Source organism: Apteryx mantelli, chromosome 18 (assembly GCF_036417845.1).
Source record: "Apteryx mantelli isolate bAptMan1 chromosome 18, bAptMan1.hap1, whole genome shotgun sequence".
Classification (NCBI taxonomy): domain Eukaryota; kingdom Metazoa; phylum Chordata; class Aves; order Apterygiformes; family Apterygidae; genus Apteryx; species Apteryx mantelli.
The window spans coordinates 1,284,208-1,425,749 of NC_089995.1; the positions used below are offsets into that span (position 1 = coordinate 1,284,208).

The 141,542-nt window shown below is 49.5% G+C and overlaps 2 protein-coding genes and 1 long non-coding RNA gene across 4 annotated transcripts; 2 read left to right on the plus strand and 1 right to left on the minus strand.

The window, feature by feature from the left end:
• The first annotated feature begins 38,697 nt into the window (after positions 1–38,697).
• Positions 38,698–114,194, plus strand: DLGAP4 (DLG associated protein 4). The gene is made up of 12 exons (XM_013961540.2): positions 38,698–39,648; positions 41,217–41,387; positions 47,994–48,211; positions 52,236–52,350; positions 55,587–55,637; positions 56,827–57,070; positions 105,689–106,050; positions 107,740–107,831; positions 108,302–108,708; positions 110,702–110,793; positions 112,413–112,565; positions 113,397–114,194. The coding sequence occupies exons 1-12, from the start codon at positions 38,698–38,700 to the stop codon at positions 113,610–113,612; spliced, it is 3,072 nt and encodes a 1,023-aa protein (XP_013816994.1). The 3' UTR covers positions 113,613–114,194.
• A 49-nt stretch (positions 114,195–114,243) lies between these two features.
• LOC106499900 (uncharacterized) lies at positions 114,244–115,896 on the plus strand. The gene is made up of 2 exons (XR_001295295.2): positions 114,244–114,454; positions 115,682–115,896. It is a non-coding gene; the product is annotated as an uncharacterized lncRNA (long non-coding RNA).
• A 5,405-nt stretch (positions 115,897–121,301) lies between these two features.
• Positions 121,302–130,085, minus strand: TGIF2 (TGFB induced factor homeobox 2). Of its 2 annotated transcripts, none has more exons than XM_067307549.1 (3): positions 130,026–130,085; positions 127,983–128,221; positions 121,302–122,903 (listed from the first exon to the last, which is right to left on the minus strand). In XM_067307549.1, exons 2-3 carry the CDS (start codon positions 128,184–128,186, stop codon positions 122,313–122,315), a joined length of 795 nt encoding a protein of 264 aa, XP_067163650.1. In that variant the 5' UTR covers positions 128,187–128,221; positions 130,026–130,085; the 3' UTR covers positions 121,302–122,312. The 2 variants fall into 2 exon arrangements, with proteins under 2 accessions (XP_067163650.1, XP_067163649.1); XM_067307548.1 differs by lacking the exon at positions 130,026–130,085 and adding an exon at positions 129,492–129,627.
• Between the last annotated feature and the right edge of the window lie 11,457 nt (positions 130,086–141,542).

The following is a 141,542-nucleotide window of genomic DNA, read 5'->3' on the forward strand; positions in this document are numbered from 1 at the left end:
GGTCCTGCGCTGTGCCAGACCATGGCACAGATCTAACCCCATAGGAAAAGTGCAGCACTTTCTGCTGAGTCCCCAAACCAGGTCCCAAGGGGATTAAACGGGTGCCTGTACAAGCCCTAGAGCTACACTGTTTGCCTGCACCCAGCAGATTCCTGCTCTTTACGTGGCAGAGCAGACCTTGAATTTTCCCAGAGAGCATTTTTTCTGAAGATTTTGTCAGCCATTAAGTTGCAGGACTCCAAGCACAGCCAAGCAGGGGGTAAAACACCCACAAAAAAAAATCTCTTCTCTCTCCTTGGGCTTCTCCTGTTAGTCATTTTAGAGTTTTTCCAAGGGCCTTCTAACAAGGATGAAACAACAGGAAAGCCTCATGCCTAGAAATTTTCAAACTGAGTGCAACTCAGTTCAACCAGTGCAACTCAGAAGTGACATCTAGTTAGAGCAAGTGGAGTGTGCTTTCACAGAAAGGAGTTTCATGGCAGCTTCAGCATCACCAAATTAAGACACAGGGGTTTGGTAGGCCAGTGGAACCCGAGTTTGCAAAATGGAGCCTTGCAAAGCTGCTCTAAGACTTTTTCTTTTTTGGCAAGGACAGTGTCACATAACTGTGTGTTTAACCATCACTGAGGTAGCCTGAGTGTTTTCCTGACTTTTCAGTGACCATGTGGAGGAAGGATGGCAGAATAGGGCCCTTGAATAGCTAGTTCCTGAGCTTCACAGTGGTCCTGCAAAGGGATGCTCCCATTTCTCATCACCTGTTGGGTGTTGCCAGTATGTGTTTGCATGCTCCTCACTGGGAGATGCTTGCTGCTGGCAGCTCCTGACAGACAGGCCAGAACTGCCATACGCATCTGATTCCTGGAAGCTGGATATCATTAGACTGAGATGCAGTGGGGGCCTCCCCACCCTGGAGACTAGGGCTTGGGTGCAGCATGGGGGTATCAGCAGACCCCATCCACTTTTCTGTTTGCTCAGGGTCCTCTGTCTGCCCGTGTTGGATCCAGCTTCTCATCACCTGGCAACAGTCCTTTCCTAGCAACAGAGGAGTGAAGCAAGGGGGAGAGACAGAGAGGGCTGCCGCTGAGGAAGAGAAAGAGTAGGAGGCTTTAACTGTACAGGCATCAGTGTGGACCCCAAGTTATGTGTGACTGCGATCAAGCGGCATATGTGGTCAATCGTCTGAAAGGGAAGCACTCTGCTCTTTCACTTACATTTCCTGCAGGAGCATACCTGGGATCCCGATGTGCTGACCCTCTTTGTGCAGCGGACCAGACCACCCAGTGCTCTCCCCATGAGGCACTGCAGGTCACTTCCCAATAATGCAGAGGGCCAACTACAATCATGCCCAAACTTTGCATGGACTGGTCCTTTGAGCATCCTCTGTCCAGCCAGAGGGTCATCAGGGCAAACTAGGCGCAAAGTGCAGTAGCTGGGCAGGCTGATCAGCCCTTGGAGCTGGGTCCACAGGTGTGGGAATGCGGGGCATCTGGAAAGGCAGAGTGGCATGCCAGGGGGGGCTGCTGATTCTCTGCCCTAATGGTGGGCAGTGGAAGAGTCTGCTGCCAAAACTGGCCAGACAGGGTGGCCTGGGTGGCCTCTGGCTCTCAGTCGCTCACACGGTTGTGGCCAAATGGTAGGGGCAGGCATGGCCCCCATGCGAGGCCCAGGCTGCACAGCACTCCAGTTGCTCTGATGGCAGCAGCAATGATGTAGCTCCCCTCCATCAGATGATACCAGCCTCCCCGCACAGCTTGAGGTGGGTGCGAGTAGACATTTGTCAGAGTAAGACATTGACTTTCCCAAGACATGCCCAGAGCCCAGCTGGGCCAGCTCAGGCAGAGTGGAGGCTAGGCTGAGGGAGGCTTCCTCTAAGGAGATCCCTCCAATAGCCTACCATTAGGCTTGCCAAAGCCAAATCACCCCTTGTAGTGACCAGTGGTGTCAGTTCCCAGCCCCAGTGGGGTCTTCTCTGGGCCACCCCTTGTCAAGGAAAGCTGATGTCCACATACCAGCTCTCACATCAGCTGACCAAGCCCAAGCCCCAGTACCCAGTGCACAAGAGCTCCCCTCCTGGTTCTTGCCATGGCTTGTCCCTTCAGGGCTGTTTCTCTTGTGCCCTTGACCCATTTTTTTTCTGTCAAGCGTGAATCACAGATTGAACATCTCCTTGACTTGTCTCTGCCCTTGTTATTCTTTTTCTACTGCTGGCCTATTTTAAGCTGCTTTGCTCTGCACTCCTGGTTGCATTGTCTTTGTCTTAGCAGTGGGTGAACCTGTTGAATGCAGACTGGTACACCATGCAGCTGCAGTTTAAGCTCAGCCTTTCAGCATTCCCCCATTCTCTCCAAAACCCTCCCAGAGCACATCCCATCCACCCCATGCCCACTCTGCACCCCATGGATGCATCTCTTGAGTTGAGGCCTTTCTGCTCATTAGAAGAAGGAGGTTGAGCCCCAATGTCTAGTTAAGATCCAGGGTCTGGATTGTAGCATGGGGACGTTGTGGGCATGATGAGGGCCAGGAAAACCCCTCAGTGGTTTTGGGGGGAACTTTGTGCAGCTCTGGAGAGCACAAGGCTCACACTCAGGACAGAGAGCCCTGATGCTTGCACTGGGACATTACCCCATAGCATTGCCCCAAAGGTTTGCTATAAAAGGTGTCTTCTCAATAGCTCTGGGGTTCCCAGCCTTTCTGCCACTTCCACTCCTCTTTCTCCATTTCTGACACCACTCCCATGCCTGCCAGGGGATGGGGGCATTTCCCATGGGGCTGCAGACTGCAGACATTGCCCCATCTCACACTACAGTCAGCTAAACATGTACAGAGAGTTGGATGAAGAGCTGCAGCTCTTGCTGACATGGGTGGCTGATGTGCCTCAGAGGCAGGCAGTATGTCACTCTTGGAGGAATCCTGTGGTAGACATGAAGGCCAGAAATGCTGCTTTCCCCCCCCCCCTTTAATAAAAACAGGGTTCACATCAATATAGGGTCTATACCAGGTGCTTAGAGTATTATGGCTAGAGAGTGCAGGTTCCAATGGAAAGGGGGAGAAAATATACCTGGGGATGATATATCTTCAGGTGGGCAGATTGTTCAGGGGGAAGGAGTTAAAATGAAGCAGGCTCCTGCAAGCAAGAAGCACCTCTGGTCATGGATCTGGTGGGGGATCGGGACTAAGTCTGCTCATTCCCCATTCTCTTACCCCTTTACCTGTACCTTCTTACACTGAGAGCTCCTTGGAGCAAAGGTAGACTGACTGATTGAGGGATGAAGGGCAGCCAGTGCAAACGAGGCGTAAGCAATGTCTAGCAATCACTAGATATTACTCTAGGTCCATTGCATATCTGGCCAGCATTCCCCTGCTTGAGCAGGGGGGTTGGACTAGATGATCTACAGAGGTCCCTTCCAACCTCAGCGATTCTGTGATTCTGTGATTTCTACTGGGAGGGCCCCTGCACTGACTGTTGGTGCTTCACATTGTTTGAAGTTGATACACCTTGCCTTTCCCTGGGACCTGCAGATTCCTGGCCGTGCTCATGTGTGGAATATTCATCAGACACAGCATACCCCCAGAGACACAAAATCTGAGCCCACACACATGGGGAGCTTCTTGTCAGAGGTTCTGGTGTCAACCCCAGTTGATATGTTTGGTCCAACTCTTTACTCGAGCCTCATCTGGAGATTTCCAGCCCTAAAAGGATCTTCCAGGACCCCTGAAATTCCTTCAAGCTCCCTGCCCATCCCAGGTGAACAGAGTCCTTGTCACCCATCACTTTGGTCTTCAGACCTTGGGTTGACTCTGCCTGAAGCAAGGAGAGCAGTCAGCTTAGCTTTTTAAGAGCAATCTCCTCCCTCCGTTTGGGACTACTCATCCTCTTCTCATCCTCTGACACTGAGTGACAGAGAGTTGATCTCTGCCACTGACTTAGTGGAGGCAAAGGTGAGGCAGGGCATTGAGGTCCTATGCCCATGGGTATCCTCTCCATAGTTGAGCATTTGCACAGTGCCCTGATGGGGCAGAGCTCTACAGACAGGTGTCTGGTGGCGTTCACAGAGCTGGTATCCATCCAGGAGAGAGGCTGTTGTGAGAAAGACAGCAGGAGAAATACAGGGGTAACTCTGGGCTTGTGACAGCTGACCTGATGCCTTGAATTAGCACATGATTGATGAGGGTCACCTTGGAGGAAGTGAAACAAATTATATGGGAAACTGTCTCCATACGCACCGGGATGAGAAAAAAACATGTTCATCTACCACGTGCACATGTGTCTGTAAAAGATGAGGGAACTGGAATACCCCAGAAGCACAGCCTGCTCTGTAGCAGGATTTCTTCTGCCTTGTACAGGTGAACCTCCCAGAACTAGACCTAGACATCTCCATAAAAATTCAGTGAAGAAACTGTAAGATCTTGTCCAAAGGGACTGTGTCACTCCAGACCTGTGGGCAGACCAGTAGGAAGAGGATCTCCTCTGTTTTTGACCTTTATATATTGCTGTGTTTAAAATTTTAGCAGCTGTATTTTCAGGCACAGCAGGCAAGCCTCTCCAAGATGAAATTGCACTGGTCCAGTTGAATCAAGCCCCCATGAAATCAGCAAGACCTTGACTTGACTTTGGAGATCCCAGACTTTTGCCTTGTAGTAGTTAACTTGGAGAACCGTAGGAGGGGAGACACAGAACATGGAGCAAAACCAGCTGTCAACAGATGGTCCAGTCCCCCATCAGACCCAGTGGAAATACCAGGCAGTTACATAGATGGATCTGGATCACTTGGCAAGGAGGGTTCATTGGACCAATATCTTTTCTAACAGATGGCTGCAAGGAGTGCTGAATGCAGGTCACGCTTTACATGACCAGAGAGTGGGATCCTGGCATGCAGTGATCTTGAAAACGATTTAGGGGTCAAGGAAGAGGAAGCATTGAATACAAGTTCCCAGTGAGGCCACTCCTAAGAGAGCAACGTCAACCTGCAGATCGCAAATTACTAGGTAAACACTAGAGTAGAGAAGAGAGTGTTCAGCTAAAGGACACAAGAGATAGTATAAGATTTGGAGACATCTAAGCTGAAAATTCAGACAAAATCACAAATCAGCAGTGCAGGGAAGTGCCTTGTAGAGGGAGCAGAGCTGTTATACCCAGGGGCTCCTGTACCTCTCTTCCCCAGTGATGTTTAACAGGAATGGAGAGATGGCTCTCTGCCCATGCCAGGCCTCTCAAAATCATTGCTAAAGAGGCTGCTTTTCTGTCTGGGTTCCATGTTTCAGAAATTGGGGACTATTCAGTAAAGAATGATTTGTGACAGAAGTTACCTTCCAGAGAGAGAGTTAAAGTATCTGATTTATTTATTATGTCCTAGGCAGTATAAAGGGTGTCATGATGACAGATTACAAGTACCTACCCACAGTCAAGATATGTGGTCCAGATTAGTTGGGAGCATTGCCAAGGACTGGCAGTGGATGGGGGTTAGGAGGTGAAGCTAGACATGGTCATAGCTAGGGGTGTAATGGGTTCTCCAGGTGTTATCTGATCCAGCCCAGGCTGTGGGCTTGCTGCAGGTGCAGGTGGGTGTTATCATCAAGCTCAGGTCTGGTGAGACCAGGTGCGGAAGTGGAAATAGTCCCACTGCTCCCTTCAGGTCTTCAGACCCTCTGAGGCTGAGAAGAAACTGTGGAGCTCATTGCCACTGCTTATATTGGGCAATCATTGTGCCTTTTTTATAGAGGAGCAAACAGGTATACAACAAATAGCCACAGCTGCACTTACATTCATTCAGATAAATCCCAAGGACTATTAATCCTTTGGCCTAAGGATGCAAGATGAACACTGACTGCCCTGCAGAGAAATTTCTCCTCTTGCCAAGCATGGGGTCAGGCAGCAAGATAACAGTGAATGTGTGAAAGCGCCTTGGGATGTGCATGGGTCAACCCCAAGGACAGAGAGCATGGGATGAGCTGGCTCACTGCCCTCAGGAGGGGCTGCAGAGATTCGGGCACACGAAACATCCTATTGAACACTGAGGCCACAGTGCGTTATTGCTTCATGAATCTTACACTGCCAGGCTGATTGTGTTCCAGCAATAATAAATTGCAGCAATAAAGAGGGGTAATTACAGTTACCACTATTGTGCTATAATTAGGATGTTTGTTAGAAAATGGTAGAAGAGGCAGTGCTGACAGCATGGGTAGATTCACTCTTGAAGCCACATGTGACAGAAGGGAGTAGAAGGACCAGGAGATTCTTCTCAGCATTCATCAGGCATGGAAAGGTCTTGAGGATTCAGCCAGTTCCCCAAAACATGCCCAACACCAACAGGTCACAGATACTGGAGAGGTCCAGCCTGTGCTTCCCTGTCCTGTCACTCACTGGTGACTCTGTTTCCCCTTTCCAACCCTTGCTGCCTGCCTCAGGAATGGATGCTGCATCTCTTTGTCTCAGACCAAAGACCCAATGCCAGCCCATGGGCTTGCAAGGGCTGTGGAGCTACATGTGACCCAGGATTTGCCAGCCAAGGTTCCTGCTGATCCAGCCATCAGCTTCAGAAAAAGGCAGCAGCTTCTGCAACATTTGCTCACCAGCTCTGCCAAGCTTCATTGGCAAGAGATGGCTGCCTGTTCCCCTGCCAGCAATACACCTAAGGACCAGAGCATGGGAATGGGGTCCCCCTTCCTTGGCCGTGGCATACCTGGATGCCAGCTGTGGGCAGATTGCTGCCAGCTGCTTAGCTTCTCTCTGATGGGACTTGTGTCATCTCTGCAGAACATGACCCAGGGTGGCTGTGGCTCAGTGCAGAAGGAGTGGGACTGGTTTCTGCTCTCCTCTCTCTAATGATGCCCCAGTACTACATGGCCACCTCAGGAGGCCTTGCCACCTGGTCAAAGTGGGACTCAACCATATCTGCTGAGCAGGGTTCCCCACATCCCCAGCTCCCCCCCAGTATAGGAGCTTTCCAGGCCCCTGCGGAACATGCACAGTGTTTTCTCCTTCAGCTTGTCTTTGGGTAAGAATCACTAGCTCATGGCACACTGAGGCACTGGTTCCTTTGCTCTTTGTTGGCATGGGCAGCTGTTGGGGTGCTTCAGTGTGCCCCACACCTGCCCTGCAGGCATTGCTAGCCTGAGGTCTCTCACCTGTGTAGGTTGTGGTGGTGGGATGTCTGCTCTACAGAAAGCGTTTGCTGTGACCATATGATTCAGACAGGGACTGAAGGACGCGTCCATTTTGCACCAGGCAGAAGAGCTGTCAGAAGGAAGCTGAACAAAGTGGAATTTTTCAGCTAAAATCTTTTTAAAGATGAAAAAACTCACATTTTGATTTTTTTTATGATATCAGAGCATTTGAGAAACTCACCTGGAGCTGCCAAATTGAACAGGTTAAAATTCACCTTTTTTTTGAGTCAAAAACACTTTATCTCAATATGTTGCTCCAGGATGCCTCAGCAGTGCTGTCAGAATTTCCTTCCATTTTAATCTAATTTTATGATATTTATAAAATTCCCTCAAAGCTGGAAATGAAAACTCTTGCTTGATCTGCCCCCCCCCCCCCAAATTGCTTTCTGACTTTCAGGTTGCTGGGGAAAATGTTACTTTTAGTGCTGCTCAGCTCAAAATTGTGTTTTCATGGTTTCTGGATGTGCCCCCATGACTGCCCCACTTTAGGAAGAGCTGCTGGAGGTGCCAGACATCCCTGGGGCCTGCTCCCAGGGTGAGGGCATCTTCCCAGCAAACAGCTCAGAGAGACCCTGCCTTCACTGTCATGCGGTGCTGGCCCAATGCTTTTCAGCAGACATCAGCATCTATCTGTTTTGGTAGCGTATTTTCTCAGGAGAGGGCAAAAGTCACTAGAGATGGATAACTCTGCAAGCCAGACAGTAGAGACTAAGGAGGAAGGATCTTTCGGTGACAAAGCATCAACTTGTAGGGTCTGTCACAGCCCACTGGCTCACCACTGTACCCTTTCTCCCCAGGGCAGGTCTCGGGCATGACCTGTTGTAGTTAGCAGAAACCTGCAGGTCCCTTCTCACCTGTCTCCTCTCCCTTCTCCTAGGGAGGCTGTTGAGCTCCCCATCTTCCAGAATTTGCCTATAAGGTGGTCTGTCTGTTTGTCCAGACGATAGGGCCGGTCCTTCTTCTTCCCCTTCTGCTCTATATTTGCTCTTTGGCGTGTCATGCACTCTTCTGTTCTGCTCTCCACTCCAGCTCCTCTGCTCCCTGTCCACTCTCCAAAGCATGTGCTCATCAGCTAATTGCCTGAGACACATCCACTGAATCACAAACCCTGCAGTATTAAGCAGGAAGAACGGAGTAACTGGCATGACCTGACTGCTTCACCTGTCTGGTATCTCTTGGCCCATCTATCCTTCATGTTTATAAGGCATCTAAAATAAAAGTCATGTTAATATGTCTCTTCCTCCTAGGAGTGTTGGAAAGATGATTAATTAGTTAATATTTGTACAGTGCTTTGAAGATAAGTGCCAAGCAGGATGATGATAAGAGTAGAAATGGATTCTTTCATCTTGTCTCCTTTCTTTTTTCGCTTGGGTTAACGCTAACAACCAATGTGCTCTTCAACTGTTAGGTTGCATGGCAGGGATAGTGTTGCCTCATGTTGCAAACCAGGGTGAAGGTATAGTGTGTGAGCAGAAATCAGCAATGGAGAGTGAACAGAAAAAGCAGAGAGGAGATGGCCGGCTGGAGAGGGCACCAGAGTTCAGCTCCCCTTCATTCCTGCTGTACTCATCACCAGACACAGACCCTGAGCAGTGCCCAGAGGGTTTGAATGAGTGCTTAGGGCAGTGTGAGGTGCTTGAAGCAGGGTAATGTGGCACTGGATTCAGTCTTCTCTCACTTCACCAGGCCGCATGCCCTTCATGTCCATGATGAGAACCTGCACCTTGAAGGGGTATTTTCAAAGATCACTGGGACCCTGTTTATCACTCCAAGCCCCAAATGCCAGGCAAAGGAGAGACAGTGATACAAGGGGAGGTATACCCTGAGCATGCTGTTTCCAAGGCTGTCAGCCTCTGTGAACACCTCACTGATTGCAGCTTCATCTCTTTCTGCCCCAGTTTACTGGCTGGACTTGCACTGCAAAGGGCTACAGGTGGGTCCTGGTGGGATCTGGGCAGCAAGCTGTCTGCCATAGTCCTGGGTGCTAGCACTGATTTGAACTAGCTCATGGGCTGTGAATTGTGCCCAGGACCTCTCTGTCTCAGGCTGGCAGGGAGACTGCAGCACTTCCAGCTGATACAGAGCTCAGCTCATTGACTGCTGGCAAATTTGCTACCAGCCAGCTCAGTGGAGATATCTACCCTTTGGACACAGGAGAAGTGAACCCTCCCTCGATGATTCAGGCCAGAAAGGCATTTGACATGTCTCAGGCAGGCGAGGGGGGTGATGTCTTTCTGTAGATAGGCTAGTACGAGGCCTCATGTGGCTCTGGCCCTCCCAAAACAAATGGAACCTGCCACTATCATCCCTGTAAAGGAGCAGGCCATTCTTGTCCCATGGTAAGTGTCCCATCCAAGGTGGCTCTGTGTCATTGCTGGTCTCACTAGCCAGGCTGGGGTTTCCACATCCCAGCCTCCCTGCTCTACAGGTCAGTCTGGTCTCCTGACTTGGCTCCCCACCTCAAGAAGATTTGTTTTCTTTTAAATGTACCCTTTTCATAAAACCCATGTAGCTGTTCTGTATAGAGGAGAGAACAAGAAGCTGAGGGGCAGGCATAACTGAAGGACGGAGCAGGACTTTTCTCCCTGAAAAGGCAGGAATTGGGCAGGTTTTGGAATCAGCTGCTCAGAGCTAAATAGCCCTGATGAGAGAACACTTCTGGCTGCCAAAAATTTCTCCCTGGCTGGTGTCCCACACTTTTTGACCAGCACATAAGGAGAGTTGATCCCAGGTATTTCTGCCAAGCAGGCTACATCCCAGGAGCTAGAAATAATGCCCAAAACTCTAGGGAAACACTGATCTCTGGGCTCTCACTCCTAATGGGGTGGTTTGGGTCTGATACAGTGGCAAGGAGGGCTGCAATAAGAGTGGAGCTAGATCCATGGAGCTCTGGCATTGTACTGGAGAAGGTTTTTTTTCCCTGGTCCATTTACAGGAATGCCGTTTTGTTTCCCCACAGGAAAACTTTCCACTCAGTGGAGGTTCAGCTGTCACTGGGCAAGCTATAATACAGGAGAGCACAGAGATCATACTCACCTTGTGATTTGACCTTCCCCAGAGACTGCAGGGTAGTACTGCAGCTGAACCCCCACTGCATCTGGGTGGCTAGGGCATGCTCCCAGTTTCATTTCTCCTTCCTCCACTTCAGCTTCACCCAAAGCCTAAAATATCCCAAAGAGAGGACCCATGGCAGAACAGCGCTTGGTTTTCTGAACAGCATGTAGGTCCACATGCAGAGGAGAGGGAGTATCCTGATACTCTGTGCCCATGCGGCTGCCCAGCTGTGAGCCCAGTCCTGGTGCTGGTCAGACCAGGTTTGCACTGGGCAGTTGGCATCCACCACAAACCTGAGTTGCTGTAACAGCTCATCTTCCACATGAGGTAAAGGGAGGCCCCAGGTACCTGCAGGCTGCAGCACCAGGACCCCAGTGCCCACATGCTGCAACCCTGCCTTGCTTGATGATATTCATGAGGCACTGAGGCTTTGGTAGTTGAGATTTGGTGGTTGGGACTTGTAAAAACTGCGCGCTTTTGAAAGAAATGGTAATTTTCCGTGACAATTTCAGGATGTCGTTTTTACCAAAACCTCTCTCTGGAATGACCAACACTCTTCACTTACTTACCAAACCCCACACTTTTCTGGAAAACTGAGCATGATTTTTGCATGGAAACATTGACATTTTTTTGTGCTGAGTAGTAGTGCAGGAAAGAGTTTCACCCATACAGCCCTGTTTTCTTTTTTTATTCCATACCATGCAACAAGGAAACAAACTCCATTTTTTTCCACCAAATTTCATTCCATCATCCCTATCCTTCCTCAAAATACAGCCAGCTCTGGGGTGGAACATACCAGCTATCCCCATTTCAAGGGAAGCTGAGGCAGAACTTTCCTGCCTGAGCTGGAGAAAGTCCAGCATGTTGGGGAGCAGGACTGAAATTCCAGGTTAGAGAATTTGCAGGAGTCATACCCCAGCCCCAACTCTGTCTAGTTGTACATCAATAGTGGATGAGCTTTAGCTTTGTCTGAGCTGGAGGATACATGTTGTAGATAGTGACGTTAATTAAGTGGTAACCAGACTGATGGAGATTTATTTTCAGTCTGCTTGCTAGAAACTGGTTATATACTGCTGGGAAATTGAAAATTGACCTCCTGCTCATTTCCTCTCTTCTCCAAAGCAACAGTTAATTATTGCAGTAGCTTGCAGAAGCTGCAGGATAGGCTTCTCCACGCACTCAGGACTCAGTACTCACTCAGGACCACCCAGCCATGCCTGGCAGTAAGCCTCTCCTCAGCATGGCTCTGGAGGCTGTTTCTTGCTTCCCTCCAGCCCAGATCCTGATCTGGGAGTGATCAGCCATACAGCCGGCTAGGAGTAGCCTGGAGTGGTCTCCCAATGTCCCTTCCTTGCCTTCTTCTGGCTCCTGAGCCTGCTCAACCCCAGGCAGAGGGAGGCTGCTCACTGGCATAAAGATCTCACAACCTGGAAAAGGGAGGACATAGTCAGCACAAGGGGAAGACAGGGCAGCTCTGGGCTCAGCTCTGCAGTTGGGCCATGCAACACTACATCACTTGCAGCTGCTTATGCAGTGGAGACCAGAGGAGCAGGCACTGGGCAGAGTTCAGAAGCCCTGGAGTCTCTCCCTCTCTCTACAACTGATCTTCCCTGTCCCATGCCCCAATTTCCCTTGAAGTTGAGTGTGATGTTTTTTGTGCTACAGGGTTCAACCTTTTGTTACAAAAGAGGTCAGCAGGACTCACGCCAGAGCCAGTGACTCCAGCTGGTACAGAACGCTCTGTTGTTCCAAACCTGTTCAATATGAACTGCTTCTTGACATGTTTTCCTCCATCTGGCTTTTCACACAGTCTTTCTTTCTAGCCATGCTTTGTCCAGCAGGCTGGAGCATGGTGTTACTGGAGTCTTGAGACCTGTTTGTCCGTGTGGAGCTAAATGAGCTCTGGACCATCCTGGGAATCTCCCCTCTCTCCTGTGGGGGATGGGCTGAGAGTCTCCAGGGTGGGGGTCAGCCCCATGCCCTGCACCCTGCACACCTTTCTGCAAGAAGACAGACTGTGCCAAAGGGGTCTAGGCATGGGAGAAGCAGCAGCTGCCTGGAACAGGACCAAAGGGCTTTACAGCATGTCTGGATTATTGCTGGGGGCTATATGCTCCATCTGCTCCCCGTCTTAGCTAGCAACCTTGGCCAGCAGCAGAGGAGAGGCCTGCTGGCAGGGGAGGGAAGGGGGAGGGGCATGGGAACAAGTGTCATTTTGGCTTTTAGGTACTCTTAACCTTTGAGGTTCAGGTGACCTGCAAACAAAACCTGCAGCGCACACAGACTCTCCTGGCTAGTGCCAAAAACTGGCACAGCAGTTGTCCATAATGCTTTTATAATCTGCTTTCTTTAGTACGACTGTTCCCACAAGAAAGGGAGGGGGAGGCATGATTAATTTTCATTAGCCTTGTAAATAATAAGCTTGTTTCCGTTGGTCTTGCCCTGTAATTAAGGCTGTGATTCCAGGGCCGTGCAGAAGGAAGTGGAGATTTGCTGGTGACTCACCAGAAGCTGGGACAGCCTGGTCATAACTGGGAAGCTATGTCTAGCCCTGTCCCCAGCTGGGAAGCTGGGACAGCCACTGGAAAGTGGCTCTGTCTGTCTCTGGAGGGGAGGGGAAGGGAGCAAAGATAAAAGTCCTCTGAGGGGAAAGGAAAAAGCCTGTCAAAAGGAAGAGTAGACTGAGGTTTGTGCATCATTATTATTCAGATCAAGAATGAAAGCAAGACTTTTGGTTCAGGGCTGGCAGCATCTGCCCCAAAGAGCTGTAGCTGGATGTTGAATATGGATGTAGTATGATCAAGAGGGGAGTTCAATGTGATGGAGATGAGATGGGGAAGGTGAACCTGGGTGTTTACATTGAATCTGGGGCTGAATAACCTACAGGTGTCAGCACCAAGCACACCACTTGTGTCCAAGAGTACAGTGGAGATCCCACTCTTGAACTACAGAATAAACAAACCTCTAAAGCTGAAGACACCACTGTGTCTCCTTGAGAGGAACCACACAATAGAGATGTGTGAGTGAGTATGTGGTTTGGAGGGGCTCAAAACCTGATAAACAAGAGGGGAATTTTTGGAGCTTTTTTTCTGTTTTGATGTCTGCTAAGCAGAAATATCTCAATTTTTAATCTGAGAATGCTGGTCTATATATTTTAAAGAAAGAGAAATATATGAAACAAAAAGACTGAACCCTTAAAGAAAAAAATGAACCAAAAAAAATATTTGGTTATAGATCAGACAAAATGTTGCCATTCATCCACAAACCCTTTTCTTATGCCAATTTCCCAAAAAACAAACAAAAATGTAATTTCAGGATAACCTGAAAGAAGGACTGTTTTTTTCAAAGTTCAGCCAGAAACCAAAAAATTTCTATTTATGCAGCTCCCCCTGCCCCGGTCTCTGAGACCTGTACCACCTGTGGATTGACCTTCCCTGTTCAGAGTGGCTTAGGGTCTGGCTGGCTACCCCATCCCCAGCTTTATCATAGTGTTGCTGTGCCATGATCACAGGGCATGATCGTGACCAAGCACATAAGACCCCAGCTTCCAGACTTCTTGTCTGCTAGAGACACTTCTGTCCTTCAAGGATGTCCCCTCAGGGTTAGGTCATTAAGTCGTTGGTTTGCTATGTCTGCTCCTTGCACAGTGGTGACACGTGTCCATGCAGATTCCCACTGCCAAGACTGTTTCCTAGCTGGGTCCCCCATTTTCTTCCCCACTGCTAGTGCAGAGAGGCCACTTTGGCTCCAAAGGGCCATGCCAGCATCCCCATCTCAGTACCTGTGCCCATTTTGTAGTTCACAGGGTGAGATCTGCCAAAGACAGATGCTAACATGGGTAGATGAGTCACCTGCTAGAAGAGGCAGTTCCTCAGTGTGGTTGTACAGTAGCCGGCCCAGGACACTGCAGAGGGGAGTGTCTGCAGTGAGCAAAGTTGCTTGTCTTTCTCCAGATCCTTCACCTCCGCCTCCTGTTCCTCCCTGTGGGACCTAATCTTGTGGACAAGGTAGCACTCACCAGAGAAAGGGAGCACCAGTCCCACAGAATCACGGAATGTTTGAGGTTGGAAGGGACCTCTGGAGATCATCTAGTCTAAAATCCCTGCTCAAGCACAGTCACCTAGAGCAGGCTGTCCAGGACCCTGTCCAGGTGGCTTTTGAATATCTCCATAAGGATGGAGGCTGCACAACCTCTCTGGGCAACTTGTTCCAGTGCTCAGTCACCCTCGCAGTAAAAAAGCTTTTCCTTATGTTCAGATGGAACTTCCTGTGTTTCAGTTTGTGCCCGTTGCCTCTCATCCTGTGGCTGAGTGAAAAGAGTCTGGACCCATCCTCTTTACACTCTCCCTTCAGATATTTATAAGCATATCCTCCCCACCCCCCCTACCCCCAAGTCTTCTCTTCTCCAGGCTGAAGAGTCCCAGCTCTTTCAGCCTTTCCTCATAGGAGAGATGCTCCAGTCCCCTAATCATCTTAGTAGCCCTCCTCTGGGCTCTCTCCAGTAGTTCCATGTCTGTCTTGTACTGTGCAGCCCAGATCTGGACACAGTACTCCTGGAGTGGCCTCACCAGTGCCGAGCAGAGGGGAAGGATCACCTCCCTTGACCTGCTGGCAACGCTCTTCCTAATGAGGTCCCTAAACCTTTGTGTGCCCCCAAATGCCTACCCACCAGGAAGAGTTTGGACACAGGATTTTGGCTTTTACTGAGATGGACATGGTGAGTGAATGATTCTGCCACAGTACATATCTGTGAATGATTCATTCCCTTCAGCCAATTTACTGTTATTGCTGGGAACCAGACCTCATATCTGAGCATTGTGCTTCCCAGTTCAATAGCTCTTCCAGGGGTAGAAGTTGCAGGATATTAGGCCAGAGCAGAGGTGACACAACCACTCTAATAGGTGTGTGCAGGAAAGTGCAGTCTGCACTCTGAGAATTTAGTGGCTTTTAGGAAAGAGGCCCCATTTTTATTGCAAACAGCTGATGGACAATCACTTCCTGTCATGCAGCAGTACTCAGGTAGGATGTAAGGCGCAGACAGAACATCAGTGCTAGAGGCCAGCAATGCTTTTAGCTGGCCGCGGGGCTATCCTCCCCTGCAGTATGGGATGGTACTCTGACCAGTCAGCTCAGCAGGGCTGCACAGTGACAGGAGGTTAACAGCTGAGCCGCAGAAATTGGTCCTGGCCCAAAAAATCACAGAATCACAGAATGGTTGAGGTTAGAAGGGACCTCTGGAGAGCATCTAGTCCAAAACCCCTACTCAAGCATGGTCTCCTAGAGCAGGCTGTCCAGGACCCCGTCCAGGTGGCTTTTGAATATCTCCATAAGGATGAAAACTGCACAGCCTCTCTGGACAATCTGTTCCAGTGCTCAGTCACCCTCACAGTAAAAAAGCTTTTCCTTATGTTCAGATGGAACTGTCTGTGTTTCAGTTTGTGCCCGTTGCCTCTCGTCCTGTCACTGAGCACCACTGAAAAGAGTCTGGACCCATCCTCTTGACAGATACTCCCTTCAGATACTTAGACACATTGATAAGATTCCCCCTGAGTCTTCTCTTCTCCAGGCTGAAGAATCCCAGCTCTTGCAGCCTTTCCTCATAGGAGAGAGGCTCCAGTCCCCTAATCGTCTTCATAGCCCTCCACTGGACTTGCTCCAGTAGTTCCATGTCTCTCTTGTACTGGGGAGCCCAGAACTGGATGCAGTCCTCCAGATGTGGCTTCACCAGGGCTGAGTAGAGGGGGAGAATCACCTCCCTCGACCTGCTGGCAACACTCTTCCTGATGCAGCCCAGATTACCATTGGCCTTCTTGGCTACAAGGGCACATTGCTGCCTCATGGTCAACCTGGCGTCCACCAGCACTCCCAAGTCCTTCTCTGCAGAGCTGCTGTCCAGCAGGTCAACCCCCAGCCTGTACTGGTGCATGGGGTTATTCCTCCCCAGGTGCAGGACCCTGCACCTTCCCTTTATTGAACTTCATGAGGTTCCCCTCTGCCCATCTCTCTAGCCTGTCCAGGTCTCTCTGAATGGCAGCACAGCCTTCTGGGGTATCAGCCACTCCTCCCAGTTTGGTATCATCAGCAAACTTGATGAGGAGGCACTCTGTCCCTTCATCCAGGTCACTGATGAAGAAGTTGAAGAAGACTGGACCCAGTCCTGACCCCTGGGGGACACCGCTAGCTACAGGCCTCCAACTAGACTCTGCGCCACTGATCGCAACCCTCTGAGCTCTGCCGTTCAGCCAGTTCTCAATCCACCTCCCTGTCCACTCATCTAAACCACACTTCCTGAGCTTGCCTATGAGGATGCTATGGGAGACAGTGTCGAAAGCCTTGCTGAAGTCAAGGCAGACAACATCCACTGCTCTCCCCTCATCTACCCAGCCAGTCATTCCATCGTAGAAGGCTCTCAGGTTGGTTAAGCATGATTTCGCCTTGGTGAAGCCATACTGACTGCTGCTGATCACCTTCTTGTCCTTCACATGCTTGGAAATGGCAACCAGGGTGAGCTGCTCCATCACCTTTCCAGGGATGGAGGTGAGGCTGACTGCCCTGTAGTTCTCTGGGTCCTCCTTCTTGTTTTTTTGAAGACTGGAGTGACATATGCCTTCTTCCAGTCCTCAGGCACCTCTCCTGATCTCCATGTCCTTTCAAAGATGATGGAGAGTGGCCTAGCAATAACATCTGTCAGCTCACTCAGCATTCATGGGTGCATCCCATCAGGGCCCCTGGCCTTGGAAATTCACATGGAAAGAGAGTAGGAAAAAAAGTACAGCTGTTTGACTCCGTGAAGAAATAGAGACTCATGGGCTGAGATCTGGGAACCAGACCATGCCCCAGAGCAGGGAACTCTGCTGCTTTGGTTACTCTTTGCACTAATGCAAAACCAACGCATCACTTAAAGTGATCAAGGTGGGATCCTTTTTTCACAAGCAAAATTCACTTGTGGAACTTGTTGCCACAAAATATCACAATCCCAATGTTGAGGAAGTTTCAAAAGGATAAAAAAGGCTGAAAGAGATGTGGATAAAGAGATTGTCTCTGCCTACATTAGGGGAAAGCCTGTCTTTGGGACCTCTGGAAAATGCAATTCCCAGGACACCACTGGCACAGGGGCACCTCCAGGACTGCCCCCACCCCAGAAACATGTGCTTTGAACATCAGCTATCGGGAAGGGTCACATAATCCTTCCTTGGACCTGCAAGACTCCCTCCCACTCTGTATGCAGCTCAGGATAGTCTGAAAGCCTTACTGTCCAGCTAGGACAGCCCGGGAGTGGAACTGTCTCTGGAGCACTGCAAGGCAAGACAAGAGCCACCTCAGAAGGGCAGATTTTCTCCAATTTCCACGCTCAAGGAAATGCCTTCAGCAGGAAACAGCCTGTCTGTGACTAAACACTGCTGAAGTCAGGGAAATAGTTATGCTGGGTTGAGGTGACTTTTATATTTTACAGGCACCTCAAAAGACTGAGAATATCAAATGGATTCTCTGTCTAGTGTGGGCCAAAGTCCTCCTCAGCAAGACTTAGGCCATGCTTCATATCTGAGCCCAGTCTTAGCACCACCACAGGAGGAACCTCCTGCTAAAGGACAGCCCTTCTGGGAACAGTCTTTTCCCAAACTAGCAAATGTAGAAAAAAAACTCCTTGAAAGAGTTGTTCACTAAGGAAAAACAATTGACACACTAATTAAAAACGAGTGATTAGTGGACTGAAAGGGAATTACTCATCTTGTTAAAAGCAGGCACCTGCAGAGCTCTTCTTGCTATTGGAGAGGCAGTATCCTCTATAGCCCAGCAAGGATACTGCTGCTCAGCAGTGGCAGGCACACGGAGCAGTCTCAATCAGCATAGCATATGTCCTGTCATCCAGCACAAACCCACATCCACTATCCCCATGCATCCCAAGGATCCACAGCAAATTGGTCTGATGCAAAGCAGTGCCAGTTGGTGGCTGTCAGTATGACAGCAGGCAGCACAACACAGCACAGCTCTATGCAGTGCACTGCAAAGCAGCGAGAGTGTTGGGCCAAGCTGGCCAAACACAGTGCAATCAATTCCCAGCTATGTGACCCAAGTAGAACCACATGCAGAGCTGTCACCAAGATGCCAGGAGGGTATGGAGGGGGTTTATGTGCAAACACACAGGCTCTCTGTCTTTCTGGGCTTGCTGTTCTCTTCTAGCACCAGTGCAATCTGCTCTCACTTGATTTTGTCATAGATGGCTTCCCCATGTGCCTCATCTCCTCCATACCTTGTAAAGAGGCAGCTGGTGGCCATGTCTGAGCAGGACTCAGATGCAGAGCACAAAGCAGAGAGTTGCCCCTGAGCAGGCCCAAGTGTTTCCTTACTTCTTTGGCAGGTGGAGGTGACGCAGATTATCACAGCTGTCACGCCAGGAGCTCTGCCAGCACTCCTAGGCCTGCTGTGGAACTCTCAATAGCACAGTGGAGTCCCAGGGCCAGGAAAGGGAGAGGGCTAAGGGCTTCTCAGTGGAAATGGCTGCTGTGAGCTAAGCAAGCATGGGGCTTTCTAACACAAGTGGTGATGTGGCAGGCTGGGTTCAAAGTCTGTCTGCTGGGAGGTGACCTGGGATTTTGAGTAGCCACATCAGGTTGTCACTTACAGTCCAGCTCCAGAGAGAGAGGCTGCCCTTTGCCTCTCCTTAGCCTGACCAGACAAGCAATAGCACAGAGAGAGAGCAAGGAGCAATAGCAAGGACAGGAGAGCACTCAGGTCTTCTCTGCAGTAGGAGAGTAGGTCCTCCTCCTATGGGGATCAGGGGAGTGGGAACAGGACATGGACACTTTGCAGCAGGAAACCCCTTCAGACCCCAACCAGGACCAGGCAGCTTCATTCCCTGGGTGAGGAGAGCAGAGACAACAGACACTGCAGAGCTGCAGGCTGGGAGCAAGCTGGGCAGAAGAGGAGATGACTTCAGTCCAGCTCCTCCGGTCTTCTCTTTACTCTGTAGCCACATTTCAGCCCTGTCTGGCTAACCCACTTGTGCATTCAAATCCTGTCTCCTCTTGCTTTCCCTTATCAGCTGAAGGTTAAAATAGGAGTCAGCAGACACAGTGCAGTGGTGAGCCTGTGCCTATCCACAACTGAATGTCAGTGCAGCCATAGGCACATAAGAATCTGCTCTAATTTAGCTTTGGGTCAATGCCATGTTTTGTGAATCACTGTTCCTGCATCTCCATCCTTCTCTGCAATCATGCACAATCTTTTTTGGAAAACTTCTTCCAGGTGTACAGCCACCATTGCAACCCATACCCTGCCTAGGCTAGAGCTATAGTCAGCAAGCCTGTGGTGTCCTATGGCTGCTCTGCAGCCCCTGAGGGGGTTTCACCTCATCCTCTCACCCCTGGCTCAAGCCTGCTCCTGCTGCACTGGTGTAGATTCCTTTCTCAGCCTTGTCCATCAGTGAGAGACTGCAGGTAGCTGTTTATTTTCCCTGCATGCCTGATGTTACAGCCAGCAGCATTCACACCTTCCTTCTAGGTCAGTCAGGCAGTGGCTGGGAAGGAATATGGAGATTCTTGGAAGAGGTGATGTCTGGGTGCTAGAGCATCACCAGTAATGTTCTCATATAGGGCCATACACTCTCTCCCTTGGCTTCTCCTCAGGATTTAGGGGAGCAAAAGAACCTGCAGAAAGGGCAGAAACTATCATGAGAAAGCATTCACCACATGAATGAATCACTGGCCTGTCTCTGTCTTCTAGGGGAGAGCCTACAGACTGAGCAAGTGCAGCCTGGTCCTTCTTCTCTCACTCCTTGAGTCAGGCTGTACCTGCATCCTTGTGGCCCTTCATGGATTCTCTCCCATGCTCCTAGCTGCATCTCAGGGCAGGGAGGCCACCCCTGGCTGTAGACTTGTGTTACAGAAATTCACAGCTTTTGCAGCAGCTGGAAGGCAGGATGTTCCCAAAGCCTAAAGCACCACTGGGATGGGCTGACCTCCCCTGTAGACCCCAGGAATGACTGGAAGAGCCTGGGACCAACGAGCAGGGGATGCCAACCCTCTCCACAACACCTTGCTGGAGCAAGAACATTCCCCATTGCACTTCTTGAGAGGGTCTAGCATTTGGCCCTTCTTCTCCATAGGACTGAGCAGCACAACTATGACTTGTCCATTTGATGCTGTTCCTCATCTGTGGTACTCACAGTGCTATTTCAAGGAAAAGAAAAAAAACCATACTTTTACAATGCCATAAATCTGTGCTGTCTCATGGAAGATGTACCCATGAAAACAGGGGCCCGAAGCCTGTGTAAGTGTCCCATTTACCACAATGTAGCAGAAGTACTGCCACTTTTGGAAATGTAGTAGCAGGTGGGGAAGAGATCCCTGAATTAATCTATCCTTCAGGTCCCAGAACTGTGAACTAAACCTCTCAGGAAAAATCTCCCAGGTGACTTGAGCTTTTGTCCATGATGGAGAACGCACTGCCGTGCCTCCTGGAGCAGAGGTTCTTTTTATTGCTAATTCTTCTTGTCTGTTAAAAATAAAACCATTGTTTTCCTGTGGTCTGGACTGGTCCATCTTCAGCTTCCTGCCCTAGATACTGTTGCGGTTCTGGTTACAGCACTGAAGAGCCCTCTGTTGTCCACCTTTTAAGGACTTGTGGTCTGTAGTTGTCACTTGTGTTCCTGGTGTCCCTCAGAGTGAACTACATTGTTCAGCCATCCTCATGGATCTTCTCTAAACTATCTCCAGTTTATCAATGTCCTTCCAGATATTGAGCTGCCAGAAATGGACCTGCTATTCCACTAAGATATCATCAGTGCCACAAACAGACCCTGCTTCTATTGCGATGTCTGTCACTGATCAAGGCAGATTATCATTTGGACCATCATTTTGCGCAGAGATTTTGTGTCCAGCTGTTTAGCCACCATGTCCCTCAAGTCCATCCTGGGCCTTGGAACTATATACCGGTATATAGCTCTCAGTGCAAATCACTCCAGGCAAGTTCCTCATAATAAGGCAGACACTTTTTCATGCACATCACACAGATGCTTACAGAGTAGGCTGGCAGACTCACCAAGATGAGCTGGTGGGTTGTTGAAGGCCCCATACATTCTCTGTCATATACTTTCTCTGCTAGGACACGGATCTGCAAGCATTCATGATCATGTGCTTTAGAGGTGGATGTGACTCAGAAACCAGGCCTCACCCTTTACCAATGCCATGACATTCAATGTCCCTGTTTGTGTCCTCATTCATCCCTAAAGGTGTTGATTTTAACAGTTACTGATTTTAACACTCCAATTATGTGACTCTCCTAGCCAAATTTCAGGAGCACAACTAGGTTGAATTCATGTCCATATGTGAGCAGAGTTTATTATCCAGGCTCCCTGGTGTCAGTGTGAAGGCAATTAAAGAATTTCTTCTCTTCAAGTCCCTTGCTGTCTAGAACAATCTTATTCTCAACATCTTGATGTCACATTAAATGAAAGCTACTCAATTCTCCCTACTTGCCCTTCTCTTTCATTGTTTCACATCCTTTTGGGTACTGTGTCTGTCCTGCACCCTCCTTGCTCCCCACCCCCTCAGAGTGAGGCCTTTCCCCATGAACAGCATCTCCTTCTAGACTGCTGCATCATGTCAGGTTCTGCCAGCTCACACCCTCATGCTGCCTGCCAGGCACCACTGCAGGAGCTTTCTTCCTGCAGAGGAATGAAGAATTCTCAGCATGGCTGGTAGGGTGGCCTGCCCCATCAATGCCCTTCTGCATTTCCTGTCGTGTCCCAGGAGCTGTTTCGTGTGAGGTGCACTGTTAGTGTGGATGTGCCCATCACTGAGGGAATCCTTCCCTGCCAATTGCAGGTTACCCAGTATTGTGGACACATAGTGTATCTGTGCTCCAGAGAGGAAATGTACCATCTCACTGTTTAGTAGAAACCCTAAGTAAGAGCATCCCTCTTCCTTGATGGGTGTTTTTGTGGGCTTGATTGTGGACATGCACTGAACAGGCCTCCTTAATTCTGTTTGTCTCCAAAACCTCCACTGGGAACCTCAGAGCTCCTGTTTCCATGCTAAGAATCTGGTAACTTCCAGGTTCTGTACAGCAGGTTCTTCCCCCTCCTCTTCTCTCTGGTGCTGCTGGCCTTCCCATGCTTAACTCTAGTCAGGCAGAGCAGACCCTAGTTGTCTGCCTTGGGTGCTTATTTAGTAAATTAATGAAACTAAATTAAATGAAGGACCATACCGGAGGGGAGGATGATATTCTTTCAATGAAACAGATTTCAATCACTCAAATGCATTCTCTCCTAGGTTTTCTCACTCATGTAATCACAAGCTCCAAGACATGTGTCCAAGTGGCGTGGCCAGGATGAGTTGTGTATCAAAAAAAAAAAGAAAAGAAACACTCTTTTCGAGACCTTCCTACGTTTCTGGAGTTTCTTCTGACTGACCATGATGTACTTGTTTTTGCATAGGTCTTCTATACCCTTTAGGAGTCAACCATTACTGTGGGAGGATCTTTTGCCTCAGCATCTTGCTTACTTCAACTTCCATAAATCTTAGGCAAGGTTAGTGAGCATTGTCTTTTTGTTCTTGTTCAGGGTATTTTCCTGTTGGGAGAGCAGAAAGAGGAATAACAGATGCAATGTTCTGTAACCTTATTTCCTTGTTCGGTCATGACCTGAATACAACTCTTCTGCTGACAAGTCATTTGTGCTGGGGCCTTAGCAGAGCACAGGTCTGGGCTCAATGCAAGGAACACATCCCTCACTGATTACCAGACTGATTGCTGTCCATCACATCCTTGGTTAACAGTGCTCACCATTCTTTCAGCCCTTGCTCTATTGTTTCCTCTGGTGTTTCTACAAACAGACATTTCCATTCATACTTCTTTCATCCTAATCTTAATATTGGCTACAAATCTCTCCACTTATGAACAGCTGTGTCCTCCACAGTCTCATTTTTTTCCTTTCTTGAATCTGAGGCAGTGATAGCTCTCAAATCAGGCCCCAAGCACCCTTCATACAAAATTTAATTCTTGCTCAGAGACATGAAGCAGCTCAATCTATTTGTTTTATCCAGAGAAATGGTTATGGGATTAGAGGTACAAGAACACACATATATTTATTTTCATTATTTCTGTTGCTGGAATTATACAGTGAGATGCTATGGCCTGGTTTATGAAGGAGAGCAGCCCAGAGGTTTATAATGATTATACCTGAACTTACAGTCTATAAATCTAAGTATTAGAGAGAATTTGAGTTATGGATGATAGCAGGAAGAAGGGAACACTGCATTTTCAATAGCTCTTGCCATCAATGGAAGCTTGGCTGTGTTCATTCATTTCTGACAGCACGTATGTTGGAGCTGTTATTCTCCTCTCTTCCTACAGTATTGAGCTCCCAGGACCTTCCTTCACGGGGTCACAGCCTCTTCTCATATACCAGAGGGTCCGGATAAGTTCATTCAGATGCTTCCTTCCATTTCTTTGCAGTACAACTGTATCCAGCATGCGGCTGACTGGGAAATACAGATGCACAGGCAGGTCACTTTGCTGGTTCCCTGAAACTAGGACTTCATTTCTTCTCAGGTTTAACAAGAAGCAGGGATGGGAAGTTTGCTGAGGGTCTTTTGAAATTTGGAAGAGAAGCAGAATATCCTTGCAGCAGGAGGTGAGGGAACAGTCATGGAGGGACCTCCCTTTTTCACACAGACACAGGCTGAAAAGCTGCTTTTTGAGCCTTTAGCTTTTCATGGTATTTTCACTAGCTTAGTAAATCCCAGCACTCTTTGCACCTTCCCAGGAACTACTATGAGTGCTCTCCATGACTTGCTCTGCTCATGCTGTGGCCACAATAGTGTGACCCCAGAATGGCTGCCTGGAAGTGAAAGCCCATCCATCCCTTTGCATTGTGCTGCCATGTGAGAAAGCTCTGCTTTCCACTCCTCAGACATGGTTGAAACATTCATCCCCAGGACTTCATCTAGCAATTCAAACAGACAATGGGATCCCTTGTGTAAACAGAAATGTCACCTTCTGTCACTTAGCTGCAGTCATCTCTGAGGTGGAAATACCAGGGATCATGAAGGCCAGCCATGAGGCCAGATCAATTCCTCTTGAAGGATCTCTCCAGGTTATGTTTCAAGGCCGTCAGAACTACATGGGCTTCAGAACAGCAGGTTGTGTCCACCCTCTCCTTCCAGAGCAAGGCTCAGAGGAGCAGCAATCATGAGTTGATTTTTTATACTCCCTTTGTAAAACCTTGCAACCATGGTCATCCCATCAGCTGGTCACTCACAGCAATTGAAAAGATGAGGAAGGCTCTCTGAGGATGGTGCTGCTGTCCCAGGCCTGTGTCCTGTGGTGTGAAAAAGAAAATTTCCCAGCCCTGACCCAGCTGGCCAAAGGGAAAGTTGCCTTGTATCTGGGCAAGTGCCAACCTCAGGCTGCAGAGGAACGAGAGGTAGGAGGCTGCAGAGCAACCAGTCTTGACAGCCTTGGAGGACAGAGCTTCATAACTGGATCCCTTAGAACAGTGCTCCCCAAATGTCACGCTGCAGGTGACGTGCAGCCCTGAGTCCAAGCAGACTAGTTCCTCTAGTTCTGCCTCATTCTGGGTAACTTGGTACCCTAGAACTGTACATCCAGACTCAGGAGGAGGGCTGAGAGCTGGTCTCAGGGCTCTAGACAGCAGTACTACACTTATTAGCCCTGTCTTGGTGCCAGCATTGTTGAGGAGGGGATGAAGAAGTGGCAGCAGCCCTGGGATTGCAGGAGGACCAGGGCCCAGCAAAGCCCAGAAGATGACCAGGTTTCTAGAGTGAGATTTGACTGCAGAACATTTGAGGCTTTGAGTCTCCGAGGGTGTCTTGAACCATTTGGGGAAGTGAGGTCTGTTCATCACCCAGGACAGACTTGAGCAAACGACAGCACGGGAACTTGCAGAGACAGACCACCCTGGGAGGTCCCCTGGCAGCCTCCTGCAGCACCGAGCATCTTCATTGCCTGGAAGCTCAGGGACCCCCAACCTGCCCCAGCCTGGCCTAGTATCTACTTGGCTGAGGTTACACTGCCTCTTGTAGCAGTGTGTGTCCTTCCATACATCCCCTTCAATCCCAACCCCTCCATGCAGCAGCCATGACGTGGCCAAGCTGCTCTCGAGAATGGGAGAAAGAGGGGGATGATGGAGGTGGATCTCTGGTAGTTAACGTAATGTAATTGTGCTGGTGGCACAATTGATCATTTGCATTTCATTGGGGCGTTGATGCTGATACTAATTAAAGGTAATTATAGCACTGCTTTCCTGGTGCAACTATAGCATACAAAGACAGAAGCAGTATTACAGACAAAAAGGTTCCTTCCTCCAGAGTCTCAATGGCATCTTTTATTTTGAGAAAGCTGCAAGGTGAGTAGAAGCCTGAAGCCCAGGCACTGCTCTTCCTGCCTTCAGAGCCACACTGTGCCAAGGATTCCCAGGTTGGGTACCATTCCTAGAGGGGTCCCTAGGATATTCTGAGAGTGCTGGTGACAGATACTGAGGTTATGGGTGATGGAAGTACTGGGAACAGATCCTTCCAGCACTAGCAGCTACTGGAGGTGATGAAGGATGCTGGACACTGACAGTGGATGCTTGTGCATCTGTGAGGGATGCTGAGAACATTGCTAGCAAATGCTGATGACTTTTGTGATGGACTTTAGTGGCTCTAGTGGCATATACTGCTCCCCTTTCATCACAGTGCTGGTGGCAGCAGTGCAAGGGGGCAATAGTTTTGCTGCTGGATTCTAGTCACACTGATGCTGATGCTGGATGACTGCAGGAAGTACTAGCCAGGGATACTGGCTGGGCTAATTAATCCTGAAGGCTGTGCATGTCTAGGTTACTGTCTCAATCCTAAATCAAGTCACTAGCAATTGGAAATCACTTGTCATATGGGGCCAGCTGTGAAAAATTCAGGTGGCGTCAGAGCAATTATTGCTGGATGACTGACTGCAACATCCAGATCCATCATACCTAGTCTTTCCACATGGGCATGTGCCTTTCCCAGGGCATGCATCTTTCCTTTAGCCTTTTCTTCAGCATTGTTGGGGTTCAAACAGTAAAGAACTAGTGGGAAGGGGAAGAGTTTCTGTACTGGATTTAGGAGAGCAGTCTTCTATTCTACCCAGGCTTTCCATTCTTCTATCTGTTGGAATATCCATAAGAGTCTCTGAATACCTCTTGAACACCAAGTCCTCTTATTCTGCATGCACAGTATCTGTCTGTCTGCCTAGCTAGTTTTTCCCTCCTTGGTACAGGCTGTAAGGAGGAATGTTGAGCATGTTTGGAAGGAAATGTGGTCCCTCTAGGATAACCCAAGCACACATTACACCTGGGATGTCTGTAAAGCCCCCAAGAATGAGTTATCCTGGGGAGAAAACACCTCCTCCTGGGGGGTGACAGGGTGCATCTATGAGACAGTAGGATTTCATGTGCACTGAGGTACCCAGCTCTTCTTTCTGGGGACAGAGTTTCTGTCTTCTTACTGCCACTATGGCACTGGTTTGGTCTTCTTCTCCTTGATCAAAGATGGAATAAAACACACCACTCAGATCCAGCTTTCCTAGAAAAATTGTTGAGGTTTGTATGCTTGTTCCATCCTTCCATCAGGCATCTTCATCTGCGTAAACTACACTACTGTGTAAACCCCTTTCAGCTATGCGAAGGCCTCCTTAAGACCTGGATAGCCTGTCATATATTCAGCTAGGAAACAAGAGAAATACCATCACAGAAAGGGCCAAGTTCTCCATGTTATCATGCTATTGTTACCACTTGCTTCTCAACGGCGGATGGCTGAATGCCCCAGATTGTCCTAGCCCTGCACCCACATCTTCTTGGTACAGAAGAGAAAACATGTGCACACACAAGCCTACCTTGGAAATTAATTAACATAAACCCCAAATAATATTTAATCTCACTGATAAGAAAACTCAGGCTGCTTTCTCCGCTGTGATGCGTAGGTGTTAGAGGACACTAAGAAACATTGGTATTTTTCACATATTTATTTACTTTGCTTTCATACAGGGAGTGTTTTTTTTCAGTTGGTTACAGTGTTGCTGATGGTGAATGACAATGAGGAAAGCACCACAACATTTTCGCTGCAATACAGTAGCACCTAGCGACCAGCCAGAAGAGATTTACAGTGTGGGTCATTAAAGCAAAAATTTAATAAGGAGCATTGGTAGGTGAAAGTAAAATGCAGATTTTGCCAGCTGCATAGCTGGAACACACTGCTCCTGAGAAGTGCTTTATCCCCAAGTTTGTCCTTCCTGCCTTTCAAAAGTCTGTTCTCACAGGGTGCAGATTAAAGTGGTCAACTCAGAAGAAAAGCTACAGAGAGCTACACAATCATTCCTGCTCAGGACAATAAGCTGCTGGCACAGCTAAGAAACAAAGATACAACCACCAGCAGCAAGGGAGGTTCCTTCTGGGATTACTTCATGACACAGAAGCGAGGGAAGGAAAGCCAAAGAACATTTTCCCACAAAGGGGCTCACCCCAGTCCGGTGCCCCTGAGTAAGGAGTCCTGACATTTTGTGTATTCTCCTCACCTAGCTAATTTCCAGTTCATTCCTTTAATCCACATGCAAGACAAAGGGACATGGGACTCACCTCTCCCACAAGCATTGCCTCTGCCTCCTTACATAGGATGCTTTCTAGCATTTCCCCTGTGTATTTGCTAGAACTTAATGTAGACAACCTGGGTGTAAATTAGACTTCAGCGACTTTATACCATCAGAGTTTGGGCCTGGGATGCTTGGCAGGAAGACACTACAGTGGTCTTCGTGACCTGAGGCTATTTTCTCCTTTCTCTTTGCCTGGCAGGTCTTCATGAGGGACAGCTCTGGAGCCCAGCGAGACCCAAGGTGCATGGGATGTTGAATCTGGCTTAGTCCTAAAACCCAGCAAGCTGTCAGAGGTACAGTATGGCCCCAGGTTGAATTTGGGGCTTCAGAAACAGCTAAAGGGAGAAGGAGAGGGGGAAATGAGCCAGCCATGTGCATGTGGTACAAGGGATGGTAGAGAGGGAGGGAGAGGGAGAGGGAGGCTGGGGGAAGGGGAGCTGAAGAGGGTGTTTCAGTGACAACCCTCCCTCCATCTAGTAGTGAATCCTGCAACACACCCATCGCTAAAATAAAGTTATGAAATCTAATACCGATTGCTATAGTAACATCACGCCTCTGCGCTGACCTACTTTGAGACAAAGGAAGTGCTCCCGCAGCTTTGAGCATGCAGGAGGCTGCAGCTGAGTTTCACTCTCTTCTCTGGGAAGAATGGTGGAGGGACCTGCCGATTTTTCCCCACCTGCTTCCACTTGCCCCAGGACCCTCAGGCAACCTGAGCTGCTTTGTCTCAGGCACTGAGCAAATCCACTGCAAGAGAGTGTCTCAATACTGCATCCCAAACACAAACAGGTTAACACTTAGCTTCAGCTGGATGTTTAGGCAACGGGAGCATCTACCTTGGCACTATGCCATATCTTTGCAAAGCTGGAGAGATCTGGTGGCACAACAGCGATGGCCACCACCATTCAGAGCATCCTGTTGCTGCTGTGTCACAAACATTTAGGGCAAGAAGCATGTCATTGTCCTCCCAGCTATCCCCACCTCCCCCTCATCTGCTCTAGTCCCCACTACCACTGGTCCTGGGGCTGCTTCTGACTTTGGTAGCAGTGAGAGAGGAGGATCTGGCCAGCATTTTGAGGTAGGGTGGTAGTATAGGAGGCCACATAAGGCATCCTGTGTTCTTTTGTATTACAAATTTCTCAGTGTACGTATGAAAAAAACTCAATCCCTGAGAACTGCAGTATTCTCTGTAGGGTAGAGGATAGGCTCATGTTAAGTGCTTTTCATCTTCTGCCTGCTCCATGGAGGGCTTTGCTAACGCACTCAGCCCTCCAGGCTTCTTGAACAGCACTTACCAAAACAAATCACTCTTGCTCCCAAATGGTCTCATTAGCTGCTCTTCCAGACAATCTGGAACATGCACCATGTTGTCGCCAACATGTGGCTGGAGTGCCTTGCAAGAGAGCAGAGACTGTAGCTATGGTTCAGAATCCAGTGACTTTCATACACTTCCCTGGTCCTGCCACTCCAGCTCATCAGGTATCCTGCTTTCTTCCTGAAAACTCTTCCATTCTTATCTTTTCCTTTGTATTTTGTTTCTCATTTGACCTACTTAATGCCTTGCATTTCCTTCTTCAGAGTAGATCCATCTTCTGGAGAACTTTGAGAAACTTCTATTTAGAGACAATCAAATAGGCTGTATAGTTTCTGGGAGTTTGTTCCCTTGGAGTTGGTTATATTACCAGGGACATTTGCATGAAGACAAGTTCTCTCTCGAGAGAGAGTTCATCTGCTCCTCCAGTTTATTCAATAACTGAAGTCAAAAGTCTTTGTCATATTACAGCCACTAATTTTCACAGAAAATGGTTGTGTTGATACCAAAAAAAAAAAAAAAAAAAGAAGTATCTAGATCATATAAGGAAGAATGTGATTCTTTTCCTCCTGGTTGGCCCCAGACCAGACCAGCCCCTCCCCGTCAGCACAGGCATCAGGTGACAGTCCTAGCAGAGATGTCCATTTGACTGAAGGACAGGCAGGGACTCTCCATAGGCCTGCATTGAGGTTCACCGGGCCACTGTCACACTTTCCAGCTACCACAAGAGCTCTAAGAGTGGTGTGCAGATTCCTTATTTACACAGCTTAAATCACGTATTCAAATCTGAAGTGAGATGTGAGTAGGTCCCTCTAGCAATGATATGGGACCTGGTAGCTTTCAGAAATCAGTGCTGTGTGCTTTCTTGAGCTCATGCACCAATGTAGCTGTTCTGGGACCTGTTTCATCTAGCGTTAGCTGTCTGAAAGTTGGATATGTAGGCAGGCTGGCCTAGCCCTTTGGGAGACCTTCAGGCAGTGGAGATGGACTGGCCTTCATAAAGCAATTTGCCCATCTCCTAAGGAGGTATCTCAGGTAGACGGAGCAAATCACTCACTGACAGGTCCTCTCTCTATCATCCCTTGCTGTATGGGGAGTGAGGGGGAAACTGTTGGTGCACCTTGGTCCTCCTGACAATGCTGTCACATGTCTCATGGGAAAGCACAGGTGACATTAACCCCAAGGGGGATTCCCTTGGGAGAACTTGGCCTAAGTTCTTCTCAGTGCTGCCTGCTGCTTGGACCTACAACTCACTCTGCACCTGGGAGAAAGCTCCCCAGGAGCAGTGGAAAAACTCCCAGGGAGAAAATGAGCAGCAGAGTGAGACTGGAGGAAGGCCTGTTTTATACTGTTCTAAGTAGAAGTCTGCTATTTTTATCCCCTGTGATTAGATTCTGAACTCTTTGAATCATCATTAATGTAACACTCTGGAAGCCAGCTGCCCCCCCACAGCTGAATGCTACATGAAGTGTTCCTGCTAATTCAGGGAACATTTGAAATCATGCGTGTAGGCAGATCGACGTCACATACACCACAGTATACAATTTTTTAAGCTTCTGGCAGCAGGCTGTGGGGAGTCATTTTTCTAATGCTGGTTGCAAATCATTTATTCCTTATCTAGGTAGTTATTAGCACACTGCTTGATTTCTATATATAAAAGCCACCCATGTGTTTGCAGCCAGCTTGGATGGCTGGGCTGAGGTTATGTGGGAGGTTATGGTATGTGAATCCCTGGGAGAGCTGATCAGCAGAGAGCACAACTAGTCAACTCCAAAGGGTGCCTGCAGCCCAGTCAGGATGGGGGTTATTCCATGTGGAGGACTTGTGCCTAGAGCAGTCCCACGCTACAGGCTGCCTCTTCTCCTGATGTTTCTATCTGCCTCTTCCCGTGACCAACACCTGAATGGCCCCCTGGCCCTTCATGGTCAGCCCTGTCTCAGTGATACACATCCCTCCCCAACCAGTCCTGTACAGGTGCACTCCACTTTGGAGGTTATATAAATGTCAGCAGAGAAGCCTGGGACATGACAGAGGTTAGGGTGAGAGAGCCAGGCTCTCCTAGGCGCCACGGTGGTGGGTTCCTCCTTCCATTTAACTAGAACTAAGCCCACCAGGCTAGCATGCCAGATGGGGAACAGCTTTGACCATCCACAGGGAGTGAACTCAGAAACTGTCAGAAAGCTCTGCTGCCATTTTTCACCATGACAATAAACTAACCTGAGAGAGCAATGGGAACAGCAGAAAAACTACAGCTAAACTGTGAAGGGGAGGCAGAAAGGCAGAGAAGAGACAGAAGCAAGGGAGGTGAGGAATAATGCTTTTAGCTGTGATTCTGGGGAGGAAGAAAAGCTCTGCATGTGCCAGTTTCTGGATCAAGTCATCTCTCGGTCAGGGCAGCCACGGCTGTGTTTGCAGTGGAAATTGTCCAAGGAAAGGGCATGGACCTTTTGGACAGATGTGTGCCAAGCATATAGTAAAAGGGAAGGAGACTGGTTGGGCCAGCACAGAGCTAGCACCCATTGCTGGCAGAAAGGAGGTGAAGGACTTTGGGTTGAAACAGCCACCAGAACATACCTTGCAGCTCACCAGTTTCTGCAGAAGCTGAAGCACCCCAGTGCAGAGCACCCACACCTGGGTCTCCACCATGCACACCACCAGCAACAGCACACAAACACATACGCACAACCCACAGCCGCACAGACAGAGTGTTTGTCTCATCCTACAGTCCCTACAAGCATATAACTTCTTATCACAGTGCATCCAAACAGATACTACAAAATCTCATGCTCCAAACAGCAAAAGTAACACACACCCTGTTTTCCTCTTCCTCATGCACACACGCATATACATACACAAGTACACGCCTTGACAGCCCAACTACACACCTCTCAACTCTGGCTGTCCCCGTCATCCCACATTCACAGCCATACACCTCCTTTCCACACTAGTGCTTACCACCTCAGATGCACATCTGAAGCACAGCAGCAGATGAGGGAAAGGCTTTTGCTCTCGGTGCCCTACCAGGCCTGACTGAAAAGGACTGGACCCGGCTGGGTGACCCCCAGCACCAGATCACCCTGACAGACATTTTAAAAGTAAGCACTGGGTAATTGCAGAGTGAAATTGGATGCTGGAAATGGACTGAAGCAGAAAGCAGCTCTGAGAGGCAAGGCTGGCTTTGTTCCTTGGGGCTTGAGCCTGTTCTTAATGGGCAAGTAGTAGTCTCTGTGGAACGGTGGTCCTCTGGCAGGACAAGCACCTTCTGCTGCCCTCACTACATTAGGGCAACAGAGGAATTATTGTGGGGTGATGGAGATGGCCCCATGGCCAAAATAGCCTGGGCAGCTGTCCTCTCGAGGACACAGGGCACAGCCTAGTGGGGGCACCTCCAAAACATGGAGTTAGTCTCCAGGAGTGGACAGGAGGAAGGATATGTTCTGTTCTCCATGTGCGGGATAAACAGGGCAGGACATTACAGACTGGAACTGCCACCAGAGAGATCCAGGCTGGATAGCAGGAACTTTAGAGATTTTTCAGGATTGCAAAGACAGACAAATATCTCCAGGACAGCTCACTGGAGTTCTGCCCTGGGTGACTCTTTGGCAGAGTCCTCCTTTGCTCCTTCTGCCAGGAGTTACAAACCATTATTTTACGGACCCACCTAGCCACAGTAACTCACCATAAAATGCATGGCTGCCTGGCTGGGCAACTGCTCAGATTGACAGCCAGAAGCTGAGTGGGAATGTGAGAGTCAGGACAGAATAGCTAGGAAAATACTGCTTGCAAGTATCTATACTGTATTGCAGCTGGCTTTTCTTCTCCTCCAGTGCCTTTCATTTATCTCCTGCACTGTCCAGAGTGCAGGACAGCCTCATCCCTTTGCTGTTAAAAAGAGACCGAAGAACAAATATTTGCACTCAGTGAAGTATCTCTTACAACAACGGGTGCTTTTCAGCTCACAATGAAGATGTGATTCAGTCTTCCTGAGGTGGAGTGAACCATCTCCCTCTAGCTTCAGCAGCCCCCAGACCGGCCCCATCTCCCACTCACAGTAGATGAGTACAGCAGCTGTGGACCCTAAAAGAGGGAGTTGTTGGCAGCCCTCAGCCAGGGGAGGAGAGGATCCCCTGCTGAGCAGGAAGCTTCTTCAGGCAAGGGCTATCATCTCCTGCATTATTTGAGATTTCATATATACCGTTCAGTCCTTGGAGCTGCAGATGTATTTTGCAGGATGTGCTGCCTGTAAGTCAGTTCAGCACTGCCTGTCTAAATCTGAAAACAGGCAGCTCCAGTACCTCTGCAGCTGCCCAGTGCTTTCTAAACTGTGTCAGAGAAGAAGCTGACTCCAGCTGTGGCTCACAATGTATTGGGAGACACAAAACTGCCAGAAATCAGGGCCAGTCATCTGCTGTACCTCAGAAGCCTCTGACCATTAGCAAAGCCACTGGGAAGAGAAAGGGGGACCCAGAAGAACCACAGGCTGAGGGGAAGGAAGGTCATAGAGTCATGCAGCAAAACCAGACCCTTCCTCTGGACTCAGGGATGCAGCCTCTCCTTAATGGTCTGGAAAGGCCCTATTATTGCCTGAACTCCTCTCGATGCCCTTCCCTGTGGGAGGTGGTGATCGGGGGCAGAGGGCTGTGTACCTCCTCGCTGTGCCAATGTGACTGGGGGGGTGGGGGTGGGGGGACAGAGCAAGCAAGGGCACTCAGCGGCTATCCTGGGAGACAGCCTTTGCTCAGTTTGTGAGCTGCAGGGGTCATGGACTTGGGAAATCTAATTTCAAGCTTTTTCATCCTTCCAAATTAAAATAATGGTGGAGAAGAGGCTTTGGGGATTTTTTTCCTCCTCCTCTCCAACCCCACCTCTTGAGGAAGTGACAAGCATTGCAGAAAGGAATTGAAATGTAATGAAAAGTTTAATCCGTCTTAAAGAGAAAACAGCTCACAGAGGATGCAGCAAGCTCAGTGGGGTAGGGGATTGAGATCTGGGGGAGCCCAAAAGGGGCTTTGACCTGCACTGAGCCCCACCTGCACCCCAGGACCCTGTCTCCTGCTGCACCAGCCCTGACCCCACACATTCCCAGCAGCAAGACCAGCGGCAGCATGCTCCACAGTGGAGCTGGTCATCAAACAAAGGAATGCCCACGGCAAGCAGGACATACAGGAGGATCAGGGCCTGTTGGCAGCCTTGCAAGAGCCTGAAGGAGGAAAAGAGAGGAATAAACTCTCTGCCACATAGAAGCAAGCATCCACTGTTGGCAAGAGCACACCAGCCTGGGAGAGAGTGAGCTCCCTGTACTCCCCAGCTCCCTAGCTTCCCACCCCTTTTGCTCTCAGCCCTCCAGCCCATGGCACAAGCTTCACTTTTCCTTCTTTCATTCTTGTCCTCACAGCCATTTCTCCTGCCCCTCCGCTTCCTGAGTCTTCTCCAAGCCAGTGCAGCCCCTGGCCCCACTCCTCCCTTGCAGGCAGGCTTTCATTTCATTTCATTTCATTTCATTTCATTTCATTTACATTTCATTTCATTTCATTTCATTTCATTTTTATTTCCCTATTTATTTTTAATCCTAAGGCAGTTTTACTTCATTCCGGAGCCCAGTGCCCAGGGAAGACAAAAGTAGTGATGCTGATGTGCTTTATGGCAAAGCAGTCACTGGGCTTCCCCTCCAAGTCAGGCAAGGTTGAGCTTGTCCATTCATGGCAATCTGGAATTTAAAGGACAAGGTAGATGGCTCAGTTTGAACAACCTGTTCTCCTCTTCTGCCCAGAGGCCAAATCCCTTCCTGCTCAGAAGCAACAACTGTTTCCTCTGAGAACATTGCCCGGGGCTTTTTGTCACAGCTCTTTAGCCACCGGATTGATGCTAGGGTGCACAGAGCAGGAGCAGGGCTGCCTGGCACAAGTGTGAGTCTCTCTTCTGGGGGCACCTCTCCAGCTGGCATGCACAGCTGCCCCCTTGGTCCAGGTGAGTGCTGTCCCTGTGGAAGAGAGACTCCAGAGGCGCTGATGCCCATATCTGCAGAATAGGAGAGGAAAAAGGAGAGCATCCACAAGAACCGTGAGCAGCAAGACACCAGCCGAGTCTGACATTGCCTTGGATGTTTTGGCAAGAAGGGCTGCTTTGGTATCAAGGTTCCTCCAGCTCAGCCTGGAATAACATCCATGTTATGACCAAATCATATGGAAACTATCCATGGAAATCCTTCCAGGTGGTGGAGAGGCCTGAAGGCCAAGTCATCTCTCCCACACCACCCAAAGCCCAGGTGAGGTGGCTGGGCACAGGACTATGATTAAAGGCTGCTGGGCCAGCTGCAGGGCCACTCACTTGGCCAGAGGTGCAGGGTGAAAACCTATTCCACAGCAGCTCTTAGGTCAGCAGCAGTTCAAAAGGATTCACTTCACGGGGCTGTACAGCTTCTCCACATGAGTTTCAGGAGAGGCAGGAAAGGAGAAACCCAGCCTTCCATACAGCCATGGGATCCCTTCGGGACAAGAGCAGTGCAGCACCACAGGTTTGCATTAGCCAGAACTGCTGGGGAGCACCTGGCATTACCTAGAAGTGCAGTCAGCTGATTTGGGGCAATGGGCAGGACTCCCCACAGAGCATAATTAGTCAGAAAGAGTGAGTGGGAATCTCTGTGGTGGAGCAGAGAGAAGAGCCCAAGCTGGGCTCACCTGCTGTCTGTGAACCTCTGCTTTAAAAAGACCCATCCTTTGCTAACCCGCTGGGAGTGACAGGGTTAGATGGAGACTTTTTAATTATGTTTTCAACCCAACCAAGCTATGGGATAAATTGCACTTCTGATTTTTTTCCATTTCCAAATAATTATAAAAAATTTCATCTGCTTTCCAGCATGAATATATTTTTCTCTGTTTGAGCAAGGAAAACAAGCCAGTCAATTCCTATCTTCCTTCAGTGTTTGCTGACTCTGCTCCCCTAGTCAGCTCAGTCCTAGCTGCTTTTGCTTACCTGATTGCATGCAGGACGACAGGTTCTTCAGAAAGATTGGAGTCAAATCTGTGGCAGAACACGGAGAAGAACTCAGGAGTCCTGCTTACTGGTCAGATTATCCTAGTACTGGCAGATGGCTTTTCTGCACATACCCCTGCACTCCCAGCTCCCAGAGTAGCCCCTTCAGCTTATCCAAGGAACAGCCATTCAGCCACATGTACACGTTTTGGGGCCCTGGATATTCCAAAAGTAGTCTAGGACCCCAATTCTCAGTTTTTTTTATATCCATAGAATGCTTCAGTGTTTGCTAGTTGCCTTCAAGATACACTTAAATTAAAACAAAAAGAAAAAAAGGAAATGTGAGGTGGATTGAGAACTGGCTGAATGGCAAGCTCAGAGGGTTGTGACAAGTGGCACAGTCTAGTTGGAGGCCTGTAGCTAGCGGTGTCCCCCAGGGGTCAGGACTGGGTCCAGTCTTCTTCAACTTCTTCATCAATGACCTGGATGAAGGAACAGAGTGCCTCCTCATCAAGTTTGCTGATGATATCAAACTGGGAGGAGTGGCTGATACCCCAGAAGGCTGTGCTGCCATTCAGAGAGACCTGGACAGGCTAGAGAGATGGGCAGAGGGGAACCTCATGAAGTTCAATAAAGGGAAGGTGCAGGGTCCTGCACCTGCGGAGGAATAATCCCATGCACCAGGATAGGCTGGGGGCTGACCTGCTGGAAAGCAGCTCTGCAGAGAAGGACCTGGGAGTGCTGGTGGACACCAAGTTGACCATGAGGCAGCAATGTGTCCTTGTGGCCAAGAAGGCCAATGGTAATCTGGGGTGCATCAGGAAGAGTGTTGCCAGCAGGTCGAGGGAGGTGATCCTCCTCCTCCTCTACTCAGCCCTGGTGAGGCCCCATCTGGAGTCCTGTGTCCAGTTCTGGGCTCCCCAGTACAAGAGGGATGTGGCACTACTGGAGCAAGTCCAGCATAGGGCTACGAAGATGATTAGGGGACTGGAGCCTCTCTTCTATGAGGAAAGGCTGAGAGAGCTGGGATTCTTCAGCCTGGAGAAGAGAAGACTCAGGGGGGATCTTATCAATGTGTCTAAGTATCTGAAGGGAGAGTTTAAAGATGATGGGTCCAGACTCTTTTCAGTGGTGAAGCTGAAACACAAGAAATTCCATCTGAACGTAAGGAAAAGCTTTTTTACTGTGAGGGTGACTGAGCACTGGAACAGGTTGCCCAGAGAGGTTGTGGACTCTCCATCCTTATGGAGATATTCAAAAGCCACCTGGACGGGGTCCTGTGCCATGTGCTCTAGGAGACCCTGCTTGAGCAGGGGGTTGGACTAGATGATATCCGGAAGTCCCTTCCAACCTCAACCACTCTGTGACTGTGTGAAAATCAACCTATATAGTATTGAAAGCAGCTCCAAAAGTTTGTCTTTTTTCCCTGTATAAGCCAGTGCAGATGAGGATCCCTCCAAGCCAGGTGGGATGGGGTCAGTGCACTCATGAAACCCTCGGTGTGGAGGTCACTTCCCTTGAAGGGATTAGTCACAGCCAAACCACCAGTGTTTGGCTGACCTCCTCCACCGTCCCACAGGGATGCCTGTACCCACTGAATGACCTGTTGATGACCAGCCTCTCACTGTGGCAGAGGGAGATCGTAGCAGGGGATGGAGGGCCAGGCTTGGAGGGTATCACAACCCACTCAGGAGTGACGCAGCAAGGCAGGAAAGATCAGTCGAGCAGTGAACAGCTTCTCAGGTCGGGCTCTGACTGCTCAGAAACACTTCTCCCTCTCATCATAGGTACTGGAACATTTTCCTCTGAAGTAAAGCATGTCATAAAGTAAGATGTTTTTTGGAGGGGAGACATTTGCCATCATGTTGCATTATCACAACTCCATGCAACACACAGAGTAGGGCTGCCAGTCACCTTCTGAGATCCAGTAACCACAGAAACACAAAACATGATGTAGAACACTGGATGCCCAGCTCCTCATTTCCCTTGGCTCAGGCAAAGCCTGCATGCAGTATTTGACAGCAGGTTTTTCTCCAGCCCCCTGAGCAAATGGGACAGGAGCTGTAATTTGCTGGCAGTATCCCTGCTAGCCCTCGTTATGCTGGCTGGGGAAGGGACTCTATAAAATAAACATGTGCAGGGGCCAGAAAAATAGACACAGCATCCTTATTTAAGCAGCTTGTGGTAGAGCACTGGGGCGCACAAGCACTTAAGCTGTAGCTAGAGAGAATGAATCCTTCCCCAGCTCCTCTCCCTCTGTATCCTCTGCTCACTGTTCTTCTCCAGTCGTTGGTTCTCATGCCCCTTCTTCTCCCTTCCTGCTGTGTGATCCCTCTCCAATCTCTTAACCTTGGGGATATTTGCTTTTAGGACTGGGACAGCCCTTGCAGGAGATCCTCTCCCAGTGAGGAGTGGGCTCTCAGAGAGCATCAGTGACAGCTTTTTGGCATGCTCTGAGCATCTCTCCTCTTCCTCCAGGTGCAGAGCAGTCGCTGGGGCAGCAGGGTCAGCACTTGTGCAAAGGCTCTGCCGCACAATCCCTGAGCAATGCTCTAGAAAACACGGGGACCATGAAGGGCTTAGGAGATAACAGAAGCCGCCACCTCTCCGATAACCTGGACTCCCCTCAGGACTCTCTTTATGCCCCTCAGGACAGGAACCCTTATCTCCTCAGCCCCACTGACTCCTACACCATGGACCCCCGGTTCCCAGCCCAGAATACCCTCCATGGTGACTGCCTCCTTCCACTCAACAACCAGATCTCCAACAGCAGCACTTTTCCCCGCATCCATTACAACTCCCACTTCGAGGTCCCAGATGAGAACCCTTTTCCGAGCCATGCCCAGGCCACTAAGATCAACCGCCTGCCTGCAAACCTCCTTGACCAGTTTGAGAAGCAGCTGCCCATCCACAGAGATGGCTTCAGCACCCTCCAGTTTCAGAGGAGCGATGCAAAGCACCGGAGTGAGAGCCCAGGGCGGATCCGACACCTTGTCCACTCTGTCCAAAAGCTATTTGCCAAATCCCAGTCTCTGGAGGGTCCCACCAAAGGCAATGTGAATGGCAAGAAAGGGGCTGATGACCCCAAACAGAACCGGAGGAGCAAGAGCAAAGATCGGGCAAAGACCTCTGAGCCCAAGCGTAGAACAAGATCCAACATATCAGGCTGGTGGAGTTCAGATGACAACTTAGACAGTGATACCTGCAGTTACCGCAACCCAATGGGCCTCATGACACTGGGCCGGCAGCCAGACCACAGCCAGCCGAAGTACTTCATGCATGCTTACAACACCATCAGCGAGCACATGCTGAAATCCTCCAAAAGCAATAACGACCTCAAGGTCACCCCTTGCACCAATATCCCCATCAACAATGAGTCCAACTACATTAAGAGGGGTTCCTGGTCTACACTGACACTCAGCCATGCCCGGGAAATGTGCCAGAAGGCCTCAGCCACGATCGACAAAGCCTTGCTGAAATCCAAGTCCTGCCATCAAGACTTGGCCTACCACTACCTGCAGGTGGGTGTAGTGGGGGGGGGGTCATGGCTTTCTCCATGTGGGGAGAAGGTAGGCTTGGGAGGAGGTGGGGGATACTCTCCTTGTGGGCAGGTGATAGGCCTTATCAAACAGCTCATCTGCTCCAGATGTTTCAGTTGTCACCTCAAGTTATCCCAATCCCCACTCAGCACAGCCCAAGCCGCCCCGCAGCCCCCACTGGCACATTTCCAGGAAAGGGCTGGGGAAAATGGAGAGAGGTTAAATCCTGCCAAGACCCCAGCTATGCAGAAGGACAGAGTGTCACACCTCCTGTGGGGACACTGGCACTGATGCTGACAGGGTCTGGCTCCCTCAGCTGCAATGCTGCCCCAGGGTCCCCTCTCAGCCTCTATGCTTGGCCATGGAAGCAGGAGGAGGAGCCGCTGTGCCCATGGTCCCACATTCCCCACGGCACCCTGGCCCTGGCATCCTCTTCTGTGACACCCATTCACTGGGGGATCACTGTGCCCTGAGCACACACTTACTGCCCACCCAGATCCTGCAGATGCCGAGGTCAAGGTGAACCCAGCTCATAGGCAGCTTTACTCCTGCCTGTGCATAGCCATTTCTGCTCTCTGCTTGGGCAGTTACATATACCAAGGGGCTGTGGCTCTTGTCCCACTCCAACAGGAAGGCTCCCTGGCCTTTGGCCAGGCGCTGCAGCAATCCCACCATCCAAAGGAGGCCAATAATAACTGATGCTTAACCCCTTATATCCACGCATCGCAAGGATGTGTCAGCGTGCCTAGTAAGCCCTGCTCTGCACAGCTTCCCAGGAGTGCTGGTAGGAACAGCAGCTCAGCAGGGCATGGCTTCATTTGCTGGCTCACACCACATGCAGGGAAGCGGCTGTGGGGTGAGGAGAGTAACACCAGCCTCCCAATTTGCATGGCAGAGGCCTGCATGACTAATGCTGGGGGCCACAGATTTGAATCCCCTGTCCTGATAGCATCAGGTCACTTTGGAGCCTGGTGGTTTCAGAAAGTATCACTTGAAGAACATAAACCTGGTTGTGCCCTAGAGAGAGGAATGAAGATAAATAAGCCAGGCCTGGATTGGGGGGAGGCAGAGGAGTGAATAGTCAGAAGGACTATGTATGTAAATCTCAAGCATCTTTTTTTAATGCAAAGGTGTCACTGGCTCCCCTGGCTGTGGCCAGTGGGCTTGAAGGCTTTAAAGAGCAATGAATTATTGAAGCACACTCTGCTTCCGGTATCTTGCTGGCCCCTTCTGCAAACCAAATTGTGGAGGGACTTATTGCATCAGGAAAGTCATCATAAAAAGGTTCTTGGCCTGGTTTCTTTTTCTTTGCCCTCCTTTCAGTTAAGTGTTATGAGATTAAAAAGCTGGAGACAAAATCTCCACCAGTACCATTGCTCCTCTGTGTGTGGTGGCAGATAGCCCAGCACAGGTGGCCCCAAGCACAGTGATCGCCTGCAGCCCCTCACTCAGTGCTCACATACCTCCTGGGATTTGGCCAGACTCAGGGGTATGAGACTGCCCTGCTCATTTATTCCCAACCCATGTAATGAGCCTCCGTTTCTTGACAGCCTGACCATGGGCTGTGGGCACAGCTGGGTAGCGTGAGCCCGGCCAGCAGCTGGGCAGCCCCACCGTTCGGCTGGGAGGAAACGGGTGCCGCCCTGCTGCAGCCGAGTGAGCTCCCGCCGAGGTGGGAACAGCCTCTCAGCCCTGGGCCAACCGACGCAGGCAGCAGCCAGGTAGGGATCTTATTTTGAGAGGAAGTTTTTGCCCAGTTACCTCCCCTCCCTGACCCTCTTGGGACCATTAAGCGGGATCAGCATCCCTGTGCCACAAAACTCAAGAGTAGAAACAGTCCAGGTAGGGATCAGCCCATAGCCTGCTACCTGCATGGCTTGAGGGGAACCTGGGGGATGCCAGAGGGTGTGATTGGTGTCTCAAGGATCTGGGCCAGCTCCCATGTCCAGCAGTGCCTCACCAGCAAAGCCAGACGAGACTCAGGACTCTAAGTCCAGAAGATGTGATGTATGCTCCCCACGAAAGCTGATAGATCATGGCTGCTCAGGCTGACCTTGTCCCCAAATGCCTAGTGTGAACCCCTGAGGACAGGCCACAGGACTAGGAGCACCTAGGGCCCTCAGGGCAGAATGAGGCAGTTGCATCCAGATCCATCCTCAGCCTGGGAAAGGGCCTAAGCCAGTGATGGAAAAGTTGCACACAGAGCCTGGAGGGCTGTGTGTGGGAAAAGTCCATTTGCAAGGCCATGTGTCCCTTGCCACCTGCTCCTCTGTCACCCCTTCTCTAGAGCAGGACAGGCCCCCTCCCAGTTTGTGCTGTGGCAAGGAACCACATGCCTCTGCATGGAAGAAAAGCTGGGTGCTTGGGAGCACAGGGTGCTCTGCCCTGATGCTGCTGGGGGCTGCTCCAAGGGAGAAATGCCCAGCTGGGCCCAGAGGTGGAAGAATGCCCACCGGACTTGAGGATGGGTAGGAGAAGTGGGTTAGAAACAGATTTCCCCAAGCCTCCAGGCTGGGGCAAGCCTATTCACTTCCCTGATCTATTTGCAGGCTCTGGCTAGGCTTGGAGCCCATCAGGGACTGCTGGAAGTCTTTGCAATGTTTCCAGGCCCATTCTCAGACCCAAACATTGGAGCTGAGAGTGGGTGATCTCCCAGCTCTGCTCCAGGTAGAGTTCCATCCCCTTTGTGTGTGGGGTTTCTCTGGAAAGCAGCCCTCAAGGCTATGCCACTGTCTTTAGAGAGAGGGCTGGAGAACAGCACTCAAGGGATGGAGGCCTTATTCCTTCTTCCCTCTCCTCTCCTCTGCTTCAGGGGGACCCTATGTGTGGCTGGCGGTGAAAAGAAAGAAACTGAGAGGGCAGGCTCCCAATATCCAAAAAGCTCCCTGGAGCGAGAGACACCCAGAACAGGACAAGTGCCAAGCAGGGGTAAACAGGAACTGGCAGGGCCCAGCAGCATTTCTGTGTTCTGCACTGACTTCAGACCCACATTGCATGGGCACTGAGATAACATTGAAGGGATGGACAATACGCTCAGCTCTGGGCAGCCCAGTTTATTTATGAATGCTGCATAACGAGGGAGGGAAAATCCCATGCTACCAAGGCAGTGCTTCGTCTCTCAGCGCTGCAGGTGTACATGAAGAGGTACTGTGGCGTGGTCTGGCCTTGCCCATGCCCAGTGTTCTTTCTCCTAAACACCTCCCAAAATAAGCAGCAAGGCAGTTAGAACCCCAGCTGCTCTGGGCCATATGGCAGGGAGCTGAGTAGCCACGAAGGGCCCTGCCCTCAGTGGGACAGCTGTGACTCCCCAGGTGACAGGGTCACACCATGAGCACCATTAGCCTGCACCATCACCCAGATTAGCCTTCCAGACCCCTCTTACAGCCAGAGGACACTGAAGCCTCTTTAACCCCCCAGTAGCTCCAAACATACCTTCATAAGCCAAGGTGGGCAGCCTGTTCCATGCTAGTCACTCTGCAGATCCTGGCTCCCCTCGTACCAACCCACACAGCTTCCAGGGGCAAGAAAGCTGGCCCAGCTCCTTTCCAGAAGGCCCCCTTCCAAAAGAACAGATGGGGCCAATAGGCACTCTGGGCTCCCGCTTTCTTCCTTGGGGACATGGCTGAGGTCACACAGCTGTATACAGACACCATGCAAGATCCAGCCCTGAAGAGAGTGGTGGGGTACCCTCATTAAGCTCTGTGTATTGGAGCCTGGCTGCATGGCACATACATCCCTGTGCGCTGTGTCTAGCTCTGTGTGTGCCTTGACAGGTGCATTCATGTTTGGGTGCGTGTCCATGTGTGCTGGGGCTGGGCTGCATGTTGGAGCCAGCACACATGCAAATAGAAACCCTGTTTGTTCTGAAAGTCTCTCTTCTCCCCAGACTCCCCTAAACAATGGGAACAGCACAGCTCTTCCATCCTGGCCCACAGCCTAGGAGGCGGATTTTTCCCCTTCACTGCTCTCTCCCCTATGTTAAGGATCTGTTTGTCTGGGTTAGGGAATGCCCCAGGCAAGCTTAGGGTAGGGGGAACCCTCTGCAGCCACTTCCTACCTTTCTTCTCCACACTTAGCTCATGATACGGGGGTCAAAAGAGCCAGAAAGCACTGCTTCCCTGCAAAGTGCAGTATTATGGCAGGATGGTGCCAGTGGAGCCTAGTTCCCAGGAATGGATACATGCTTGGATCCCACATGCCTGCACCAAGAGGCACCATGTGGACTGAGACTAGGCAGGAAGCGGAGGGGCGATCTGCATCCTGAAGCCTGGCAGCACACCTCTGCTTTCCATGTCCAGCAGCCACCTGCAAGAGTTTTGTAGATGAGCCTAGGATCTGCTCAAACCCTTCATGACAGTTCTGTTCCTGGCATTCCTCTTGTTCTCACCCCTTTCACGCCAACAAAACCACCATGTGCAGAATCAAGCCTACATTTGGGAAAGCAGCAGGAAGTGCAGCAAGGCTCCCATGGCCTGTAAGGAACCTCCTGAGCTTCTCTGTGCAAGGCCTATATGCAACACATGGCAGCTCTCATCCCCATTTTGTTCTTTCTTTAATACATGGGCTGGATTCAGTGCCCAGAGTCAGTGCCCAGCTGCCCTGAAAGGTACTGCCATCAAGGTGCTGCCTTAGCTGCTGCTGAGGTCTGTCCCTTGATAGCAGAGTGTGCTCTGGGCTCTTCACCTGCACTGCAGAGCTTTAGAGACTGTGGGATAGGTTTCTCAGGTCCTCAGGTGACTGAGGATGCAAAGAAGTACTCAGCAGGATTCTGAAGAGCACCTCAGGAACCAGCACTGCTTTAGAAGTGCTTGTGTCTTCAGGTGCAGCACCTTTGAAACACTGGTCCTGTGCTCTGGGCCACAGGGAGCAAGAGCTTTGGGAGTCTCTGTGGGCTCTGCCTGCCCACTGGCAGCTCTACCCAGGATGCTGCTCCAAACTGCAGCACCAGGTTTAATGGGTTTCCTGCCAAGGATCTTTTTTTGCCTTTGTTGCTGTTAAACTGTAATGTGGAACACCTTGAGGGCAACTTTGATTCTGGCACCAGCATTGCTGCCTTTCCAAGGTGCAAAGTGGAGGAGAGGTGAGAGAAAGGGGAAGCAAGGCAGCTCAGGTAGGATCAGAGGGCTGACACAGTGCAACAGGAAAGCTGGTGGAGGCTGTTCCTAGGAGAGGGCTTTGCACTGAGTCTGTATGGAGCAGGAAATACTATGGGATGCTTGGTTCACACGGTTGTAGACAAGCTGCACTAGCAGAGATATACTGAAACCACTGGCTTTGGTGATGCTTTCCCCAGAGATGAGAGTGCCCAAGGCCAGGAGGCAGACACACAAGCCTAGGTTTTGCTGAGCTGATCTAGCCACAGACCATACCCTCAAGCAGCGGAATTAGAGTAGCCACAAAAGCCCAAGGTTTTAATGCCACCTCTGTCTTCAGGCTCTCTGGGGGAATGGAAATGCTCGGAGAGGTGGTCTCAGCAACCCATTGCCCCATGAAATGCAACATCTGCACCTGCAGAGCAGATGGTTGTGTCCCCCTCACCCTTGTTTGGCATACCTAGCTGCTGGAAAGCTGATGAAATGTCATTCTCACCTCCTCAGTCAGGGGCTGTGGACCCCAGCCCTCACCCCAGCCCCTCACTGGCCCAGGAGCCTTGCTGGTAGGAGGCTGGTACTCATTCTGAGGAGAAGGCAGGCAGCAAAATCTAATCTGTTGTCAGACCTGACTCCAAGGCGGCCAGTATAAAAGTGCATCCAAAGGCTCCTGTCCCCTTCTTTAGGAAAGGTCAGAACCAGCCACCCTAGGCACCCAGGGGTGATGGACAGCTCTCTCCTGCGGCAAGGTCTGCACAAGGGAGTGGGCTCAGTTGGAGCCAGTGTGGTCCCTTCTGACTGGTCCATGGGAGCCCCCAGTGTGAGTAGGTGGGCTGAGGCAGAGAGGGCTCACACAAGCAAGAAAAAGGGCACTCCAGTCTTGCTTTGCAGGAGCCTTCAAGATTATACCCAGTAGATTCTGACCTGGGCAGCCTTGCTGCCTTGCAAGCAGCCAGCCCAGAGGCCATTGCCAAGCATGAAGTTGCAAGAGGCAGAATGGGAAGGAACTGGGAAAACCTGCAGCAGCAGGACAAAGGAGGACTGGCAAGGTTCATGTCTCACATGCAGGACTCATTCCACACCAGCAACATGATGCCTCTGGCTCTCTGCTCTGTGCCTTCAGTGTACTGTTCTTGGCTGAAGGGTGTATGTCATGGTGGGAGCCCCATCACCAAAGTGATCCCACCAGGCTATGTGGTTCTGCTAAACATAGCACTGGGGTCACCCCTTGTCTTCTCCTGAACAGACACAGCAAGCAGCAGGCTGGGGGAGCATGGGGGAACCCCTGGCTCTCCTGGGCAACAAGAAAGCCCTCGTAGTGAGCTAAACTGTTGTGCATGGATTGAGCCTGCTTCTGGCGCTCCCCAGGGCCCTCCCTCCTCAGGGCAACGGGAAGCCTCTACTTGCAGAGATGCAGGTCTAGGAAGATGCTGCACCCCAGCAGCCGTAGCACATTGGACCTTTGACCTGGCTCCATCTCCCACAAAACAGGCCTGCTGCAGACAAGGGGGGGGGGAGGGGGCAGGAAGTAAGCTCTGCTTAACTGCTCTGGCTAATAACAGTTAGCTGCAACATGGCTCTTTGCATTCCCAAAGCACTATATAAACACTGGCTGATTAATCCCACAGCTCCCTGGGGAGCTGGGTAAATCCAACCGCTCCATCCGGCAGAGTGGATTTGGATGCTCTTGACAGCATGAGCTGCTCTCAGCACAAGGCTCTTCACTACTCACAGTGATCCCCAGCCAGCCTGCTTCCCACAGCAGAGCTGAGAGCCTTGGGCTTGTCTTGGTCTGTGCACGTTTGTAAGGTAGAGAAGAGATCAGAACTCAATATCTGCAGCTTTCCCTCTCCATCATCGTCTATTGTAGACTGCAGTACCTGCAGTCAGTGCAGCAGCTGACAGGTGTTTTTCCAGGGTGTTGTACATACCAGTAGCCACAGCAGCCCCTGTTTCAGAGAATACCCTTGCTGCCCAGAGAGAAAGGGCAAACAGAGGACAGCAGTGTCCAGGCTGGGAATGGAGGCCCAGATGCATAAAGTGGCTTTGCCAGGGCCGTGCAGCAGCTAGTGACCTGTTTGCCTGCCCTTCTCTCACAAAGCCAGACCACGCTGTTGCACACCTTGGATGTCAAAAGCAGCAGGACAGACCTTTGAGCAGGGAGCCTCCTAGGAAACATTAAAAGAGATTGCTTTGGTCCTGATAAATATCCCTTGCTTCTCCTTCTCCACATTTCTTCATCTCAAGGGCTGGTTAAACATCAGCTACAAACCAAGTTAGCCACACGACCAGGACTTGCTCCTGGCCAATTTTGGTTACCCCATCTCTCTCCTGACCTATCCCATACCACATGTGGCTCTGGTCCTGATCAGTCTTGTGCTGACATCTGGTTCTGCTGGCTGACTGCCTTGGCTGTGCCCTTCCGTCAGCTATATGAACCCTTTACAGGTGGGGACAGACTGTGGAATGGTTAGTCACTTGAATTGCTCTGTGCTTCACATCTCTAGTGAAAAACATCAGCTTGCCCATCTCTAGTAAGGGAACAGAGACTGTTTCTGCCTTAAATTAATGGCAGAGTCATTGTATAAGTGAAATTACAAATGCTTTTTTTGTGTGAGGTACTATTCAACTCTGTATAGAGATACCAGTGCAAGGTCTCTGTACCCCGGCTGCTCCAGAGGGACCTGTGAGGACCTAGCTTGGCTTCAAAAATGACTTAGAGCTGCCAAGAGTCATCTTCAACTCAGACACCTTACAAGGAGATGGACCTAGTGGAGGGCTGGGTTCTGGCTAGCCAGCCACAGGTCCTAGTCTATGACAACTCTTGTCGGCCTTGGTTTGAACAACGTGTACACTTCACATTAAATGAACATGGGCTTTGCATTAAACAAGAGTGTGCCACTCCTGTCCCAATGCCCAGCACAAAACTAGTGAGATTCTTCCTTTCTCACTATGTCTGGCATTGTTCATCTTAAATCAACTGTGTAAACATGGTCCATTTAAAACTGGTCTGCAGTTGTGGTTGGATTAATGGTTGTGGGTAGATGTGCTAAATTTGAGGCAATCAAACATAAGGCTTCCTGGCATGAGCTGGCAAGGGAGGGTCAGAAAGGAATTGCTTTGCCCATTCCCATTACACTCCAGCTGAGGCTCTGCCTTGTCACCAAGCCCCTGTGGTCCCCCTGATCTCAGAGGCACCATCCCTCATACCTGCTCATGCTCCCCTTGCTCTTGCAGGTGCCTCAGGGGGAGTGGAACAACACGCTGTCTCGGGACAAAGACAGCGAGATCCCGTGCCGGCGAATGCGGAGCGGGAGTTACATCAAAGCCATGGGGGATGACGATAGTGAAGACTCAGAAACCAGCCCCAAACCATCCCCGAAAACTGCAGCTCGGAGGCAGAGTTACCTCAAGGCCACCCAACAGTCCCTGAGTGAGCAGAGCACCACCCAAAGGTAACGCTGGAGCTCCTCCGGGAGCTCTGCACAGGCGCCCCAGGGGCGACCCCAGAAACAATCCGTGGGGTTTGGCCAGCAGCACCCACATGGGGACCCAACAGGGGGATCAGAGCCCAGCAGAGCTCCTGCACACCAGCTCAGACAGGCCGCGGGGCAGGATAGAAGGTGATGTGGTGGAGGAATGAAGAGGGCACTCTGACTCTGGTGACTCCAAAACAACCCTGGTGTTAAAGAGCCTGTTCCAGGTTCCTGTCCCCTCAGCAATGGGGAGTAAAGCCACAGGGCACTTCTTTGGTGAAACTGTGTGGATTTTCTCTAGCTAAGGATCTGCTCCTCCTAGGGAACAGAGATCCCAGCCCAGTGATGCTATTTAAACATGGAAGATGCTCAGCCAGCATGACTGAATGCACTGGGTGCGCAGACCACAGGCAGCTGGGACTTTGTGGTATACTTTGCTCTTCTGGTGCCCCAAGAACTCTGGGACTAGCCAGAAAGTGCCTGATGAGGAGATTAGGCTGAATAGCATTCTGCAGCAAGGAGAGATAAGCTGAAAGGCCCAGGACCAGGTGTTCCAGGAGGAAGACTCAAGCTGGCTTGATGTAGATAGAAGAGCAAAGGGTATACAACAAATGTGTGTGCTGGGCATGGGGCTGGGTCCTTGCAGCACAAGGTCCATATGAACCACATGAATGGAGCTGATGTTATGCAATGTATATAGTAGGTGAACACACAATGTAGCCACCTCATCTCCTCGCTACTTCCCAGCTGTCCTGCTTCCTGGGAGAAGGTAGCAAGGGGCTATAATAGGCTATGACTGAAATGGGAATTGCTGGGGCTCCGGTGAGGATGTGAAGGACAGCAAGAGGCAGGAGCAGCTACAGGAAGTGAACTGCTCACAATACAGCAAATATATCCAGAGAGAAGTGAGGGAACAACAGGCAACATGGAGACCCCTCATGGTGGCATCAGACTGCAGGTGAGATGCCTCTTTCTGATCAGAGGCAAAATTAACTGCAGGGAGTCCTGGAAATGCCTGCTCTGAGTCCATCCCTTTTTCTTGCCTTCACACACACTTGAGGGGGAGAAGAGTTGGGTCCAGGAGTCCCTGGTATAAAATACTGGGGGCTTAGAGATGCCCAGCTTGGAAGAATCAGACCATTCCTATCCTGGACTAGTTGTCTGTTCAGGTCATTTCCATCAGGGTGTAAAACCTCTCCTATCTCTGGCCTGCTGTGGCATCCAGCTGAAGTTCACAGATATGCAGCTTTGAGGAAAGGGGTGGAGCAATGTGGTTGAGCAGAGAGGGCAGAACCAGCTGAGCCCATGGATGCAGTTACATGGGGAGAGCAATGATTCGGGGAAGCACTGAGGACTGGCAATGCCCATCTCTGAGAGCATGTGAACCTTAGCAAGAGATTCGCTGGAAGGAATGATCTTGTCCCAGGAAGGAGAGAGTTCTGCTAGCTCCTGACGCTGTAATTCTGTGAGTGAAGCCAAATGTCCCAGCTTGCTTGTCCCCTGGGCCTCAGCCCTAGACTGGCAAGGTCTTGCGCTGGGCATGTGCCAAGCGTTTTGAGTGTTGTGCCTGTCACAGGAGTGATCCCAGTCAGTCCCATGCTGGAGCGTAAGCACGGCTGCCATCTGCCGACCACCCCCTCAGCTTTCTCACTCCCTCATATCCCTCTTTGGATGCTGTGGCTGGTTTGGTTGCTGTGAGGCCTGACTGGGATTCCCCCATCAGGCTCTCACACTGGTGGGACAGGCAGCGGGAGACAGGCTGGCCAGGAAGCATCGGCAGCACCATCTGCAGTCCTTGCTCCAGCACAGCTCCTGTGCCAGTGCTCACCAGAGCTCTGCACAAGGCCTAACACATGAGACTGATTCTCAGCAAGAGCTGCTGGCCTCAGCTCCAATCTCTGTCAGCCAAGAGTCACCAGATCTGTAGTTCAAGACAGGACTTCAAAGAGAAAGAGAGCTGCAGTCTTGGCCAGGACTGAGGTGTAGAGGAGTGAGACAGGATCCCAGGTCACCACAGGTCCTAGACCTGTGAGAGGATCTCTGCCCTTTCAAACAAATCTATAACCTGCTTTGTGACTCAGTTTCCCCATAGCCAGGCTGTGAGGCTAAATCAGGGGGTGAAGTCCACCAGACAAGTATGTGAAGCCTGCCAGCGACACTGCCTGCCCCAGGATGTGCCTGACTTGCACCACGGGTGCTCAGCAAGCTCATGGATGAGACCCTCTCAAGCTAAGGGGAATGATACACGAAAAGGATAGTCCAGGGCCCGGGGCACAAAGCGGCCCTTGACAGGTGGCCGAGCTCAGCACGAGGTCCCTTGGGGGCCAGGTGTCTCCTCCATCATCAGGCACAGCAGAGGCTGCTCCCCACTCTTGTTCATGCCCCAGAAGACACAGGAAGTGCCACAGGGCTTCCTTGGGGTCTGTCCCACTGCACAGGGCTCCTGTCCTGCCCTGGACACACCTTGGACTTAGCCCTTCCAGGGCAAGCTGGCTCACCGTCCCTCAGAGTCCCAGCCCTGCTGTCTCTTCTACAGGTCATGGTGCTCCCAGCCCTCTGAGGATCTGCAGCTGTCGCTGTAAATACTAGTGCTCTGGCTGTGCAGGGGGTGGCTGAGGGGGACACAGCCCCACTCTTAGGGAACTGCTGCCATGCTGCCATGCCACCCTGTGTGGCATTGCCACCACTGGTGACCACTCGGGCTGTACAAGCTGGGGCTGGAAGCAGTGGCAAAGGAGTCCCCCAGCACATAGGTCAGCCCAGGCTGATGAAGGACAGACTTCCTGCACCCTGTGGCTCTTCTGGATGAGGGAGGACTGTTCACCCCAACGGTACTCTGTTAGGACCACAAGTGATTCAAAAGGGAGCTCCCCAGCAGTTAACCTAGGCTGGCATGGCTAAACATGTCATCTACCGTGCATGCAGCATGCCCTGCCACATGCCCAGGAACACAGGCTGTGCCTGCAGAGCCCATACTTTTTAGCATGTTCAGAAAGGACAGCACTGGGCTAACGTGCAGGGTATGTGCTCAAGGTGGCAGGTTGTCACACACCCACCTGATCTGTGACAAAGGCTCCCTCAGCCACACACAGGGTGTCGTGGTGGCATAGAAGAATGAGAGAGTCCTGTCCATCCCACATCCCTCCTGTCCTTCCCGCATCACTCCCATCCCTTCTGCATCCCGCCTGGCCCCTGTGTGCCTGGCTCTCAGCAGAGGCTGTAGCTGGGTTGGGCTGGGTGCAAGGCTCTGCTATTCTCCTCCTGCTATAGAGGCTCCCACTGAACCCTGGCACAGTGGTTCCCCCAGAGCCTGCAGAGAAAGCTGTTCAGAATATACTGAACCCCTCTGCTCCTGCAATGCTGCTACTTAGGCTCGGTTTGTCTTGACCTTCTTCCAGATAATCTTTTGGGTTTTTCTATACAAATAATAAAAAAAAATCCTGCAGATGTTTCCAGCTCAAACATCCACAAAAATATAATTGAAGAGCCTTTTCTCACCCCATGCCCCACCCCCTTCCAGCCAGTCTGAGTGGGGAAGAGCTGGCTTCTTTGACTTCAGCACCCAACATCAGCCTGTGCTGGAGTTAGTCTGTAACTAGGGCATGACCATGAGGGCTGGCACAGATCCTGTGTGTTCCCTGGGATTAGGCTGGACTAACTTGTCACCTGCAGTGCATTCCTTGCAGTGGGGCTCAAGGTCCTGTCCGCTCTTCTCCTCTTGAGCTCCACAAAGCCTTCATCCATGTGCCAGACCAAAGATTTCAAACCAGGGACTGGCAAGGTGGGAAAGGGCTTCCCTCTATTCCAGGAGCTGCCACCAGGGCCAAGCCATGGACTCAGTGCCCAACATTGGCTTTATGCTGCCATGCACCCATGCCTGGCAGCTGGTGCCATGGGGCAGGGTGGTCTGGCTCAACTGGCATGGCATACAAGAATCAGCAGAACCCCAGCACTGCCCTCTCTGGGTGCATGCTCCCTCACACCCTTCTCTTTCTCCTGGCAGGAGCCTGGACCGCCTGGACTCTGTCGAGATCCTCCTACCTCCAAAGTTCCCAACCTGGGAGGAAGAATACAACCAGATCTCTGACAGCATCAACGAGTCCAGTTGCATCAGCCAGGTGAGATGCTGGAGAGCTGGACCTGGCTGCACCAGCACACCCAACCCCAGAAGACAAAGGAGGCTAAGGGGAAAGAGGAACATCTCTCTCCCTCTACAGAATAAGGCTCCAGCTGCACTCTAGTAGTGGGCAAGCTAGTCTCTGGCAGCTTTGCCAAAGCCTCAGGGACAGCTCCTTAATTCTTGTTCATATTAGACCCCTCTTGCTGTAGTTTTTGCCTCCTCTCAGCTCTGCTGGTGCAGCTGAAGTCACACTAGCCATGGCTACAGATATTGCACAGACATTCATAGTGATGGGTAAAGCTCAGGGCTGCTCTGTGCATAAGCACATGCAGTGTAACCACCCAGGAGCCTGCACACAGCCTTAGTGAGAGCTGTGTGCAAGGCACCTTCCTCCCACTGCAAGCTCCTTGCACGTGCTAGGTGGGCACAGAGGGGGAACCTGCCCTGCCAACTTCACTCATCCAAAAGGCAGTGTGCAGCCTGGGGCCAGCTGCCAGGAGCTTTATAGAGCTAGAACTAGGGAAAGTAAAGCCATTGCTTTACTCTGAAAGCCTCATCCCTTGTGAAGTGGATTGGGCCTAGGAATGAGGTGTCTGTAACCCAGGAGACTGTCCTGCCACCTAATTGGGAATGTCTTCATTGGATATTCCCACTCCCCATGCATCAGTGAAGGTAAAATACTTAACTTACATGGTCTCTAGGCAAAGCCAAGGATCCTAGTGGAGGCATTTTTGATGGATGTCCCTTGCCACACGGTGGGTTTGTGTGCTCTGACCCTGGCCTCTGGCAGGCAGTCAGTTCAAGCAGTTCAGACTCCTTGTCCCAAGCTAAGCCTCACTTTGGGATTAAACTGTAGTGGTTAAGGGTTAGGTGGCTATAAGCCAGCTGCTTCTCGGACTTGAAAATAACCCATGCCAGGATATGGCCTTTGCATAGGTCCCATATGCTTAATCTCAGCCCTGGGACAGGGACCCTTCCTTTCAGTACACAGTTGGAAGTGTCCTGGGGCAGCAATGACTCCACAAGTCTTGCCCGGATGTTTCACTGTCACCCTGGGCCTCTGTCATGTCAAGTCTCTGTTCACGTGAGTATACATGGCAATGTGTGCACACACATGCCCCGCTCTGAGCTGCTCCAGAGTCTGTCATCCCCACACGCTGCCAGTGTCCAATGATCAAGGAAGGCAGCACAACCCGATGGTTAAAGAAATGGGCTGGATATCACAAACCAGAGCATGGAGGAGCTGTGAGATTTGTGCCCTGGCACCCCCATATAGATGCATGGGGCTCTGAGTCCACATTCGTCTCAGTCTGGCTTCTCCAGCTCCACAGGTTGGTTTCTCCTGCTGTTACTCCCAGTAGTGTGGTTGAAGCCGCTTGTGGAGAATTTTGGGGAAGGGCACAGAGCATTGCTCATGGGGTGTACTTGTTCCTTGTGGTCAGTCTTGTTCTTTGTACATCAGCAACAATGTGCTAGGTGTTTCATTGCACAGAGAAAGAGGTCGGACCATTGTACTCTTGTGCTTTGCATGTAAACCCGTGTCTGAAGCCAGGCCTCTGCGAGGAGGGGTGAGACAACAGGCCCACTGAATTTGTGCTCTCCCCCAGCCCAAAGTTACCATCTAGCAGCTGAGTACAGCACACCCGCAAAAGCATCAGGAGGCTTTTGGAGATGAAGGGTCTGAGCTGCCTGTGATGTGCTAGGAGATGCATAGACAAACACCCCTTTCCAGACATAGAGTATTAGCCCTGTGACACAGGTGGTATACTAGCTGCCCACAGTGCTAGGATCAAGCGTGGGTTGGTGGGCTGGTGTCATCATTTGCACTTTACCTGCCTCCCTCCAGTTGCAGCTGGACTGGGATTTAGAGCCCCCCCCCAGGTATTGTACATCTGTTGATTCAGGATAGACCTAGTACATCTACTTTGTGTGCTTGTCCTGGTCTGATCTTTTGGAAGCTCTGACCTGTCCCTTCATACTGTGAGTACCGGAGGCAGTTCCTCCCTTGCCCTCACTTTTGTGTGACCTCCAACACCTTCTTTGTTTGTCCAGCAAAGCAGACCCTAGAGTCGTCCCAAACAGGAGCATCTCCAGCTCTGTAAGACAAGTTCACTCCACTTGATTTTATGCCAACTAAACTCCACCTTGCAAATCTCCGGAAATCTGGAGTTCTTCTGATGTGCATGTCAGCACCCACCTTTCACAGCAAGGGAACCAGTGGTTTGACAGAGCCAACTGCCGATCCCCAACATCATACATTCATACTTTGAGCTATCCCTCTCTGTGGAGGGGCATGACCCAGGCCTCAGACCCAAGCCCCTTCACCTTGGGTACATTTGAAACCTGGATTCTTCCCAAGATGGGTTATCTTGGGCAGCTTATGTAGTGAAGACCTCATAGGATGGATGCGCTCTGCAGCACTTGGATGGAAGGAACTGCCTGGAGAGGAAGAAAAGGGATTTCTCCCCACAGGCAGCACAGTGTCTGTCAGGCATCTGTTGTTATGCCAACTGTGTGCTGTGGCTTTGCTATGGAGAGAAGGGAGTATTACTTCCATGTGGCTTCTTCCTGGACTGGTGAGGGGGGAGACAGCAGCGAGCTGGCCAGCTCAGCACCAAGAAGGGCTAGATGAAAGCCAAGGAAATTTCCCCTGCCGTGGAGCACTCCAGCTACCCATCCACTCAGGCTCTTCAAGTGTCAGATGCAGGCTGTGGGGGCCCATCACTTCTCCTGGACATGCCACTGAACTCCTGCAGCACTGAAGGGAGGGAGCTGAGGTGCTGGCCAGACCAGTACTGGGAGCTTAGTCGGTGTGCCAACTGGGAGTCACACCAGCCCTTGTCCCACAACCACAGACACCCTGCATGGGCCGAGGGGTGTTGTAGCATTGTGTTCCCACTGTCAGAGTCCAAGTGTGCCCTGTGTATCTATATATTTATATATGGTGCATACAACAGGCTGAATGCATCAATACCTTCCCTCCGGTTTGGAGGCGTCCCATGGAGCTTTGCCATGCCATGTCTGTGCTACTGTCTGAGGAGCCTGAGGGGTGCTAGGCCACACCAGCATTTTGCTTGGTGTCTTACAGGTTCTGAAGTTTGTTGAACTGTCAGCAGTTGTGGCTCCAGAGAAAGGGCCGTCTGCTCCCATCGTCCTCAGTACCTGTGCAGTGGCTGTGTGTGTGAGGGGCTCCCCTGTTCTTGGCCTTTAACCTTCTTCAACTCTTTCTTCCAGATCTTTGGACCCCCCTCACTTATCCCTCAGATATTTACCCATGGAGAGCAGGTACCGTCCCGCTGGTGTTTCCCTCTTCATTCCTCACGGAACTTTCTTGGGTCACCCCTGGAGCGCTGCCTGGGGTGTGCAGGCAGGCTGTGGGGTCAGCCTTCACCCAGGAGCCAGTGGGAAGAGGAGAAGGAAGCTCTCCCCAACCCAAGGCACTCTAGGGCAGCTGGAGAGCTTGGTTTTCCCCAGCCCTGGGCGAGGGGGGGCGTGGTTAGGGAGCATCAGTTTTGGATGGAAACTGATGAGCTTTTTGAGCCAAACCTTGTGGAAATTGGAGACTCCAGACTCCAACGCCAGGCATACTGTTCTTGAGGCCTAAGAAAGGGCCAGGAGAGACAGGAGTGGGCAACGGGTCCTGTCTCAGCATCTGTATTTCAAAACACTTTGTTTTAGGCTGCCTGTGGTGTAACCTAGGCGAGCCTCTCCTGAGTTAAAGTTCCGTCAGCTGCTGCTAATGAAGAACAGGGCAGAGCAGCAGGGGCATGGTGTGGGAGGGAGAAGCTGGGGTAGCAGCAAAAGCAGGGAACAAAGCTGCTCCTGCTCAGGGTACACCATGCCTTGGCCCAGTGCTCAGCCATCTCCTGGCCCCTTGCCTTGGACAGGGCTGGGGTTGAATTCCTGATAGCAACATCACAGCACAAGTCTAGGTGGTCCTGGGCCAAGCATGTCCCCCCACCCAGCCCACACTTTCCCACCTTATCTTTCTGCACTGCACACCGGAGTAGGGCTGTGCCATCACCCCCAGGGGAGGAACACACCTGACCTGATGGGGTCCTGTGGATGGGTTTTGGGTTCCCCAGCCATGCCAGCAGGCACTGGGAGACCTTTCAGAGGCCGAACAGGGATTTTAGCCTCACATGCTCTCAGCCTTTCCATCAAAGACTGGGGAGTGTTTCGTAGGCACTGTGGTGGTACATCTCTCCTGCTCCACAAGCAAGAACCCTCTTGCCTCGGAGGATGCCCCTATCCTCCCTTTCTCGTGGCAGAGAACTCAGGAGTCCTGCTCTGCAACCAGCACTGACCACTACACCTCACAGTCTTGCCTACACATAATTGAAACCCACTTACAAATAGCAGCAGCCCTGGAGGACAGAGACCTCCAGGAAAAGGGAGACTAATTCGCAAGGGGAAGGAGAAGGGGAAAGGGCCCAAGCAGGGGGTGACTGGCTCTGCCCCTCTTCCTGTGCAGGCAGGAGAGCCAGAGCTGGGGGAGCAGTACGAGGCCGTCTGCGACTCTACCTACAGTGAGGCTGAATCGGCTGCCGTGGAGGTGCTGGACCTGCCACTGCCCAGCTACTTCCGTTCCCGGAGCCACAGCTACCTCCGTGCCATCCAGGCGGGCTGCTCCCAGGAAGAGGATACGGGCTCTGTCCACTCAATCTCCCCGCCACCGGCAGGCAGCCTCAGCGGCAGCAGGACCCTGCCCAGCAACAGCAGTGAGTGCCAGCGGTGGGCCGCGACGGGAGGCAGAGGGGAAGTGAGCGTATCAGAAACCAAGGGGTACAGGGCTGGCAGAACATGGGGGAGGCTACCACTGAAGGGTAGATTGCCTGGAAGGTGTTGAGTGTGCAAGGTGCTCTTCTCAGATATCTGCGCGAGGTATCTCCAGCCACAGCTGTCCAGGAATTTTGTGGCTGTATAGGGAGATCCTGTGTCTCTCAGTTTGTTCTGCACTGGTGAGGGAGGACAGCAGCCAGTGTACATGGCCAGGATGGATGGTTCTGGGTCTCTGGATGCAGGGGCTGAAATGGCAGATGGGGTCTGGCCTGCACAGTCAGTGCAGCCTGTAGAAGTCCAGGTGAACTGTCTCTTGGCTCAGCCAAGCCAAAACCGGATCTGAGTACTGCAGCTGGGAGCATCTCATGGGACATCCACCTTGCCCTGTTGGGGGTCCTGGGAGGATGGGGAGCACTGACTGCTATCTTTGCCAGTTGGGCTGGGAGTCCTGTGGGGCTGAGGGTGCAGTGGGAATCTTGCACAGGCAAGCAGCCTTTCTTCTGCAAACCTTGGTGCAGGGGCCAAGCAGCCGCTGAGCCAGCTATTGATAGGCTTCTTCTTCCTCTTCTTCCTTCTCTCAGCCAGGCATCTAAGTGTCATTCCCCCAATCTGGGCTACAGCTGACAGGTGTGACCTCTCTCCAAAATCCTTGGGAACAAAAGTGTGTATCAGGGACTCTGTATCGTTTCTCTGGGGTCTGAGCATATCCTGATCTCTGCAGCCCCTTCAGCCAGGAGGACAAAAGGCATCTGCCCCTGTCCCTCAGTGATGGAGGAGTCACAAGGCATTGGGGTTCACCATGAACTTTGTTGCAGGCTCCCCCAAAAGGCAGGACTCCTGGAACCAGGTCTGGGGGGACCAGATACGGGGGGAAAAGGCTCATGGTGAGAGTTTGCCCCCTCTAGACTCTCAGGGATTATAATTTCCCTCAGCAGAGTTACAGACAGGTCTGACCCTGCTGGAACCAGCAGTCTGAGCAGTGTCTGGTGAGGCTTTCTCCTAGCTGAGGATGAGAGAAGCAGGCAGAACTCAGAGGGGAACTGGACCTGAGCAGCATGGCCCAGGTGCTGGCGCACCAAGTGTGGGGCTCACCAAGAGAACTCGCCTGTGCAGGCCCAGGCATTAGCTCAGCTCCATGCAGAAGCAGTGCAGTGTCATGTGCTGGGCTCACAGTTCTCTCACAGCAGTCCCTTCTCTCCCCAGAGGCCAGGGCTGAAACGGTAATGGGGCAGACTGGCTGCACCCAGCCCTTGGGCTGCCACCTCCATTACAGCTGCCTGGAGACTAGCCTTCTTTCAAAATCCTCTGACAATGAGACACTAGGAGTTTGTCCTTTGGCTGGACTGGCCCCAGTTCCTTTCTGTCTTGGAGACATGCTGAATTGCAGCAGCCACACAGATGTCTAATGCATTTCATAATATTTGCCCTTCTCCCATCAGGTGTACTCAGACTAGAGGCCCTGATCCAAACATCTCTGATATGGGGTAAAAACAATTCTTGCTCTAAATTTGAAGGCACTAGTGAGTCTTTCTGAGCCCCAGAGCCCGTCACCCTGCAGCTTCAGTGCACTGTTGTCCCTGAGCAATTAACAATGTTATACTCAGCTCCAGACACCCTGCCTGCCTCTGCTGACACTGGATGTGGGCATTATTCATTCCAGACAGGCCTTTCTCTTTTGATTAGTAATTACTGTACTGGACAAAAGCCTGGCCTCTCCCTCAGATATGAGTCAGGAGTGACTCTATCCCCTGGAGAACGGGAGAGGCTGAAGGCAGCCTCATCCAGTTGATGTTTCTAATCAGCTGGGCCGTCACTACCAAGAGGCAGTTCCCAGTCTTGCAGGAGAGCAGTCTCTTTGCCAAACGATTCGCAGGAGCTGGAGCTCCTGCTTACCGAGCCCTTTCTTCTCCAAAGGACCTGTAAAGAAGGGAACTGCTTTCTCTGCCACCTCTGGGAAGAGGCAGGGTTGTTAACACTCCCCAGCAGAATTACTGTACCCATCAGCAACGCTCCCCGAGGAGGCTCCCAGGACACTAGAAGTATTCAACGCCTTGGTGGGAAGCAAGGAAAATGAGTGCTCTGTCTCCAGCTGGAATTTTGCCAGGACATCAGGATTACCAGCCTGAGACAGCTAGCAATGACAAGGGCTGCTTAGATCTTGCACTGGGCATCAGGAAAGCTGGTGAGGGAAGAGATGAAAGCGCTGCTTTTCCATCTCATCCGAAAATCAGCTAGTGCTGGCTCCCCAGCCCTGGGGGGCAGCAGAGCCCTGGCCTGGAGGCTGTGTTTGGTGCAGCCAGGCTCCACTTGTGTTTATCGAAGCGTTGCAGTTCATCAGCCAGCAAGTAAGCCTGGAGTCTACTAAGGATTCCTCAGAGTAGGTGGATAAGAAAACCAATCTACAGCAGTGGCTTAAATACTCTCCAGTGGTCTGTGCCTCTCTTGGAAAATGCGTGTGAGGGCTGCAGACAACAGGACCATTACTGTGGAAACATTTCCTCTGGTAATGAGTCCCAAAGCCCTGAGCAGAGATGACAGGTTCTCTTGTGCAAAACTCTGGTGTCAGGAGCAGCCCTGTTCTCACTGTAGCCTTGCAGCTGGCATGCAAGGCCCTCACAGAGCATACAGGGAACTGCGAGCAGGCTCTGGAGATGAGCTTTCCATGGAAGTTTGCAGGGAGATGGCTGTGTCAACAGCACTCTCCCCAGAAGAGAAAGCCTTCACCTGTCCACATGATGCTGGAAGAGGATCATTTGCTTCAAGTCACTAGATTTGCATCATTTCTGCATTGCTTTCTTCAAAGCATCCTGCATCCCTTTCAGCTCCTTTGCCAGGCCACGGTGTCCCAGTGGAGAGGCTCGGCTGCTATGCTGAGGCAGGGTGTGAGGAGCTAAGGGATTCCATTCCACCTGCCCAGCTCACTCATGCTGTCCTTATCTGTTGTATCACAGAGCGTCTAGGATGGCAACAGCAGCACCTTCATCCCCTGTCAGAATGCACAGAGCTTATGGCTTCTCGGTGTATAAATCCAGCTTGTTGCTTTGGCCACAAAAGATAGCCCTGTCTGTGGCAGGGTGGAGGGTGGTGCGTCAAAAGGAGGCTGTTTAACTCCCAGGACAGGTTTGGGAACACAGCTTGGAAAAGATGATTCTCTGATGCTCACAGACATGACTGTGCCTGGACATCGTGCCTGGCAGATACCAGACTGGGCAGGTGGAGCAGGAGTCTGGGGTCTTGCCAGGGTTGTACAGTATTGCTAGTGAAGCAGGGGCAAACAGTAAGTCCTGTCACCCACAGTGACACTGGGGTCAGGTCCAGCAGGACAGGTTGTTCTTGGCATGAACAGGACACTGGCACCAATCTGCAGAGCTATGGGGGAATTTCAGAATGGTCTCATTGTATCCTGCTGGGTGAAGCTGCTGGCAGGTGCACTCCCCAGCTCTGGAGTGTGCTTTCAGCGGGAGTCAGGTTGGAGCACTTTGTCAGCAGCACACAGAGAGTGGGAATGGGAAGGGGGAGTGCTGGCAACCGTCATGCCTTTTATGAGCTGCCCTGTTCCAGGTCCTCCTGCCCACAGAGACATGCCCATGCCCCAAACCTACCCCCCTGCCCTTGTTCTGCGGGCCAGCACATTGCTCATGGAGCAAGTGTTAATTGTCTGTGCTCCAGAATCATCACTATGGAAGACCACAGGATGAGGCAGGGCCCTGGAAGAGACCCTCTGGGAGGGAAGGGCTGCTTGCCCAGTCCAGGTCCCTCATTCATACCAGCCTCTCTGCCCTCCTTCTGTCCCATGCTCTTCCCCGCCAATTCATCTCGCTCCCCATAAAACCAGCTTGTTCCCACCCCTGCAAGCAGAGCTCCTCACTGACAGGGCAGCCAATGCTGAGCTCAGCACTGCTGCATATCCAGGCTAACACCACGAAACAACAGAAGGCATAGCATAGCACCAGGCATTCAAAATCGTTGGTTGCCACCCTGAAGCCGTACCACTCTCCGATGTGACCCAGCACAGACTTGCTGATTTTGAGCATCCTCCATCTCTTTGCATTGGCTGCTGGGGCTTTGGTAGGGAACAGATTTGATGGTGGGGGGAGGAAGAGTGGAGAGGAGCATCTGTGTTTGTGTGTGCCCAATGGGGAAAGCAGGAGGCATATCTGGACAGCAGTCACACCTTTAATCAGCCACCTGGTCTCAGTTCCTCTTGCAAATGCATGTGTGCATTGCTGAGACTTTAATTGGTTGGTTTTGTAATGTAGAGCAGGAGCCTCCCAAGGCTCAGACTGGTACTTCTCAGCTCGACTGCATCAATGTAGACAAATAAAGAGAACTGGGTGTACCAGATCAGGTGGGCATTGTCTGTAGGTCTAGTTGTCACTCCTGACCTCTGCTCCACGCGAGCCTATGGGGACAGATGACCAAGGATCTTCACTCCATTCTCTTCTCACAGACACCTTCCTGCACCTGCATCCATGCACCAGGCCAGGGGAACTGTTCATGTCATGTGTCCAATCACTGAGTGGAGGACTGGGTTTCTTGTCTGTATGGAAGTATTCTGAAGAGGCATCAGCAGCAGTAATGATGTGTCTGACACAGAAGATTTCTCATCTTTGAGGAGGACAATGGGGGAGGTTCGAATCATAAAGCTAAGAGGTGTCATGGGGATTCAGTCACCAGCTGAGGACACACAGCAAACCCCTTTTCATGGAGTGCTGCAAGTTTGGGGGTCCGTGCATGGCAGAGAGAAGCTTGACAGCCATCACACCTCTGATCAGCCACATGGCTCCAGGTCCTCCCACAAATTTGTGTGTCACTTGCACATTACAAGGCAATTAGCTCCCATTTGACAGCCAGCAAGACAGATGATGAGCTGCCCTTGATCAGCCTTAAACAAAGCTTTGTGCCTTGCAAAGCAGGAGACGCAAAAGTCCCAGTCAAATCTATTCATCTAGTTGCCAGGCGTTCTGCCGACAGCCACTCCGAGCCCTTTGCATTAACAAAGGGCTTCCCAGCCACAGTTCCTTATTATTAGAAGCATCACTAGGAATTGCTTGCTTAATAGTCTGCCAAATGACACAGAGCCATGCTCAAAAGCCCTTAATACTTTATGTCCAGGGGAAAAAAAGGAAAGTAGAGAGGTGAGCAAAGCATGGCAAAATAAGGTGACAGTCCCCAGAAGGGAGATCTCAGACCAGCCTCTGACCAACACTCTAGTGACAGCAGGAAAAACTCATACCAAGCCAGTTCCTAGTCAAGCTCTTCCCAGTCCTCCAGATGCCTTCTGCTAACATCGCCCTTGCTCAGATGGGAGCAGCCTGCCCTGGGATTCAGCAATCTTCCCAGAAAGCCCAGGTGCCCATGGGATAAGGATCTTTTGTCCAAATCTCTTTCCAAGAGGTCAAGCAATCCAGCTCTTGTTCCTCCTCCTGGACTGGGCTCTGCTTCTGTTGACCTGTCTTTCAAATGGGCTGCTCTGCCCAAAGGATGTCGCTAAGACAGTGAGCTCTGGAAGGCAGTGACCTTCCAGTTCTCCCTTGTTGCTGACTCCAGTGATGGCAGCTCTGGCGGAGAAGTAGCTGCAGGCCCTGAACCTAACATGGCAAGGGAATTGCAGCACCCAGAGCAGAAACAGCTTGAGAAAGACCAGTCCTTCAGGCAAGCCCAACCTTGACCCCAACCAGAGCCAGGCAAGAGGCTCATCCCATAGCCACCCACACTCCCAAAAGCAGCTTCCAGGGCTGCACATACTTTATGCCCATCTATGTGCCAGAGCCCAGCCCAAGCTGGGTTTCCAGAGCACCACACAGGATACATACTCCCCAAAGGCATCAGAAAATAGCCTCGTCTTCTGCCTTCAGCCTGCTTTTTTGTCTTCTTTGTATCATCTTTTTTTTATTCATCACTCTGAATTAGAGGGATGGTTCCCAGGTTCACCGCTGCTGTGGTGGTAACCCTGCCCTGGAATGGGAGAAGGCAGATTCCAGTCTGGTTTCCTGGCACTGATGGCCCCATGTAGTACCCTGAAGGGAGGGACGCAGCTGGGTTTAATGGGGGAAAGACAAAATATCTGCACACATCCGTGCAGTATTACCACACAAAGCAGCACTGTGCAGAGAGTGGGTCCAGCTGACCAAATTCCCAAAGGCTCGCTCACCTATGGAAGGACTTTCCATGACTTCTGAAAAAGTTACTTAGCTATGACTTGTGAAGGAAGGGCACGTACACCCTTCCTCCTCCTCTGTGGATCGTGATTACCTGGTGTCTGTGCCTGAAGGCAAAGTCTGCTCCTTTCCTCTCTCAGCTGGCCAGCCGGGGTGGCCTCAGGCCTGCCTGGGTCTGGATCACAGTATTCTCTACTCTGTGGGGAAAATCTAGTGTGAACACTAAGGAAAAAAAAACAGAACAGGCCAGGACACATTGTTCAGCCAGTGTGTGAAAGGCTGCAGCTGAGGAGTAAAGTACCACAGAGGCCCCCTTGCTAATCGTATCAACCAGACCTGACCCTGTATGGCCTTTGAAGGAAGAGACTGTTATCATTCCCTTCAGATTTTCCCCTTCTTTTTGACCTAGATTTCAGGTTCCAGAAATAGCTTTCTCTGACATACCAGCAGGAAAGGGATTAGGGAGTGTGTGTATACGTGTGTGCGTGTATGTGCCCTCAGGGCAGATATTTATGTTCCATGATCTATCCATGTGTCTATGGGACACAAAGAAATCTATGACTACTGTTTCTCTCTATACTTATATGAACATTTTTCATCTCTAATCCTTTATTATTATGGAAACTCCACTACCAAGCTCTGGGCTCCAGGCAGTACTCTCTTTTCCCCAGGAGGTCTGTAACACTGTTTTGTGGCTAAAACCCTGCTCTCAGATTCTACCAACAAAAAAAATCCCTGTCTTCCGCATCAGCAAAGCTGAGCTTAGTGCTCCTTGTTGTCAGGTTTCAGCTCTACTACAGGCAGGATCCAGTACAGCAACCTTGTTTTTTGGTGCCTGCTGTATGTTCATGTCTTTCTGGCACCTCAGATACATGCTGCAATAGGGTTGGACCCCACAGAAATGTGTCACTTGCTCAGAGTCCCCTGTAAGAGGCAAGCTGCAGCCAACACGTGATGCTACATGCAGACACAAGCAGACGTAGGGAAGGTGGAAGTGGCTGCCCATAGACACGATCTTAATACTGGGAAGTGAGCATGGCTCCAAGATCCTGCACAACCGTCTGTGTTCTCCCACCAGGGGCCATTTACAAAGAAGTAGAAAAAAGCAGCTGCCAGCATTATGCTTTAACAACGTGGTTAGAAAGCCAAGCCCTTCTTATCATTTGCTTTTATCAGCAATGCTGGCCCCAAAGAGAGTCAGTAGTACTGTCTTTGAGAGAAGGAGAAACCAAAGCACCAGGAGATGCCTCAGCTTGCTCAAAATCACCTGGGAGAGGAGTAGCACAAAATCCAAATGTCAATTCCACCCGTGAGGCTACCCTCGATGCTGGTTGGAGAGCAATGTGCCCGGTACGGTGGACATGTAGGCTCTCTTCTTAAGCTGAGGGGGCCCTATAGTGTTACAGCATGCTAGCACCTTCATCCTTCCATGCAAACTGGGTGAGCATGGAGATGGCTCAATGCCAGGCAATCACAGATGTCTTCTTTGTATCCCTCCTCCTGTTAGTTGCGCTTAGTACCTCTCTGCATCTCCATCCATGGGCCAGCCAACACAGGGTACATGCCATTGTTGGAACAGCCCAGCAGCTACACTCAGACGACACTCTTGACTCAGAGACACACACATGTGCCAGGACAATGGGACTAGACAAATTTTAGCAAGCACATGCATTCAGAGCTCAGCATTTGCACATTTCCAGACAATGCAGGCAAATGAGGATTTCTTTGTGTGTGTTCCTCTTGTTCTCTTCTCCACTCTGCTGTTAGGTTGCTTTTTCTCTCCTGTCTTCATATTTTTCCATTGCTTTTTCCATCTGGTGAGTCACTATGTGAGTATCCCTGAGGATTCAGGAAGAGATCAGCTTAGATTTTTACAATGTCACTTAGATCCTGTGTGGATGACAAACTCTCAGTCAAGTCTCCACTCCCAGGCCTGTGTCTGTCTTCCAGACAGGAAGCAGCTGAATTGTCTGTTTTCTTGTTTTCTTTGGTAGGCAGCAGAGCGGAGAGGCACAGACCTGCAGGTCCCAAGTTTCTATGGCTTGGGGCTGTGTCTGACTATCAAACAAGATCTTTCTTTGGCTCTGCTTTACCATTCTATTTTTTGAGAACAGAACCAGCACATCCATACTGATTCCATCACTGAAAGCTGAGACTGAAGGATATCTCAGCCCTACCTGCCCTGAGCAGACAGTCTTTGAGCTGAGCATGGTATCTCACCAAGACACTTTCTTGGATTTCTCCTTGCTGCAAAAGCCAGACCATCTCTTCTACACAGAGCACAGTGAACTCAGTGAGTCATAAATAAATGAGAGCATCCAAGGATTGCTTGTGACAGCAAGTTCAGGTAATACACATGCTTCCTGTGTGAGCCACACGGGGAACACAACTACCTGCAAAGCCACAAATTCTGCCACAGTCCAAACCCTCTAAAAAAAAACTTCATTAGGCAGAGTCCATGCTGTGCTGCTTGTTGGCAGGAATCCAGTGCCACTATCTCACTTCAGACCATAGCATGGGTGTGGCCATTGCCTCGCAGGACCTTCCCTGCCTCCACCCTTGCAATCTGAGCAACCCTCACACAGCTCTGAATTTCTCAATTGTAGGAGCAAAAGGATAAGGCCTGGCTTAACTGGGAGCAGATCACAGTGAGGAGGAAGCTACTGCTCTAGCAACCAGCAAGTCTGTTTCCAGGGATGGACAGGTCAGCTCTGCTCCAGGGTGCCAAGCTTGCCTTGGTTTTGATCAGCCAGGCTCTTCCTGCAGCCTGGAAGTGAGTTTTACCATTTTCTCTCCCCTCCACACATCCAGCCTAACTTACTCCTGTCTCAAGGCTACAGCTCAGAGAATCTAATAGGAGGCACAAAACTTGGCCAGAGGACAGTGACAGCACCAAGCCAAATGAGACTCAATTCTCTCTCCCCTTGCCCCTGTCACAATGGAGCCCCACTGGCAAATTTGTGACCACATGGAAACATCTACTTCCTCACTGTTTTCTTTTCCATTTATTTGTCTCTCCATTTGGAAAGGGAATTTCCTCCCAGCTAACACTGTTCTCTCTTTCACTGGAATAATCCAGCAGCAAGTGCATCTCAGTAACACTTCTCTCCCATTAGCTCTGCGCAGCTAAGCCCAGAAACCTAGCCCACAGGCAAGTGGTCTTGGGCCTGGCGTGCTGAATGTGGCCTTAAGGAAAGAGTCACAGAGGAAAGCCCAGATGGAAGACACCTTACACACCCAACACATTGCCAGCAAGGAGTTTAGTCGCTCCCTGCAAGGGCCTCACTGGAACTGTCAACTGAAAAGTGAGCAGTCGCCTCAGAGCCCATCTTCTGTGCTAAGCTTTGAACTCTCACCAGAAACCTGTGGGGGTATGAATGACTTGAGAATGGGGGATGAGAGGAGATCTCTCAAGCAAAAACCCTTTTGTGTGTGCGTGAGATTCTCTGGCAGAGAAAGAGCTGTGCTGGGGAAATTGTCACCATGGCACCCCACTCACTGTCAGCCACTGGAGCTGTCAGTCCCGTGTGACAGAGCCCTGCCAGCACCTCCTCTGACAATGAGACAAAGCAGCAGAGCTAAGGTGGGAGAGGCACCATTTTTATTTAGCAGAGTTTTACTCCTCTGCTCCTCCAGCCAGTATGTCACCACTCTCCAACCCTGATCCCCAGTGGGGATGCAGAACCCAGCAGGGAATCAGAAAAAGCAGCTCTCCTCCACTGGCTTCCCCACACTGTACAAACCTCCAGCAAGATCCAGGCTCTGTGCTGCTCTCTGGTTCAGTCAGTGCCCTATTGTCTGGGCAGTTGCTGTTCCTCTCCCTCCTGGGTTTTCTCCTCTTTCTGCCTGCACTGCAAGTGTGCTCACAGCTACATCTGCCAGCACAACCAGGCTGTAGAATGAGGTGAGGAGAACAAGGTGCTGCAGGGACACAGAAGGGCAAGGCGAAGGTTTAAGGGGACTTCGTGGTGGCCCACTGTTCTGCAAAGAAGCAGCTGCCGATCCAGGAAGAGCCAGCTGCTTATATCACTCCGGTTCACTTCCTTGTTTCCAGCAGACAATATGTAGGAAGCAGAAATCCTGGTTAACATTGTGCACAACAGATGGGATCGACTGCACTGAGGGGTTAAACGACTATCTGACACATGCCTAGGCATCCTGTTTCAGGCAAACAAATGCCACAAGGATGTGATCGGAGACTGGTGGAGGAAAGGGCAGCAAGGCACTCCGAGCAAACAAAGCGTGAGGAAGGGCTGGCTTGGGCAGTGGAAGGGCTGGAGGGAATCACAGGCCCCACCGGGATTAATTAAATTGCAAGCGTTCCCTACCCACCCGCACGGCTCTTTTGCCCGCGTGCTGCGACACCAAGCGGTTTGGGGCGGAGCGGGTCCTTCTCGGAAGGGTGAGGGGCCAGTCTGGGGGTGCGCCGTCGGTCGCGGCTCCGGCCCGGGACACCCGGAGCTGCTCGCGCGGCCGCTTTGTTCGCGTCCCTCGCCCAGAGCGCGCGGGGAGCCGCCGCCCGCTCCCCTCTGCTCGCGGCCGGGCCGCGCTGGGCCGGGCCGTGCGGGAGTGCCCGGCGGGATACGGGGCGCCGCCGGCACCGCCTCCTCGGGCCGCGCCGGGGCCCGCGGCCGGCGGGCCAGGCGAGCCGCTGCCAGGCTCGCGGCTCGGGGCCGAGGAGCCGGGCGGCGCCGCCGGGCCGGGCCGGGCCGGGCCGGGCCGGGGCGCCGCGCGCCTGCGCGGGGCGGTGGCGGTGGCGGTGACGCGCGGGGCGGGCCCGGCCGGGTTTAAGGCGCGGTCCCGCCCGCAGCGCGCAGCCGGAGCGGCGGGGCTGGGTGGCGGCGGTGAGTCGGGCCGGGCGGTGTCCGTGCGTCTCGTCCCTTGTTTCTTCCAGCCCAGCCTTCGCCGCGGCGGCAGGAGCAGCGAGCGCGGCCCGAGCCCGCGGCCCGCCGGGCGTCTCCTTACCTCCCTCCTGCGGCGCGGTGCGGCGCCCCCGCCGGAGGGTGTCCCCGGCCGCGCCGGGCCCATCCTCCCCGCCTCGGCGGAGCGGCCCTCGCCGCCCCCTCCTCAGGGCGAGGCAGAGCCGCCCCCGCCTCGCGCTTCCCCGTCTCTGCGGTCCCCTCCGCCCCTCCTTTGTGTCTCTCATGGCTTTGTGTCTGGAGCTCTTCAAGCAATGTGAGTGCTCGGGGCGCGGCGGGCGGGGGGCCGGGCCGCCTGCATGGCTCCGCGGCGGGGGGAGCGCGGCGCCGCGGCTTCCCTGCCTGCCTGCTGCCGCTTGCCTCTCCCGCTCCGCGGCGGCTCCCGCGACCCGGCGCGCTGCCCCCGCCTCTGGGGAGCCCGCCGCCCCCTCCGCTGAGCCCTGGCTGCCAGCGCGGCGGCGCTGGGGCGGGCGCGGCCCGGACCGCGGGCTGCCCACGCCGCCGCCGCTGCGCCCGGCCGGCTCGCAGGTGGCTGCAGCGCTGCTCGCCGCCCTGCGGGCGCGCCCGGGGCCGGCGCTCTGCGCGGGGGCTTTCATTTCTCCACGCAGGCTGGTCTCGCTCTCCTCGGCTTCCCCCTCCGTGCTGAGACTCTGCGGAGCCGAAGCAGAAGGGCCTCTGCTGCAAGCTAAATTTCTCATGGCCCCGATTTGTCGCCCAGGAAGGTGGGGCCTGCTCGTTCCTTCCTCCTTTGCTGCATTGAGGTCCACAGATTTCTTCTGTGGCTGGGGTCAGGATCCTTGCTGAGAAATCATGGCTCCTCAACCCTGGTGTGGCTCTCACCAGTCAGCTCTGTGTTAGAGAGCCAGGTTGCTGCCTAAGACAAGCATTGTGGCATCCTAAAATTTCAGGGAGAGTAAAGGTGTCTTTTGCTCCTGGAGCAGGAGAAACTATTGTAACCTTGTTCTCACTAGCTGTTCTGTGTTTAACAAGAATGCTGAGAGCTAGCAGTAGAAATAGAGAAGCAGTAAAGCTTGGGTAAAGTTGTGCCAGCACTGTGCTCTGATTTCCCCTGACTCTCCTAAGCCAAGCAGGGTCATGGCAGGTCAGTACTTAAGGCCCTTAAAGAGTCCCTAGATGCTGTGGATAATGATACTATGTTTCATTAGGTCACATTCTTCCCTAAGTCAGTCTCTCTCTCTCTCTCTTTTTAAAGATGTTAGGATTCTTCCTCCCTTTGAGAAGAAAAGGGGGTTGGGTATTGTCTGGATGAGGAATAGATGCTGAAGCTTTGAGTGCCTGTGGTTATTAAAGGCTGACACTTAGCAGTGCACTAAGCTGGCAAGTTCTGGCCAGAGCAGGTTCTGAGAAGTTTCACTTATTAGCCTGGGAACAAAGTAGATCATAGCTGAGGCTATGTGGTGTTGAATGCCCCTAGCCTATTTAAGGGGCTTTGCATTTATGGTGAATGCCTCTGAAGTTAACAGCAGGTATAGCTCAAGTATCAGTGTGTGGTGTTGGAGGGGGGATGTTTCTGGGGTTTTTTGAGCAGTAAGTAAATATAACTCTTAATTCCTATCAAACTCTCAGTAAAGAATTTCAAAGAGGAGAGGATGATTTCCAGGATGTTGTTGACAGGAGTAATACTACTTATTCTGCAAAGGTGTAGACTGTTAAGTAATTTACCCAAGGTCATGCAGAAGTGCGTAGTTGAGACAGGAATGGAATTAAGATCTCTTGACTCCTGGGCTATAACTTGCCACAAAAAAAGGCATGTGGCATTAGATCTTAAAATACATTCCAATCATGTGGGATGATAACAGGCCAGATTGCTAGTTTCTGTAAGTTGGCAGAGTTGACTCCAAAGGGTCTGCATTACTTAGCTGGTACTTACTCTTTCAGCAGTGATTTGATGCTATGAAGTTACAGCTTTTTAGATGTGCATGGGGAAAGTCAGCCTAACTAGTGATCAGATCTACCCTGCTTGTCTTTCAGATTAACTTGTGTACTTATTCTGCAGCTGTACCTAGGTATTCAGAAAAAGATTTTCTGCAGAATTTGTGACTGACAGATGTTGCTGTGATGGAAAACCTAGAAGCTTATCCTTTCTGATTAAGATGATGTGCTTAACTGCTCTATATATCTTGTTTCTGTAGTTTGTTACTCTTGTTCTGCTTCTACTAGTGGCTGTGTAAGATTTGTTTTATTTGTTTTATTTAGCTGAGACGCATGTTAGAAGGCCACTGAATTTCTAACTTGGCCCTTAGAGTTAGTGATGGGATATGACTGCCATTCAGGTTGCCAGTTTTGAAAGGAACACAAAGGAACACAAAGGCCCTATGAAGCCCATCCCAGATCCTTCTCAGTAAGGGTGACGACAGAAGATTTGATTTCCATTATATGTGGATTGACCTTCTGGAGAACACTGAAAATATAATAAGAGTTGGCAAACCACTTAGCTCTTGGTAGCTCTTTGAGGCCAACAAGTACCTTTATGGAACTTGACAGGTTGTAGCTGTTGTCTCGATCCTCTCACTGAAGGGGAAAACTCTTTCAGCTGCTGGGGAGAGCAGCTGAAATAGAGCTGGGTGAGTCAGTAGTTAGATACCCAATTACCTAATCTGTGCATGTAGTTTAGATTTGCAGATACTTCTGACTACTTAGCTCAAGGTTATTCATCTGCTGTTCTAACCTAATGTGCAATGCATGGGAGACCTGCTGTTCTGTGAGCTCATTCTTAGGTGTTCGTGCTGCCAGAGCAATATAATTTAAAAAGCTTTTAATGGATAACTAATAACGGCCAGGCATTTACAAATAAGTGTATGTCAGTTTGTGTCTCCTGCATAGATTTCTTCCCTGTTGTTTCAGTCCAGCCTTAAATAGCTTGGCATGAGCTATTCATTGGGCCCTGTAAAAATCTCTGACATTAATTTTACTATGATATGTATGCCTGTCTGCAGAAATAAGGCTGCAAAGCCATTCTGCAGCAGGGTTTGTTTTCATCTCTTCATCTGATACTTCTCTGTACAACCTGCACAACAGCCTCCTATATTTTTTAATAGGTTGAGGAGGCATAATTGGATTCAGTGTAGTGCAAGTTACAGTAGCATGTGTGAGCTGGACTGATCAAGGTTGTGCAGGTGGAGGGCCTTGTTCAAGAAAAATCCACTTTAATTTCTGCACTGAAAAGTTGTCAGTGTTTCCTATCAGAGCAGATTTTAAGAGTGGGGAGACATGCTAAGTATAATTGCAGTTTGCTTTAAAAGCAGATTAGAGTTCAGGCTGTCAGATGAAGTTTTGTGAAGACTGAATTCAGGGCATGGGGATGAGAATGACAAACTCCAGGTCCTTCTAGAAGAGCTCACTAAAGAAAGCATTTATCCTTGCTGTTTCTTCCAGTCTCCAACTTGTGACCTACATGCTAGCCTGCCACCTGAAAAGAGGGAAGTGGTGGAGACAGTGACAGCAAGGGTGTTTGACATTAACTTCCACTTCTTTAAGGGCTGTTTAACTATTCGCAGCTAGTTAATGAGGAGAGTGTGGATTTTGTCCATTTCAATTTGTCTTGCAAAACTAATGAATTATTGGCACTTCGCAGGTGAGTGCATTAAGTCAACCTGCTGTCCTCTGGAGAAACAGTAGGTGAGGGGAATAATGGTTCCATGGCTGAAGTCCTGATCTGGGACTTAGCCCTATGGTTCCCTTTTTTGGTCTGCCAGGGTATGGCTTGTAAGCCTGAACTGCATTGCTTTAAAATAATTTTCAGTGGAGATTTGAAATGCTAAGAGTTAAGTGCTGAAATAAATCTGTGCATATGAATCTCTGTGAATCTATTTTTTTAATTATGTAATTGTATTATTGTAATTATAGTGACTTGAAACCCCCAAACAGGGGACACTACAGATTCACCCAGTATCTAAGAGTTGTGTATATAACAGTAAGGTAATATAGGAAGGAAGTATAAAGCTCAAAGGCAGCAGTACTTTGTTTTTGCAGGCTGAGATGCTGGGGTATACTGAAGTCTGACATCTGAAGAAGTCTCCTGTTGGACAGGGCCAAGAGGAGAAGGTGCACTTGTTCAGGAGACTCAAGAACCTATCTTTCATAGTCTGGGAGAAAAAAATGGTGTTCCCCTAGAGGCATGTGATGGACTTCTGTAGAGGACAGGACTATTGGTCACTGTGTGCTGCCAGCCCTGTTTGTGCAGCATTTGAATAATCTGGAGGAAAATAGCTGAATTCTGATTCTCTCCTGCTTCCCCTGGCATACCCGATTGTAGGCTTGGTCTTGCACAGGGCAGTTGCCACTAAAGGTGCAGTGGGGCTGTTGCACATGCTGGGATACAAGAAGGATGTCTCATGCCTACATGAGCTGAAGTACTACAGCCTGCCCACTGCTGTTTCCTCTTAGCAGACAGTACACACAGGAACTTGATTATCCTCATTACCATACTGAGTCTTCCTGGGTTAAGCTTGTCAGCTCTTCTCACAACACAGAGACTGGTGGGGGGGAAAAAAAAAAATCTTTGTACAATGGAATAAACTGAAACAGGCTATAGCTCGCTGCATCAGGCAGCAGTGCTCGAAAGGCAAACAGTGTAAGGATGTGTAAATTTAAAAAATTTCCACTAGTATTTACATCAAGGATATGTTGATGATCAGTGTTGTGCATCTTATTTAGTGCTATTAATTTAAAAAGTCCAGGTTTCACTGCCATGCTCTTTTTCCTTTAAACCTGGTTTTAACAGATTAAAGCTTAAGCTACTGTGTTGTCTCTCTAGTTTGAAGTTGACCAAGAAAATTGAGTTGTGAGTTTCAAAGGTAAATTCTTAATTGTGGCATGACTGTCAGCTAGGCAGACAAGGTGATACTTGATTAAAGTGACAGGTATTTAAGAGCTGATAAAAGGGAATTTCTAATGCAAGTTGTCATGAGATTAGTCAAATTTCTGAAAGGATTATTTGTGTTGTGTTTTTTATATTTTTGGGAGTGGTTGAGGACCTAGTTGTGAACATAGGCCCAGCAGGGTATTTGCTGCTCACAAGAGGTATCTCCAAGCCTACAACTTCCTACCCAGGGTGGAAATATCTAAAACTGCATTAAACTGAAACTTAAAATTGAGAAATTAAAGCAGAGGTATTGCATCCCTTTTAAGTATCATACATAAGGCAACTACTGGTGTCTGAAGCTGGAGAAGGTGTCCCAGCGAGCAGGCAAGTGCAGAATTGTCCCCGTGGGGGTTCATAACTCCTCTAAAAACACTTGGTACAAGCCACTGACTCTTAGGTTGCCAGGCTAGTTGGAGTGCTGGTGTTGTAGAGAATAGCGTGTCTCAGAACAGCTCATGAGTCAGCACACTATTGTATAGTTGGTATTTCTTGCCTCCTGTAAAGTCACTTCAATAACTGTCTTGTTACGAAGCCTTCTCTTCCTTGTTGGAACCCTGAGGCTTTCCTCAGTTGCTCAGTTTGGCCCAGACATGGGGTCCTGAGTCATAACAGCATTTCTGTCCAGGAACTTTTCCAAGTTTTGGTGCCCTTCCTTTACTGAAAGGCTAACATTACTTTCTTGTTTGACCTGCTGTTCTAGCAACAATGCTGGGCTGAGAATGTTGGCCTTTTACCACTGCTACTCTGAGCAAAGCAAGTTCCCTGGCAATGTGGAGCTGGTACAAGGCCAAGCCCCCTGCATCTTTGAGTGGGACTCTCCCAGGGTCAAGCTGCATTTAGGGAGGTAGGTACAAATGGAGCTGGAGAACTTCCCCCACACACACCTTGTGCCTGAGCAGATGTTTGTTCTGATTCCTTGGAAGAAAGGGGGTGTTGACAGTGTTTGTACCTATTGAGCTCTGGTCCTGGACAAAGTGTCTACTTTGAATCAAAGGTGTTGAGCTTTAGTGACCCTCAAGCTTGCAGTGCTCCAAGAGCAAGCCCTTGAGCAGGGAAACCCTGGATACCAGAAAGTGGAGATCTACTAAACAGCAGCCTATTGTGTTGGCTGCAGTGCTGTTGCTCTTGGTCAGGCTTTGCTTTGAACTTGGCAGTGGCTTCTAGTGTCTGCATCTCACTGTCACCCTGCAATCTTCCTGGGCGTTCTGGAGGCTGCCACTAATAGTAATATTATGCTGCACATTAGCTTTTATCACTACTCTGTTAACAGGCTTACCAGAGATGAGTGCCACAAAATGCTCCAGGTTGGAAAGTGAAGGCTGCAAAAGTGGGCTTTTACAATCCAGCTCTCCACAGAAGTCATTCTTGCTCATTGAGTCAAATACTCCATCAGGCTACTTGGGGGAAAATTATAGCTCTTTGGGGGAGGGGAAACAAAAAACAGTATGAATACATCTGTCTTCAGTCCTCTACCTGTGAACTGCTGTTGCAAATGCTGTGCCCTGTCAGTTGTGCAAAACATAAAGGATTCTGATGCAGTTGTTTGCTTCTAATGGAAATGTTTGTTGATCAAGAACAGGCCTGTGTTTAAGCCAACCTACTGGGTCATTATGCAACCTCTAGATGAAGGAATCCTTTATTTCAGTGCATTAGCTATTTTGGCTATTGTTCTGCTTGATGCTTTAATTCATTTTCAGGCTGCTTCAAGGATTCAATGTGATTATGATTGAAGAAATATGCAAACTTTAAACATAAGTAAAAGGAAGCCAGTCCATTCTGAAGTATGAACCTCTAGTTTGTTCAGAAATAGGTGGAGTAGGAGAGACCGAAGGATAAGCAATTCCAATAAAAAGGAACAGTTCAGGCTTCCAGGAAACAGTGGGTTGAAGGTTGGGGTATGGCCAGAACTTTCTTGCGTGAAGTGCCACAAAGTGGATTTCTCATAGCACTGAATTGCATAAGTATGAAAAGACAGATTGTTCCCACTTCTGCGGTCTCCACAAAAATCTGCAGGCTGACTTGCTAGCAATGCCTTACAGATGATAACATGCCTTCACTGTAATTGCCTCTTCTAGGGGCTTCTACCTTAACTGAGATGACGGTATTGCAGTGCTGGGCTGAGTTACTTTCAGGCGTAGCAGCCTTGCCCCTCGGTGCCTGGCGGTCCGGGGAGGCAGCAGCGGTGTCCTTGGGCTCTCAGATCTGGGGCAGGATGCGGGGGACTGCCAAGGCTGCTCTCGGTGCCCCGTGCCGCGCCTGGAGACGATACGTGAGTGACACCGCAGGGCCTCCGGTGCCCTCATCGTCCCCGCTGCTGGGGGAAGGCCCTCGCAAGCGCCGTTCCCGGCGAGCCTCCGCCGCGGCGGGCGCCTGCGTGCCGAGCCCGGCCCCGCTCCCCGTCGCGCCGCCCGCGCTTTGCGGCCGCCGCTGGGGCGGCCCTTTTGCAGTAGGCCGTAAAGCGAGGTAGGCTGCCGGGCCAGTGTGCGGACAGTGCGGCGCGGGGTGCAGGCGGCCGGGCCGCCCCGCCGCGGCAGCCGCCCTGGGCCCGCCCCGCTGCAGCCGGCCCCGCGGTGGCCCGGGGCCGCCGCTGCGCTGCCCCGGGCGGATGATGCCCCGGCTGGCTGCCTGCCTGGCTGTGAAGGCTGACAGGCCCCACAGGCGCTGCAGGCTCCAAACGTGGCTGTTTTTTCAGTTATTTGCAAAGAGTTCTGCATATTTGCACTGTCTTTAACTTCCGCGAGTTGTGTAGTTTTATGTTGGAAAGAGGGAGATTGCTCTGGACAAAGCTGGTATAAAGAGCTAGTGGGGCCCGGCCCTGGGGTCTCAGTTCAGATCAACTACCTGTGTGTGAAGAAAGCAGCTTTTGGGTGGGCCCAGCCCAGCCCTCGATCCCCTTCTGGGGCTCAACATGTGCTGATGTGAATGTGGTGCGAGAGGGAGACACCCAGACAAGGGCAAGCCTTGCTTTTTGCATTGAGTCTTTGAACTGGTGGCTAAAACCCTGTTTAGGTTTGGAAAAGTGCATGTGTTTCAGTGAGTTATGCCAATACCACACCAGGTACATACCGCCTCCTCTCCTGTCAGTCTGTGCGGGGGCAGTGGCTAAGCTGGAAAGATAGAGGGCTGTTGAACATGCAAAGAAAACTCAAAATTCTTTCTAACCTGTCATCTTGAGTGCTGAATGAAATAATAGAAAGCTTTAAAAAGCACAGATGAAAGTGAGTGGGGTTTTTTGTCTCTTTAAAGTTCTGCGCTCAGTCCTGTCCAACCACAGATTGGCATCCATCCTACTGAAGTCTCCAAGCAAAGCACTATGCTCATTAGTTATCCCAGTGTACATGTGGTGTGACTCCAGCAAAGTCAGCGGAGTTACTGTGTGCTTGCTGTGGTAGAGCTAAGCAAAACTCAGACTAATGAGGCACTGTTCGTGAATCAAAGGGCAAAATTAGGTCAACTGTTTAAAATGTTGATGTGACAGCAGTAAACTTCAAAGTACTCTTTGCTTTTTTTCTGGCACTGCCATTTGTGTGCTTCCCTTTGATTCTTTTTTTAAGGGCTGTGAATATCTAGGGTGTTGGGGGAGGCAGCTCTATAAATAATTTTGGAGGCTGGTTATTTCCAACTTATTTTTGCTTCTCAAGGTTTCTTTCTCATCTCTAGATAGTCTTTTTCCTAGTGCAAGATTTGGTTCATGCTTAATCGTGTTTTCTGCTGTCTTCTGGTTCTTGCTCTGTTAGAAAACTTGCTTTGAGTATGGGCAATAGTATGTGTTCACGCAGCAGATGGATGTTATTGCAGCTCTAAATGAACTAGTTCATGTACTAATGACACTGAAACCATGTTGATGAATGGATTAAAACCTTTTCCAAAAGGTAAAATAATAGCATGTGAAAAGCTGAGACTCTCAGGTATACTGCTGTACAATTGCAAGCATGTAAGTGTGCGTTTCTCAACTGTTTGGACTAGCAGTATTTGCAGGTGGCAGTGGCTTGAGGAAGTTCTTTTGTCCCATGGTTGTTTAGAAGTGTCATAGGATGGTTTGTCTTTAATTGCTGGGTTAATCCTAACAGTAACTCAGGTAACTGATTGCTTTAACTCAAGTCCTGCTGTTGCACCTGCAAATAATTTTACTAGACTGATGTATGAGCTAGGTGTTTTGTTTTTTTCCAGTGGTGCATACCAAGACTCTCACTTTGTATTGATGGCTGAGAACTGCTTCTGCTTTTGTTGTTAGTGGTACTTGTGAATTGTGTTTTATGCTAACTCTTAGAGGGTGATGCTTTTCAGCGTTTCTTTTTTTAGGCTGGGTCAGTTTGAGACTTAGCTGATGGTACCTTGTATCACAGAACAGCTGCTAACCTTATTACTGCCCTGCCTCCACATACTGCAAGCTTGCCAGTACTGCTGACGTGTGTGCTCTATTTCCCCTGCCTGGGAATGACATGCTGCTTTTCCCCCCAAACTGCAGGAGAAGAGCAGTATAAGCCTGCTTACTGCAGCTCTGGGAAGCAGTGTTACCCCTGACAGCTTAACCACCATTCACAAATGTGTTCAGTATTGCTGTGCTTGAGCTGCTGTGTTGAGTGCAGCTGTCCTCGCTCCAGGTAGCCTGACTTCATACTGTGGTTACATCTTCAAGTTTACTCTCAGAAAGTGTACCCTTAGCTTATTCATGGCTTGCTGCAGCATTTGGGCTTGCTCAAGAAGGAAGAAAAAAGGACAAGAAAATGTCCTTGAATGCAGCTAGTACTCAGCTGCCTCATTGAGTCTATAGACAAAGTAGAAGTGCCTAAGGCATAAAGCCTGATTGTGGTACACAGTCTAAACAACTGTTCTGCCATGGGGGCTTGCTGTTGGCTGTGCCTTGCTCCAGGTCGCTCTGGAGCAGTACAACTGTTACCTTATCTCTTGGACTGAAGCATGTTTTTCCAGGTTAATGTGCATTACAGGATGGAGAGTGGAGATCAGTCAGCAAAGAAACAGCCAGTGAATCAGATTTGGCTTAAGTTGCTGTGGTGCTTTTGGGGGCATGTTAACTTATGTCAGCAGAGATTGGTCCTTTATGCCCTGTATTGGTTTGGAGGTTGAAAACACGATGTAGCTACCTAGAGGCTCCATCTTGTTTGTACTATCTGGTTTTTAAATCTTGAGTGTTTCTTTCTTGAAGGTGGAGTCTCAGTTGACAAGAGTCATTGTATGATTTGGTGGCCTTGTATTGGTTTCATCTGTATGCTTTCCCCCTCTTCCCTTCCCTGTGGCACTTACTGTGGCAAGTTGAAAGCTACTTGGGAAGTTTTGCTTAAGGGTGATGAGCTAAGAAGCCTTCTAAGCATGTGTGTGTGCTGGGGGGCAGGGGGATGGCAGTGGTTATGATGGAGAAGAGAACTTGTCTTGAGGGCAGAGAACAAATGGTATCTCCTGATCCAGGCCATGTTCAGTGTTCTTTGGAGTTGGGGCAGAAGCTAATGATATAATGAATTTTTTGTTTTAGAAGGGCTTTTTTAACACTTAGCCATGGTTTGGGGGTTTTAGGCTCACCTGACAAACTGAACGCAAGACTTTTATTGCTGGAACAGTGTACTTGTTATAACAGCTTTTCTGATTTCTGTCAATTACTACAGTTTCAACCACAAAAAGAGTGTTCCGGTTCTAACTGGCCTCCTCCTGTTCTGATTCAATTGTGTTGCTCTGTCATCATGGAGATAATTCTGATGTCATGAGCTATGGCATCACTAAAGAGTGGATGGGAGGCGCTTGTTAATATTCCACCTCACTCGGTAATCAGTGGCTGGGAAGAGAGTGCTCAACAGCTCTATAGGTTTTGGGAAGATACAAAGCTCTTAAATGTGGCTGAGCTACAGCTGCAGTTCTAAGGTTGTTGCTTCAGTAGTGTAGGGGGGCGGGGGGGAGGAGAAGGTGTAATATAACCACTTTGTAGAAACTATATTCATTGCCATGTCTGGGTTGAGCTCACTTCTTAAAAAAAAAAAAAAAAAAAAAAGGGCGGGGGCCAAAAAAGGGGGGGGCATGCTGTAAAGCCCTAAGTCTTCAGCTATCACAGTGCTGCTTCACTTGAGCCCTTTTAACAAATGTTTGTGACTCCAAAAACCTAAGTACCTGCTAGGCTGCATTCCAGTCACAGCATGACTGGCTTGGTGCTTTTTGTGGCTGGGTAACAGGTACACTGAGCTTGTCTGGTTATCTCTGACATCAGTAAAAAAGCTGCTATATCACTAAGGTGACAGTTTGAGTAACTTTTGGGGGTCTCTTGCTAACTCTTCAAAACTTACAAGAGGTTGCTTGTTGTGTTGTGGTAATACTTTAACCACATAATGGAGTAGCTGGGCTGTTGAGAGCTATGTGGTGAGATCATGAAGGCCAACAGGATTTGACTTGTATACCCTCATGTATGAGCTCAGCAAAGATGGTAATAGAGCAGGGAACTGGACTTCTTTCATGGCTTAACACTGTGCTCTTTTCCAAAATGCTGGGAACTCCTCTTATTTTCCTGAAATGCCACAGCTTGCCATTGCTGAGACAATATATGAGAATGTGTCCTGGCTTCTACAATGTCTCTTCCATTGATTTGTCCTCAGCTTTATCCATTTTTCTGTAAGGTGTCTGACTGGTGGAGAGCATGGCACAGTGTACCAGGTGCTGTGTGTGCTGAGCCATAACAGCCTACTCAAATATTAACTAATCCTCTCTGTGTTAATAGGAAGCAGGACTCTGTTCTTAGGTGCTTGATCTGGCAAAGAGGTGGCTAATGCTTTTCAAATTTTTTTTTGAAGGATCTTTGTCAGACCTATCACAGAACCATGTTGCATGTAATTGCATGGTATCTGTAACTTTTTTGTATTAGTGTCTGATATTAGGGAGAGAGGAATGCAGATTTCCTGTGTATGTGGAGTGGAATCTGAAGCTCGGGGGTGAGATGGGACTCTCCCGTATTGTTGTGTGCTGGCCCCTGCTATTCAGCAGAGGCCCCATACACTGCACCTGCACTATTTGGCTTGGACTGCTTCGGGTTGTAATCTATTGGGGCTGCCACTTGGTAAGCACGAGAGTACATCTCTTCCCTGCACTTCACTTGCTTTAAGCACCCTTGTAGTCAGACAAAGGGGATAAAATTTCATGTAACATGGAAGCTGAAATAAGATGACTTTTTCAGTGTGAAAGATTAAATTTGTAGCTGTGTTCTTGAAAGGATCAAAAATATTTTCCAGCAGTTTGTCTGGCAGACTCTTTGTTGTTGTTCTAATTTACTTTCTGAATTGCTGTCTTTTTGTTTTCTTTTTTAAGATGAAAGGCTAGAGCAGCTCTTATCATGAAAACACTGTTCTTTACCATGTCTATTCCCTTATAACTCTTTGTAAGTGTACTGTTTTTCTCAGGGAAACCTAGGACTTGTGACTGAAGGACCAATTGCATTTGAATCTCCATTAATTTGTAGTACTGTTGATCTTAATGTAGCTAGCTGTCTGGCCCAAGATAAAATAACTTGCTAAAATGCTTCAGTGTTGGTAAAAGCCGAGGAGGGTGGGAAGTGTTTTAGTTCTCTCCTGACTTTGGTCACATCTGTGCTATCCAATTGCTGCAATGAATGTGAAACTACCCAAACTGACATTATTCGACTCTAAGACTTCTAGCCAAATTGTTACTTTGGAGGAGAAAATGAATGTGAAAAGGTCTAAGATTAGATTGTTCAGAATGGCAGTCTGCAAACAAATGTCATTCAGGAAAAGTTAATAGCTCATCTATAATTATGCATGACTTGCAAGCTTATATATATTCTTTGAGCATGTCTTCAGTTTTCTGTGTGTGCAGAATATTACCTCATCTCTGGGAAGGGTAAGATGCATTTCCCTTATGTACAGTAAAACAGCAAATTTCAGAGTACTTGGAGGTTTCCATTAAAGGCTATGAATAGATTGCTTATTAGAAGGAAGCTAGTCCTTCTGTCTCTGCTCATGGGTTTGTCTAGAGAATTATCCCCAGCAAATTCCTTTATTATAGGAGTGAGTTGCTGTGAAATGACTGTTCTCACAGAATAAGAGTGTCTGTGCACGGTGTTCCTTATTCACATAACTTGTTTATGTGCCCATGGGAGTTAATTGGGGATAATTCTGTGGATGAATCCTTGATCTGGTATTCTAAATTGCTTTGTTCTTATGCCAATGATGATTTTTGGCAAGCTTGAATGCCAGGTATATAGCAGATTATCCAATGGTCAGATTATCTCCACCAGCAGGTTCTGAATAATCCATTAGATGTAGTAAGTTTGTCAGAAGATGCTGTACAGGCTGCTTCTGTACTCCTATTTCAAAAATATGAAGCATTTGACAGAATTCAGTCCTCTGGAGGAGCCTGGAAGCTCTTCTCTCTTCTCTCCCTATCAAATCTAACAGGTAAATCCTGCCAGTGAGGAATGGATTCTTCCAACCCTGGAATGGCTGAATAGGAGCAACTCTTATGAGTGACAGTTCAGTGATTAGTGTTTGCTGCTGTGACTTGCTTTCTGCTAGGTTCTTCCCTGGCTGCTTTTACACAGCCAAAAGAAGACTAGGTCAGCGCTGTGCTGCATTGGTGAGCAACAGGTTAGCAGGAGAGGTAGTCACCTCTTTCTCTGCAGTTATGTGAATGCCAGTACTTCAGATTTCCTTACTCATGGCTTGCAGCCTCTTATCTGTTTACACCTGAAGGGCTATGCCAACCACCTTGGGCTTTGTGGCTGCTTTAACCTTGTAGTTTGTTGGTAGTATGATATCCTCTTCCTCCACCACAAACTCCTTTCCTCAGTGCTTGCAGGATTCTTGAATGAATGTAGTCCCTCAAACTGGTTTGGCATTTATAAGAAGTGATGTAGTGCAGAAAACTGAAAAGGTAGCCAAGCTGGGCTGAGCATTTGAGGAGAGGAACAGAAACAAAGTATCCTGCAAATCAATGTGTTCTTCAGAGTCCTCTGAAATTTAGACATAAGGACACATCTGGCAAGTTCCAAAAGATATATTTGGCTAAAGAAGATGTTTAGCTACAGAACAGTAAGCAGTATCCAAACTTAAAAGGCAAGTGTTCTACTGACAACTTATACAGGGTGACCCTGCGAAATAGATCTGAGATATTAAGGGAAATGGCATTTCTGCCTGAGAGGTAACATAACAAAAAGTTGCTACCACTTTGTCTAGGCACCTTTTCAGTCCTGAAGTTCAGGCATTCCTTCGTCAATAGTTATTTAAGAGTTGTGACACCAAGTATGCGTTCAGATCTCAAGTCAGCAGATCATGTGCTGCAAGCCAGGGCCTCAAGATGAAAATCAAGTTGTCTAATGTGATCTCTGATAAAGACTCTGAAACTAGAGCTGTCTGATCCTGTAGAAGCAATGGCCATGTATGCTTGCTTAAAGGTAAGCAGAGCTCCTGCAAACATTGCCCTGAGTTGAAGGATAAGTTACAGATTTGTGCTCAAAGCAAACCATTGTACAGAAATGTAGATGACCTGTAAAACAATCAGGTGCTCTTAAGTAGATAACTAAAACGAGTGAAGTCACCAGAGAACATCTGGAAGCCTGAGTGTTTCATCATGATGCAGTAGGTGAACTTTTGTAAATGTCTCTTCCCTTCCTAATAACTGCTGGTCAGTAATTGGCAAGAGATGGAGTCCTTCTATTTTTTTTTGTTTTTCTTCTCCGTATTTGTTCTTCGATAAGCCTTCTTGTCCATTCTTTTCCAATTCCTCACCAAAAGGAAAGCTACTTACTGAATCAGGTCTGCACTTGCCTGGGTTCTTTCCAATCATATTGAGCCCCACTTCTTACTACAGTGCCATATGGAAGGGGAGGACCAAGTGTACAAGGGTGGCACTTGACTGCTTTCAGTCTTAAAAATCTCCTTGTCTAACTAGTGGTGACACAAGGAGGCAAATCATTTGTGTCAATGGTATTTGTATTTTTTAGTGCAATAAGCTAGTCTATGTGCAGCACTGAGAAAATTTAGAATGCAAACACTCTCTGAATAGGAGACCTAATTTTTCTAGTATTGTTAATACTCCCAGAAAGTTGGGATGTTTGTTTGCACACCTGAACTGGTACATAGTAGCCTGTTAGGCATCAAGGTGTGAGAACCTGGACCACTGGTCTTAAAGTCATTGTAAATGTCTAAGTTCACTGGTGCTGTGACTGTTTCAGGTGCTGTGATTCTAGCTGCTCACATGCTGCTTAGACTCCCATTGCTTAACTGTTACCTGTTTCCTTATTGCTGTCATATTTCTTGCCTTGAGAAGCAGCAAGTACTTGTTGCTTATCTTGTTAGGCTGTACAGTATCTTTTGAGGAGTTCACTAGCAGTAAGTGGAACAGGAATGGGAAGGGGGAGAGCTAGACCTTCACGATGTAGGGAAAGTTATGCTTAGTTATAAAGAAAAAATGAAACACAGTTTCCCTGTGGAAGTTGTGACTTCTGTTGTCTTGCTCCTAGGTTAGGTTTGTCATCTTTCCTTTCTTTGGCACTTTCAGAGAGCCAACAGGTTAACCTCCCTATCTGCTGAGGGCCTGAATATTCAAAATAACAGTGCAACATAGTAGCATGGAGCTTGGTTATCACAGGTAGTAAGTCAGACTTGAAGCTAGCTTTAAAACTGCAGATGCCATTATTACTCCATCCCATTGCTCTCTGCACTGTAGAGCTCTCAGCTCTACAGTGCAGCTCTGCTCAGCTCTGCAGATTCTTCCGAATAGAAGCTAATGAGTGTTCTGATACTAATGCATGGTAAATATGCACTGTATATGTGAAATATAAAGAAAATGTCAAATAATTTAAAAACTCTAATCCTATGATGCTTCTTGCATCTAACATGCAAGAGCCAAATTCCAAGGCAAATCTGCTCATTCTGGCAGGGATTGCTGCATTAAACTATAAAGCAGTTCTCTGGTTAGTCAAATTTCTGAAGGCGCTCTCTGTTAACATCCTGGACTCGGACTACAAGGTTATTTGTGTAGCCAGCCCTATCTCTAAATGCTGCAGTCCTCCTGTGTCTTTTCTGTGCATTCAGAGAAGATTGTTACAAGTAGGAGTAAGGGTGGTTACTCTTAAGATTTTGGGCGGGTGAAGGACAAAGCATCCTGTAATGTAGCTTAATGAAACAGGTAGTAATCTGGAAGAATGAGACTTACAATGACTGTGCAGATTTATAGTACTGAAATTTCTCCTAGATCATGCTCTCACTTCATAGTAACTGCAGAGGCAAACAAAGAGAAAGATCAGATTGAAGTCTGTAGACAAGAAATTCAAGGTTTTTAGCTTGGTTGATGGTGGTGCTTGACAGTGAAGTCCTAACTACCAAATGTCTTCCTGAAATTGCGTGCACACATCTATGAAACTTCTATGCTTTTGTGCAGGTGCAGAATTTACTGATTAAGACTCCCTGCAGACTTGTAAAGACTTAACCATTTCAGGTGTTTTGAATGAGGAGATGTTTCTAGACTCTTCCTCCAGCATTGCCATAGCATATGAACACCCACTGCACCCCAGTTCTGAACAGAGAGCACCTTTAAAACCTTTACCCAAACTGAGTAGTGCTGGGGGAAGAGACTGAGCTGTCCTAGAGACCTACATGTCCCATAGGACAGCAGTTTTGAGGTACGCATGCTGTATTTCTGTTAGATAGTCCTGGCTGTCAGGAAAAGTGGTACTTAAATTAACAGAATACTGAGATTTGTGCTGTGAGTTTTCTGACCTAGAGAAACCACAGATTATGTGAATCTTCTCCTGTCTGCTGTTAACATTCAACTTCAGAAGCAGACTTCAAATTCTAAAGCTGTTGCCCTTCTATGTAGACTGCCAGGTTCCCTGTGCTTTGCACTGCTCTATATTTTGTTGTTGACATGTAGTCATGTTTAACAGCTAAAGCTGTGGGCGGTTCAGCACTGAGCATGATGGAGAATAGAGAAAGGTAATGAGTTTTAAGGAGAAAGTGGAAGGAAAGGATCAGAATGGCTTTCACTACCTGGCCTGCTTTTATAACCCTTTTCTTAATTTTTTCCAGTTCTGGCTGCTCTCTTTTAGGCCTGCAGTTCTAACAATCCTATTGCAATAGAGAACATATGTACAGTTTGGCTGAGTTAATATTCTCTATTCTATTGCCTATCCAGTACAGTGTGTCTGTAGAAAGCACTTCCTTTGATCTCACAGGTGTGGAGTGTGGTCCTCTATTCATGGATCTTGTACTTACTAATGCTTGCTGTGTTAACTTGTACAAAACACCTTACCTTTAATGTTGCTCATATTTCTTATTTTCCTGCCTTGCTTTCTTGGTGCCTGAATGAGTTGTACACAGCTTTTTAAGGCATTCTAAGTAATGATTTCTGTGTAGGAAGCCTACTATGGTAGGCAAATCATACTGAAATCAGTAGACTGTGTCTTGGAATAAATTCCCTTAAAGTGGGATCTTGCTTAAGTGTATAAGGTGATTCATTTCTCTTGTTACATTCTTTCCCCAAGGATAAGGCATCCCTACTGTGGGGAACAGCTGGGAAAACTGGCCCAAGTTGTACCAGGCTCTATAGCAGTTGAGTCAGGTGTCTTGTCAATTAATGTAATTAACAGTTAGTTGTAGAAACATCTCCTCTAAACAATCCTATGGTTGGAACCTACAGTAGTGGTTAGAGTAGGAGGGGACAGTCCTGTGGTACCCAAGGGAAATGGAAGAATTTGGAGTGCCAAGTGTCTTGCAGCATAAGCAGCTGGTGTTGCAGACTGATGGAAATTTACTGATGGAGATGATGCAAGCAGATGAAAGCTTGTAGTTAAATAACCCTAGGAGTACTCTGCTGCTCCCTGTCACAGCCTCTCATGTTAATGTTCCCATGGTTAGATCACTGGCCATGCATCTGTTTACCAAACAGTCTCCAAAATAAGTTGTTACTATTTTGTTTCCTCAGCTGTACTGTATGTCTTCGTTACAGCTAGAAAAATAGCAGAAATGAATATCTTTTGTTGAAAGGAGGTGAGACTTTTTACCTATCAGTGCTTTAATGTTAAATCAGTTTCATAATCTCAGAATTTTGGCTTGTTAATATGAAGTTTCTTCCGTCATCTCATGGGCATCTTATGTATTCAAAAAGTCTGAACCAGTAATGGAACGAGAGTAGCCTTATCACTGTCTAAAGATTGGATTCATTCTTGGTCTGACTAGCTCCAGCAATATGAAAATGTGCTGATCTGATCCCTCTGGGAGTGGGCATTTAGGGAATGGTCACTTGTGTAAGAAAGGCTGTCTTAGCCACTCTTTGTTTACCTTCCTGAAAATAAGTCAGAATAATCCTTTTGCATCCTGCTTTCTTTCAGCCTTGTATTCAAATTGGAACAGGCCATGTCTCCTCATGATGTGTCCTGATGGAAAGCCCTGCCTTTGCTGGCAGCAGGATTTCCAGGTGGTAGCAGCAGCCCAGCAGGCAGCTGTGAGACAGGAGCAGGAGGAAGCCAGTCCCAAAGCAGCCTAGTGTGTGAGTTGCCGCTAGGCAGCAGCCCTTTGGGTCCTGCTTGTTCCCAGGAATGTGCCAGCCCCTTAGGCTGACTGGGGATTAATGTACAGTTGGAGCTAGGCACAAACAAGAGAGCTTTCAGTGCTTCACCAGGCTTGTGTGATCAGAAGGCAATAGAAATTAGTCACTCAAAATTAAAGGCATTTATTTGAGGTTTCCTGCCTCTTCACTTGTCATAGGACTATTAATTTATCTTCAAAAGTATGTTTGGTTTGTTTTGGTCTCTGAAAGACTCAGTGGGTAAAGGATGTTTTTCACAGGCTGCAGTACAGTGACAGAGCTGAAAGCATGCAGTGGTTTCTTTTAGATATATTGAAGAGAAAAATAAATTCTGCAGTGCATGCTCCAGCTCTCCATTCACCTGTGCTGTAATAAGAGTAGTTTTCAGCATTTCCCTTTTTCCGCTTCTTGATGGCACTCGTCTTTCATTATCATTTGCTTATGGACAATAAGTTCGTGCTGTTTCTTTTGCCTGACAGATGCGAGCCATGTGGAGGAGACTTCTGGTAGAGTCATTCCTTTCTCACTGACTTTTAGATAAACGTTGTCTGAGACTTCAGAACAGCTTTCTTTTCCTGAGGGATGGAGTTGTGTGGTGTTTAGCTGCTTTTTATTATGAAGCATCTTTAATCAGTATCTAGTAAATCTGTCAACTCTTCTGGCATGGCATAGATCCAAGAGGCTTGACTGGTACATTTTCCTCTGTGAGTGTGGTTCTGGTACTTAAACAACTTAAACGTTTTCTTGAAAGTGCTTTATAGGAAGGATGCAAGATGCATGATTGGATTGGTTTGTGTCTCTAGTCTGATATTGCAGATATCTGGAATGACCCTGAGCAAATCAACTGCACTCTTCCCCTTATGGATGATGTCACGAATACTGTACTAACTAGGACAGGAAACCACCGAAGTATGTATGTACTGGAAGCCTGTGCTTGGATTCTTTTGTGTCCCATAGCTTATTGTGCCCCACAACTTAAAGCACACTGCTCTAGGTCTGTGGCTACATGATTAAGGTTTGATCACTTCTGCATAGTGTTTCTGTTTTGCAAGGACACTTAAGGTGAAAGCACTTGCTGGAGTAACCTCAGAATAGCTGATATGATGCAAACTGGTATTGGAACTTACTTCATAGTAACTAGTATAGCTATATCCCTTCGAGGTAAAGAAAGCAAAGCCTGGGTTGATTGCTGCCCTGGGAAGTACTGCATCAAAAGATTGGCATTTTATTTGGAACAGTAAACTTCTGTTACTCTGAATTTTATCCTAAAATCAGTCTTGGTGTTGGACAACTGGCATGAAGAGGAGTGGCTGCTTGAAAGTAGTGATTCTCTCCAAGCCAGCAATTGTTCCCTGGCAAAGTATGGAGAAATGGCCAAGTGGAAAAATACCTTCAGTCTTGGGCGATCTTCAAATTGTCTGGTTTGGCTGAGATTTTCAAAGAAATTCAGAGGTGGGTATTTCCCAAAGTGCGAAGTGCTGGCCAAAGCATGTTCCTCTTAGTGTCTGTGTGGGAGCAAGGTTAGGCCATTACCAAACACTTCTGCAAGTTCAACTCCTAACACCCAGGAGCTATTTGGAAAATTCCAGCTGGTCTCCCCTGCCCAGTTTGGATAGGGGGTGAGAGGGACTGGGAAGAGACAGGCAGTGACATGTTGAGCAACAGTCCCAACACCTGGTTGCTGAAATCTCTGATCTTGTTCTTCAAAGAATTGGCAACATAGGATTGCAGCTCTGAAGATCACTAGCAAAAAGCCCCATCCCTTTCCTTGCAGAGCTTCAGACTTGTGACTGATCTGAGCAACTGGGTTGTTCTCACTGTAGCTTTTACTTTGGCTTTGATATTTGACTTGTGTCAAACTAAGTCTGGCAGATCCTGCATTTTGCTGTGGAACCACTTTTGTTACTGTGTTTAGGCTTACTTTAGAACTGACAAAAGGCTTATGTTCTTGATTGGAGCAGGGGCTTTGCAATTAAAAAAACCCTACTGATCTGTGTTGCCTGTTGTGAAAGTAGATGTCAGAGACCACCCTGTGAAACTGTTGTACATGCTAGAAGGAGAAGCTAAAGACTAGTAGGAGAAGGCACTATTATGGGTAGGCCTGTCTGGAGGCCTTTCTTTGCTTCTAAACAAGTAGCCGTGGGAGAAGCCTGCTGATGACATGTGTTTACAACCCTTTGGATTAAAGAGTAGCTTGGGAGGAAGGGGGTCTTTTAGTAGCCTTTCCTGAAGGCTTGTCCAGCCCTGGGAGATTAAGTGAACAGTTTTCTTCCAGGTCAGAGAGCTGTGCTTGAGTGGGGAGTAGCTTATTCTGAGAACACCTCTGGCAAACTGTATTTTGCTGGCATAACTTTGAAACAGTCTGACTCAAGATCATTCTTGCTACCTTCCTCAAGTCATGATAACTCAATGTTTGTTACCTCCTTCCCACCTAATCAGACTAACTTCCTCCACTTAGTGCTATGGAACAGATCAGGAAAAACAAAAGTGACTACCTTGGAAGTTCTGATCCATCTGCTTGTTGGTATTTAGTGTTTACAGATGCAGTCCTGGGAGCAAATTTGTAGCATATCCTGCAGGACACCCCTGGGATTCCTATGAGTCTGATTTGGATGCTCTTTATAGTTGAATCTATGCAACTGGTAAGCTCAAAGGAGCTGAGGGACAGCAGTGATTTGGCAAGTGGAATAAATACAAGCAAGATGGGAAAAGAGGCCCAGAAGGTTTCCAGCACGTGGCTTTCAGGGTAGAAAAATAGAGCAGTCTGTTCTGCAGAAATGAACAGGTTCCTGGAAGCAGCATGTGATGCTCCAGTGAATTTTAATATTTCTGCTGGAGACTGGGATTTATTGTTAATACTCCTTGGAAGGCCAGGAAGTCAACATGTCAAATACCAACTTCAAGACTGCAAAAGAGAAGAGCAGGTCCTGAGAATGCCATGACAGACAGAAAATAGCATGAGAAGCAGCTTAACAAGAAAGCCTCTTCTAGTTTTGTTGCCTAGTAACTATCTGTTAAATTGATGGGGTAGGACTCATTAGTCTCTCCCTGGTGTCCCTCTTGTATTTACTAGTCCTAGTTCTTCAAAGTACCTTTACAGCAGGTTCTGCAAGCTGGAGGACCAGGTTAACAGGGGTGTGTGTAAACAGGTACTGCTTGCATGAATCCAGATCTTCCTCAGCTACCCTTATTTGTGGCAGAGAAGTGGGGTTCTGTGTCTTCAGCTTCAGAAGTTACAGGGACTCTTTAAATTGTGAACCAGTAACTGGCATTTTGGGGACATCTAATAAAAGCAGACTAAGCTGTGAAGAGGAAGACTCATCTCTGTCTTGAAGCTATTTAGGTCACAGATACTAGAGCCTCAGATGTGCTTGGAGAAGACTCTCAATTCATGCCTGGGATTTGTTATCTTTCACTTGTGAGCTTGGGCCTACACAGACTCTTTGTTAAATTGACTCCTTCATTCCCCAAAATGAAGTATTCCAGAAAGTGCTTAGTATACTCTGGATGCACCTTCCTTTGGGAGGGTGGAAGAAAGGACCACTGTTCTAGAAGCGTTTGTGATATTTGAAATTCTTTAGAAGTCAAAGCTGGGGACTCTAGACCTCTGGGAGAACAGCATAAAGTTATCAAAATGTATGCTACAGTTTCTCTAGGCCCCTCCTTTGTCCCTAACTATTAGGAAGGAAGGGATATTACAAATGAAGTCAGCTTGCTGTATATGTAAGGTTAGTTCATATAGCAGCATTCAGAAATTCAAGCAATGGTAACAGCTGTGCTTTCAAAAGCTTTCTAATGCGTTACCCAAAGGGGTTAGATTGGGATATTTGCCTAATTGCCTGTTCTGACTGTAAGGAGTTGTATTGCCTCTTCAGATTCTATGAGAGGTTTGCAGCATTGCCTGCTCTGTTTGGAACAGCTAACCACTGTCAAATTTAATGCTAATTAAGAGAGGGAGCAACTTGAGAATAGAACCTGCTTGAGAATAGAACCTGCCTTTTTTGTGTTTACTCATGAGACTTTTTTAATCTTAGAACTAATGCCATGTTGGATTGCAAACTAGAATATGGAATAGTTTTCTTTAACATGCAAAATTGTACTATGCCTCAGCAAACAGAAGTTTCCCAGCAATTTTGACTTTGATTCTTCAGTATTAGCATAATATTGCCACATCTTGATTTGTATATATTTGAGGGTGGAAATAGCTTCAATTGAAGCTACATGTTAAAACCTCTCGATGATAGTGGCTTTGAAGATGTAGATCTTTGGTGTTGGCTGCCTGACAGCAAATGTCCAGTGGAAGAAACTGTCTTGACTGATGCTTAGAATTTTCATAGGGTAGCTAAGTGCAGAGAGGAGAGAAGTATATTCAGCCTGATGCCTTTCCCCTTCTTGCTTGCACAGAGGCTCCATTGCATTGTCTTGTCTGCTGACACATGTTTTTTATGTAGCCCTGTGGGTACAGGGTGTGGTTTGGTTTTTAGCTTACAAAGAACTTTTAGTTGTCTGGGTGTGGGGAGGGTTTTTCATAATGTTCTGGCAAAAGCATCACTGCTGCTCCTGGTGGCATAACTGTGAATGTTTCCCCTTGCTTAGAACAGCTGGAATCTTGTCCTCTGAGCAAATGAGAATTCCAGATACCAGCAATTCCCTGTTTGGGATGCAATAACACAATGGTGCAATGAATCTGGGGGGTGAATAAAGTGAGAGAGGAATTTCTTTTCTCCTGCCTTGTTTTTCTGCAGGAAAGATGACTAAAGCTAGCTCTTCTATTCAAGGTAGGCTGGAGAATTGCTAGCCACTTCTGTTCCTTGAAATGAAGCAATTCCCTAGAAACCCCATTTTTACTAAGGGGAATGTTAACAAGAATTCTGCTATTGCTGACACCAGTGCAGTTCTGTTCCTGTATCACGGAGTCTGTGTTGACAGGCTGCTGGCTGCCATCAGTATTTTCAGCACCCTCTTGGCTAGCTCTTTTATGAATAGTGTTTAAATGGTACACTTAAAATAATGGTAACCCAGCTACACTGCTTCCAAGACTTCCTCTGTTGGTGGAACCAAGCCAATATTGCCTCAGCAATTGTGCAGTTTTGCAAAATCCTCCCACTGTTCCCCAGACTCCACAGACAAACTAGTGTCAACCTGCTTGGTTACCCAAAAGCTTTAGGTGTGATTCCTCTATTCTGGGGAAGGCCCTGGAAAGAAAAGCAAGGTAGGTTATAGGTGGGCTTAGAATACAGTTGGTGAGATGGAAGGTATTGCAGAATAACTTTGCTACTTATAACATGTTAAATAGACAAATTCTACTTTCTTAGAGGGCAAGCAGTTGGGTTATTGCACGTATTTTGTGTTCAATATGCAGCTTGTTGCCTGTACCTTGAAAGCTTGCAATAAAGCTTCTTTGACACATGAACAAATCCTGAGGGATGGCCTGGATTTTGTCCTTTAGAGGTTAGCAAATCCTAAAATAATAAATTTGATCTGTCGAGCGGTGACGCAGTCAAGAACAGACTTGGTTTACCAAGTAGTCCTGCATTGGTTTTTAGCCATGTGCTTTTTTGACTGGATGTGATGTTCCAAGGAGTTATGTTAAGATTATCTAGATTTCCATAGTGAAATGGAAGCTGGCTAAAGCCATCTACATATTCAATCCTGAAAATTAGTATGGTGCTGTGGAAAGGGAGGTGACAGTAAATGGAAAGAATATTTCATATGAAGCATAATTAGCTTATGGAACTTACTTCTGCAGGATATTCTTAAAACTGATAGCTTGGAGAAAAATTAATAAGACTTGTCTGATTAAACTATCTTTCTTAAACACTTTGAAGATTCATGCTAATACCCTCAATGCACTTAGTCTTTGGCTATACTAGTGGATAAATTGAGGATTCTCACTCGTTCTTTATTTTAGAATAGTGTCTGTGATGAGGAAAACTTCTGCTTTTGGTCTGCACAACCAAGAGGATGCAGATACTTGGAAGGCTGGGCAGGGGCAAAAGGTAACCTTCCTTTAAATTGCCTAGCTCTGAACAATGTAGCTTGGCACTCTGCATAACAGCTAATGCTGGGGAAGCAGCAGTGGTTTCTGGCCAGCAGCAAGGTAACCTGAGGGAACTTGGTTAACATCTGGTGGGAAAGGGAGAAGGGAAGCAGCCTGCAGTGTAGTGGCACAGGCCAATTCACATCTGGTTCATAATCAGTAATCGGACTAATCAGTATGCTGTATGGCAACTATACTGCAGACCAGTGCTCCCTTTGCTGCCTCTATTAGCAGTGGTCTCAGAGGTCCTGCACAGTCCTTGCCCTTCACAAGGTCTTTCTGATATTGAGATTCAAGGCTGTTGATCCAAAATTGGCTCAGATAAGCTTCAGTGCACAGTAGGAGACTCACTGGCTTCTTGGTGAAGAAATACTTATTTCTAGACCACCACAGAATGTATTTAAAAGCAAGGAGGAATGGGACCTGCAGTAAGTACTATTTCTGGAAATACTCTGTGGAATGCAAATCTCTGGATGCATGTCTTCAATCACTTTCCTCTCTCTCCTCTCCTGCTAGGAGCTCAGTCTTTCTAATCTCTTGGCTGTTAGTGTTGGTAGTGTTAACGCTACCTTGAGCGCACACTTCCTGTTGTGTCAGCACCTTTTGCAGTGTAGCTTATTTCACTGTCTGAGGAGCTTTTGGCTGATAAGGGTGGTCACTAAGCTGTGGTCCCCAGGACCTAGCGAAGTGATCCGCATATCTCCTGGGCTCTGCGAGCTGGTGGTGTCCTGAGCTGCTCTGCAGTCTCTGGCTGGCTGTGTCTGAGGGGGGAGGCAGTGGCCCTGCAGCTGGCAGTGCTCCTTGGTGGGCTCTGCAAGGCAGCGTGTGCTCCCATCTGTCATCCAAGTGTCATCTCACCAGTGAGATCTGGTACAGGCTGCAGTGAAGGCTATATGGCCTGTCCTGTCTGGCAACTGTCTGATGGGCAGGCATATCTCTTCTGCAGAAATCTTTTGTCTCCATAGCACAAATGGTTCAGAGCTCAGCCCCTTACTGGTTACTCTTTCTGGAGAGGATGAGCTGCAGTTATCTGCAGGGCTTTCCTGTCTCATCCAGAGGCAGGAAAAGTGGCAATGTGGGTTCCCTGTGAATATTGCTGGATGCACAGAAATGCTTCAGACTCCTCCCCAGCCACCCCCTTTCCTTGGGAGCCTTGCTGCTAAGACAGCCAAAGGAGTCACTTCCTCCCCCTGTGCCTGTGATGATTCATGTCTGGGTCAGAGCCAGCATGTTGCTGCTCTGAATGAAAGGATCCCATTAGGATGTAGGCAAGAGGCAAGGAGGGGGCCTGGGGAAGCTGGCTGTGCAGCCTTGTAGTAAACAGGCTGCTGGTCTCCTGAATGATGCAATGAATCCTGCCATGTTAATGGCGCTGCTTTTAAAGGACTACTGTCAGCCTGGTATGTAAAGGGTTCTCATCGCCATCAATGTCTCCACTTGTGTTGGCTCTCCTGCCGGTTCTGCATTCCCCTGGACAAAAGTAAATGAGAAAAATGGCATATCTGAATGTGGGTTTTGAGTGAAGCTGAATTTCTGTCACTGCAAATTTCTCCTCCCTTTGTCAGCCCCCCCCGCACCCCCCAAACTGCTGTAGGCCTAGGATTACACTGTCACTTTGACGGTTGTTGCTGTGTCTGCTCTGCTTTAGGGGTCCTGCATAGCAGGGGATTTGGCTCTGAAACAGTTGTGCTGTGGTCAATGGGGAGGAGGCAGTCTAAGACTGCTTGTATACCTTTGTGGAGGGGGACTTATCTGGTTTGGAGGCTCTGCAGCCCTAGCTGTGCTGACTTGGCAATGTCAACAAAGCCCACTGGTGTCAAGATGATATACAATGTCTAAAAGAATCAGCTGGTGTCTCCATCACAACCCAACCTGTGTAAAACAAGATGGCAGGCAGAAGCACTTGGTAATCTGTGTGCATCCGCCCAAGAGTGCACTGATACACGTTGGTGACTCCTGCTATGTTGACTAAACTCCTGGAGCATGGCCCTGGCCTAAGATACTGATCTTGGTAGATACTGCAGAAGTGTAGATGGTGAGCAGACAGCTCTAGGAGCTTGTGTTCCCTGTAGGTGGTTTTCTTCACATCTCTTGGCTTATTAAGCTTTAGCCTTCTTTAGGGATGTTCAGGGAGAATAAGCACTGCCTGACTCCTTGTGTGGATCAATGGCACACCAAAATATGGTTGCTTATTCCTGTCACTCCTCTGGTGAAGAACATGTGTGCTAAATGAGCAATGAGCTAACAGCTGAGATGCAAGGGGCCCTGTCCCTTTGGGAACAGACACTCAAACTGTGTCAAAGTTGGAATACTGCTTTTCCTTCTAGAATCACACTCATGATACTGCTTTTCTCCCAGTGATTCCTAGAGGAAGGATTGTGGGCGTTTCACATCTTGGTGAAATCTTGGCGCTTATTCACAGCTTGAGAGGAAAAAATGCTCACATACACTAAGGCCCAGTGCTAGCTGAATTGGAGACCTGCCTGAATCCCAAAATGAAGATCCATATCCAGCAAGCTGTCTATCTGTGGAGCAGGGTGGAGTTGTGTATCACTGCTGTGACTTGCCTTAAGCCTGTACTGAAAATTACTTTGGCGAGGGTGTGGAGAAATTACAATGTCACTTTTAATACAAATAAAAGCCCCTGTAATAGTTACTGCAGATGGGTTTAGGAGTGTCTGGCTGGTGTTCTATGTAGCATGTGTGACTTTAACTCTGCTATAGCAACCACTGATGCATGCTGAAAGGAAATAGACTGTTGGGATTCTGACCAATTTGGTTAAGAGACCACTTTTTAAAATCCCAGCTTTCTTGGGTGATGTAATTTGATGCTTCATGCCTCTCTTAAATTTGTGACCTCTTGCAAGTTGCTTCTTGTTTGTTTGGGGTTTTTTTTGGGGGGGAGGGGGAAGGGAAGGTCCCCCATGCCCCAGGATAAGTGCTTATTGTTCCTATTTTGAATTTTTAGCAATATTCAAGTGGAGAAGGTACATCTCAAAACTCTGTTGAAAAGGCCCCTCACATAAAGAGAACAGAGCCCTCTTAGTCTTTCATTCACTGCTTAAACATTTCTGTGTTTCCCCCCACTTCCCCATGTGCTGTCCCCCCTCTTCCCCCCCCGCCCCCCACACAAAAAGGTCTGGGTATCTAATCGGAAATGCAGTTAAAAATCCTGTGCAGTCCTGAGAAACAGAATGATGTTGTTCCCACCCTTTCCTCCTGCCTGCCCTCCTTTAGTTGACATACCCTATGTAGTTCCCAGTCCGTCCAGGGTAGTTGCCGTCTGCTGTTAACTAATGCTGCCATTCACCCTAAAGGCATTTTGGTCATGGATAAACACAGAATACAAATTGTTCTGTAAAGTATTTTCTGGTGCATTTCTGGATGAAAGCTGTATCTGTTAGTCTAAAAATAAACTGCTGGTATTCAGGGAAAGCCCTTTGCTTCTGTGTTTGTTGATGGGAGAAAAAGCTCTCATCTTGGTTGTGGCATTTGAAAGGTGTTCCTTTGAGTTTGAGGTCTCTTTTCTGCAGATATGTCCAGTTCTTCCGTTTCAGTGATATCCAGGAGCTTACTGTACTTGGCACTGGTCAGGCAAATGCAGGGCAGTCCCTTGTTTGTTAATAACAGGAAACAAATGAATAAATAGGCCAGAAACGTTATCCAGCTAGTGTAGCCTTAAAGATCTGTGGGAGTGCTGTGAGCAAAGTAGGAACTAAACCTGAACAAGGAGGAGCAGGCAACACAGATCTGTAACACAGATTTGTAACACACCTCTGTGCTTTTTTGACCAGCACTTGCAAGTGGTTTCCCATCTGATAAGCCAAGTCCTAGTTGCATGTTGCAGCTCTTGTGTTTAATGCTGTAGCCTTCTAAAACATGGAAGCCCTTGCCTCTTATAATGGTGAGGAGGAGGCAACTGAGGCTTTGCTGTATTGACTTCTCTGGCTGTCTTTTCATATGTGGGTTGTGAGGATGTAGGTGTTTCTCTTGCCTTAAAGCAAAGAAATAATTTCTCTTCCTCTCTCTGCAAAGAAAGGCAAGGTAGCTGAAATATACTCTAGAAACCTGATACAGGCCCTAGTAACAGGGAGATTGCCTACCAGCTTGACCTGTATTCTGATATGACTTGTGGGTGCTCCCAGAGGAAACTAGTGTGCCTGTGTGGGAAGAATGTCACTTATTACTAATAGGGAACCTCCCTTTCTAATGTAACACACCTTTGAAATAAGCATAATGATGTTCATTTAAAGTGGAAATAGCCACTTGCTATAGCTGTTTGGATCAGGAAAAGTGACTTAGGTACCGTTCTAAGCAAGGTCATCTTGTCTTCCAAAGCTGCTATTAGTAAAGGCTGCTGCTTGCTGTGTTTTTTCAGGGAGTCGCCTCCAACTTGTGTCAGCAGAGAGGTGGGGTGGGAGAGACAAGACTGTTTCCCCCTCATCTCTCCTTGATCTCAGCTGCAGACCCACCTCGCTTCCTTGTTGGTTCTGGTTATGCTCCCATACTGACATACCGGTGTTTAGCTTTTGAGGCTAGGCTTGTGAGGGCATAATGTCCCATTGCCTGTATAGAGGGATGAGGGGCAGAAAGCACCAGCCCAGGACCTCATTTTTATCTGTCCTTGAGACAACTCTGTCTCAGCTAATTGTATAGGTGGCAGAAGAAGCAACTTGCACCACAGGTCACAGACAGTCATGAGGCAGCAACCTCCTTGTCCTGGCTGTGACTAGCAGTATGCAGGCAGGCTGCTGGGCTTCTCGCTCTAGCTGCTGAACTGTGCTATGACCAAGGAATAAGGCAATGTGAGGGCAACATAAGCTTGAATTTCTCCAGTGAGGTCCTCCAAAACTGTGCTGGGTTGTCTGGATTAAGCAAGGACCATAGTGTGAGTCTGGGCAGAAGTGGTAGTGCTTTCTCCCAAGCTTCAGCTGTGCATGTACTCTTCCCTTGAGCTCTCTGGGAGGCTAATTGGTAACAAGCATTACCTGGAGTGTACTCTGTAATTTGACTTAAAAGCACAGTCAGATTTGTGTATCATCTCTATGAAATTAGAAGGAAACAGCAGTTACAGTAAGCAAAAGCTGAGGGCTGTTGCAAGCTGGTTAGATAAAGATGTTGCTCTTGAGTGTCAGTGAAGGGTTTCAGATAAGCCTTGCAGGGCTGATCACTCTGTAGGTCACTACAAGCATGTTCTGTTTCCATGGAAACAGCATACAGTTTCATTGATTGAAATGTGGGTAAGCTTCTCACCAGTGATACAGCTCATGGATGTATCCATTAATGGGGATTTAGGCTGTACTTCACTGGAGTGTAGGTAGACTGCAAGAGAGCTCCAGAATCCCTCTCTGACTCTCCTGCTGGCTTATTGACCATGAACATCTTACTTCCCTGTCAGGCTTCTATTTTCCTCTGTGTAGTGTGGATAAGAGAGTTAGGATTTTTTTTCCTTGCTCTCCAAAGATAACCATTGCTAAGATTTACAAATGGAAAACACTGAGGGAGTAGGTATTTATAGTACTTCAGTAAACTGTCTTTAAATGAACTCAGTCATTTAGCTTTGCTTTCCAGGAGTGTGGTTTTGTTTAACTAGTGTATGACATCTTTAAATTCTTCTCCTGCCCTCTAAAAGTAGCCATTCCTTCGGAGCATGAGATGGTTTGAGCATGTTTTTCTGGGTCTCTCCACTAATTGAGCTAAATCCCCTTGCCTTCCCCATCCAAGAAGCTCTAAGGTAGCTTGTTATGGGAACTTAATTGCTCTAGAGAAGTCTGTTTGGTTTGGCATGAATGCTTTTGAGCTTGCAGCTAAACCTGAGGCTTGTGCAGTTTTTAACCAGGATCTCTCTGCTTGCTCTCTCCAGCTGTGCTGTTGTACTTGCTGCCCTCCACTGACAAGTTCCTCTGTGCTATGAAAATAATGTTTGGAGGTGTTAAGTGTATGCACTGTGATACTGAACCCTTCTTGCAGCTGAGAGGGCACCAGAAGTTCAAACTTGCTTGTAGTAGCAGTGCCTCTTATTCTTCATGCAAAGATCCCCCTTGTATCTAGATGGAAATGTTTTCCTGTTCAGTAATAAAATGTAGGTAAGACTTCTCTCCTGTGCCTTTAACTGATACAGGAATCTTGACCCTCAAACTACAGAATACTGAAACAGCTTTTATACAGGCCATATACAGATTCAAGTAGGCCTGAGTGCTGTTAACCTCCATGGTCATAAAGGCTAGAAACACTCATTTTGAAAATAAAAATAAGGTCTGAGGAAGTTGCTGTGAACCACACAATAAAAAATAACGACCTGTCTTCAGTGGCTGCTAGGAATCACTTTTACTTAAACTCTCTACAAATAAAACATCCCATAGTTCATTGCAGTCTCAACCTTGAAGTGTTCTGTAAGTTCATGGAAAATCAGAAGTCAAACTGGAATGTGGCTATTCCAATTTCATTTCCCATTTAAAAACTATTTCTAAATGTAACTCCTTTAGTCTGAGACCTTGTTGGAAACACAAGTCCAAAGGCACATGCCCAAAGTCTCTGAAGGGATAATGCAACTGGTGGCTATTCTAGTTTGCTGGAAGATCATTGGAGTGTTTCATTTAAGAGACAAATGATCTTATCTTGTAGTAGGAAGGACTATTTCAGAATATATTGCTTTATGCACAAGGAAACATGATTATTCTGTCAGATGCCCTAATGGAGAAGGGCTGCGTAGAGCAAGAAAGCAATAGCAATTTGAGCCCTGCTGATATGTTTGAGGGAAGTCTGACTTATAATTTGGGGCTTTTGACAGAATTTAAAAATGAGGATTATTTGAATTTAAAAATGAGGATGACTTGAACAGATCCTTGAAATCGCTGGGCATGATTAAAAATACCACCAGGCTGTATTGAATCAGCAGTAACAACAAAATAACTAACTGCACTTCATGCCAGATGTACACTTGACAGCAATTATGATACTTAAATTGGAAACCAAATACCTTTGCTGGTCTGCCAGGTACTGAGCAGGTGAGCACAGCCTGGTGGTGTTTGACCAGGGGCCTCTTAAAGTAGTACTGTATTTAATTTTCTTTTATGACTCCTACACTTTAGTCTTTCAAGAAGCAATTGCCTGGTTCTCCGGAAGGAGAGGGAGAGAAGCACAGAGAATATGCCCAACAGGTTTGGGGGTCAGGAAGTCTCTCCAGCCTAAGACTCTGAAAATAACAGCTCTTCTGCAGGAGGCTGAGTCAGTGAATTTTGCCCAAGCTCCAGAAAGCAGTAGGTGAAGTCATGTGAAAGGTGCTGTTCTGAAATGTGTTGCTTTCTAAAAATATGCAAGGAAAGCTATAAAGTCAGTGCCCCCCCCCTCAAAGTCAATCATCCACAGCGCAATTGTGATTTCTAAGGACTTGCTTAAATAAGCCTTGGGAGCACAGCCACTGCAGGTCCTTTGAACAGGAAGAGCCTGCTGCAGAACTGGAAGCTTAAGCAATGCTTCCACATTCTCTTCAGCACCTTCTTGGAGCGTTGGCTGATGTTCACAAGCAAATTCAGCTGATGGTGCTGCATCTAAGGGACAAATAGCAGAATGAGATGACCCACTGATGGGCCATCAGGGGTGCTGCTTGCTTGGTTGTTCCAGTAGCACGTTGCACCTGCGAAAACATTGGGATGCTCTTAGCTTCTTTCAGTTGCTTGCCTCTTCCCGCAGATGCTAAAAAAAGCCTCTGAAATTTAATTCAGGTTTGTGTGTTGAGGGAGAAGGGCAGATTATGTTCTAGATGGGTTTACTCTGACTTTGGCTTTCTAAGCCCATTTTAGGTAAAGTGTGGTTTCTGGGTCTGCTGCACAATCAAAGTCCCTGTTTTATGGTCACAGAAGGCTTGAGAGGGGGTAATTTTTAATTGCACTAGTCTCTTAAGCATCCTCAGTTGTTCAAGGCTCCTGATCTTTTTGTGTTCCTCATCTGTATTAGTTGTTGGAGCCATAGCCTTGTTTTTATAGCTCATATAGTTCCCCACGCTTATGTTAAGGGAGGCACTCAGCTGCTGGTACTATGGGATTCCCTTTTAGCAAAATCCTTGTTGGCCTTCAGCTGAGCAGGATGTAATGAAGGGATTGCTGGGAACACGACAAGAGGGGAAGCTGCAACTTCCCCCTTTATAAGGCACCACAAACCATATTCTTACTGCCTGTTGGTAGGTGGAAGACTAAATCTGGAGTTTAGCTTTGTGACCCCAAACACCACTGATCTTCACTGAATGGCAGAGCTCAGAGGGTTGTGATCAGTGGTGCAGAGTCTAGTTGGAGGCCTGTAGCTAGTGGTGTCCCCCAGGGGTCAGGACTGGGTCCAGTCTTCTTCAACTTCTTCATCAATGACCTGGATGAAGGGAGAGAGTGCCTCCTCAGCAAGTTTGCTGATGATACCAAACTGGGAGGAGTGGCTGATACCCCAGAGGGCTGTGCTGCCATTCAGAGAGACGTGGACAGGCTGGAGAGGTGGGCAGAGAGGAACCTCATGAAGTTCAATAAAGGGAAGGTGCAGAGTCCTGCACCTGGGGAGGAATAACCCCATGCACCAGTACAGGCTGGGGGTTGACCTGCTGGACAGCAGCTCTGCAGAGAAGGACTTGGGAGTGCTGGTGGACGCCAGGTTGACCATGAGGCAGCAATGTGCCCTTGTAGCCAAGAAGGCCAATGGTAATCTGGGCTGCATTAGGAAGAGCATTGCCAGCAGGTCAAGGGAGGTGATCCTCCTCCTCTGCTCAGCCCTGGTGAGGCCACACCAGGAGTCCTGTGTCCAGGTCTGGGCTCCCCAATGCAAGAGAGACATGGAACTACCGGAGCAAGTCCAGTGGAGGGCTATGAAGATGATTAGGGGACTGGAGCCTCTCTCCTATGAGGAAAGGCTGAGAGAGCTGGGCCTGTTTAGCCTGCAGAAGAGAAGACTGAGAGGTGGTCTTGTCAATGTATACAAATATCTGAAGGGAGGGTGTAAAGAGGATGGAGCCAGACTCTTTTCAGTGGTGCCCAGTGACAGGACAAGAGACAATGGGCACAAACTGAAACACAGGAAGTTCCATCTGAATATGAGGAAAAACTTCTTCACTGTGAGGGTGAGAGAGCACTGGAACAGGTTGCCCAGAGAGGTGGTGGAGTCTCCTTCTCTGGAGATATTCAAAACCTGCTTGGATGTGGTCCTGAGCAACGTGCTGTAGGTGACCGTGCTTGAGCAGGGGTTTTGGAGTAGATGGTCTCCAGAGGTCCCTTCCAACTTCAACCATTCTGCGATTCCCCAGGAAATTCTGCTGCCTTTTCCTGTCTGTGCTGAAATGGTGACTGCTTAAGCAGAACTCTGCTGCCCTTCTCTTGTTTTGCCTAGATGCAGTGCTTGATATCAGGAGAGCAGTTGATTTACTTTGCTAATTACAGTACAGCACTGTGGGTATAAACAGCAGCTGGGAAGCCTGAGCTATGCTGCTTGTAAACACGCCAGCAGAGGTGAAACACAAACTCTTCCTGTTCATGCTGCCGCAACCTGGACAATGTCATAGAGGCTCATTGTTGGCGTGGCAGGAGACATCACAGCAGATCCTGGCACATCTGGCACTCCAGGGCTGTGCACTACTACATGGGAAAGACCAGAGGCCATGCAAGAGAGTAAAAAAGGGTATTTAATCAGAGGGTCATACAAATGGGCTCTCTCCACCCACCCATTTGGGTGGGTGGCTTGTGCTTGTCCTCGATAAGAGCCAGCATAGCCTCCTGGTACAGTAATGTTTGGCAGGATGAATTTCCTGCTTTCTGGTAGTGTGGCCATAGCTTATGAAGGGGTACTTCTGCTATTGCTTAGCTCAAGTTGCTCCTACACACCTCTGTTAGTATGAGCTGTGCAGACAAGGTTTCAGACATGGCCCAGGAACTGACATGACTGTTTAAGTTGCTGCTCTTCTGTTGGCAGCACTGACAAAATGATCGTGTGAGCACTTCTCATCCTTGTCTGTGGAGTGCTCAATGGCTTCCTTCTCTCTTGCCATTGTAGCTAGCTGGACTCTGACCTGCTGGAGCTCCAGCAGTGTCCACCAGCTCTGCTGTGCTGCTCCGCTCCAGCAGGCAGCTGTGAGTGCTGAGAAGCAAAACACTTGGATTGCTCTTGTGCTTTCTCCAGTGTGTGTCTGGGGTTGAAATCTTCTTTTTCCTTCCGATTGCCAGAGTAGCCTTCAGAGGTGTTTTCTGGACAAGTAGGTGTCCATGGCAGTTGAGTTATTTCAGCACGCACCAAGAGAGGTTATTTAGCAGTAGAACCTGGTGGGGGAAGAGGAGGGCTCTGTTAAGGGTCAAAACTGTTTTAGCTGTACTTGCATGAGGAATGCTTTACCAGTATAGCAGACTATGTTCTGTGACTGGGTAGGTGTAGCCCAGGCTCCTGCTGGAAGGGCAGGACAGGCAAAACATCTGTAACAAGCTTTACTCTGGCCGCATCTATGCTACACCTAGGGAAGCTTTGGGGAATGTCCAGCGGGGAACCTGGGCAGTCACACAGTAACCGTGTTGCTTTAGCAGTTCCCTGCCTTATGCTGTGTTGGCAGTTTGTGCAGTTGCATGATGAACCAGATGCTGTAAAGCAGCTTTGGGTACAGGTTAACTCTGTGGTGCAGTTCAGCATGTGGTTGTGCAAATGCTTTTGCCAAAGAAGGGTCAGGGACCGTGTAATCTGGTACCACTGCCAGAAGCAGCGCTCTGATGATCATCTTGAATTACTTAGAGGAGCAAGACAGTTCTGAGCTGGTGCTGCTCCAGTGTCTGCAGCAAAGGCTGCTGGCCTGAATGCATGAGGTTCCACTCCGCAAAGAAAAGGGAATGATTTGGGACTGACCAGTAGGAAGTAAAATGCTGGTGGCCTTTTAGTCATCCATTAGTGGTGAGCTTCCAGTACCACTTGCATTCTAGTTACATGATTGAATAACATATTGGCTGAATAGCTATGTTTGGGCATGTAAACGTGACAACCTGGAGCACTTGCATCTGACCTTTTAGGAAATTATGGTGGATGGTTTTTACATTGCATAATGTGCTCCTGTCCCGGCTGGACATCCAGCAGTTGTGGGCTCAGACTGGCCTAAGCAGTTTACTCTGTTTTTGGCAGCACCATGAATACCATCAGGAACTGATCAAGCTGAAAAATAACACAGTCCCCAAACAAAGTAGCTTGTCCTGGTTATTTTTCAGCTAGGCAGTTCCCCATTGCAAGTCGATCTTGCGGTCATGCAGAGCATGCAGCAGTAGGTGGCATAAGGGCTGGGATGAGTGGTCAGGGATTGCGCCTGCTCCTGTGACAGTCATGACACTGCTCAGTTTGTGCTGGACTTAGTATATTGTGGGGCAGGAGGTAACTGGTATTACTCTTGTGCCTTTCTGAGATCCTGCCCAGATCCATACTGTGAAAGGCAGTCTGGTTAACAGCCTAAACATAGGTTCAGTAGTTTCTGTTTAAGTGACTTAGTCCTGTGTTAGCAGCTCTTCATGTTCCTTCATCTTTCAGTACCTAGTCACAGCACATTGGTTATGGATACAAATTCCATGGGAGTGTTTTTTGCCTCTCACACTGCCTCTTTCCCATCTGTCCTCTCCCTTTTGACATGGACTTAGCTATGCTAGCAAAAGGCCTGGTCCTTCTTACCTGTCTTGGGGCAATTGATCTTCATATCTAAAAAGGAAAGGTTCAATCAAGGTTTAATTCCAGCAAAAGTGTGCTGACACTTGTACTGCTCATGCCTTAATACCTGTGCCATTAAAGTTGGGGCTTGTGGCTTTACCCAGGTAGGAGAAAAAAATCTCTTCCTAGTGAGGGTGGTCAAACACTGGGATATGGGTCCAGAGAGGTGGTGGGGTCTCCATCCTCAGATCCTTGGAGCTCAACTGGATAAAGCCCTGAGCAATCTGATCTAAGTTGCTTTGGGCTGTGGTAAGATGAGGTGATCTCCAGAGGTCCCTTCCAACGTCTGGTGTTCTAGGATTTTGTGCTTCTATTCTAGTGGGTCCTGGAAGGCACAAGTGTGTATCTCATGTGGTCTGTTCAAAGATCACAGTTTTGTCATGATGTGATCTGTTCAGGCAACAGTTTTGGTAGAGTGGGATTTTTTAGGTGTTTCTAGTAACTGTCCTTGTGACAAGATTGGAACTCTGTTTCCTGGCTGGGTGTTGCAGTTAGATTTGGACTGTTTGGGACTGAAATCCTAGGGATGATGTTCATGGCCCTTTTCAGACCCACCGCATCCCACAAGCTCACCTACCTGACTAATCCTGTCTTCTGAGTAGAGATACATGTGGACGGAGGTGCTAGATACAGTGTGTTTCCTGCTTCCTGAGTCAAAATTGCAAGAGACTTTGCCATTCAGGCAAAAGAATTTGCCATTGCCTGTGAAGGTGCCTAGGCACTCGGCAAGACTGTTGCAGTGCTTCTCGGCATCTCTGGGCATATAAGTGGAAATGTGGCAGCTAGATTCTTAAAGTACTTCAGACATACATTCCTAACATCAGTGTCTAACAGTTTTTATGGCTTCTTTCCATTTTTGTAGGAAAAAACACCAGCCTGGTCCAGACACTGAAACTTGTCAACTGATGGGAACAAAGAGCTGAGATACTCGGCTGTCCTAGGACCCTAAAACATAGTCTTTAACCAGAGTTCCCCCCACCTGGAGACTTGCACCTGCCAAATCTTGTAGCATTCTTGGGAGGCTTTTCTATATCTCCTTTCCATTTCCAACCTTTCACACATCAAAGCATTTCTTTTGACTTTTGTTGCAAGCTAGCTCTGGCTCTGCCTTCCGCTTCCCCTTATGCTTTGATTTGGGTTATCCAGTGCGAGCTGCTGGCTGTAGACTGTTTCTGTATTTCTGCCTCAAGCTTCTGCTTGGAGGGTGTCTCTTGAATGTTGTAACTGACCTGCTTTTTCTTTCTCTTTTACTGTGTCTGTCACTCTCTCCAATCTGTCTCTTGCATTCTCCGTTCTTCCCACCTCCATTACTGCAGGTTCATCATGCCTAGTGGCATATAAAAAGACTCCACCTCCTGTCCCACCTCGGACCACATCAAAGCCGTTCATCTCTGTCACTGTGCAGAGCAGCACTGAATCGGCACAAGACACCTACCTGGATAGCCAGGACCACAAGAGCGAGGTGACCAGCCAGTCAGGACTGAGCAATTCTTCAGACAGCTTGGACAGTACCAGGACACCCAGCGTGACAAGAGGCAGTGTTGTGGCTCCAGCTAGAGAGACTCCAGAATTACCCCAGAAAAATGCAACTTTGAAAAGTGACAAAGGGACTCTGACTAGTGAAGAGCCTAAAGTGGAGAACATCCCCAAAAGAAAGCTGTCGTCTATAGGAATACAAGTATGGAATAGTTTGTTCTCCTTTATGTTCTAAGGAATGTCCTTAACCCATCAATTTAGTGTGTGCATTGTGTGTAGCCAAATGTGCATCTGAACCCACCCAAAATACCAAAAGAAATTAAATGGCTTGTAGAACCAACTTACCATGTACCCAGAGGTGAAATGCAGCAAAATGTTCTTATAACAGACAAGAAAGGAATAAGTTATTTTAGAACAAAATTAAAAAGTATTTCATAACACAGTTGGAAACCTGTTAACTGGGTGAACCTCTTTCTTTAAAGAGGCTTTTTGCTGCAGATATTCATGTGCTGATACTGTGGTCTTTACTATGTATTATTTAAAGTCAACTTGCTCCTTGTACATCATGGTTCTAGGGGCAATTTTCTTCTGAGGCAGACCCTTCTACTTAAGATCTATATGTATTTAGGGTGTATGTAGTGTGAAATGGCTTACAAGGCTGTAGACAGGAAGGAGTGCTACCACGGTGTCCACCATTCCCCTGTGTTGGCTGTCTGTGCCAACAGGTTGCTGCTTTTCTTGCTGGAAGTTTTTAACTCTGCAAATCAATGCAAAAGAGCTGTTGATTATGCACTCAAATGAGAGGCAGTTGGAATAGAGTAAATACTTGCTTTATTTGGCAAACTTTTTAAGTCATCTGCAATTGTCCCTCTTGTGTGGACAGATTTCTCAGATACTAACTACTGTAAGCATCAGTTCTGTCCCAAAGTACTCATTCAATGCTGCAGGTTACAACCTGCAAATAGGAACTTCAGCACTTTGGCAAGCCTGAATGCAGAATCTGTGCTTTGTGGCCACCATGTGTGTGCACTGATGCAGTGCTGTCAGACACCCTTTCAGCTGTTGTCCCTGTTCTCATAACTTTCACCCTTAGGCTTGTACACTTCAAGCTGGGGTCAGTCTGTAGTCTCCCATCTTGTCTGTAATTGAGTGTAGTGAGTGTTGTATGTGCTGGGAGCTCTGCCAGCACTCATTGTCTGTCCTTGATGATGATAAAGCTCTGTATTAAGTTCTCCTTGGCTTTGCAGCAAGGCTAGCTGGCCAGTTAGATACATGTTACAGTGAAGTCTTCTCTGCACAACTAGTGGAATACAACACATACTGAATGGCAGGCAAGAGAACTCTTATTACAGAGGTGACTAACTTGGCCTCTTCCTTCCCCCCCCCCTTTTTTTCCCCAAGACTGTTCCTAAGCCATCTGCCTCACTGCCTGGATTTCCTTCCTAAAACCTCTTAACCCTCTTATCTAGGGCTATGGAAGGTGTCAGTCCCTGAGAGAAAGGAGACTGGGCTTTGTCTGTCTATCTTAATCAGATTGCTGCCCTCTCTTGAAGCTCTTAGCCTTTGCCTGTGTTGTATGCCACACACAGCTGCTCCCTCAGGAATACACAGCCCTTCCCAGCATGTTGCTGCCATGCAAACAGTGGCAGGTGGCAGAGCCTGATAGTCTTCAGAGCAGATGCCTGGCAGGAGCCAGGCCAAATACAGTTCTGATGCACACGTAGAGGCTGACTTGAGCAGTAGCCTTGTGCCTCTCCTAAAACTGCCCTTCAGTTGGCATGTAGCGTCAGCATGCTGTGTGTCTGTGCAGTGCTCCTCCTGGTCGACTAATGTGAATTCCAGCAGCAAGTTCTTGTGTATGTTTTTGTCTGTATTTTTTTTGTTTAATAAGGTTGACTGCCTTCAGCCAGTGGCAAAAGAGGAGCCTCCTCCGCCAGCCACCAAATTCCAGTCCATCGGGGTACAGGTAGAGGACGAGTGGCGGTAAGTGAAAGACGCAGGCTTTTGTAATTCTTACTCCTTTCTTTTGAACTGCGCTTCCCACACTTAGACCTTCTTCTCCCCATCTTTGTTTCAATACGAATGGTGTCGAATGGGGGGGGGTCTATTGAGTGCTCTTTCTCCACAGCACGTACCTACTGCAAAAAGTACTTGTTCTGTAAACAGCCAAATCAATGGGAGTTTGAAGCTTTTAAAAATAATAAAAAAGGAGAGTCCAAGATGTAATTATAGATGTGCGTCAGTCCTCTTGTCTGAATGGCCTATTGCAGTAAGCAGGCAACCTTATAATTTTGTCTGTCTGAATGTGTGGTGTGTGTGTTTGTGTGTGAGGAGGGGGAGGTTGTGGGGATGAGGCTCAGCTGCAGATATCATAAACAAATGCATTTTATTGTAACATGTGAAGCCAACCAGGTTGAGTTTTGCCATCTGATGTTTGCTTTTGCTCTCTCTAGAAACAGCCACTCTCGCAGCATGTCCTCCAAACAGGATACAGACTCTGACACACAAGAACCTAATAACTCTAGCTGTAAATCATCTGAGAGAAGCCTTGTTGAGTGCCCCCAACACAACTCTGTTAGTGTTGATGCCAGTACCAGGCAACCAGCCAAACCCTCACAGATTAAGAGAAACCTCTCCTATGGAGATAACAGTGACCCAGCCCTGGAGCCTTCTTCTCTCCCTCCTCCTGACCCTTGGCTTGAGACTTCTTCCACCTCACCATCAGAACCCACACAGCCAGGAGCCTGCCGGCGGGATGGGTACTGGTTTCTGAAGCTGCTGCAGGCAGAAACAGAGCGGTTAGAAGGGTGGTGCCGTCAGATGGACCAGGAGACCAAAGAGAACAATCTCTCTGAAGAAGGTAGGTGTTGCTAACTTCCGGACACCAAGCTGGAGCAGCCTAGCAGCTCCTCCTTTAAGAAAGAGTTGCAGCTGAATACTGGGATCAGCTTTCTGCAGTTAAACTGCTAGTAGCCTGCAGGGTAGGATAGAACAGGGAGGTGAGTATGCAGCAAGGAACAATTTATCCTTGAAAAGGACAGAAAGGGAGAGAAGGCATAGAGCATGTCCCCAGCTTTTTCTTGCAGATGGAGTAGGAAATAATACCACGATGCAGCAGGGAAGTCTTTAGGGGATGATGGCAGTTTCTGACCAGTCAAGACATCTAAACACTTGAATAGATTGCTTTTAGGGAGGCAATGGGATCTTTCTTCCTGCCTGTCCTGTTTTGTTCAAGCTGGCTTATGAAAGTCTATTTATCAGTGAGGCAGAGAGAACTACAACTTCTGAACCTGTTTGATCTGTTGAATCTGTGGACTTGTCCTCACAGCAAAGAGGCTGCTTCATATAGGCAACCTTCATTTAATTTATGCTAAATGCACCAAAAATACATGCATGGTGAACACAAGGCCATCTAATTGCATAGGGTTCAGTCCCTGGGATGGCTTGTTCTTATATTTTCAAATGAGTAAACAAAACTCTGCTGCTTGTGGTGAAGAGAGTGCATATGGTGCACAGAGTGAAAACTTAGGTACTCAGTTGCAAAGGGCATGATCTTTATTTTGGGCCTGTTTGATCTTTGTTAATAAGGTGAAATGATGACGAGACCCAGCTGTAGCTCACTCTTATTGCTGGGAGGTGGGGGCAGCTAATCGCAAACCCTATTGCACTAAGATGCTGTACTGGCTGCAAAGTTGGAGAGGCAGTGCCAGGGCTCTGCCTGCTTCGGTACATGGGATATAGCAGGTTGTCCTTGTTCTGCCTGTGGCCAGAGTGCTCTCTTGCAGCCTTGTACACTGGGACTACCGCAGTGTTATCTGTAGCATTAAGAGCAATCTCCTAGTAAGTTATGTAACAAGAATTTAGAGGGTATGGAGAAAGCCTGGCTTACCCTTGCCAAATGTAGACCTTCAGACATTCTAAATTGATTCAGTAGATGCAGCAGCAGGCCAGGGAGGGAGAGGGGCATCAGTTCATCTCTGTTCATGGAGCATTTGCATCCATCATGGGTCTCCCAGTGCCCTTTTGGAAGGGAAAGTCTCATACAGTGTTGTTTTCCATTAATGAGTAGAGGAATATAACCATATCCAGAGGCTCCTTGGAGATCCCACTGAGAACAGCATCAAGTCCTGGATTTTAAAAATGTCATGATTGAAAGCCATAGCCTGTTGATACTTGAAATTCTTCTGGTAAATGAAGGTTGGAGTTTGATCTCCTGCCTTTGCCACCTTTACCTCATATGCGAGTGGAAGAGCAGGTTATGATCTGTGAGCATGTGCCTGTAGATCAGGTCACTGAAGTTGTGCTGGTGGATCATTTGATAGTATCTTAAATGGCCTTCAGCCTTTCTTCAGGCTCTAATGTAATGATCTCAGTGCAGTTGGTCTGCTTTTGGGCTGCCCTAGAAGGAGCAATAGTAGATGGCAGAGAAAGCTACTGACTGCAGTTTGAATAGAGCTTCTTTCCCTGGCAGCAGTTAGTTCTGTGGGGATCTCTGAAACTCCTTTCCTAATGAAACAGAGGAAGGAAGGTGTTTAAAAGCTCTCCAAGAATTCCTCAACTTGGCACTTCCTCAGCCAACTTTCTTCCAAACAGAAAATATTATCTGCCACCCAAAATGGTCTCAGCTATCCTGGTGATTGGTGGCAGAAGAATAAGGGGAAATCATTATACTGAGACAAGGGAGCAGCTCAGTATTTATCATAGTAGGCTATCATCGGTGTGACCGTCCTAAAACAAAGAGTGAAAAGGACAATTTTAATCACAGAACAAATGTAATCCCAATTAAACAATTGTTAGGAGGTATCTTGCTGCATTTAACAATCTGTTTAACCAAGACTTTTTTCTTCCCATAGTCTTAGGAAAAGTCCTCAGTGCAGTGGGCAGTGCACAGTTACTAATGTCACAGAAGTTCCAGCAATTCCATGGACTCTGTGAACAAAACTTGGTGAGTCCAGATCTTTCTCCTGATTTGGGGGAGGGGGCTGTATTTGTCTAAACAGCACTGCAGGAATATAAGTGGCTATTAACAGGCTACTGTCAGTGCAACAGTGCTGTACAGCAAAGCCAAAGCAGCTGTGTCCTGCAACCTGACAATCATGCCATGATGGATGAAAGCTGTTTTTAAACAGCAGCTGGGCAGTGGGAGGCTGACATCTTCAATGTCTATTCTGAACGTGCAATTTTTAGGCTGTCATTTGCTCAGGGATGAGTGTTTACAATTCCTTCTGGTGCTCATGTGAGCACAGGGGAATTTCCCTTGAACTGCTGATCAGGGCATGCTAAATACACTGTCTGAGACTCTTTGAGTCTGAATTCTCACCTAGCCATACTGCTGTGTGTCCTGGAAACAACCTCTTTATTCTCTACTCCTAAAGGGCTTTTCGAGCTGAATCACAGAGGTTTTCCCAAATAGGAAGGTGTTTGAAAAGCCTACAGTTCCTCTCTAAACATGCTTGCTTTGCATGTGGATTATGTAGATGGCTTAATCATCTCCACAGGACTGTCCCTGGATGATTGTAAAGCACTGCTTGAATTTGATTTCTTCAAATGTAATGCAAGGGTTTGCCCTTGCTGAGAACAAAATGGGGCTAGCTTGGGGATAGATGGGGGTCTGTGTGGAGTTTTGCAGGGAGAACAGGAGGCAGGTTCAAGTTTTACCATGTTATGGATTCACTAACTTCCTCAGAGGTGAATTCCCCTTTGCTTGAAAGAAACTTAGAGAAACTCAGGAAGAAGAGGAAGGGGTGAAGTGCTGAACATCTGCTTGCTGATCTCTGGCTGATCATAGCTGAGAAATTAGCAGCAACAAAAGTATCAGCCAGGCTTTTAAAGCTCTGTGTTGAGGTCTTCCTTTGACAGTTTGTGTGCCAACTTACCTCTGATCCCTTGTTTCTCTGAGACAATCCAGGGCTATGATGGCAGTTCAGATGCCTCAGAATTGGGGAAATTCTGTTCTTATTTGGCGGAAATTTACTTTAGTACTTAATTTTTCAACCTAATTTGAAAATTAATGATACACTTCCACATTGTTTTGCCAGGGAATGTAGCAAAATCACTTTGCTTGTGACAAGCTATATTTCTGTACAGTGGCACATGCAAGTTCTCCAAGTGTTACTAGCTGTGAGGCACATTGTGTGCTGTCCAGCTCCTGTTCCATTATTACTCTGCCTGAAATCAGGATATCTAAACAAGAAACTAAGTGTTTTAACTCTGAAGTGTGTTCTAGGGGCCTTCACTTGGATGCTGCTGTGGGATTAGTACTAGCCAGGGAAGCCTTTGAAATAATGGAGCTATTGCTTTCTGCTATCAGGGTGCCTTTTCAGGATTCTTCTTCGGACTCCTGTGAGAAAAATACCATCCAGATCTTTAGACAAAAAAGCATTTGGCTGTAAATAATGGCCTTGTCTGTGTGCATTTAAGGCTGATGTCTTCTATGGGATTTGAAGTTTTAGTTATCAGGAGGGATAGAATTACAGAAGGTGAATTTGTAAACTGCCCAGACTGCTGTAGTTGGCAGAGAGGGTATATTCTCTAATAAACCTTTTTTAATGCTTTTCCATGTAGAACCCTAATGCCAATCCCAGACCCACAGCTCAGGACCTAGCTGGGTTTTGGGATCTCCTGCAGTTGTCCATTGAAGACATCAGCATGAAATTTGATGAGCTGTACCACCTGAAAGCTAACAGCTGGCAATTGGCAGAGACACCGGAGAGAAAGGTGAGTGTGGGGCAGTTTAGAGTGGCCAGAACACCTCACAAATGTTTGGGGTATCAGAGGTCTTTCTCTTATTTCTATCTGCAAACAGAAAAATCTGTAAAATCTCTACCGTCTCCCACTTGTGCCATGTAATCCCTCTATAATGTAACTGCCCTTCCTGATGCTTTTAACACTTGGTCAGGTAAGCAACTGCAATGTCCATCAGCCATCCTCCCTGTGCATGTAGGCACAATTTGCAATGCATTAAGAACATTCCTCTTGAGTAATAATGGAAACAATTTTGTACAAGGGGAAAAAGTGTTATGATGGGGAGAAGACTGGAGAGATGAGTAGTATACTGTTGGAGCAGTAATACAGAGGCCTCTAGTGTTAAGCACTACATAAATAGGTTGTAACTGATCTGTCCTGAGTAGTGTAAAACATCTCCTGGAACCTTTTGAAAATGCAGGGTGGGCTGCATTCATAGGCCAGGCTTTATGACCAGACTTTTGGGAGGAAAGTACTATGACTGGGCATATATTAAAATTTTGCAGTTCCAGCATGAAGTCCAGTCTAAGCTCTGATCCACAGCTGGGCCACAGAAGTAGGCTGTAAACCCCAGTCCACTTAACAAAAGGCCTCTGTACCACTAAATGCACGGTGATCTACTTCTAGAAATTAGAAAACTGATTGTATGAGTGTCTTGCATGAACTGCTTCTGCTTCTTTCACCTGTTACTCATAGTCCTGTTGCTTAGTGTCACAGACTATAAGAGTCCCCACTGTAGAGAGCAACCTTCTGTATGTGCATTTTTATTTTATATTTGGGGTTTTCCTTACTGTCTCCCTAAAGGAAGAGAAGAAACCACCCCCTCCAGTGCCAAAGAAGCCAGCCAAGTCCAAAACCCAACTGAACCGGGACAAAGCCTCCGATTCAGACAAGCAACGCCAGGAAGCTCGCAAGCGTCTCATGGCAGCCAAGCGGGCTGCCTCTGTCCGGCAGAACTCAGCCACAGAGAGTGCAGACAGCATCGAGATCTACGTTCCCGAGGCACAGACCCGCCTTTGAGCAGAGAGGCAGAAGAAGGAACCGTGTGGTTTTTATAAGTCATTAAAAAGGAAAAAAGGTTCTCTCTAAACTAGTGTGATTTATTCAGTCTAGAGACAATGAGCCATCCTTGAAAAGGGCTCCTGAGTTGGCTTTTTTCTCTCAGCTTTAAGTAATGAAGATTTTAGAAAAAAAAAAAAACAAAAACAAAAAAAGAAAATTCCCCTCTTTTCTCTCACTGGCTGTGGTGTTGCTGAATGGACTGAACAGACTCCTGGAAAGTCCAGCTCCTCAACTTGGAACTTCAGTCTTTTTACTTGTTCTATCTAATGAGAATTATTAGCTTGTTTACAAGAAGAGGACAACAAAACATGAAGCCTTGAGCACTTGCCATGCTGTGTTCTTCTTCCTCCTCACCTTTGTTCTTCCTTCTCATCCTTTAATTTTTCCTCCTTCTGCTCACTTCCTCACCTTTTGCATGGCTTCGTTTACTGTGTTAGAAATAACCTCTCTTCCACAGAGCTCCTGAAGAGAACACCTATTCAGTGTGTACTACTGTTGCACTCTGCTAGCAAGCAGCCTTTCTTGATTTTTTTTTTTTTTTCTTTTGATGGGGATGGTGGGTGGGGGGAGGATGGGTGGGCAGGGACAGAGTGTGGTGGGGTTGTGTTCCTCTATTTTATTGAAGTGAGAAGATGACAGGATCTGTAGAATGTAATGCAGAGGTGTTGAAATGCAGCCCAGAAAACAAACGTGCAATAAGCTGGCAAAGGGGAAGAGGCAGTGTTTGGTCAGCTGATCCCAAGAGGAAAAATGTACCCTACTCCAGGCACAGGAGGGGAGCTGGAAGGACCACAGAGAAAGTATGGGCATGAGCCACACACTTTGCTTTCATTTTTCTCCCCTTCCCTTAATTATTTTCCTTGAATTGCTTGTTGAGAAAGAAGCTGCTACACTGGGGGACCTGTTTCAAAGTGGGCTGGGGCAGGGGAGGGGTGGGGAGTGTAATGGTATTACAGGGTGGGAGGACTGGGTTTTGTACAAAGAGGAAGGTAAGGGTGGCTAATGTTAGGCTGCCTGCCTGTATGTATGTGTACATATGCACATATACACTTAGTACCTGTACATTTAATTCATACACACGTATACATGCCCATACACACAGTGCAGATGGTGTAGTAAAAGCACCTTGGTGAGAATGGGCATATGTATAGCATATATTTTTACATGTACTATATCTAGATGTGTGTAAAAGTGTGTGTAAAAATATATACCCTGTGTGTAATCAGATGACTATTTTTTCCTTATCTCCCTGCTCTTTGGGTAGAGGAAGGATTGCTAAATATTTTTTAGCCCATTTTCCCCTTTATAGGCCTCCTTTTCAGTCTGGTTTCTTGAAGCCAGATCTGCTGCCACTGAATTCTTTGCTGCCCCCTCAAAATAAGCATTTGGCCCCATGCTGAGTGATCTCACTGGGAATTTTTTTTTCATTCATTTGCTTGAACAAGTTGGGAGATCTTGTGCTGCCCTCCTGGGGTTGGGGGAGGAATCCCAAAGAAGTTTCAACCAGGGTGTTGGTGATTCAGAAGGCAAAAAAATAAATAAAAGTAAAACTCTGAATGATGTCTGAGTGAACATTGTATATTGTCTGTGCATATGTGCTATTAGAGACTTCTGCCCACCTACCATAAATCTTGTAACATGAAATTAGATCCTGTCAAAGCTTGGCCACAAATAATGTGACTCAAATTCAGCATTGGTCTTAATCTTTGGGTAGAGATACTGACTTGCTGGGTTGCACTGTATGGTTTTGGGGGGTTTGTAAGGCTTTTGCAGTTTTAGAGATCTCTAGTGCTTAAATTGGGAACACAGTGGAAATGTGAATTAATTTTTACTTATGCTTCCAAAAGTAGCCAGACTGCCAGGTGACTGGCCCAGAAAATTGCTTTTCCTGAGCTGGTAGTCTGCGGGCAGTAGCCCATCTTCTGAGTTGTCAAATGATCTGCTCTGATCCCAGGGGCAGAGGTCATTTTTCCTGCTGTTCATCATCCTAGGTGAGTTGCACTGAGAGCTTGTGGTGTATTTTCCAGGGTCTAGCCAGGATGGGTGAAGCAGGATGTCAATGCTGACTGTGCTGCATAGCTAATCTCTTGAGCAAGCCTGGATATCTGGAAGCAAGTGTGTGTGTGTCTGCCTGACTTCCATTCTGTTTCCTTGCCACCTTGGAGGACCAGAACTTACAGCAGCAAGGACAGCTGGCTGACTTACCATTTAAAAAAAAATAAATAAACAAATACAGTCTCAATTCATAGCTGTCTGCAGTTTTTCCTCCCTCGGTATGCTTGTTTGGTTTTGATGGGCTTCTTCCCAACTCTAGGGCAAACTGAAAACTAATTCTTAAAGTGGTGTCTATGGTTAATGGTTGGAGGTTGAAGCAAGATTGCTGGTGTTCTGGAGGGACATGCAGTGTGCTCCAACTGCATGGCTGTTGTGGGTTGGCAGTGCTATTTCCTAGATAAGCCAGTTCACCTGTTGCTCTGGCACACTTTGGTGCCCTGGGAGCCCCCTGCCATCCAGAGATGGGGCTGTGTGTGCAGCTTGGATCCTGCCCCTGCTTAGGGTGACAAAGCAACTGCTGCCCCCAGCTCCAGGCTGGTGGTGCACTGTTGGCTTTTGGTGATGTGTCAGCTTGCAGAGAGGTGCACATTTCCCTCACCTGCTCTTGAGTCTTGGCAATAGGCAGAAAGGAAATGTCTCTAGATGGCTGAAGGAGAGAATATGAACTTCATACTTCAAGCTTTGTGCTTATCTAAAGCCTGGGGTCCACCTGACCTTGATGTTGTGGGCACCAGAATTACTGTCCCATTAGTGCAGCTGTGTGTGGGGGGGAAATGAGATCATGTGTTCCTCATCTGATTAAACCTGCTGATCCATTTGGTTTTCAGTGGTTGAAAAAGATGTTTTAAGAATGTTGCTGTGATTAAAAGGACTGAAGTACACTAAATGTGTCAGGGCTATGACAACAATCTTCAGTCTAAAAACCCACTCCTTGAAGCTACTTAGAGGTTTATCCCCAATTAGGACAATTTGGAATTTTTAACCTCAAACTCATTTTTTTTCTGATGGTGCAATTATGCTGTTGAACCTCACATTCCTGGCTAAAGAAACTCAGCATCTGAGGAGTCCTTTTCTCACATGCCTTCCCCCCAGCACTCTAGAAGTGTCAATTTAATTCCTCAGGAAACCTTGTGGAAATGAAGCCTTGTGTTTAGGCTGATGTCTTTTTGCTAATGGAAATAGCACTACAAGGAAAAATGGGACCTTTCCAGTGTCTATCTCTTTGGGATTGTACTGGGAGCTGCCCAGGAGCTCCAGAGAGGGGAGTTTGTCGTGGCAAGCTCTGAAAGATGCTGGTGTTTCAAGGTCTGGAACAAGTGTCCCAGACCAAGCTCCTATGCTTTTAAGAGGTGGGATTTGTGCTTGATTAGATGTGAGCATGGTGGATGGTGTAGCCAGGAGCCTTTGCTGTAAGCCCCTGCAGCTCAAGCTGGCAGTGAGGCAGGGCACAGCTGGGACAAGTTGTCCCTGGTGAAGTGCTCCAACTCAGCTGGCACTGAGCAGCAGCAGCCAACACAGCTGAGGGCTGAACCTGCACCTCTGTTCCCTGACGGTGCTGGGAAAGAGCCAGGGAGAAGTGCCTGGCTGTTTGAGCTTAAAGACCCCTTGCACTACATCTTGTCTTTATATTGGGTTTATTTCCAGGCCTGACTGCTGCAGTTGATTATGAGCCCCCCTCCAGCTATTGCTTTCAGATAAGAGCTGCTTTTGTCAGCTGTGTTTTAATATAACTTGTTTGGAAACTACTGTCTGCTCTGTGATGTAGGTTTTCCTGGAAGTAGCGTGTTCTGCTGGACTGTCTCTGGTAGTCCCTTGACACCATCTCAGCACCTTTTGCTCCATCCAAGTATACTATGCAGCACTGAAAACAGAGTGATATGAAACCAAGCTTGTGCTAAGCAGGCCTCTCTATGCCAGGAGTCTAAAAAGTGGTAGGGGAGATTCTCCCTGAATTATTCAGTTCAGTAGGTAAGAGGAGTATGGCAGGAAATCAGACAGTGAGAAAGATAATTGCTCATACTACCACTGGCAGGCAGGTCCCTGGGGGGCCCCAGGACCCTTGTGACCCCATAACTTTATCTTGCTCTTTCACAGAGTGGCTCAGCCTTGTGGCATAGTTTGTTGGAGTGCCTGCATGACACCATGTGCTGACTGCTCACATCAGTAATGGGGGATGCATCTGGCTGTGAGGGTCTCCCTAAGCCTTATACCCCCGTATATGTATTTTCATGGGAAGTGTTGGCTCTGTCATGAGAAGTATGAAAACTGTATTAACAAGGCTTTTTTTTTTTAACTAGAAGCAAATGTGAGCATATGGTAGGCAACTGGATCTGCCCTCACAAGCATGGAGATAGCAGAATGAGACTTTCCTGCTTCCTGGGACCTGGTGGTACTGTGCAGTCCAGTATGGGGAAGGTTCCTTTGCACTGAGGAGCATGAGTGCCAGCTGCTGCCTGAGCAGAAAGAGTGAGTGATGGTTAGTGCCATCTCTGTCGTGGCTCTCAGCCATTGTGTTCATGGCTTATCAGGGGGACAGATACGGTGTTCCTGATCTTGCTGCAGATATGCAATCACTGCTTTAAAGGTACTGTGTATTTGTGCTCAGCTTACCAGCTGCCTGAACTCCTTGAAGGCCATGCTAGAGGCTGGGGGAGAGGAGACATCCCTGTCTTTGGGTCTAAGCAGTGCTGATGAGGCAGAATGACACGAAGGCACCTGCTGCCCCACCAACCCATGGCTGGCTAAATTGTTTTCCCATTGCCCCTTCTTGGAGCGGGTGGCAGCATGGGGGGTGCCACAAGCCTTTTTCTCAATGAGCTCACTGAGGCTCTGCCCAAAGCCTGCCCCAGGCCCTTTGCTTGCAAAGCAAGGAGGGAGCAAGGTGGGGATCCCAGGGGACGGCCGGGAGAGGGCAGAAGTGGCTCTGCAGTTTAGCATTTATGAGATATTCCTTAAGGCTGCTGGAGCTTTTGCACATGTGCTAGTTCTCATTTGATCTGCAGACAGTCTGAGCCTGGAGGGGGTGGCACTGGTACAGAGCTTCAGGTCCAGGCATACACAGGGAAAGCTCAGGGCAGGGGGGGAGCCGTGGGAAGAGCACCAAGCCCTGCACTTGCTGGGTGATCTGTGTATCCTCAAGTGGCAGGAGCTGTGGGGACTATGGTACAAGGTGTTGGTGGAGGAGATGCTAACAGATGAAATGTGGGCAGGCATGCTGGCTGTTGGCCCTGTGCCCAGGTCGGCACCAGAGCAGGTGCAGAAGCCCAGGGCCCTGCCTTGCCATGGTGCTAATGCTGGCTCTGCAACAGCTTTTTGTGCTGTGATGGGTGCAAGCGCTGTGTCCCTACTGCTCCCAGAGCAGTGAGGCTGGCCATGGCTGCATGCCAGCTGCTCAAGGGATGGCATGGCTCTGTTTGGCCTGACTGCCTCACGCTGCCCTTACAGAATAGTCAGGGGGTCCTGAGGGGCCATTATGTGCCTCTGCTGCCTCCCTTTGGGGGGGGTGACACACCCCAGCAGGTACCTCCATACACTCCCATACTGCTGAGGCAGCTCAGTGCCCTCGCACAGCTTCTGTGCCCCTCTGGGCTGTAGGGATGCTGCAGCCCCAGTGCATGTTCCAACCTGGGGCTGGGGTTAGGGTTAGGCCCCTGGAGCTGCTGCAGCAACCGCTGCCCATTCCCTGCTGCCTACCTGGGTTCAGAACCCCACAGGGAACTGGGGCCTGCTGCAGCCTGCTCTGCCCTGGGCTCAAGCTGGCACAGCAGGTCACCTCCTACCACATGCTTTTTCTGGCCCAGGAACCTCCATGTGCAGCAGAGCCACCTGCAGATTTTAATTTCTTGGCTGAGGGACAGGCAGTGATGCTAACTCACTTTCCTAATGCTGGCAAGGAGGAGGGAGAGAAAATGCATTGCTCCTGCACTGCTGACAGACACTGCCCTCTTCCCAGGCACTGGGAGCAAGCGTGGTGGGAGTATATAATGGCTGTCAGCCCAAATGGAAGGTGGAGTAGATGTAGACCAGTGCTGGGTGCTGCCCCCTTTTCCTTGCACAGAAATGCTCCTTAGACCTTTTAAACAGCTTTGGCAGGAGCTGCTAGCTGTGCCTGCAGTGCTCCAGCACTGTGTTAAGGAAGGAGCAAGAGCCACCATCCAAGAATGACTTGGTCCATCCCAGGAGTGAGACCTTGTATTTAAAAACAAACAAACAAAAAATGAAAAACTTTTATTTGACAACAACAAACAGGAAGTTATTTACAGTAGTTTTTTGCTCCATAACTTTCAACCTGATAATTCCCCCCCCTTCCACCCTGTCCTCTGGGGCAGCATTGCCAAGCCACAGTACAGGCACAGCCCTATCTCTCTGTGCAGTGCAGCACAGGCTCTCCCCAGCCCTGCTCTGCTTTGACCAGGGCAGAAAAGGGGAGGTGAAGGAAAAGTTTCTCCCTCCCCTGCAGGTGAGAGCACTGGAGGATAGTGGGAGGAAAGGGCTACTTAAGAGTGACGAGCAGGGCCCTAAACTTCAGGGTTTGCCCCAGAATGGAGGCAGAGGGCGAAGGCCATGGTCCTGCAGTAGATGAGGAAGCACCATGGGCATTGGCCCAAAGCAGTGCTGCCCTCCTGCATCCTTCTCAGCTGGGGAGCAGTGGTGCCCTGTGCTGAGCAGGGGCACTCAGCCAATGTGATGCACCACCAGCAAACCTTTCCATGGCCCACACTAGCGCTTGGGCAGTCTCTCTAGTCTCCCCCTACACCTCCTCTGCTCTGTCAGCTTTCCTCAGAAAAATGGGGGGGGGGGAACTGACCCCCCCCCCCCCGCCTTCAACCCCAGTACTTTTCCCTGCCAGGACCTCTCAGCCCACAGCCCCCTTGCTCTGTCCTGGCACTGCTGGCTCCAGCCACCACACTCATGGGGAGCATCAGGTCCTGAGGACATTAATATCTCTATTCATGCAACTTAATAATCAGGCTAATAACCTAGGATTAGTGTTTCTTGGGATAGATAATATAGGTGCGTACATACCGCTATTTAACTTACATTTTACAGTGAAACAGTAATATCTCAGCCCCAGGACCTCTGCAGCACCCAGGGCCCTGGCTCCCCCTCAGCCCTGGCAACTGTGAGCAATGCCCAGGGTGAAACTGCCCTGGGCCCTAAAATCACCCCCCCCAGCCATAGCAAGCTGGGCTGAGCTGGGGCACAGGGGCCTGTCCCAAGGGCAAGGGGGGGGGCAGTCCAGCTCCCAGCAGACACCAGCTTGTCATTAGAGGTCCACAGTACAGCACGGCCAGGCATGACCACACACAGCCCTCGAGAGGGAAGAGGGAAGCGATGTAAGGACTTGAACCACCCTGTATTTCAAAGGCAGCTCATCAGTACTGCCCTGGCTAAAGACAACGCTGCTTTCCAGGGACTGCTGTCTGCAGGCTGCGAGCCTTGCACTTGCAAAAGAACACGCAGACTGCTCATGCTCAGAACATGTCTCTTTCCAAACATTTAAAAAAACAAAACAAAACAAAAAAGTTGGGTACAAAATTTCACAGTCTCAGATTCATATCCACCCCGCCCCCGCACCCCCTCTCCCCCCTCCCCCAGCAGCTGCCCATGGTCAGCGTTTCCCAGGCTCTGCATGGCACGCTCTGTTCCAGGATACAACATGCACATCTTCAGCAGGAACTCAAGAGAAACATAGGGAAGCTGTGGAAATGCTTGTAGGAAAAAAAAATTATATAATAAATCACAATTAAAGAGAAAATGTTTCAAAACAAACTTGCTAAACAGCACCATGGAGGTTTCTACTGGCAGCACCTGTAACACCCTAAGACAGAAGAGGAGGGTCTCACTTTTTTCTGTGCAAGAAAATGCCACAGACTTCAGGTTTCCAGTTCATTTGATCTTTATCCTTCCCCAGGCAATGCAGGGCACCTGGCCAGCACAAGGTACCAGAAAGGCCAATCACAAAAAAGGGGAACAAGGTAGAAAAAAAACACAAGAGGAGATCAGAGAGCTTTGGGAGGAAAAAGCTTTTCATCCATAATCCTTAAAAAGACGACATGAACTAGAAAAAGAAAAAAAAAAAGTTTTCTCTGTCACTCCCTGAAGAAACAGTTTTGGCTGGACCCTTGTTCACAGGAAAGAAAGAAAGAAAAAAAAAAAAAAAAAAAAGAGTCAGCAGGTTTTCCGAGGGCCTCCACAGCCTGACACAGTAATGGCGGTAATAAGAGGTCAGTTATCTGCAAAGGTCCTTTCACAATGGCCAAACTGCTGTGGTTGCATCCCTCCAGCACCTCCCAAGGCACCGTCCTCACCTGGGCTGGTTTGGAAAGGGGCTCTGAGGGAAGCCGGCTATCTCCTGAGCACGTGGACGGCCAAAGGATGACATGATGGGACAATCCTCCCTCTCCCCCTGGGCCGATGGAAATGCCGGAGCCCCTCGGGATGCAGAAGTCCGCTTTTGAGATGAGCTGGTTGGGGAGGTGCAGGCAGATGCAGGCTCCTGCCAAGGGATCCCCTGGCCTGGCCAGGGGAGAGGGACCTGCAGCCAGGAGGAGTCGGGTGGCCCTGAGGAAGGGCAGCCCAGCAGGAACTGGCCTGGGGGCATTATTTGGAGACGGAGACTCCCGGGGGCTCAGTCTGAGGCGAAAGGGGCAGCTGCCCACTCTGCCTCTGTGATTCCAGCTCGGCTGCTTTCTGCAGCGCCACTTCCACGAGAAGCTGGAAGCTACTGAAGTCATCGCCGAAGAGCTCAGGGGGCGTTGGGGGTGGCGTGTTGAAGAGTCCGCTTGTGGGGCTGGCTGCGTCGGCCCGGGCCAGCAAGGCCACGGTGCTGCCGGTGGCGCCCAGCTGCGGTTTGGGGTGAGGGTCCGGCTCCACTCGCTGCAGGCCAGGCTGCTTCTCCCTGTCAGGGCTGCGGGCGCTCACCACCGTGAGGTTGCTGCCCAGTGCCTGGGCAGGGTGGCACAGTACCTGCGGGCACACGGACATCGACAGCATCTTGGAGGCCCCTGTGGCCGCAGCTGTCACAGGAGGTACCACCAGCACACCAGAGCCCGTGGCAGCCCCTCGCGGCAGGGCCACGTCGCCGGCTTTGCCCCCTCGGCGAGAGATGGTGAACTGATTGGGGTCCTTCCCGTCCTTGCGCAGCATGTCGGGGAGCAGCCGTCTTCTAGCGTTGATGAACCAGTTGCAGATCTGGGAGGGTGAGAGGAGCGCAGCGCGGTCAGGCTGGGGGCCACTGCCACAGGACACGCTGGAGAGCTGGGACAGCAGGCTGCAGCAGTGACGTGCCAAGTCGGCAGCAGCCTCGCAGGACCGGGTGAGCACAGGACTCCTTCCCTGTGGTACCTCCTTCCCCTTTGAGCTCCAGCAAGGCAGATCTGCTCTTGGCTGGGGCTACCCAGGCTGCTCAGGGAAACCACAAAGCCAGCTGCTTCCTGCCTGGCACCACCTCCTCTCGGGCAGACCAGGCTTCCCTTTCCTCAAGGCACATCCCATTGCTGGCACACAGACCCAAAGGGTGCCATGCTCCTGCCAAAGCCCTGCCACTGTGCTGCCTCCCTGCAGCAGGAGCTCGCAGCTCTCCTCCGGGAGGAACCGCTGCCCAGCGCATGCAGCAGACAAGCACTGGTCCATCCACGGCATGGCAAGCACCTCCTCACCACGCGGTGCGCTGAACGAACTGGGCCCAGCTCAGCTTAGGGGCCGAGCCGCTCTGCAAGCCAAAACCAGGCTACGCAAAGCCAGCAGGGACACAGCAGCTCTTGGACAGAGGCTCATGGCCCAGGGGAAGACGGGCACAGCAACCCCCCCAGCATGGTCCCAAAGTCCCAGTGACCCTGACTGTGCCCTGCAGTGTGCAGCCAAAGCAGGGCAAAACTCACAGCATCCTCCCAGCACCCCCCTGTCTGGAGCATGTGGGATTTGCACAGAACCAGCTCAGACATCAGCAGACTCCAGAAGCCCTCAGGTCTGAGTCCGGAGGGAGTTTTCCTCCTTTTGACTGACCAGGTCCCTGCTCTGAGAACACCAGTGTGCACAGCACGCTCTGACATACGTCAGCAGTGCCCCGACCACACATACTGGTGCCAAAACGCAGCCACGTCTGGAGGGGAAAACTGAGGCTGCAAAGAGCAGACTGACTGTCAGGCAGCTGCCTGGATGGGAAACCCTAAATCCCAAATTGTCAACTCACAGAGCTGCAGCCCCTCACACCCTATTTGGGTGGCAGAGATTACAAGAGTATGTTAACACATTTCCAGGCCTCCTACCAGCTACTAAAGTCATAGCTAACTTTTTAAAGGGACTTCCAAACATCTGTACACCAAAGATGCAGAGCTCTGTGGCTGCATCTCTGGAAGTCCTTCTGAAATGCAGCTGCCATGTATTCAGTCTCTGTCATATATTGTTTCAGGGACTTTATATAAAAAAGTTACATTAAAATAACTGTCTTCTTCCTAGAAAACAATTAGAAGAGAATAAATCAGGCAAAAAAAAAAAACTGATGTTTCCCAAATCAACAGCTGTGTAAAATATTTTCCCTGAGGAGAAAGAACTTACCATAACTTCGATCACAGCAAGATCTCAGTTGTCTTTTTTTGTCTTTCAGACAATATTTGGCATTTAACACCCTCAAATACGCAAGTCTCACCACCTTTTCCCTTCCAAACACGCTCTCTGACAAGCCCTGTCTGAGCACCCTTGACATGATCTTGCAATCCCATGGCTATCAACAGCTATAAATTGCCAACCAGATGACTGGACTCTCTGAACAAAAAGCCCAACCAACTCTGTGCAGCTTCAAGGGCACCTTCCAAAAATCCTGCTGGATTCCCCCATCCATGCTTGTTCTTTCCAGCATTTCACTTCATTTGGAGGACATGACCAAAGAGATGGACACAGGCAAACACCCAGGCAAAACCCAGGGCATCGTATGGCATCGCTCACACTAGGGAGCTGGGATCTGCCTCGACAGCTCTCCTCTAAGGCAAGCAGGCTTATTTTTTAACACAGCCATTGCTCTGCCCCACCACCAGCACGTGGTGAACCATCACTTTAGACTGCCTCTGTCCCCACCAACATCATGATAGCAGCATATCCCACAGGGCCCACAGCAATCCCAGGGAGGTAAAGGCCTGGGCCCCACTGCATAGTCCCCTCTCTCACGAGCACAAGAGCATATGCAGAGAAACCTCCTGGCTACAGGAGCCTGACGGGCTGCAAAGCTTTTGTCTGGGCAGCCTTCCCGGGAGCAGGCACAGCATTCTTATCTCCAAACTTTCTGCAATGGAGATACATGGCTTTATGGTTTCCCTGGAGACTCAGGACTGCCATGCTCGTACTTCCTGGCTCCAGTTCCAAAAGACAGTTGGACCAGGGCGGGGGGATACATAAATAAGTGGAAGCCGTAGGCCCCTGCTCGGTCAGCAGCTGCAATGTAACATTGCTTTCGAGAGGCTTCTGCCAAGCCTAGGCAACTGGCAGTGGTCAGATCAGCCACAGAGTGGTACTGCCGAATCAAACATTCCCCACAGGCTGCCCCCGGCCCAGAGAGAGGAGAAAATCCTATAGTCGCTCCAGACTGGGCACTTCAGTTCCCATCCTGGCCCCCATCTCCCCAGTCAGAGGTTTTCCAGCTGTCTCCTGTTTGTACCAGTTGGGCTGCACACTTAAGATGGCCCAGTTAAAGCACAATGGATGGCCACATGAAATTGGGGAGCAAGAGAAAACTGCCCCACTCCTCCTCCTGCCTTTGGAAGGATCAGCACCAAGGGATGCAAAAGCACATCTGCAGTGGCACCACTGGGAAACAGCTGCTGGAGCTGGAGGGGAGGAACCTTGCTGTAGGAAGTCCCACACCTCCACCCCAAGAGGCTTCTCCTCCTAAAACAGAGGGCAGCCGAGCAGCCCCTGCCCCATGCCAAGTTATACCCCCCCCCCTCCCCCCCGCAGCTGGATTTTCCACCCCTGCCTCGAAGCAGTGGGCAGGAGCAGACATGAGGCCCAGCTCCTGAGCAGCCCATGCCCACAGCTCCATGCATGCTCCCAGTGCACAGACTGGTACTCATCCTTCAGCCAGGAGAGGACACACAGGCCTGTTCTTCCTCAGCAAGGGGTAAGAGGATCAGGGGGAGAACACCTTGGCTGAGCTGTGTCTGAGCAGGCAGCGCTTTCCCAAGGGCCAGCACTGCTCCAAGGTCTCTGTGCTACTATAGATGTCACCTTAGACTTACAGAGAAAACCAGTGACTGCCTCTCGCTGGCACTGGGAAGTGCCACAGGGCTGGGATCCCCCCTCCCAGGGAGGGCATAGGGGCAACCTCTTCACCAGGCAGCTGTGCAATGTAAACAGCTCCCTCAGTAGAAAAAAATCCCATCTATACTCTCCTGCCTCTCTAACCAAGAGACCAGCACCTTCTCACTGCTCCCTACACTGCAAGGGGGCAGTGTCTCCCCACTATCAAAGGCTGCCATGTTTCAGCCCAGAGCTGGCTGTATTTTGGCAGCAGGAATGCCAACAGCATACATTGGCTGCAAGGGTATCCCACACGCAGGAGCAGCTGGTGCAGAGCAAGGCCACCAAACCTTAACACAAGCCCAGGTCCCCACTGACAGCTTGCTCCTGCGTGACTTGGTCCCTAAGAGTTCGGGGCAAGGAGAGCTGGGCACCTGCCAGGTCTCACTGCAGCACATCACTGCCATGAACTCTTGGGCGTGATTGCAGCCCACTCACAGAGCCAATGCACGTGCCCTGCCCAGCAAGGTAAATCCCAGCATGGCTGAGAATCCCAGCACACCAGACACCCGCTGTGCCATCCACAAAGGACCTTCCCCACTGCACAGGGCCACAGTCCAGGACAAGTCTGGCTTTGCAGGGCCCCAAGCCCATCACAGCTCCCACCCAGTCGATCCGGCTCAAGCCATTCCAGGACCACCAGCCTTCCCTCAGAGCAGTGCTCCAGTGGCTGGCCAGAGATGAATCTGTCATATAGCCAGCATTTAAATAAATAAAAATTAAAAAGAAAATTTGCCTTGCTGGTCAGGGAGAGGGAAACCAGACAGACTGTCACAGCCCACATACTAGTGTCTGGACCGCGGCTGGGATTGCTGGCCAGGGCTGCACTGAGCAGCAGGGAAAGGAGAAGTGTGGTGCAGAGGAAGCCCTGAGGAGAGGAGCTCAGCCACAAATCCACTGGCTGTTGCCTGCTTCCCCCTACACAAGGGCCATTTCCTATACTGCACTGCTCCAGAAACCAGAGAAAAGAGCAAAAGCAGGTTAGGATAGGAGCCGCATGGCCCTGGACACAGGGGCCCCCCTGCTTGGCGGCTCCTGGCCTTCATGTGGCTCAAAGGGATGCACAGCTGCAGGCAAGCCAGCCCCAATCCTGCCCTTGATAGTGGAGCCAGGTCTTTCTCACCACCCTGACACAGCAGGGTGAGTGACACCACAGCCAAGGCTCGAAGGAAAAGCATTCTTGGCCTTTACTATTATCCAGGGCTCCCCAGCCAGGTTAAGCACCTTGCACAGGCACCCAGCACCACAATGAGACCATCAGTGCTAACAATCAGCATAGCAAGGTAGCCCTCCTACCTGGGAGCCCTTCATCTGGGTTGTGTTCCCCTTAATGCAATCAATTTAACTAGAGACAGGTGGGCAAGCTGCTGCTTAGTGCTGCTAGTGGTCCACCTGAGGTCAAAGCCCATCTCACCCCCAGCCCTGGAAGGCTTTCTCTCTCCTGGAGCAGTTTTCTCCTGTCCAGAGTTTCTCAAAGGCTCTGACCTGGCAAGTGGAGAGGGGGTTGCCCTGGCCCCTTTGCTGGGGGGTGCCTCAGGAAACAGGATAAAGCAGCACTGGATAGAAAGCCCCATGAAAGCCCTCACCCACAGCAACTTTTACCAACAGATGGAGTATTGCTAAGTTTGTCCCTGTCTGAGTCCCTCCATCTTCCATCCAGCCAAAAAGCTCTGCTCCATCTGTGCCATAAAACAGGTCCCTGGTATCCACACCTCTTCCAAAAAGGGTCTGCCCACATATATTTTTGCTTCCATGCCATTCCCTGCCTCCCTGCTGCCAAACAGGTCACAAGGACCAGGAGAAGCAACAGTTTGAGCCTGCCAAGCTGTTTCGGATCTTCAGAGGTGTTCTCTGAGAGCAGCCTGTCCCAAACACTGTCACAGAGTGCCCTGCAGAGTGTCCTCAGCCCATCACCCTAACCCCATGCACAGCGCCAGGATGTGCGTGTGTTGCAGCTGGGCTGCAGGGACTGATTCTTACCTGCAGCACAGAGAGGCTGGTCTGTCCAGAGAGGCTGAGCTTCTCCTGTTCAGAGGGGTAGGCATTGAAGCGGTGCTCGTACAGCCAGTCCCGAAGGATCTTCACGGACTCCTTGGGCAGATTTCCCCTTCTTTTCCTCTTATTTGACTGAGACAGGTCCAGAGATGCGGCGCTGTCATCCTCCCCGAGGTCACTATCTGACATGGTGGAGCTGCCCGCAGATCTTTCCTGGTTAAAGCCTAGTAAGGTGGAAACCAAACAGCACACATCACGTGGTGTCCCAGCTAGGGAGTGGGGAAACTGGGGTAAGAACACAGCAATACAGTCCCCCTCACCACCTCAAAGATAGGGGGCTCAGCCTATCCCCCTCCTAATTGGGCTGGGGTTAGGAATAATTCAGGCACATTCACACCATAACATCTGCAGAGGCCAACCCCTCCCTCCCGGGAGATGAGAAGCTACAGGCACTTGTAGAGAAGGCAATCCATACCACACCACATTAGTTCGCCTGAACAGACCCCCTGGAGGTCTGCAGAGACTTCATGGGCTTAAGTGAAGCGCACGCAAGTTGAGTTCAACAGAAGCTACTCACAGAAGGCAAAAAAAATCAAGCATTTGGGTGGAAAAACCTCTGCAGGAGAAAAAGGTCTGAGCTGGAAAGTCAGAGCCATTGAGGAGAGAAAAATCCATGCAAAACTGTTCTTGGTTACTGTTCAGCAGCACGCAGGCTCTCTACTGCCTGTGCAATGGACGATCAAGGCAGATGATGGGGACCAGCAGAGGCAACTTCTTGTAACTGCTGTCATTTGAAAGACAGCTCTGGAGCCCTGCCAAGAGGGGGGCCCTGAGGGCCCCTGCCCCAGGCTGCCTCAGTGTGGGGACCCTGGCACAGCCAGTCCAGCACGGGCAGGGTCTTGCCCAGCAGCCTGCAGCCCCTCCACCTCCCCTCCACCCCGCAACAGGTAGCGCCCCACTCGGTAGGCTGGTGGGTGGGCGCGCAGGCAGCTTCCCCCGCCTGTCCGCAGACACAAAGCAGAGGCAAAGCCACCAACTCGAGAAAACGGCAAATCTTTCTCCCTACTTGAAAAAAGCAAAGAAGAAGAAAAAAACCCGACCCCCCTCCCCCCCCCAAAAAAAAACAAAAAAAAGAAAAAAAAAACAGACCCCCCAAAATCAAAAAGAAACTCAAAAGCAAAAAAACGCAAAAAAAGGGAAAGAAAGGAAAGGCAAAAAACACCTAAAGAAACCAACCCAGGACTTGCAAAAACTTTTCTCGCCGCCCGAGCCGGGGGGGCGGCTCCCAACCCGCACAAAGGGAGCGGGGAGCCGCGCTCCGCCGCCGCGCCGGGGGCCGCGCCGCACCGCGCCGGCCGGGCGGCCACGTTCCGCTGGGCAGCGCCGAGGGGCGGCCCCGGAGCCGCCGCGGCCCCGGCCCGGCCCGGCCCGGCCCGCGGCGCACACAGCCCGGCCGGGACTCCATGTTGTTGCCCGCTCCGGCTGCGCTCTTACCCCCGGGCCGCCGCCGCCGCCGCCTCGGCCCTTGCATGGGCCGCACCGGGGTCGCGCCGCCGCCGCTCCGAGGCCGGGGGTGCGGGCCGGGGCCCTGCCGGCAGCGGCGGGGTCGGGCGGCGAGCGGCCGAGGCGCACCGAAAAGTTTGTGGGCCGCGGCGGTGACAGATGCCGAGACAGAGTTCCCTTTGTTCCCAAGGAGGCAGGAACTTGGGCCGGGCCCCCCGCCCCCAGCCCGCCCGCCCGCCCCCGGCTGTCACTGCCGCGGCCCCGCCGCGGGGCGGGCGAGGCTCGGGGCGCCGGAGTGGGGCGGCAGCGGCCCTGGCCCCCGGCCCGCCGCGCCGGGCCCCGGCAGCAGCGGGGCAAGAAGCGTGTCCGAACAAAAGAGCCCCGCGCCGCCGGGCGCTGCCGGGCACTTTCCGTCCCCCCTGCCCCCGCGCAGCTCCCGGCCGCCCCGCCGTGCGGGCCGCGGCGGGCCGAGCGCCCGGCCCGGCCGGGAGCCGCCGGTCCCGCCAACTTTGCCCGGGCACTCACTCGGCGGCGGCGGCGCCGCTCCTTTGTGTGGCTCGGTGCGGCGAGCGCGCCGCCGGCCCGGTACCTGACGGCCCCGCCGCCTCCCGGCCTGACGTCAGCCCCGCACCGGGGCGGCCCCGCTCCCGCCCCGTGGCGCCCCCCGCCCGGCCCGGCCCGGCCCGGCCCGGCCCGCCGCCGCCGCCGCCGCCGCTGGCCCCGGGCGGCTCGCTCGGCCGGCGCGGGGCCCGGCAGCGCTGCCCCGGCGCGGGCCGCGGACATCTTAGCCCCGCTCGCGCTGCGGGTTACGTTTGCCGCTGGAAGGGAGCCATCTCGCCCCGGCTCCGCGGGTTCACCCATGAGGCCGCCAAAGTGCCTCGAGAGCCCTCGCCCACTCGCCCACCTGCCCTGTGGCCTCCGAGCTGAGCGCTGGCAGGGCTGCGTGCAAGCCAGGCACCCAGTGCAGGAGCACCTGTGCTGCTCTGCGTGAGCTCCTCACCCCTGGCCATATTAAGGCCGAATCCTGTAATTAAAACTTAGAGGAGCTTACCGGTGTCTCCAGGCAGGAAACAGGCACTTGTTGCAGGACCAGGGCTGGATCCGCATCCGGGGAGAGGGACTCTCCGGGCAGATGTGGATGACAACTATAGGGTTCCCAAACTGCTCTTGGGTTTGGAGAACAGCAGATGGAACATAGCTTGTGCTTAGTTTTATGGCTTTCTAACTTGTTAAATGAGAAAGCAGAAACTCTTGGCAAATCACTGCATCCCCTGAAAATGGAAGGCATTTCAGAGCAAGGGACGGTGATCAGGAAACCACCAGATGTGACATTTGCCATTGCCATTGCTCAGAGGCCAGCACTCCTCCTCCAGCCCTGCACCTGCCCATCATCACCGCAGCACCCTGTCCTTGGATCAGCACCGGCACAGTGGCCTGATGCACAGCCATGAGGGCTATGTTTTCCCTAGGGCCCTGCAAGCTGAACCAAGCCTTTGGAGGCCAGCCACCAATTCCCTGGGCCTCTCTGCTGGAACAGCAGAGACCAAGGAGGACCTCTTGAATTTTGCAGACCAAATTGCTCTGTTTACACATGGTGATGCTGCCGATCCCGAATGTGGTTCCCAAAGGGTTTGCTGCACCCTGTGCAATGCAGGGCTGGGTTACACGTGGTGACGCTGCCAATCCTGGATGCAGTTCTGCAGTATACCCCTCCCGGGTGCTCTGTGCCCTACTGCGATGCAGGGCTGGTTTACACCCCAGTGATGCTGACTGCATGCTGCTGGGTTCCCTGGGGCATGGGTTGTTTCTCAGAGTGCTAGCACCCATTTCGTTCAGATGTGAGCCGGATCCCCCTCCTCATCAATCCCAGCCTCATTTGCTGCACTCAACAAGTGTGAAATAGCCGAGGTGCCAGTGACAGGTGCACCTTCACCCATTTTGCCAGGCTCTATCTCACACTAAAGGTAATCAGGGCAAGCATGTGAGAGGCACCCTGGATGGGGACATGTTCCCCGTTTCCCGTTTCTCGTCCCAGGATGGCACATTTCATCAGTGTGAGCATGCTTTCAACAAAACGGCACTGCAGTAAAAGAGAGCTGCAAGTGGGAAACCACGGAGGGAAGAGCCACTCCGAGCAGCATTGACACGTCCAGCATGTCAAGCGCTCGCAGGGCAGGTTTGGGGCAGCCGGGCTGGACCGGGGAGAGTTTGGAAACGGTGCTGAGGCAGCCAGTGGGAAGCTGGATGTGCATGGCCAGGTTGGGGAGTGCATAACCAGGGCTGTGGGCTGGAATCTCAGGCCATGAAGGGGAAATTCAAGTTGGACAGTGAATTCTGTCATGTCATGTCCAGAGCCCACCAGAGCAAAGTGCCAGCTCTGGCTGGGGGATGCAGTAGTGAGGCAGTATTTCCAGAGTCTGACCTAGCAGGCAGATGTGAAATGTGCAGCCTTCTAGCTTCCCTTAGATAACCCCCCTGGCCTGTATGCACAAAGCAGTAAGAAACACAGGCTGAAGACTTTCCACACACACAGCGGCGGAAATGCTTCTGGCTGGAGGCAGCACCATGCAGTGAAGTGGCAGCCAGCTGGCTGCTCAGGCACAGACCTTGTATGCCAGCCAGCCCAGAGGAGTTTTAGCAGAGTAAGCCCCTCTCATGGGGGAGCCGTGGATGTCCATGGCTCATCTTTGCCAAACTAAGCATGGCCTTGCAGGGCATGTGTACGTGCGAACCCCCAAGGGACTGTGTGTTTATGGGGTAAAGCAAGGGCACAGAGTCACCAAGTCCCACTGAGTCTCTTTTCACCCAGAGCTTGTTTGCACTGGGTGTTTGATCATACCCTGGCACAGAAGCTGGCCTTTGGAGCAGCGCTCCCCTTCCCAGGCTTGTCTGCAGTCTTTCGGGCTGTGCTGCAGTTCCCCTCCCTCCCTTGCCTATGAGCAGACAGGTAGTCTCCCTGACAGTCTGTGTTCCTGTCATTCCCAGGTCCTTTTCTTGGGTCCCAGAGAAAAAGGTGTGTATCACCTGGGATATTGAGAGAGGGTGAAAAAAACTTATTTTATAGCAGTTTTCTTTTTACTACCAAAATAGATCTGCAGCAGGAGAGACTGTCACACTCCGCAGGCACCATGAAAGCCCAGGAGGCCTTGGCAGCCCCAGGTTGAGTGACCTGTCTGCCATTAACGCCACTTCTCAGCCAAAGGGGACAGCCCTGCTTGTTCGCACTGTGCTCTGAGCCCGTCAGCATGGCAGCACTTCCCAGCCTGAGCTGAGATGACCCTCTCCTTCCCCGGCCCAGCGCCTGGGAGTGAGGGGATCAGGCTCCGTAGGAACACAGGAGCTTTGGTGGAGGAGGACATTTTCAAGTGGCCCTGGCTGATTCAAGCCCATTCACCCCCCTGAAGGCCAATTATGGGCTGCTGGGGGAAATGACTTGGCTTTCAATGGGAACAGGCTCCAGGCTCTTAGCCTGGAATTGTCCACCCCAGATGTGTGAATTGAGCTGATTATGCTGATTGGGAGGCCAGGGTATGGGAGAGGTGCTTGAAGTCTCAGGTCTGAAAGGGAAACAAACTGGAGAGAGGGGGAGCCCATCTCCAGGGAAAGCAGAGCCTAGCTGCTGCCTCTAGTTACCAGAGGAGCTAAGAGGGGAAACCTGAAGGCCTCAAGAGGCTGTTTGACGTGGCTGCAAGGCCAGGCTTGGGCTCCAGACCTCTGTGTAACCTAATTTGCAACATTTCCGAGGGACAGGTGCTGGCAGCAGAGCTGTAGATCTGAATGAAGCAGGTTTCATGGTGCAATAAAGGACTAAACAGCAAAATAAGGAGAACTTCTTAAAGCATTTGTTTAGTTGCTGATAAATCTTCAATGTCCTGAGTGAGATTGTACCTCCAAACTGCTGTTGCAAATGAATGCAAAGTGAATGCAAACGCAGTGTGGGCTGGTGAACCAAGAGTGAGGTGTGGAGCCAGCCCTGGGTGCCAATACTGTCTGCTGCAAGCTTGCCCCAGAGCATATCCCATCTTCTGATGGGTCCCCAGTAAGTCCTCTCACACTGGGATCACTCCTGCCTGGGAAGTGGGGCCATTACCAGCCCTCCAGGGCAGGGGCAGAGTGTGTTTATCCAGCCTGCTCTTCTCCCCGCTCTGGGTGCCCCTATACAGGCAGAACAGCCCTATTTCTGGCACAACCTCTCCTTGCTGGAGCATCCTGGGGCTATGTGTCAGCCTTTGTGCCCTATGCAGGACTGTCTTTCAAAACAGCCTGCTTTCTGCTCAGACCCCATGCGAAAGGGCTGATTAGTCTCTTGCCTAATTGGGACAACCAGGGAATGGTCCCTGAGCTCAAAGCACAGCAGTTACTGCCCTGAGTGTTTTTGGGGGGCTATGAGCCTTCCCGTGCTCCCCCAGGTCCTAGGTGCAGATACAGGCAGTGAAGAAGCAGCACTGAAAAAAAAATCCAGCTGGATGCCTGACTGCAGCATTTGGGGTGCCTAAATCCTTGGCAAATCTAGCCTGGACCAGGAGCTGGGGAGCTCTCACATGTCCCAGCTGACAGTGGGAGCAGGAGCCTTGTGCGGCAAGGGGCCAGGCTGAGGAGAGCTGGGTATCAGGCAGGAGCTGCAGAGAAGCCTCACAGCTCCCTGGCTGCTCTCGCCGAGGGCTTTTCCAGGCAGAGTCACTCAGCTAAGCACTGCCACCTCCCTGCAGCCTGCACTGCAAAGTCTGGCCAGGCCCATTGACATGATAATGCTGTTAAATTTCAGCAATTGGAAAAACAATCAGCCAGCAAGAGCCCAAAGGGGAGTGCTGGAAACACCGGGCAGCCTGGGCAGCCGGGAATGGTACCTCCCAAAGGAGCAGGGACCAAGAGCTAAGACGGACTGTGAGACTGACCCACTCTGCAACCTTGGCCCAGTCAGGACTCCTTGGTCCTTTTGCCCACCCACTGCTGTTTAATCTGTATGTTTTGCAAGGAGAAGGCTTCTGGTCAGCTGTACTGGCTGTTGGTTACAGCCCTCCACTTGGGTTCTGGCTCCAGCTCATCCAGCTGTGGGGGATGTTGGCCCCTGCTCTGGCTTTTCCAGCTGAGAGGGATCACAGTCCCTTTTCGGGTGCTGGCTATCAAATGTGTTCAGTGCTCGGTGCCACAGGACCCCCCCCCCCCCAGGCTGGGATTCCCCTATTAGGACTGTTCATTAGCAGTGTTAACAGGGCATTTTTACTGGTTAACAATCTGCCTTTACTCTGCACGGGCATTTGCCAAAGCTGCTGGAGTCATGTTGGTATTAATTACAAGGAAATGATAATATTCCCAGGGCTGGTCCAGCCTTCACAGCAGGGTTCATTATTTCGCTGCTGATGGATTTAGTGGGAGCCTCAGGCTAGCGTTCTCCTTCACCTGGCTCCACTAGATCTTTAAAGGCAGATTTAAAAGCTATCAGTCCCTGCTCTGATTGGAGACTGCTGGTTGCTTTAGAGTGCCTGTAAAGGTCTGTGCATGCCAGCTGAGTAATGATTAGGATCAAGCAGCGTGGTGAAAACACCTGGTCTCTAACTGTTTCTGCTGCAACCCTCCGGAGTGCAATGTTCAACCTGACATCAGCCTTGGCACGTGCTCTGGGAGCACCTCCACCACCTCCAGAGGAGCCTTGCTACTCTGCCCAGCTCCATCACGGGCAGCCCCGGGGCTGAGCTTCACGACCCTGATAATCCTATAACCCCTGCCTCATTGGAAACATCCTGTCCTCCCACTGCCTGTCTTCAGATACCCCTGTTCTGGACTTCTCCTGCTTCCTGCTTTCCTCTTCCATTCATGCCACTACAAAATATACTTCTAGCTGGGCTTTCTTGCCCACAGTCAGCTCTCTTGTGGTTTCTGGGCCCCAGACATGTTCTGTGCAGTCAGTGTTTGATGTCTACATGCTCTGGGGCTGTGGCAATTGGACACTAAACACACCCTTTTCCAAGCTTTGAATTCACCGGTCTGGAAGTAGAGAAGCTCAGAGGAGGGAGCTCTGACATGGGGCCACCAGCAGTGCTCTGCACTTGGACGCTGGTGTGCAAGAGGAGTCATGGTGCTCTGGGCCCTGAAAGCATCAGGACTTAGCTCACAGCTCACTGTAACAATACTCTTTGGTCAGGGTTTGGAAGAAGCCTCCTTAGAGCTGAATAAACAGTTCTCCTTCAAGCTAAAGGTGGGAGCAATTCCTATAGGGAGAGCTGAAACAATAGGAGCTGGCACCCAAAGCACAGGCTATTTCTGGGTCCTGAACTGGGCTGGATGTAAAAGCAGGAGTTGGTGGCAGTGTGCACTTGTGTGGGGGGGCTGGGCTGGGGGAAAGGGTGGAAGCACATCGAGAAGGAATAAATAGACAGAGAAGTCCTGGCACCGTGACCCTAAGGAAGAGCCTAGAGAGAAAGCACTTTGGGGTGCCGTGTTGGCTTGGAGACACTTGGAGCTATGAATGGAGGAACAGAAACAAACAGCTGGAGAGGTGTGATTTACAAGGAAGGTCCAAAAACCAGTTGCCCTAAATGCAAATGGAGAAATGCCTCCTCTAAACTGAAACAAACTGCAAGACCCTGATCACTGGCTAGCCTCATGAGCCAAAATCAGGGCAAATCTGCTGGTGTCAGGAAGGAAAAGGGGGATTGGTGGACATGAATCAAGTCACAGAGGTGTTGATGGACCTAAAAAAAAAGTTTAGAATCACTTTTTAAAGGGAGGAGGCTGATGATTCTGTAACCAGACAAGAGACATCACCTGGAAGGTTTCTGGGAGAGGCAGGAGATGATGTGCAGACTCCAAAGGGCTCAGAGAGACTGGGGAGCCCAGCCTCAAGACTCCCAGTTAGGTGACTTGTGGCAGGGAGAAGGCTGCTTGGGCCCAGAAGAGAGCAGGGAGCCCCTGCCCCAGCAGAGATCTGTGCAGACCTGGGCACACAGCTCTGCAAGGAGCAGACCTTTGGGGATGCCATGGGACTGACAGAAGAGGAAAAATCAGCTGTCTTAGGTTGATCCAAAAGAACAGGGTTATTTTCTTAACTTGGGGCAACATCTCCCAAGCAAACAATTGTTCTGAAATTAAATGTCTATTTTTACTCTGGGGCTGTTTAATACCTTTGAAACAATGGAGTCAGTGTTTTTAAAAGAGAACATCCCCTAGAAATAAAACCTGGCAAACTGTCACAAGGAATAAACAGTTTTTGGTTTTGCTGATGTTTCTTTCTCCCTCTTTGGATGAAGTGACTTTACCAAAGTGGCTGAAATGTGTTTGGGGAATGCACAGTTCACAGCAAACAAGAGGAATTGCCCATTTGCTTGTGTTGCTGGCATGCCAGTGGCTGTCGAGGCCTCCCAGCAGCATCAGCCAATGGACCAATGTCAGCAAGCTCTGCAGCACTCTGGCTTCCCTTCTTTGTACTCCACCTACAAGCCCATGATGTTCTCAGAGGCTGTGGCATTGACCTCTGCACACAAATCACTCCATATCCCAGAGAAGCTGCTACTGTGCAGGAAAGATGCTGAGGCACAGGAATGTTTCTAATGTGGGTTGATGTGGATGATTGGAAAGGCCATCCTCCAAGCATCTCTGTATGATTGAAAAAGCAGAGAAGCCAAGAGCTGAGCAACAGCAGGGGAAGGTGCTCAGTTAATAACAGGACTGTGAAAAGATAACAAAGTGTATAAAGGGCTCTGAGCATTGCAAGTGGCTAATAGAAACACATCTGCCAGCTCAAGAGGATACGTAGTTTGGAGGGGAAAAAGTTCCAGTACCCACAAGGACAGCTGGACAGGTCAGCCCAAAGTCTCTCCAGCTGAATGTCCCATCTCCAGCAGAGGCCACAGCTGGTACTGGGAGAAGGCCCAGTATTTCTGCATACAGCTCACCTCTAAAAGGTTGGAGTTCAGCTCTGATCAAATTTGTGGGTAGCTGGAGCCCAGTGCACTAAGGATTTCTGGAAGGTAGATTCCCAGCCCAAACTGTCGGACTAACCTCAGACAGAGACTGTGCCTGAGGATCGACCCCTCAACCCTGAAGGATGGGACCCCCCAAGACCAAATCAAGTTTAAAACTGGCTTTTGAAGCAATTTGAAGAAGAAGGTGAGAGAGCCAAATGCCAGGGCAACCATGTGATTCACTGGGATTTGGTTGTGACTAAGTGCCGAGAGCCATCTGTGGCAATTCCTTTGGAGGATATGGTTTGCATGAAGCTGCAGATTTGGAGGCAACTGGTTTACAGTTGCCTGCCTCCAGGAGCAGATATGGTAAAAGCCACTCCATGCTGAGAGCTTTCCAATGAGGAAAGCTAGGAGAACAGAGTAAGAAAAGCTATGGAGAACAGGAGCCCTGCCTTGGTCTTGGCAAGACCATTGCTGTTTGAGGCCCTGCGGATCTGCAGGAGAGGATCCTTGCTTGGTTGTTGAGCGAAGTGTTGGGAACCGAATTGAGAGATATGGGAAGTGCTGGCATGGGAGCAAAGTGCAGGGGTCAACGGGAAGAGGAGCTCCCACTTTCTGTGGGACGTGTTCCAGCACAACTCGGCGTTAGCTCGGTGGGGCAGCAGGGCAGGTGATGGGACCTGCTGCAGGGGACTGGGACAGGAGCTCCCCATCCAACAGTGGTAGAGTTCTTCTGCACTGGACAAACATAAGAGAAAAAACAGACTCTGGCCCATAATTAGCTGCTTCAACATTAATCAGGAGCAAAGGAGAAAAGGGGCTTTGCTAAAGGGCTGGAAATGAAGAGGGGAAGAGAAAATTGGGCCATCCCCCCCTGCTTTGTGCCATAGTTTTTGGTATATAACAGAAAAAAGATGACTGCCCCTGGTTACAGAGGACTTCAGAAGAGAAGGAGCAGCCCTCTGAAGTTCCCTATTCCTATGCAGGGGGGACACAGCCGTGGAGCAAGTTCAGTGTGGCTTTTCACACCAGGTTGTAATGTGGATATCAGCTAATAGAGGTGGTCCTTTCCCCCTGTTGTCTGATGACAGCTGGTCTTTTGGCGTCTGAATGGGCACAGCAATGAGGGGAACATAGCTCTGCAGAGAGAGGCTGAAGCTGCAGAGGCTCAGCTGCCCAGCCAGTTCTCATCATCCCTTAGCCTCTTCTCCTGACCAGGCATCTCTCAGAGGGGTGGCAGCCCAATTTTACATTAGAGTTCTGTATTTTAAGGACATGGGGAGTGGTTTTGCTTGCTGTTTAAATCAGGGCTGGGTGCAGATGACACCTTGTCCTCTGAGCCCTGGAGGATGCTGGTCCGCCCCCTCAGCAACCCCTGCCGGCTCATGGGGCCCTGGCAGCTGGCAGAGGTTCTCGGTTTGTGAGGCTCCCGTGAGCTGCCCAGCATGGCAGGATGCTGCCGCCACAGCAGCAGGCACTCTGGTAGCCCTGGCTCCCTGCTGGGCAGGCACCAACGAAGGGCAGCCCCCAGTCTTCCCACTGCCACTTTGGTTCCTGGGGCGCATTGCAGGATGAGAGTGATGATATGAGTGGATGAAGCAATTTCCTCATCTGTTTTCCAGTTCCCATCATGCTCAAATGGAGAATGCACCAGACATTAAACTGGTAAGAACAGATCCTATGCCTCCTCTCATAGGTGACCCCTATGACCTCTCATAGGCTAGGTGACCCCTTAGTCTGACCCACTACCTCTGTTCTTGCATTTAATTCAGACTTCAAGGCCAGTTTGCCTCAAACCCTGTTCTCTCTTCATCTCCTGTTGCCTCATCCCAGTTTAATGCATTGAGATGGGGAAAACTGAGCCGGCTTGGGGCCCAGGGCACCTGTCAGGAGCCAGGAGGCAAAGGTCTTGCACTAGTAACACAAAATAGTGTTTGCAAAGAGCTGTAAAAGCAGGTTGTTTCACTTCCAGGAATGTGTGACCTTCTCACCCTTTTGCTCTCTTTTCATTTTGGATTGGGAGCTCTTCAGTGAGGAGAATTTTTCAAAGACCATTCATCTAAAATGAAACTTTTTAATTTTTCCCTTGTCCATAAAATCATATAATAATGATATTAAAAAAAAATCTTGGGAGAAGAGGATGACAAAGAAACTTCAGGAATTTTTAGCCTTCTCTAAAACATTTTCAGTTTTATGTTTTCATGGGGTTTGAAAGGAAAAAGTCCAAATGTTATGTTTAAGCAAACGTTTTGAGTTTCCCTTTGGGGCCTTTTTTCCCTTCTCCTACATCTGTTCTTTTCCTAACTAAACTTTTCAGTGAATAGGTTTTTGCCTAGAAAAAAACAATGCCCATCTCTGCTCTTGAAACTCTTCTGTTAGAGCACAATCCTCTGTAGCTCCCCACAAGGTGAACAGGAGCCTAAGATTGGCTCATACATTTTATTACCAGCTTAAACCAGCTTTTTCCCAGCTGGTTGTACCCGAGGGACTGCTCACCCTTTTTCTGAATCACCTCAGTGTGTAAACACAGTGGTTTTCACAAACAGCTCAGCAACATTAGAATATTTTTAATATTCGTAGAATAAACAGATAATTTTCCTCCATTTCTTACCCCTCTCTCCTGGTTTTGTCGATCTGTGTGGTTTTAAAAGCAATTGTTTGCAGAAACTCTTTTGATGTTTTATGGACCTGTGATGGCCAGACAGAAGAGCCTGAGAACTGGCAGGTTGCCCAGCCCAGCCCTATAAGGGAAAACTGGCCATCCAGAGGCTGTTACCAATGAAGCCCCAAGCACTTGTGGTGCTTGCCAGGGCCCCTTTTCTCCAATAACTTGCGAGCTGGCAGGAGAGCAGTGTTCGCCTGGATTTCACAGGCGCAAGAGGGGGAAAGGATGGGGAACGGGAGCCCAGGCTGGCTAAAGCCCTGAGCAACCTGGTCTGACCTCATGGCCAGCCCCGCTTCGGGCAGGAGGTTGATCTGGAGCCCTGCCAAGATCCCTTCCACCCTGTGTTGTCCCATGGTCCTGCACCCGGCGAGGAGGCACAGTCACACAGGCCGGGGCCTCAGAGGCCCATTGCACAGAGCAGCTTTCTGCTCCAGTGCCAACGCACAGAGCAGAGGCTGAATTTAGGCTGTCTGAAAGGGCACCGGTTTAAGTGTTGCCCTCCACCATCATGGGGAAGGACTTGCCCATACAATTCTGTCCAGCGGAGACCAAGACCTACACAACGGCACCAGGAGCATGTGGCCTCATCCCTGCTCAGCAGGTCAGGGGCTCTCCACCAGTGGGGTAAATCTGGTTCAGTCAAGCTCATTCTGCATTGCTGTGCTTGACCAGCAGAGCCCCTTTACATGCACGCCCTTAGGTCCATTTTCCCCTGGTTTAAATCAGTTGACTTTAGCAAATTGAGCTGTGCTGACTGGAAAGTGCAGGTGCAAAGTGGCTTAAGTGTGAGCCTATGGGGGAGGAGAGGGTTTCACTGATGAGGCTGAAATTACTGTAAACTTGGTGTCGGTTTGGAGTGTGGGCAAGGTCCATCTGGAGCAGAGCATGGCCTTTCTCTTCCAGGAGAAAGGAAGGGGTAAAGCAGTCCTGGTTTAGCAGAGCAGCGGAGTGCCATGCTGGAGTGGACGAGCATCTCTCCCAGTGTCCTGTCTCCCACTATGGTTAGAAGCAGGTGCCTAAAGAAGAGTATGTGAGCAGAGCAAGAGTGAATGATCCTTCTTCCAGCCCCCTAATTTCCTGAGCCAGACATGGCTCCTGCATGCTCAGTGACCCTCAGTAGCTTTCCCTTCTGTGAACTTATTCAGTCTCCCTGGAAGTTCCATAGACTTTTAGCATCCATGCTATTTCCAACAGCAAACAGCAGTTTCATCACACATGGGTGAAGAACTGCTTATTTGTTTGGTACTCAGCAGCTCCATGTGATGGCCCGCAGCGCTTGTCCTGGAAGAGGCAGGAAGCAGCACCGTCCCCATGCTGCCTGCAGCTTTGCAAACCCCTGCCATCCCCCTCACTCATCTCCTTTCCAGGCTGAAGAGTTCAGCCTGCTCAGTATTTCCTTGGATGGAAGCTGTTCCTTGCTGCCAATCCTCCTTGTTGCCCTTCGCTGAACACTTCCAATTCAGCTGTATCTTT

Bases quoted from the DNA above. Each gene is read 5' to 3' on its own strand.
- DLGAP4 (XM_013961540.2), top strand. From the start codon at position 38,698: ATGAAGGGCTTAGGAGATAACAGAAGCCGCCACCTCTCCGATAACCTG. The intron at 48,212-52,235 runs GTAACGCTGGAG...TTCTCCTGGCAG, and splicing joins GAGCAGAGCACCACCCAAAG to GAGCCTGGACCGCCTGGACT. The intron at 57,071-105,688 runs GCAGTGAGTGCC...CCATTACTGCAG, and splicing joins CAGGACCCTGCCCAGCAACA to GTTCATCATGCCTAGTGGCA.
- TGIF2 (XM_067307548.1), bottom strand. From the start codon at position 129,528: ATGCAAGGGCCGAGGCGGCGGCGGCGGCGGCCCGGGG. The intron at 128,222-129,491 runs GTAAGAGCGCAG...CCACCTTACTAG, and splicing joins GCGGCGGCGGCGGCCCGGGG to GCTTTAACCAGGAAAGATCT. The intron at 122,904-127,982 runs GTAAGAATCAGT...TCACCCTCCCAG, and splicing joins CCAGCCTCTCTGTGCTGCAG to ATCTGCAACTGGTTCATCAA.